Source organism: Spermophilus citellus (assembly GCF_964194105.1).
Source record: "Spermophilus citellus genome assembly, chromosome: 18".
Lineage (NCBI taxonomy): Eukaryota > Metazoa > Chordata > Mammalia > Rodentia > Sciuridae > Spermophilus > Spermophilus citellus.
The window spans coordinates 42,114,282-42,228,001 of record NC_138200.1 but is presented as its reverse complement, the minus strand read 5'-3'; the positions used below and the strand labels follow the sequence as shown (position 1 = coordinate 42,228,001).

The window sequence follows — 113,720 nt, the reverse complement described above, 5'->3', positions numbered from 1 at the left end:
ACATTCTTCTGCCATGATGTTCTGCCTCACCTGGAGCCCTGAGGAATGGCCAGCCTTCAATTGACTAAGACCTCTGAAACTGTGAGCTCTCAGATAAACTCTTCCTCCTCTCTAATTGTCCTGATCAGGTCCTCTGGTCAAAAAGGCTGACTAAAACACTCTGTCTGCCCATCTGTGCATCCGACCATGGTGATATTTCAAGTGATGACTGCTCCTTTGCTTCTTACCTTTTAGTAAAAGTTCCTATTTTGTCCAACTCAATCCCAGAACCATAGAATGGGGGGATTCTGGGAGCTGTATTTCCAGGTTGGTGGCACAATTTTCATAACACTGCTACACTATTTCCCAGGGCATAGAAAACTTGGGGAGAAGCAAGTTTGGGTAGGAAAAGAAGGAGTTCTGTTAGAGGTGACTGTTAAGATGGATCCCAATGATTACTGCAACCTGCTATTCAAGCCCTGTATGGTCCCCTTCCCTTAAGTGTGGGCTGCATTTAGTGACTGGTTTCTAGTTAATAGAACTCAGTGGAGATGATAGAATGTCATTTCTGAGATTAGGTTACAGGGAGGCTGTAGTTTCTATATTGGGTATGCTTTCTTGTTCTATTGTTGTTTGCTCTGAGACAAGCCAGCTTCCCCTTTGTTAGCTAACTATTGAGTGGCCCACATGGACAGGGCTGGGGGAAACCACTAATAGCCAGCAAGGAACTGAGACCTTCAGTCTTTGGACTTGCTGGGAACTGAACCTGGCCAACAACCACATGAATACATTTGGAAGCAAATCTTCCCTCAGTCCTGCATTCAGATGAGACCACAGCCCCAGCTAATAGTTTGGCTGCAACCTCAGAAGAGAATGAGACTCACACAGGTAAGTAGCATCCAGTTTCCCAACTCACAGAAGATGGGAGATAATAAATGACTATTGTTTTACAATGCTAAATTTTGGAAGCAACTTGTTATATGCTGCAATAGATAATGAATGTAGACATTCGTGTGGGTACTTGTGCTTAGAGCTTAAAGGAGAGGTCAGGGGTAAAGATATATATTTAAGAACCACTAATATTGGATGGTACGTAAAGTCATAGAACTAGATAAAATTATTAAATTAGAAGCAGTAGCCGGAGAAGAGCAGAGGTCTGAGAAGTTAGCTTCCAGGCTCCCCAGCAGTCAAGGGATGGCCAAAGGCAAGAGATTCTGCAGAGCAGATGGACACGGAGTGGCCGAGGTAGAAGGTGGAAAGGCAGAAGGCTGTGGTGTCAGAAGCTGAGAGCAGACTGAATGTCAAGGTTAGTGAAGGTGGAGACAGAGAAACGCCCCTTGGCTTTGACCATGTGGAATTGATGGCGGCCTGCACAGAGCAGACTGAGTGGAGGGGAGGCCGAACTGGACAGGACCAACGAAAGCAGGGAGCATGGAGGGGACTGTGGGCCCAGCTATTATTAGGAGAAGGTAGTCATGAGCAGGGGAGGAGAAAGAGAAGCACCTGATGCTCACAGAGCAGCCATGTCTTAGGACAATGGCCGTGTGCAGAGACTCAGAATTGACTCCCCTGCAGGAGACCAACAGAATGATGAAACAGAATGTCTGGACATGTCAGTCAGGAGACTAAGCTAGGGGTCTCATGAACTCAAAAAGGCACAAAGAAACTTTGGCTGCAGCTTGTCTCAGAGTCACATGCTGATGGATGGTGACCTTAGCTTCATCACTCTCTTAGTTAAATCTCATAGTAATTGTGATTTTGACCCACCTCACCCCTGGGGGTTTCCCTTTGGAAACCATATGCACAGTGGTCTCTAGGATTCTGATGTAATCATCTCATCAATCAGGGACAGGGACATAAATGGATAGACTAAGGGACAAACAAATGGTTAACTTCCTATATTCCTTTAATAAAACCCCAGTAGGCAAGAATGAATGTCCCCAATCTCCTCTGAAGATGGTCTGCTCTTTCACTTTGCCTATATGGGAGTAAACTATTGCTGTGCTTAAATCAAAATTTTTCTTAACTGGCTTTTTGCATCTTACTTGAAGTTTCCTTTTGCTACGAATGCAAGGACCCAGGAGTCTCACCCTTGTCTCCAGTAGGGCTCTCAGGCAGGACATGTGCACAAAGAAATATGAACTCTCCCTTTCAATTCCAGGATAACTGTGTTTTTCTGTGTGGCTCTTGGTTTTGGCAGATGGGAGGCCAGAGAAGGAGACAGCGGGCTTGGGGAGAGCGCAGAGTGGCACTGGACAACAGGGTACAGATGGAGCAAGCTTGATGGCAGAGCAGGGAGCTCCATTGGATGGGCTTAACATCCCATTTGGTCTAATTGGTGATGAAAGTGTCTTTGTGTGGCTGAAGCTAGAAATCTACCATTTAGCCATTCAGCAAATACATGCCCAGGGACTCTGATCTGTCATGGAGCTAGATGTCATCCCAGGGGAGAGGATTCATGGCCCAGGGAAGGCAGATGTTTTGATGAACATTCTGGGGCCTTGTAAGTTGTCAAGGTGTAATTGAGGTCCGTCCTGGTGTGCCTTGGGAGAGCCAGGGAAGGAGGGCCCATGTTTGTTGGGGGACCAGGGCGGGGTGAGGAGGTAGCCTTGGAGCAGAACTTAAGGACTGCATGGCCAGTGCTGTGCTGGGAGGGTCCTTCCAGATCCCCTTCGACCCCCTCCCAACCCCACCTATCTTTTCCACCTCTTGCCACTCACCCCTGCCCACCTTCTCCAACTTCTTCTCTCCTTTCTCCTAAGCCTCCCCTTTCCTGTCTTGCCCCCCCCCCCCACTTTCTGCTCTGTCTCCTTCCCCTCCCCTGCTCTTTTCTCCCCTTCCCTCCCTCCCCTTCTTCTTCCCTGGCCCATGATGAAAGACCTTCCCTGGCCTCCTGGCTGATTAATTATGCATGCTCTTCAGCGGGTGTGCCTGGCATCCAATTAGGGCCTTGGCCAGGTTGATAACATAGACAGATTAAAATGTAATTCATCGAGTTGACATTTAAGCCCCAGTGTGAATGGCACCGAAGAGAAGCCATGCTCTCCAGGTGCTCTGTGTGTGTTTTGGGGGTGGGGGACTCAGTTACCTGTACTGATAGCAGCTCAGAGTGGCCAGACTGGGTCTTCGATTGTACCGTGGGACTAGGGAAAGGCTCAAGGCAGGCTTTGAGCCAGAGCATGCTTAATTTTCTTTTTCTTTTTTTTTTCTTACATTTTATTTGGAAATAATTTGAGATTTACCCAAGACTAGCAAAGATTATACAGAGAGTCCCATATACCCTTCAGTGAGCTTTCCCTAATGTTAACATCTTACGTAACCATGGAACAATGATCAAAACTAAGAAATTAACACTGGTACAATCCCATTAACTAAACTGGTTTTTTGGATTTCACCCAGTTTCCCACTTAATGTCCTTTTTCTGTTCCAGGATCTGGGCCAGGACCTCACATTCCAAAGCAGCCTTTTGTGATCATGTCTCCCTAGGGACAGCAATTCCACCCTGCACCCCAGGCTAGTGGTTCTCAAACTTAGAGTCCAGAGACTTACTAGGGGTAGGGTCTCAGGGACAGGTCCTTCCCTGGACATTTGGATTCAGTAAGTCTTGGTACAGCTCTGGCATTTATATTTTTAATAAGCACCTTGGCTGACATGGAGTTGCTGGGCCCGACCAGCACTCCAAGTGAGGTCTGGTTGGTTCTTTGTTCCTTTTCCAAGTCATTTGTTGACTTGTAGATTCCCCACAACCCGTGGCTCAGTCTTAGGCCAAGATACGTACCCCCCCACACCCATTGCCTCCTGCCAGATCCTGGTGGGGAGGGGCTGTACTGATAGCTACTGTGCCCATCTCTCTTTTCACCACTGGGCTGGCAGAACTCCAGGTAAGACTTGTTCAGAGAGGACATTTACCTGCCAGTCACAATGCACATCTTTTCATTTAATTAACAGAATAATCTCAACAAGGAGACACTATTTTTCTCATTTTATAGAGGAAGAAACTGAATAAAAGTGATATGAAGAGTAAGGCTGGCAGATTGAGCATATAAAAATACAGGTGGCCTGGTGAAATTCGAATTTCAGATAACAAACACAATATTGGGGACATGCTTATATGTTTAAAATATTGTTATTCATTGGAAATCCAGCTTCACTGGGCCTCCCATGTTTTTACTTCGCAGTCCTAATTAAGTGCTGGCCTGTGGCTGCAGAGTTGACCTGAACATGGATCTGACTCTGATATCTGTAGCATGGGGCATCCTTGTTCTGGCCTGCCTGACATCCTCCTCAGTAGCAACAGGAGGTGGGGACCGTGTATATTTGTCTCCTGTTATCTCAGGACTTGGTACAATAGGGCACAGGGGCTTAGTCAATATTTGTGGAATAAATGAGTGGCTAACGCATGCCTAAATTGACTTGCCACTCTTGGTAGTAGGGAAGGTTGCAGATGATGATAATTAAACAGAGAGGCTGTGCTGGTGAGGTATTGGGTGATTGGCTTGCCCATCGGAAGAAAAGAGAAGTTATAGATCTGAGGCTGCATGCCCATCCCTGGGACCCCAGCTCTTGCACACTGACCAAGGACAAAGACCAAGTTCTTCTCACGTTAACCTCCTAGAGCCTCTGCTTTCTCAACTGTGAAATGGGATAGCATTTCTTCCAGCTCTAGGCTTCTATGTTTCTATGATTTTTCTTCCGTAGCCCCACACTCTGGAATAGGTACCAGGTAGGGCCAAATGAGATTTGCCACCAGCTACTAGATATTTCTTCCTACTTTGCTGTTTCTTCTTTCTCTTCTTCTCTCTCCCTCCTGCTTTCTCTCTCTCCTCCCCCATGATAGTGTTCTAAGCAGCCCTCTGTGCCTGGCCTTGTGCTTTCTTTTTTCCCTCGATTGCTCCCTCCACCCTGTCAGATGGATCAGAAGCCCAGTGAGCCCTGGCCCAGCACAGTTCCTCGCAGACAAGGGAAGACGTTAGGAGCGCATTGTGTCTTTTAAAATAGACCTGTTGTCGTCGGAATGTATTTTTAGCTGTGGAAGAGATTGGCATGCTCTCAATGCCACCATCTGCCAAAGGCAGTTGCTAGGCAACTGACACTGACGACAGCAAAGGGATGGCTTCACGCAGGATCTGGGGACCCTGGTGGCCCAATCCCTCTTCACTGTCTAGTTCCTTCATCACAACAGCCAGGCCCAAGAGAATAAATGTTCCTCTCCTCCTGGGGAAAGCCAGGGAGTTGATTCAAGGTCTGTGAGCTAAGCATAGAGGGGGCTGTCTGGGAAACAAGGGACGCTGGGCCACCACTGTCCCCTTGATTCGTAGATTTTTCTGCTTAGAAACTTCAGGGGACTGCTGTGGGGTGATGCTGGGCTCTAGACTCAATGAGCCCAAGGAATGTATGTCCTTCTCCTGCAGCCAGTAATTCTAGTCTGTGTCAGGGCGGGAACTGTGAGAGGTAGTCAGCCTGGAGGAGGCCTCTCGGACAAAGCAGCAGGCTGCGGCCATGACCCCTGGGCTCTGGCCTGATTCAGCCTTTCGCTCTCTATGTGAATTATGCCTGCCCTTCTCTGCCCCCCAATTCTGTCACCTTCAAAGTGATAATACTGAGCAAGATAAAAACGCTTTTGTAGGGATAAAAGGCAGAAGAACCACAGAATAGAAAAATTCATGAGCCAGACTCAGGTTTAGATCCTGACTGTCTTCTGCTCATGTGGATGGCTCAGAGAAGACTTCACAGTGCCTCAGTTGCCTTATCTGTAAAGGGGGGTAGTAATGCTCTCCTTGTGCTTGGGAACTCAACAGAGCAGCCCTTAGAAGAGATGCAGCTTTACGTTGGCACAGTTTGGAACTCAGAAGATGGACGGGTGTTATTCAAGTTCTGTAGCAGGCTATGTGCTGTCCACCATGATCAACTCACCTCATCGTTACTAACTGACTCGAAGCTGGGCACATCTCCAGCCTCCCCTGCAGCCAAATTCTCACCAAAGATGTGAAAGGAAGGGACTAAACTCACTCCGGTGCGGTTGTGCCACCTCCCTGCATATGGCCTGTCTTTTCCTTCCTGGGAGCCAGGGTGTGGCTCTATCTGCTTTGACCAAGCAGAGCAGGAAAACATGCTGGGGGTGGTGTGGAGGTGGCTGAGCAAGAAGATGCAAGGAACTTGGCCTGTTCCAGGCTGAGCACAGTTGCCCCTCTCAGAAGAGGACCTAGTGACTGCAGTTTGCTTGGGAGGGCATGAGCACAGAGGTACGTGGGGAGGTGACACAGAGAACGGGAGGCAGCCCCTGTTGTCCAGCCGGCCACCCTGGCAGATGACTAGAGCTCCCTTCCACAGGGAAGCTCTGGGAAAGGGTGGAAAGCCCATCCATCAGCGCTGGCCTGCACAGAGGAACCTGGGGTAGTTTTACCCTGATGCCCATCTATCCCTGGAAGACATCAGTTCCTAGGAACTTCTGGTCCTCTGTGCGCTGGTGGGCAGAGTGAATGTCAGTAGCCAAGGACAGCCCTCTGAGAAAGATGCAAGTGCTGCCCATCAGAAGTCAGGCTGGGGGGCTGGGCCGTAACTCAGGGTAAAGTGCTTGTCTTGCATGTGTGAGGCACACCTACAAGTAAATAAAGATACTGTGTGTTCACCTAGAACTAAAAATAACAATAATAATAAAAACAAGAAGTCTGGCTGATGAGCATAAATGGTAAGGGGCTTCAGGGGCATATCAACACAGTTTCAATAGCATCCATCGTGATTCTGCAGAGATGGAGATAAACTTGTGTGTTCTTCAATCCACTGTGTATTGGGGGTCCTCTGCAGCTGACCTTCTCCAAACTAATGTAATTTCCAAGTGCCATGCAGAGAGGACTTGCAGTTTTATTTTAACCCTTCCAGCTCCACAACTCTAAGTGACACAGAGGTTATGTGGGGTTGGGGAGTCCTAGGAAGGTCTCACTGGAGATAGCAATGGATGGGGACATGCTGTTTCTGGGGCTCAGGTAGGACATGGTGTAGGCCCTCTGAGAAGGGGCAGATGAGTGAGCCAGTGTCTTCAGGGAAGGCTTCCTGGGGCTGGAGGGGACTTAGAGAGCTGGGGTGCAGGATGTCCCTGCAGAGCCATGGGATAGACCCCTTTGTCATGTGTGGGGGTTGGTACCTTGGCTCATTTGACTTCAGGATGGTCTCAGACCAGTGGATGCTGAATTTGGCTGCATTCTTTACAGGAGGGGCTGGGGGACAATGCTTGGCTGAGAATAGCCTAGATGAGGTGGTCCAGCCACATGGCACATTGTCATTGCTCCCTGTGTTCGGGGGTGGGGGGAGAAGCTGCTGGCAGGTGCCCCTTGTCACGTGCCCAGTGCCATTCATGACCAAGTGCCACGTCAGAACTCATTAAGACTGGGGCCTGCCCAGCAGTCAGGGACCAGAGGTGAGTGTCCGGTAGTGGACTTGCAGACCTGAAGACTAGCTCAGGTGGACTCTCATCTGGGCAATGTGTCCAACAGTCTGAGCATATGGCAGACACTCAAATCACCTTTAAAGGTGGGGCTGGGCATCTTTTATAGATCATCAGGTCCAGTCCCCTCGTTTTCAGGATGGTGGCATGGAACCCAGACAAGGCAACCAGCCTGCTCAAGGCTGGAGGAGGAACGGGAACCAGATTTCCTGACTTCCCCAGAAGCCACACAGAGAGGTGGGGCCGCAACTCTGCTGACACACTCCCGGGGACCACTGCTCCACCTGGGAGCCCCTTTTCATTCTTCATAGCAGCTCCTCCAGAACAGAACTCAAGAGACCAAATGGCCAGGCCCCTCTGCCTTGGGTGACGCATGTCCTCAACCACATTGTTAGGTCCTTTCTTTGCCCAGAGGCACCCAGAGCTCCTCTCTGCCTCCTGCCTGTGTTCCACCCCATTTGTCTGCTGGTTCTTCTTGGTATCTAGCTGCAGCCATTCCTCCTGTGCTTTTGGCTTGAGTTCCAGGCAGAGGTGCTGGTGCTGCTGAACGTGAAGAGTGGGTGGAAATTAGTAAATCCACTTTCATCCTCATCTTCTGACCTATTTTGATGGGAAAGAGTGAAGACCCCGGCCCTTCAACACTCCCCCTCCCCAATCTCACCACATTAAGGACAGGCAGAAGAGAATGAGGCCATTGGCCTAGACTTCCCTGGGTCCCAGTCACCCCAGCTTGGAGGGAGCTGAAGGATAGCAGGTGCCAGAGATGGGAGAGCTGTGCACCCTGACTCAGACCAGGCAAAAGAAACTCCCCCTTTGCTGGTGCTGCCGGCCCCACCATTCACTCTGCTCCTCACATTGACATACATGGGACATTTGTTCCTTATTCTCGATTCTCTTTGTGTCTCATTCTCTTTGGGGAATTTCGAGCCGTTTCCTTGGTTTTCTTTGAGACATTTGTGTCTGGAGTGGGCAAAGGAAGGAGGAGGGGTGCTGCCTAGAGGAGCCCCTCTGGAGCAGTACAGAGTGACCAAGGCCATTTGAGGGGGGGGGGAAGTAGGGAGGCCCCAGGGGGCTCCTTATCTATTTGTGGGATCAGTCCTGCAGGTCAAGGTGCTTATGGCCAATATAAGATGTAGAAGGGACTAACATTGGGGATCAGGGACTCTCCATGAACACACAGGTCCCAAGAAGGCAGAGATCAGTGAGGACCAGAGTAGTTTAGAGAAGATACCATGGAAAGGAAATCTCCAGGGGGATGCGGACAGACGGCATGGGGTGGACAGACAGCATTGGGCGGACAGGCGGAGAAGAGGAGCAGAACAGGAGGTGCAGTGTTCAAGGGGGCTGCGAAGAAAGCCAGGGGACCTTGCTGAGAAGGAGCTGCCGCAGTCTGGCTGCAGCAAAATGACCGGGGGGTGACGAACAACTTGTGTACGTTGATACAGCAGGAGTAGGAGCCGTTTATTGTAGGACAGGAGCGGTATTTATACATTCCACACAGCTTATCTTAATTAGCATAAACTAGATACATCAGTCAACCAATAAGGAATCTCCACACTTAATGGCTCGCTGGCGCCACCTCACAAACCACTCCCTCTGGCATTTTGCCAGGCGCCATCCAGACTTGTTTACAGACTCTAACAAGGAGCAGGGGCAAAGCTGGAGAGTTAGGCTCACTTCAGGGGTGCAGAATGGAGCTGGGGGAGGGGCAGTCAGTTTCCCAGTGAGGAGGCCAGAGAGGAGGCCAGTAAGCCCTGGCCACTCTGGTTGCCTGGGAAGGCTACATGGACAGTGGACTCTCTGTCACCATATTCCAAGGGTTGTTCAGAGGGTGCAGTGAGTGGGGCAGAAAGAGGGCAAGCAGACTGTTTCTTGTCACATGAGTCATTTCTGAGACTTCCTCATGAACCCACACACCTGCCCCACAGGCGTATCATGGGACAGTGACGGGCTTGATGGTGAGGAGCTTGTCATGTCAGGCCAAGCTCATCTCTCTGCTTTCCCCAGGAGACCCTGGGAAGAGTGAGGTGGCCTTGCCATATGCTGTGTGTGCTGGGTCCAGAGCTCTCTGCCTGCTGGAGTTCTGTTCTGGAACAGGAGAACCCTGGATCGCCCCTGGGGTCATATTCCTCATCCCTTCCATAGCATTTGTAACTCTCAGTAACTTGGCCATGGCCTAAAGTCCTATTCTTGTGTCTCATTACTGTTCATCACCACCAGCACAAAGTTATTAAAACACTGATGAGCTTTTATTGAGCACCTATATATTCCAGAAACTCCTCTAATCATTAAATATGCAGTAACACTTAATATTCACAACAACCCTCTGGGTAAGGGCGATTATTCTCTCCCTTTCATGGAGGAGGAAACCGAGGCTCAGAGAAACCAACTTGCCCAAGGTCTCCCAGGCAGCACATGGCAGGAGAGTGAATGTGTCTGACTCTTGCTCTTCCTCTAGCGTGCCGTGCCTCATGTCGGCTCATGGCCTTCACCTCTCCTGCCTGCATGCTGCCCCACCTCTCAGCCTCTCGTTCACACCATGAACAGCCATGTGAGATCTGACTTGTAGGGCCTGGCTTGAAAGTCACCCCTTTGGTGTCTTCCCAGATCCCCAGCTTTCTCTGGGCTCCCCCAGCACACCCTGATATGGCGCCCATCACATCTCACTGCTGAGTTTTCTTCATGTGCCTGTGACTCCCTCAAAAGAAAAAAAAACACTTTTTCTATTTTTGCACTTTTAAAATAAACATTTAGTTGACATAAAGGGACTACATTTTCAACTTCAAATCTATCTTCTCTCTCGCTTCAAGATCTGGTTTGGAGCAGGGATGCAATAAATATTCATCGAATGGAAACAGCTTTCTCCCCCCGCTTGGCTCTCCCTTGCTGACCATCCTGTTCCTAACGCTTTGCTACGTGGGAGAATCCAGACATCTTGTCCAGCTGCTGCTCAGGGTGGCCCATTTTGGCTGGAACTCAAGGAGTAATTACAGACAAATGAGTATTATTACAACCCACATCAATCAATGTCTCTCTCCTCAAATGCCCTCATCAGGAAACAAGGGCCATCTCAGAAGAGGCTGTCTTGGTAAAGCCCAAGAGTCTTTCTGTTGACCAGGGAGTGTGTGCTACCTGGAGGGACATTGACCATTGGGAATCGAGTCTAGAATGTACTGACTGTACACTCTTGAGATTGCAGGAGAGCCTGAATTCAAATCCTGTCCATCACTGTCTCTCCATGAACTTGGACATGGGCTTACCTTCCCTGAGTTTGGATGTTCTCATAGGTGATATGGGGATAATACTATTTCCTGGAGTGTTGTTGCAATGATTAAATGAGATAGCCTGTTTTAGAGTGTCAAGAGAGTCCCCAAGCTGATTAATAAATAAAAACTTCCTTTTCCATTCTGTTCATCAATTAATCATTGGGTTCTTTGTTCTCTGTTGGGGGCACGGTTCTGTCATCATGAAGATTTTGCATCAGCAGCTAGATGCTAATTCCCAGTCTTGTCTACATTACAGGCTTTCTTGCAGAACACAGTAACCAGTAAAGAAAAGCTTTTCTGGAGAAATTGGGGCTTGCTCTAACTCTGGGAGGAAGAATCATGGTTAATGTCAGATTCACAGATCATCTGTGAGGTGCTAGGCTATCGTGGGGAAAGGGGAAGAGCAGTGGATGTCAGCAAACCTCCAATCATGAAACTCCCCTCACTTGATAACACCACCTTGGGGCCCATCCACGATGAGCCTGCTGGGAAGTGGCCTACGTGATGGAAGGGCTTGGGACTCATCATGGATGGCTGAGGGCAGGATTCTACTGCTGTGGGAAGTTTGGGGGGTAAGAACATTTGACAGGGACTACAATTCTGCATCTCCTGAGTCCCCTTGAAACTGCCCCAGGACTAGAACTCTGGCAATTGTAGTTGTTGACTCTGATGACCCTATCCTTTGTAAATATCTTTTTGGGAAGAGTTTGAATAAACAATGATTTCACCAGATGTTTTCAGGTGTGTTAGACTGCTTTCCATTACTGTAACAACAACAACAACAACAACAAAAAACCAACCCTGAGATAATTAACTCATAAAGAGACACGTTTTATTTTGGTTTATAGTTTTGGAGGTTCTAGTTCATGACCAATTGGCTCCATGACTTTTGGGTCTATGGCAGGACTGTATGGTGGGCCAAAAAGGAAAGAGGAAGGGGTTAGGGTCTCACAGTCGCTTCCAGAGGCTGCCTTAGTGACCTCAGGATCTTCTATAGGCCATACCCCTCAAAGGATCTACCACCTCCCAATAGTGCCACCCTGGGATGGCCTGTCACCCAGTCTTTTTTTTTAGAGCATTATAATTACAAATAGTATTGGGTTCCTACTGACAAAATAATACATGCAAGGAATTTGATTTCAATCCCCATCCTGACCCTTTCCTTTCCCTCCTCCCTCTCCCTGTTTTCCTTCCTCTCCTCTGTTGATCTTTTTTCACCCCTTGATTTATTTTTGATTGGCCCGTTTATACATAAAGTTGCTGTTCTTTTTTGGTACATTTATATATGTAAATAACATGACCTTGTTAAATTCATTTCGTATTACTTTCCCTTCCCTTGTTTCCTCCCTCCCTCTCCTTTCTCTACTCTACTGATCTACCCTATATCTTTTTGAGATCCCCTCCCCTCCCCACCCCCTTCTTTCTCTTACTCTGAACCAGTTTCCATATATGAGAGAAAACATTTGGCTCTTGGTTTTCTGAGTCTGACTTATCTCACTTAGCATGATTTTCTCCATTTACCAGTAAATGCGATTATTTCATTCTTTTTTTATGGCTGAATAAGCTCCATGGTGTATATAGACCATGCTTTCTTGATTCATTCATCCATTGATGGGCATCTGGGTTGATTCTATAATTTGGCCAAGTCTTTGACCCATGGACCATTGGGGAGGGAGAGTGCACCTTTAAGATCCAAATACAGCATCAGGACTGGGAGACAAAGCCAAAGTGGTCTCCTCTCCCAAACTCCTCCCTGTCTCGCATGTGCTGGTCTTCAGGATGTCAGTCCCGATGTCCAAGAAGTGGTACACAGTGAGGACATCATGTGCTCTCTTCCTGCTGGAGGGTGGGCAACAGCCATCTTTGGGATTTGGCCAAACTGCACAGAAAGTGTCATGTAAGGAAATTTCTACTGTTCATTCCATGCCCCACTGACCCTGGCTTCCTAAAAGGTACCACCATCCTCAGAGAGTAGGTGTTCACATTTTTTTTTGTTCCCTCCCTTGATGAGACAGATGATGAAATTTCTGCTTCATTCTAAATGGAACAGAGAGCAGGGAAAATCTTCAGTGGCTTTTGGCAGGCCAGGGATCAAAGCTGTGCTTAGCATCCAAACACAGAGAGGCACAGATGAAAGGGGGAGGATTTATTTGAGGCTGCACTCTCCTGCTCCTCATTACAGCCCTCTGTTATTCCCTGTTGAAAGGAACAAGGACAAGAAATTTGGGCTGTGGCTGGCTGCCATATATGGATGGACAGACAACCTCAGAACTGCTGGAATCTCATCAGTCTCAAAATGATGGAATAGACTCCATTGCGATATAAGCAGAACAGAGCGACAACCCTTGTGGGTTCAGAGAAACCATTTGTGAAAGCTCTTGTATTGGCCTAAATTCTCCCTCTAATATAGGAGGTCGAAATGGCTGGAGGGAAGCTGTGGGGGGTGGGTGGTGGCATGGATGGAGGGACAATGGGGACGACTCAGTTCTCTGCAGGTGATTCTAGCCCTCCAGTACTGCTGGCATCCACTGCCCCGGGGAAAATAAATGACATCTTGGTACATAAGAGATCTTAGAGGCCAGAGTGGAGGCTCACATGCATTTTTAAAAACTTTTTATTTATATGTGGTGCTGAGAATCAAACCCAGTGCCTCACACACGCTAGGCATGCACTCTTCCGCTGAGCTACAACCCCAGCCCCTCACATGCATTTTGTAAGGGAAGTCGTCCTCACTGAGGTTGGGAATCTGCTTCCCAAACGGCATGGCTGGGTAGTTGTGTGTGTTTTGTGTCTGTGGAGTTTATTTTCACTTTATAGCAAGGCTTTAAAAAAAAAAACACAAAACTTTAAGAGTGTGCTCATAAACTTTCTGCTTGCTGGATTTTAAATCTCCCATCCTGTCTGGGACAGGAAGCTAACCTGGCTAGGGAGAGGTGGGCAACTGGTCCCTTGACTCAGCAAGTCCCTTTTGCAGGCCTCAGCCTCCCCATCACAGGTCAGATGAGCGCTCCCCGGTGTATCTTCCAGAAAAAATCTGAACGCCTGGGGGAGGCACCGGTACAGGAGTGTCAGTGTCCTAGTGCTAAAACAGGTGCCTGCCTGCAAGTTAAATACAGGTGGGCAGGTAAACTGCCACACAGTCCCTGGCTTGTGTCTGCAGAGAGCGGGTGAGCTGGCTTCTTGCTCCTCACCCCAAATCTGTGCGCTCTCTTTATTCATTTCTCCTGGACAATCACGAGGGTCTCCCCAGCTCTGACTCTTCGAGGGGCTGTGGGTCCCTAGACCCTGGAAAAGGCTGTGTCATCCCTAACTTTTTTTTTTTTTTAATCTGGAAGACAAGTTCTCCTGGTCTCTGACAGGCCTCTGCACAGACTTTATTATGGGATGACACTGGGCTCATCCTTCCAGAGTGAAAGAGAAAGGCTCCTTGTCTCTCCGAGGCAAAGTTATTGTGCCTCAGAGGAAACCTTATCATGCCTAAGGAGCAGCTCCTCTTCCTTCTTCCCCCTTGATCAACGTGAGTGGGTATTAATCTTCTTAATTCCCTGCAGCTGCTCTCTGTGCAATGGCTGTTTGGGATAAGGTTCTTTTGTTCCTCCTCCCTCTGCCCCCCCACCCCTCTTTTTTCTTTTGAAGCAAACAGATTTTTTTGAGTTCTGTCTGAATGTCATCCTAAGTTTTGGTAAGAAACAACTCTCTTACTGAAACTTCTCGTGGGGCAGGGCATTAGAGCAGCCAGCAGGGCCGAGGCCATTTCCTATGGCTGCAAAAAAAGTCTGAGGTGGACATCATGCGTCTGTGTTAAAAAGGAGAACAAATAGGAGTGAAGGGGACCTGCCCTCAGGTCTGGATCTACACCCACTGCTGTGTGATCTTGGGAAGTCCCCTTATCCTCTCTGGGCCCCATTGTTGCCATAGGGTCAAAAAGGGATTTGGTTTTGATTAATGTTTTCAATTAGAAAAACACTGTGGAATCCTCCTTTCAATTAAAATCTATTGAAATAAAAAAAAATTGTGAAAATTTTTTTAGTGTGTAAAAAATAGGCAATAAAATATATTTAGCATAGGGTCTCTCACTCTCAGCCTTTGCTGCGATAGACATTTTGAGCCAGATAGTTGTGGGGGTTGGTCCTGTAGGATGATTAGCAGTGTCTCTGGCCTCTACCCAAGAGATAACTGTAGTTCTTTTTTTTTTTTTTTTTTTTTTTTTGGTGAGGCGGGGGGGATGAGGGATTGAACTCAGGGGCACTCGACCCCTGAGCCATATCCCCAGCCCTATTTTGTATTTTATTTAGAGACAGGGTCTCAGTGAGTTGCTTAATGCCTCACTTTTGCTGAGGCTGACTTTGAATTCACAATCCTCCTGCCTCAGCCTCCAGAGCTGCTGGTATTACAGGCATGCAACACTGTGCCCTGAGATCTGTAGTTTTGAAGACCAGAAATATCTTCGGATGGTGCCAAATGTTCCCAGAGGTTGGATGGAAGGGTGGTAAAATCAGCTCCTCAGGGAGAACCACAACTTTTACCTAAACAAATTGTTAAAGGTGAGGTTCTTGTCATCATGAGGGTTTTGTTAGGAAATAGCTAGATGCTAATTCCCAGTCTTGTCTACATTATAGGCTTTCTTGCAGAATACAGTAACCAGTAAAGAAAAGCTTTCCTGGAGAAATTTGGGCTTGCTCTAAATCTGGGAGGCAGAATCATGTATAATGTCAGATTCACAGATTGAGAGGAAATTGAAGTATTTCTAAGATCCATTCTCTGCCATCATGTAGGTATTTTGACACACCAATGTTTCAGGAGACAGTTTGAAAAATGGATAGACTCGGAATCCTGACATCTCAGCTCAAATGGTCCATGTGGACCCAGGTCACCCTTTCCTGGTAGAGTGTTCATCTGGGGACTCTGGAGGGACCTCAGCAGCTTCCTTGGTGTCCTGGTGGCTCCCGGCTTGGAAGCACATGCAGTACAGCTGCCTTTCTTAGCCAATCTGACTTGGAACCTCCTCCAAGAGGTCTTGGTCCTAACAGCAATGAGAGAACAAGCTCTTGACTCCTGTGTCTATTCTGAAAGTGACTTATCTGTTCTGTGCTATCAACCAAGATGTCTTCTTCCTTCTTTGATGGGCTTGGCCACTCTGCTCTTTGGGGGTGCTGCCATTGGGACCTAAGGCAGAAGAGTCTCTGGAAAGGTCACCAAGAACATGACGAGCCAGGGATATGGCAGTAAACACATCTAAGGTACGCTTGGATCCACACTGAATCATATAATGTGGGGCCTCCAAGCCTCACCTCAGAACTTCTGTCTCAGCCTCAGCCTCCGCCTGGTGCTGCCATATCAGCCGCGGGACTAGCACAATCTTCCGCTTCCTCATGTACAAAATGCACACACCAAGACTCCTCTACAGGGTGGCTGGGAAGAGTAACTCAGTGATCTATGAGCCTCCCACACAGTGGTCTCTTGGAAAGTGGACATGAGGGTGACCAGGCCTGTGACCGTCTCAGGATTGGCACTACCATGCCCTCATCTTCCTGGTCAGACAACGTTGCCATGAAGTCCAGTCTCTCCCAGAGTGACCAAGACCCGGTCAGACCAGGGCAGGGAACTCCTGGGCCCCATGTCCCTCCCATGGACACATGCTTTCCTAAGGACAAAACCTTTCTTCTGAAACTTCAAAGGGTGTCTCTTTTCTGAGTCTCCATTTCCTGGCTTATTGAAATGACCTCCTGGGGTTATGGGGTTACTTATTCATCGCCCCCCAAGTACTGGGTGTATCTGATGTGCCATCGCATTTGATTTGGCATCTTTTTCCTTTAAGACCTCTTCAAAGCTTATTTGTTTTTATTTTACTTCAATTATGTCTTTCCTGCAAATAAAAATAACCATTTTTTTCTAATTATAAAAACAGCTGGGTGCGGTGGGCCACTCCTGTAATCCCAGTGGCTCCGGAGGCTGAGGCAGGAAGATCGCGAGTTCAAAGCCAGCCTCAGCAAAAGCAAGGCGCTAAGCAACTCAGGGAGACCCTGTCTCTAAATAAAATACAAAATAGGGCTGGGGATGGGGCTCAGTGATTAAGTGTCCCTGAGTTCAATCCCTGGTACTGCCCCCGCCAAACCAAATCAAACCAAAACAAACAAAAAAATAGCCTATGATCATTTTAAGCAAAGTTTCAAACAATACAGGAAAAAACATGAAAAAAGAAAAGCACTACAACTCCCGTGTTACAAATCTACTCCTTCACACGCCCCTGGTTGCCTTTCAGAGTATTATTTTAATGCCCCTGCATGACTTTATAAACATGACCTTAAGGGATCATCTCTGTTGTTTTTCATTTCTTAATGAAGTGTGTAGCATACAGCGTATATGTAGAAATCCTCAGCGGTTTGTACAATCTTTTGGCTGATGTCACCACATTGCACATCCAAATACAGAGCATTCTCAGCACCTAGAGACCCCTCAGTTATTATCCATCCTGGGGCAACCACTGTTCTGACTTCTGTTGCTGTCGGTTAGTTTGACTCCTCTTGAACTTTGCTTTGTGGGACTTAAGCAGGATACATGTTTTTTGTGTTTGGCTTTTTTAGTTTGACATAAATAAATCAATAAAACTCTGGGAGTTTTCTGTCCTGATGTATAGTAGACATTCAGTCTTTTTTAATGCTGCGTTGCATTCCATTGCATAGATATACCACAATTAATTTACTCAACTAATATGCTTATTTATGCTGCTAAGGCTGGGCATCTGAGGTGGCTTAAGTTTTTGACTATTACGGGTAGTTACTGTGAATAGCAGATTAGCTTTTTAACGCCTGGTGATATGTGTCTGCTGTAAATATCAGTTAAGTAAAAAGAAACATGGAAGTGCCCTGCTAGATCTTGGTTTCCCCATTGTACATTGAGAGGCTTGGAGGAGATGCTCTGTCAGGGTCCTTCCAGCAGGACACCAGGGGATTCTGGGAGTGTGTCTCTGTGTCCTGGTCTTTGCCTGGTTTTATCCTATCCAAGACAGATTTCTGTGGGTCTGCTCCCTTCCATTGGGTGTTGAATGACAAGAAAGGCCAAGAATCTCCTAAGAAAGATAAAGCAAACCTTCACCTTGGCCCCCTTTCAGAATTCTGGGCCACCTAGAAGATCCAGGGACCGTTTCTTTCCCTGCTCTAAGGAGTGCCACCCTGCCAACCCTGGAGGTATCTTGACCTTTTACTAAAACACCTTGACCTTTTACTAAAACTAATGACTGTTCCTCCCCTGCCCCCAGATTCCTGCTGGCTCTCCCCCACTCCAGAAAAAAGGTTTATTTCCCGCTGAGGACAACAGGCAGAGATCCCCTGGTGTTCGATGCCCCGGGCTTCCGCTTTAGGTGGGCAGAGCACTTAGCAGTCCCCTGCAGACCCAAGGTGGAGAAGAGGAGAATGGGACCTCTTTCCAGAGCCCCAAGAAGGCCCAGAGCTGGGGCACGGGGATGAGGGGGCTTCTCTAGGGGTCAGAAAGCTCCCATGGCCCCCAAATAACAGAAAATCGACTTTTGTGAACTTATTCCCTGGGATGAGCTCTTCTCTCTCCAGAAGGAGAAAATAGACATGGAAGCAGACTCCTCAAGGAATTTTACTTTCCAATGCTGCCAGGACCTTGGTAAGATAACTTTTCCAAACCATGATGTTGTCATGTTTAAAATGAGGACAAACCCTACCTTCCTGGGTTGTCACAGGGATTAAATGAGACAATGCATGTCACCCTGTATCGTTTACAGGGCCCAGCAGAGTGTGTGATTGGCACCTTGGCAGAGGAAAGGGAGAAGCTACTATCACCTGTACAGGGAAGATACTGGTCAGGAGTTGGGAACCTGGGTTCTCGTCCCAGCCCTGTCCCCTCTGATACTCAGGGACCCTATTCCTGTGATGAGGAGGCTGGCTTTGGTCTAGCCCTTCCTAGTTGTACTTCTCCTGGAATCTGTACAGTTTTGCTTGTTGTCTCCAAAGACACATTTGCAACGTAGAGCAGTGGGTACAAACTGGGTAAAAGGAAGTAAGATGGGAACTAGTACTCGGTTCTCCTCGGCCTTCATTGTCTCATCTATAAAATGGGAATAATAATGTGCCAACTTCAGAGTTACAGCAAGATTAAATAATGACAAAGTGTTTAGCACCGTGGAAGACATGGATAACAAAGCCAGTAACCATTCCATAATTATTGTATAATATCAATGTGAGTACTCATATATAATTTAAATATTAATTTTCTCCATTGGAAAGGAGCTGAACTTTTAGAGCTTGAGAGGTGTTCGGTAATGTAACTATCCTCAACTTAGCACAAAAATACAATTTCTTTGTTAATGATGCTAATTTATGATGCAGAGCACTTGCTCTGGTGGAAGAATTGAACTTTAACTTTTTTGGGGTTCCTAACCTGCTTCCCAATTCTAGATGCTGGGTTTCAGGGCTAACACATGGGGTGGGGGAGGGGGCTTGCAGGGTCTCTTATTTCTTGATCATTGGATCACAGAAGGTTTATATCTATTGTCCTACCAGAAGATTCATGTCCTTTGTAGATTACATTTGGGGAATGGGAATCAGCCACTCATGAGATGGCCAGTGGGCTTACGCCTGGCTGCATGTCACCATTCCACCTTTGGGTCTAAATCTTATCCCCAGTCTTCTCATATGGTTATTTTTGTTGTTGTTACTATAATAAAATACTTGAGACTGGGTAATTTATAAAGAATAGAAGTCTGTTTTGCTCATGGTTCTGGAGGATGGGAAGGCTAAGTGAATGGCACTGACATCTGCTCAGCATCTGGCAAGGACTTTCTGGCTGCATCATAACATGGTGGAGGGCACCACGTAGCTGGGCAGAGCAAGTGTGGAACTACAGGTCTCTCTTCCTCTTTTTTTAAAGCCACTAATGCTATCATGGGCCCCGCCCTCATGACATCATCTAATCCTAATTACCTTTCAAAGGCCCTACCTCCAAATATCATTGCCATGTGACTTTGAGGACTAAGTTTCCTAACATATGAGCTTTTTTTATGGGGGGGGGGCAGTTAATGGGAATTGAGCTCAGAGGCACTGAGCCCCATCCCAGCCCTATTTTGAATTTTATTTAGAGACAGGTTCTTACTGAGTTACTTAGTGCCTCACTTTTGCTGAGGCTGGCTTTAAACCCGATCCTCCTGCCTCAGCCTCTGGAGCTGCTGATATTACAGGCATGAGCCACCATGCCTGATTAACATATGAGCTTTTGGGAAGCATGTTTAAACCTTAGCACCCCCTTTCCATCCAGGAAGCCTGACGCAGATTCTCTCTGTTCAGAATCCACGGGTTCTCCTCTGTCTCCCCTCCTCCACCATTCTCTGCCTCTCTGCTTGGGCTGACCTTCTGAAATCCATGCTCTGGCACTGAAGTGTCTGGTAGCAGTCACTCCTTTTTCTGTCTTGCCAAATCCTTCCTATGTCCTATCAGCAGCAGCTAGGAGCAAACTAATGATACAACACAATGAATGGTAAAGTTCATGGACATCTGCACACATATCTGTATGTCAGTTGTCTACGGCTGGGTGACAAACCACCCCAGGATGTAGCTCACATTTCTGTGGGTCAGCATGTTGGCTGGACTCACTGGCAGTTCTGCTGGTCTCCGCTAGGCTCACTCATGCGCCTGTGGTCAGCTAGCTGTAAGTCAGCTTGGAGACTGCATGTGTGGATTGGATGCTGTCGGCTGGAACACGGGGGTATCTGGGTCCTGTGGATCTCACCATGCAGCAGGCCAGCCAGACTGGTTCATATGCAGTTATTACAGGGTTCCAGAGAGCAGCAAGAGAAGGCAAAACCCGTGTAAAAATGTCAAGTTTAATGTCATATTAGTTATTCAGTGAAGTTAATTTCCAAGCCTCTGCTTGTGTTATAGTTGCTGTTGTTTTATGACCCAGAGCAGGTCACATAACCAAGCCCAGAGTCATGTAGAAGGGGATTATACAAGGACATGGACACAGATATGGACACAATTGGAGCTTACCTCAACAATCCATGGAACCCTTTGCAATTCATTGAGCCCTCCTTTGTGTTGAAACATCCCTTGATATGGTCCTGTGACTTGTCTGTGCTTTGATGATGTGATTTTGAAGCTCAAAGAGGGAGGGTAGGTAGAGTGGACAATATCCTTAAGGCTGAGGTAAGGAACAGGCTAGAGACTGGGAGCTCCCAGCTGAGGAGTCCTGGAGCTATTGATCCATCAGTTATAAGTCAGAGGGTAGAAAATAAGCAGGAAACTTTATATTGTTGCTATAGTTTGGATCTGGAATATACCCCAAAGGCCCATAAAGTAAAGGCTTGGTCCCCAGCATGGTGCTATTGAGATGTTGTGGCACCTTTAATAGGTGGAGCCTAATGGGAGGTCTTTAGGTTGCTAGGATTGTGCCCTTAAAGGCGAGTGTGAGATAGCAATCTCTTCTTTCTTTCTTTTTCTTTCATTTTATGGTCCCTGTGAGGTAAGCACCTTGCTTTCCTATCATTTCTATGATCATGTTCTGCCTTGCCATAGACCCAAAAACAAATGGGCTCATCATGGATGAAAAAATCTCCAATACTGTAAGCCAAAATAAACTTTCCTCCTTTTAAGTTTATTTTCTTGGGTATTTTGTTGTAGTAACAGAAAGCTAACTAATGCTGTTGCCTTAGCATAACTCTCTTCTCTCTTACATCCTAAACCTGTCCAAATATCAGTTACACTTAACCTTCTATTAGAGTTGCCTGTATTTATGTGGTAACGCCCTGATCTCAATCAAAGCTCCCTAAGGTAATCTTTATGCCTTATGTTTCTATACACCCTCCTAACCTCCTGCCCAGAATGTTACGCATATTCAGTGAAGTTAATGTCAACACTCCCTAAGAACGGATTGGAAAAATAACATTTTAATATATTACATTCTCCTTCATTCCTTGTGACCATTGGGCCTTTTCCTAGTCAGTTAGGTAGGCCATTCTACAGTCATTGCTTCAGGAAAGAAAGAATCAGAATAAAGAAGCAAAAATGAGACTCAATTCTGGATTTCTGAGGTTTAATTGAGCCTTCAATAGACTAGATAAGACTCATGCTGATGAATACCAGTAAGTTTGTGATTTCTCTGTCAGACTGTGCTGTGAGTTCATTTGTGCCCTGACACCCTTCCCTACACCAAATTCACCACAATGACAGACACCATACAGAGCAAACATTAAGAAAAATCTCTGTTAAAACTCAAGCCCAGAAATGGAGCATATGTTGGTAAGCTTTTCATTGCTGTGACAAAATACCAGAGATAGTCAAGTTAAAAAGAAGAAATGTTGGAGAATTGGCACGCAGAGCCCAGTGGAGGGAGTGTGTTCCCGGGAAGTGTTTGTAGAGTGCCGGTGAGAGTTCAGGAATAAAGAGTTGCTGTTTGAACCTACAAAGCTTTGTGGCGGCTCGGTTATTTTGTGCCCAGCCAGACTGCGGCATTTGGTAGCCTGTATGGGGAACACCTGAAGCTTGGAGAAATGGGGCGGTAGCGGCCACCAGAGAGTAATGCTGATTTGAGACCAGAGGAGGAATCAGCCCGGCGCCAAGCCAGACCAGAGGAGGAAGCCTGGCCCCGCCCTGTGTGCTAGTCTGGAGGAAGCCCATCAACCCTTAAAACCCATCAAAGGGGGTATGGCTACCAGTACAGTTCTGAGGCTGATCCAGGTACCCGGTTTCCAACTCCCCCACCCTTAGCTGCGATAACTCAAAATATTTCCCACAAGCTTTTGGGGGTTGTAGCTATCAATGCAAAACAACAACTGTACAGGCACCTGGTTTCTACCTCAGAGACTAGAGTAGGGAAGATACAGGTGGAAGCTCATTTCCTTTCACACTGGCTATGCCCACCACCCTGAATACAGAAGCTCAAGCTAGGAATAGACAATGCCACCTACTGGAAGCAAGGAAAACAGTGTTCTGAGAGACTTTTATTTTCTCTTTCTTACTCTCTTTTCTTTTCTCTCTTCCACAACTTCAACATATGTGAAACCAAGAACTGTGAATGAACAACCGAATTACCAAAGTAATATAATATAGAGGAATTGCATATACCCCACCTTCCCCCCATTTTTTTCTTTATTTCTATCTTACTTTCCTTTTCCTTCTCTCTGATTTCTCTTTTCTTCCTTGTTATTTTTTTTTCTTTTTTTTATTCGTATTCTCTCTATCCCACTTTCAATCTCCTAACTTTTGCTATCTATACATAGGGTAACTATCTAAATACAGATAGGAGGTTGAGTCTATACATTCTTCCATAAATTACCAGTCTATTGGTTAGAGTTCTCCAAAGGTGCTAAGTTAGTTTAACCTCATACCCTCACTCCTTTCCCTCTAAGTATAACATCCTTCGTCTGAAATTAAGTTTTCTGTATGCCACCAGATATGGTATGCCTTTTATGAAACTAATGAATATATTCTTAAGTAATAATTAAAACCAATATCTATAGACTTAGAATCTAACTATAAATGTATTAATAATGAAAACTTGTGCTTAGATGATGTACTGTTGATATTGGGAACTGTTAACATTGTCTTTCTCTGCAAAAGAGGGATTTTGGAGCTATACAAGAACAATACAAATATATAAGGAGAAAAACATTAACACAACAGTTTCACAAAGCTAGAAAGAATCATGAACAGTATGAAAAGACAAGGAAAGAAAGGACCACAAACAATACAGGTCAATTCAACATTAGATGAGGTAATATCTCAGCTGATGGAATGTCAGACAAAGAGTTCAGGATATACATGCTTCAGATGATCTGGAGTCTCAAGGAAGACATTATACAGCAAATTCAGACAATGAAAGATCACTTTGACAATGAATTACATAAATAAATCCAAGAAGCAAAAGATCAACTCTATAGGGAGATAGAGGATATAAAAAACAAACAAACAGAAATCCTAGAAATGCAGGAAACAATAAACCAAATTAAAAACTCAAATGAGCATATTACCAGCAGAGTAGAACTTAGAAGATAGAATTTCAGACAACGAAGACAAAGTTTTTCAACTTGAAAAGAACATAGACAGCTCAGCGAGAATGTTAAGAAATCATGAGCAGAACATCCAAGAATTATGGGATAACATAAAGAAACCAAACCTAAGAGTTATTGGGATACAAGAGGGTATAGAGGTCCAAACCAAGGGAATGAGCAATCTATTCAATGAAATAATACTAGAAAACTTCCCAGACTTAAAGAATGAAAAAAAATCCAAATACTAGAAGCCTATAGGAAACTGAATGTACAAAATCATAAGAGATCCACACCAAGACACATAATAATGAAGATGCCCAACATACAGAATAAGGAGAGAATCTTAAAAGCCACAAGAGAGAGGAAGCAGATTACATTTAGCGGTAAACCAATCAGGATAACTGCTGATCTTTCAACACAGACTCTGAAAGCTAGAAGATCCTGGAACAACATATTTCAAACGCTGAAAGAAAAAGGGTTCCAACCAAGAATCATGTATCCAGCGAAATTAAGCTTCAGGATTGAAGATGAAATAAAAATCTTCCACAATAAACAAAAGTTAAAAGAATTTGCATCTAGAAAACCAGCTCTTCAAAACATCCTTGGAAAAACATTACAGGAAGAGGAAATGAAAAATAACAATGAAAACCAACAGCGGGAGGTAGTAAAGGAAAAACTAATCATAGAGGAAAAACAAATCATGTTAAGTAACATACATAATCAAATATGGCTGGAAATACAAACCATATCTCAATAGTAACCCTAAATGTTAATGGCTTAAATGCACCAATCAAAAGACATAGGCTAGTAGAATGGATTAAAAAAAAGATCCAACAATATGCTGCCTACAGGAGACTCATCTGATAGGAAAAGACATACACAGACTGAAGGTGAAAGGTTGGAAAAAATCATATCACTCATACAGACCCCGGAAGCAAGCAGGGGTGTCCATACTTGTATCAAATAAAATAGACTTCAAGCCAAAGTTAATCAAAAGGGATAAACAAGGACACTACATTCTGCTCAAGGGAACCATACACCAACAAGACTTGACGATCATTAATATATATGCCCCAAACAATGGTGCAGCTACATTCATCAAACAAACTCTTCTCAAGTTCAAGAGTCAAATAGACCACAACACAATAATCATAGGAGATTTTAATACACATCTCTCACCACTGGACAGATCTTCCAAAGAAAAGTTGAATAAAGAAACCATAGAGCTCAATAATACAATTAATAATTTAGTCTTAATTGATATATACAGAATATACCACCCAACATCAAGTGGATACACTTTCTTCTCAGCAGCACATGGATCCTTCTCAAAAATAGACCATATATTATGTCACAGGGCAAATATTAGCAATTACAAAGGAGTAGAGATACTACCATGCATTTTATCTGATCATAATGGAATGAAATTGGAAATCAATAATAAATTGAGAAAGGAAAAATCCTACATCACATGGAGATTAAACAATATGCTACTGAATGATCAATGGGTCTTAGAAGACATCAAGGAGGAAATTAAAAAATTCTTAGAGGTAAATGAAAACTCAGACACAACATATCGAAATCTCTGGGACACTATGAAAGCAGTACTAAGAGGAAAATTCATTTCATGGAGTTCATTCCTTAAAAGAAGGAAAAGCCAAGAAATAAATGACCTCACACTACACCTCGAAGCCTTAGAAAAAGAAGAACAAATCAGCAGCAAATACAGTAGAAGGCAAGAAATAATTAAAATTAGAGATGAAATCAATGAAATTGAAACAAAAGAAACAATCGAAAAAATTGACAAAACTAAAAGTTGGTTCTTTGAAAAAATAAATAAGATTGATAGACCACTAGCCACGCTAACAAAGAGAAAAAGAGAGAGAACCCAAATTACTAGCTTACGGGATGAAAAAGGCAAAATCACAACAGACAATTCAGAAATACAGAAGATAATTATAAATTATTTTGAAACCCTATACTCTAATAAAATAGAAGATAGTGAAGGCATCGATAAATTCCTTAAGACATATGAACTACCCAGATTGAGTCAGGATGATATAAACAACCTAAACAGACCAATATCAAGTGAGGAAATGGAAGAAGCCATCAAAAGACTACCAACCAAGAAAAGCCCAGGACCGGATGGATATACAGCAGAGTTTTACAAGAACTTTAAAGAAGAACTAATACCAATACTCTACAATCTATTTCAGGAGATAGAAAAGGAGGGAGAACTTCCAAATTCATTCTATGAGGCCAATATCACCCTGATTCCCAAACCAGATAAAGACACCTCAAAGAAAGAAAACTACAGACCAATATCCCTAATGAATTTAGATGTAAAAATCCTCAATAAAATTCTGGCAAATTGGATACAAAAACATATCAAAAAGATCGTGCACCATGATCAAGTAGGATTCATCCCTGGGATGCAAGGCTGGTTCAATATACGGAAATCAATAAACGTTATTCACCACATCAATAGACTTAAAGATAAGAATGATATGATCATCTCGATAGATGCAGAAAAAGCATTCGACAAAGTACAGCATCCCTTTATGTTCAAAACACTAGAAAAACTAGGGATAACAGGAACTTACCTCAACATTGTAAAAGCTATATATGCTAAGCCTCAGGCTAGTATCATTCTAAATGGAGAAAAACTGAAGGCATTCCCTCTAAAACCTGGAACAAGACAGGGATGCCCTCTCTCACCACTTCTATTCAATATAGTTCTCAAAATACTGGCCAGAACAATTAGAGAGACAAAAGAAATTAAAGGCATTAAGATAGGAAAAGAAGAACTTAAATTATCACTATTTGCAGATGATATGATCCTATACCTAGAAGACACAAAAGGGTCTACAAAGAAACTACTAGAGCTAATAAATGAATTCAGCAAAGTGGCAGGATATAAAATCAACACGCATAAATCAAAAGCATTTCTGTATATCAGCGACAAAACTTCTGAAACGGAAATGAGGAAAAACACTCCATTCACGATATCCTCAAAAAAAAAAAAAAATACTTGGGAATCAACCTAACAAAAGAGGTGAAAGATGGTGAAAGATTTATACAATGAAAACTACAGAACCCTAAAGAGAGAAATAGAAGAAGATCTTAGAAGATGGAAAAGTATACCCTGTTCATGGATAGGCAGAACTAACATCATCAAAATGGCGATATTACCAAAAGTTCTCTATAGGTTCAATGCCATGCCAATCAAAATCCCAATGGCATTTTTTTGTAGAAATATATAAAGCAATCATGAAATTCATATGGAAAAATAAAAGACCCAGAATAGCAAAAGCAATTCTAAGCAGGAAGAGTGAATCAGGAGGTATAGCGATACCAGATTTCAAACTGTACTACAGAGCAATAGTAACAAAAACAGCATGGTACTGGTACCAAAACAGGCAGGTGGACCAATGGTACAGAATAGAGGACACAGAAACCAATCCACAAAATTACAACTATCTTATATTTGATAAAGGGGCTAAAAGCATGCAATGGAGGAAGGATAGCATATTCAACAAATGGTGTTGGGAAAACTGGAAATCCATATGCAACAAAATGAAACTGAATCCCTTTCTCTCACCATGCACAAAAGTTAACTCAAAATGGATCAAGGAGCTTGATATCAAATCAGAGACAAGGCATCTGATAGAAGAAAAAGTTGGCTACGACCTACATACTGTGGGGTCGGGCTCCAAATTCCTTAATAGGACACCTATAGCACAAGAGTTAAAAACAAGAATCAACAAATGGGACTTACTCAAACTAAAAAGTTTTTTCTCAGCAAGAGAAACAATAAGAGAGGTAAATAGGGAGCCTACATCCTGGGAACAAATCTTTACTCCTCACACTTCAGATAGAGCCCTAATATCCAGAGTATACAAAGAACTCAAAAAAATTAAGCAATAAGAAAACTAATAACCCAATCAACAAATGGGCCAAGGACCTGAACAGACACTTCTCAGAGGAGGATATACAATCAATCAACAAGTACATGAAAAAATGCTCACCATCTCTAGCAGTCAGAGAAATGCAAATCAAAACCACCCTAAGATACCATCTCACTCCAGTAAGATTGGCAGCCACTATGAAGTCAAACACCAACAAGTGCTGGCGAGGATGTGGGGAAAAGGGTACACTTGTACATTGCTGGTGGGACTGCAAATTAGTGTGGCCAATTTGGAAAGCAGTATGGAGATTTCTTGGAAATCTGGGAATGGAACCACCATTTGACCCAACTATTGCCCTTCTCGGACTATTCCCTGAAGACCTTAAAAGAGCATACTATAGGGATACTGCTACATCAATGTTCATAGCAGTACAATTCACAATAGCTAGACTGTGGAACCAACTTAGATGCCCTTCAATAGATGAATGGATTAAAAAAATGTGGCATTTATACACAATGGAGTATTACTCAGCACTAAAAAATGACAAAATCATGGAATTTGTAGGGAAATGGATGGCATTAGAGTAGATTATGCTTAGTGAAGCTAGCCAATCCCTAAAAAACAAATGCCAAATGTCTTCTTTGATATAAGGAGAGAAACTAAAAACAGAGCAGGGAGGAAGAGCATGAGAAAAAGATTAACATTAAACAGGGACGAGAGGTGGGAGGGAAAGGGAGAGAGAAGGGAAATTGCATGGAAATGGAAGGAGACCCTCATTGTTATACAAAATTACATATAAGAGGATGTGAGGGGAAAGGGAAAAAAATCAAGGGAGAGAAATTAATTACAGTACATGGGGTAGAAAGAGAAGATGGGAAGGGAGGGGAGGAGGGATAGTAGAGGATAGGAAAGGTAGCAGAATACAACAGTCACTAGTATGGCATTATGTAAAAACGTGGATGTGTAACTGATGTGATTCTGCAATCTGTATACGGGGTAAAAATGGGAGTTTATAACCCACTTGAATCAAATGTATGAAATATGATATGTCAAGAGCTTTGTAATGTTTTGAACAACTAATAAAAGAAGTAAAAAAAAAAAAAGAGAAGAAGAAATGTTTATTTTGGCTTACAGTTTCAGGAGTTTCAATCCAAAGTCACTTGGCCCCAGAAGTGTGGGCTTGTGGTGAGTCACCACATCATGGCAGAAGGGTCAGCAGAACTGGTTACTTCATGGTGACTGAGAAAGAGAAAGAGGGAGAGAGGAAGAGGCTAGGCAGAGAAAATACCTGTCCATGGCATGCTCCCAGTCACCGATTTTCTCCAATTAGTCCCTGCCTCCTACAGTTTCCACCCCTCCCAGTAATGCCATCGGCTATGAATCCCTCAATGATGAATCCATGGATAGGGTCAGAGCCCTCATGATCCATCACTTCCCAAAGCCCCACCTCTGAGCGTGGCTGCACTGGGGGCCAAGCTTTCAACACACGAGCCTTTGGAGGATCCTCCCAATCCAAAGCATAAAGAGCAGAAGCACAAAACAATGATCAGGGTCAGAGCCACACTTGGGTCTGAAAACAGTGGTGGACAGGATTTCAACTCTAAAGGGTGTTGATGGACATTCCATATAGAAGTTGAGTTGGGTTTGAATAAAGCTGTGGTTAAGGTGCTCCTGAGTTTGTGGTTTGGACTTCTCACATACTTCCTATGTGCAGTCCTGTGTAGTTCAACTCTTCACTTAGGCAGGCCTCTTCTTGGTTGGTTCTTTCTTCAGGAAGATCAGAGCCATTTAACCTGGTCTGATGGATGAGCCTACCCTGTGGCAGAGAACAGTCCAGTTCCTGGAATGGACCAGAGTGTTTTCAGGGCTATGGTCTGAGCTGGGCTTTTGGCCACTGAGAATCACTTATGAAGAGCTGACCAAATCCAACAGTTGGCTCCAGGAACAAGTCCAGATGGGCATATGTGGAAGTCAGCAAGGCATTCTGTTCAGCTTCGTTACCTGAGTACAGTCTGGAACAAAAGTGACCCAGGCTTGACAGCGAGTGAATACAGCAATGGCCTTGACGTCCAACACTCTGGTGTACAACCCAGAAGAACCTTTCAAACTGGAACCCTATTGATTTATCCTCCAGCAAGTTGTTGAAATATAATTTACCTAGAGTCAAAGAAATCTCAAATTCATCTTTACATGTGTTTATACTCAGGTGCTCACTAAGATCACAACACAAAACCTTTGTATAACCTCAAAAATTCCTATTGCCCCCTTTCCCCTAATTCTCCCCATTGACATTACCACCACTCTGATCTCTGTCACCATGGATCAGCTTTGTCTGTGGTATCTGGCTTCTTTTAGTCAAGACAATGGTTCTGAGATCCAGCCATATTGCTGAGTATGTTAATCATATCCTTTATTTTGTGGCTGACTAGTATGCAGTTGTTTGAATGTACCACAATTCATTTATCCATTCTCCTGTTGATGAAGATGGATGTGTCTCCAGTTCGGGACTATTAGCCATAAAGCTGCTATGAACATTCCTTTGTAAGTATTTTTGTGAAGATACACATTTATTTCTCTTGGTTATTTACCTAAGAGTATGATTCTTCAGTCACAGAGTAGGTGGATGTTTAATTTTATTAGAATCATGCCAAGCAGTTCTACAAAATAGTTTTTACCATCTTACCTCCCACCAGCTATGTATACTTTGCATCATTACCATATTTGATACAACTCACTTTAAAATATTTTTATTTTTAGCCCTTTTGGTGGGTGTGGTTTGAATTACACCAACCTGATGGTGAATAATATTGAACATATTTTCTTGTGATTATTATCTATTTGGATAACTTCTTTTGTGAAAGTACTTGCCTTTTCATTATTGAGGTATGGTAGTTCTTATATATTTGAGATGTGATTGCTTTGTCAAATAGATGAATTATGAAGTTTTTCTCCCAGTTACTGGCTTGTCATTTCAATTTCTCATGTTGTCTATTGGTGAGAAAAATATTTTAATTTTTATGAAGTATAATTTATTATTTTTTTCCTTTTATGCCTGGTTAGTACCTTTTAGATTATCAGAGTTGTTTGCCTATCTTAGTATCATGAATACATTCTCCTGTGTTTCTTCTGGAATCTTTATAATTTAATTTTCACATTTAGGTTTATGATGTATACTAAGCTAATTATTGTTGTGTGATGAGGTAAGGGTCAAGGTACCTTAAAGTAAATCTTGATATCTGATAGAGTAAGCTCTTCAACGTATTTGAATTTCCTTTGGTTTTCCACATAAGTTTTAGAATTAGTTTTTTAATGTATCAAACCAAACCAAAGCACAACAATAGAGGCCTGCTCAAGTTTTTATTTGCATTGAATTTACTCTAGTTCAAAATAGAATCAATCGAATTGACAGTTTTAATAATATTGAGTCCTTAAATACATGAACTTGATTTATCTTGCATTTATTTAAGTTTTTCTTTAATTTCTCATATCAATGTTTTATAGTTTAAAGACAGAAGTCTTTCAAATCTTCCATTTCATCTATTCCTGAGTGTTTAATATTCTAGTGCTATTATTCTTGGCATTTAACAATGTCCAGTTTCAGAATTTTTTGGTTAATAGAAAGAAACTGATTGTTTGTATGTTGAGAATTAAAATGTTTTCATAAAGTTAGTAAGACTATTTTGTAACCATGATCACAGGTAGTCACCAGAAATGGTTTATAAACTTTTCCAACAAACCAATGATAACTTGGTTTAATGAGTACATTTCTGCAAATCAACAAGTCTTTGTTAGCCTCTTGCTTTTGAAAATTGGCCAGTAAAGGACAAACTCCCTTGAACACACACACACCTTGGAGTGCCAACTGGTCAGCAATGGGCTAGACTGCTTGTACAGATCAACCCATCTATTATCTAAGAGTCCACAAACCCTGAACTCCACTGTCTAGTTCCTCTTGTGATTTTCTTTCTTGACTCCTGGGTAATTTGGAAGTGTGTTACTTAACTTTCAAGAGTTTGGAAATCTTCTAATTATCTTTCTGTTGTTGATTTCTAACACTGAGGTCAAAGAATATAATCGATATGATTTGAATATTTTGCAATTTGTTAAAACTTGCTTTAGAGCACATCATATGGTGTGGTAAATGTTTTGTGTATACCTGAAAAGAATACATAGACTAGAGTTCTTAATGCAGTGTTCTGTATACGTCAATCCTAGCAAATTGATTAATGCTGTTCAAATTTACACCATTACTGATTTGACCTTATTCAATTAATTGTAGAGAGAAGGTTGTGTTGAAACTTCTATCTATGATTATGTTTTCTGTTTTTCCTTTCAGTTCATTTTTTACTTCATGTATCTGGAAGTACTATTGTTATGTGCATACAAAGACCATTAAATAATCATATCCGTGGGTTTTGCATCCATGGATTCAGCCAAATGTGAATAGAAAATATATTTTATTTATTATCATTTTTATTGTTGCATTAAAATTATACATAAAAGTGGGGTTCACTATGCTATGTTTATATACATATATAACATAATTTGATCAATATCATTCCCTTTCTGAGTCTGGCTTATTTTACTTAACATGAGTCATCAATAAAATAATGGCCATCTTTATCTAGTAATATTTCTTGTCTTGAAATCTGCTGCTCTGAATGTACTGAAAATCTCCCTCTTAAATTGTAGTGCTCAGTCTATTTTTCATTAAATGTGTTTGCTAATATAGGTACACTTAATTCTACCTTTTTGATATTGAATTTAACTTTTTTTTCTTTTCTTTAGCATTGGGGATATAACCTGGGGGGGGGGGGGGGCTTTACCACTGAGCCGCATTCTCAGTCCTTTTTATTTTTTGTTTAGAGATAGGCTCTTGCTAAGTTGCTTAGGGCCTTGCTAAATTGTTGAGGCTGGCTTTGAACTTGTGATCCTCCTGCCTTGGCCTCCTGAGTCACTGGGATTACAGTAACTTTGCTTCTGTCAATTTTATATTTTTATTACCTGTTCTTTCTGTGGTTGTCCCCTTTTCCTATTTTCTTTTAAATTAATCAAATATTTCCTAAGGATTTTTGGGGAGTTCTCTGCTATTGAGTGTTCTGCTATTGGGTTTTTCAGCTACATAATTATAAGAAACTTAAAGAAAACATAATTCCTTTTGCCCTCTATTTTACTTCTGTGTCTTTAGGAGTCTCATGATACATTTGCATCATTTTGTCATTTTCTTTTAGCCTGAAGAACATTTGTAAAGTTGGCAGTTATGTGTCCACTTTCATTCCCAATTTAAGTAATTTGAATCTTCTTTTTGTCTTGATGAATCTAGAAAATGTTTTGTCAATTTTTCAAAGAACCAAGTTTTGGTTTCATTTGATTTTCTTTATTGATTTCAATCCTCGATTTTTTAAAAACTCTGTTCTAATCTTTATTATTTCTTTCCTTTTGTTTCCTTTGGATTTAGTGGCTCTGCTGATTTTGGCTCCTTAAAGTAGAAGATTAGGTTATTGATTTGAGATATTCTTTTGAATGTGGACATTTAATGTGTAAATGTCCCTTTGAGGCAGCTTCCATTGTACTCCGTAACTTGTGATATATTGTGTTTTTGTTTCCATTCCTCTCAAAAACATTTTCTAATTGCCATGTGATTTCTTTCTAGATCAGCTATTTAAGAGTGTTTTGCTTACATTTCACACGCTTATGAACTTTATTAATTTATTTTGTTATTGATTTCTAGTTTCACTCTGTTCTAAGAGAAGTTATTTCCATTGACTTAAACTTTCAAAGTTTATTGCGGCTTGTTGGTTTACACTATTTTTTAAATCTGTTTTTTTTTCCTTGACAGTTTTGTATCTGGACTTTCTATCCACTATTGCAAGTGAGGTATTGAAATTCCCAATTATTATTAAAATATTTATTTCTCTCTTCAATTCTGCAAATTTCTGCTTCATGGATTTTGAGACCTGTTAGGTGTATACATGTTTATAATTTTTGTATCTTCTGGTGATTGATTGTTCTTCTCTGCCTCTTATAAAAATTTTGTCTTAAAGTCTATTTTGTCTTACATTTAAGTAGCTACTGCAATCTTCTTTGATGACTGATTGTGTAGAATACCTTTTCTGATCATTTTATTTTTTAATCTATTTGAGTCTTTGGTTGTAAAGTGAGCATCTTTTGGGTGGCACATTATTGGGAAATATGTTTGTATCCATTCTTCCAGTGTCTGTTTTTAATTTGAGAGTTTAATCCTTTCACTTTTAATGGAAAAATTGATTGATGAACCCAGCCTAATTCCATTTTAAGATTGGGAGCCATCTCGTCACAAAGTCATGAAAAGTTAATTTCTGTTTTACTATAAATTACTGCGATTTCTAAACTTGCTTGGAATGCCTGCCCATGCCTTGAACTCACCTGTGCCTGGCTTTCCCTGACCAGATAACAACAGTCTCTGAAACCCTAATGGCGCTTCATGGATTCTGATGTTGGGATCTAAATTTACTCCCTAAGTGCAGAACCATTTAGACCATTAACCTACTACCTGCCTTTGTATTATGCTTGTCAAAATCCTGTTATCTGTAAGTTCTCAAGACACCCCCCTTTTGCAACTTTTTGTGCTATAAAACTGTGCTCCTAGGGAGTTGGAGTATTGTCTTCTAACCCACAGATTTTGGGAGAGACAGTCCTGGCTAGTTGGAATTACAAGCTTGCTTTAATTTGATTTAAAATTGGAATCAGTGGTCTTTTCTTTGCATCGTGGATTAACACTGATAATGGATGATTTAATTCTGTCTATTTTCTATTTGTCTTTATGTTTTTGTTCCTCTGTTACTGACTTATTTTGCATAAAGATAGATGTTTTTGAGAGTACCATTTGTTCCCATTTTATTTTTTCTTTTACTCTATTTTTTCCCTTCATTGTCTTGGTGTCTTCCCTAGGGATTACAATCAACATCTTAATTTATAGCAGTCTAGTTTTGTACCAACTCAGTTGCACTAGTATGCTCAACCTTTTCTTCTATATAACTCCATCTCCCCCTTTGTTTATGTTGTCACAAATTAGATCTCCATACATTCTGTGTTCACCAAATCAATTATAGGTATTACTTTATGTAGTTGTCTTTTAAATCATATAGGAAAGAAAGGCAGTAATATTGACTTTAAAATTTACCAGTGTGGTTAACTTCCCAGTCATTATTTCTTCATGTAGATTTGAGTTATAGTCTAGGGTCCTTTTGTTTCAGCCTAAATAACTTTCTTCATCGTTTATTGTGGGATGGCCTACTGGTGACTGTCTTTGTTGTTGTTTGTATGGGAGTATTTTCTCATTTGTGAAGTATAGTTTTGCTGTATATGAACCATTTAAATTTTCTTTTAGGACTTCATGTATGTCATTGTCATAGCCTCCGTGATTTTTAATAGGAAATTAGCTAATGGTCTAACCGAGGTGCCTTGAATCACTTTACTGTTTGCATCCAGGTTTCCCTCTTCATATTTCAATGGTTTTGTGATAATATATGTCAGTGTGAACCTTTCAGTTTATGATTCTTGGTGTTTGTGTAGAGATTCATATATTTTATTAAATTCGGGAAGTTTTCATGCATGATTTTTTTCAACTATTTTTTTTTAATGTGATTTTCTCTTTATCCTCCACTTTTACGATTCTTTTTACAGGTATGTTGGGATGCTTGATGGTGTTCCAGAACATCAAGCTTTGTTAATTTTTCTTTTGTTTTGTTTTCTCGATTTGGGTAAACTCAGTTGACCTGTCTGTCCTCAAGTTTGCTTGTCCTTCTGCCATTCAGTTTCATTGGACCTCTCCAGTGAAATTTTCATTTCAGCTATTATACTTTGCAACTTCTGAATTTCTATTTGTTTATTTTTTAAAGTTTCTATGTCCCTGGTATTCTATTTGGTGAGACATTGTTCTGATGATTTCCTTCAATCCTTTATTCTTAGTTTTCTTTAGCTCTTAGGGTATATTTAAAATAGCTATTTAGTCTTTGTCTTATAAGTGCAATGTTCAGACTTCCTCAGAAAAAGAGTTTACTAATTTTCCCCCCTACCCTACCACCTTGGTATAGGCCATACTTTCCCGGTATGCCTCTTTGTATGCCTCGAGATTTTTCATTGAAAACTGGAGATTTTGAATTTTATAGTTGTGGGAGCTCTAGAAATCACATTCACACCCTTTTTAGGGTTTGTCATTTATGATTGTTTTTGCGTGTTTAATAACTTTTATAAAGTAATTTTGTAAAGTTTGTCTTAAAATGTGTGTTCTTTGTCACATGTTGCCACTAGAGTCTTTATTGGTTAACTTAATGGTCAGCCAGTGATTGACAGATGTTTCTCTCAGTGTTTGGAATGACAACAACACAAATCTTTCCATCTTTGTGGATTTTCTTTCTGTGTGTTCCCACATGCAGCTGGGCAATTTATAACTCTGCTTTAGCCTTCACTTGGTGTGTGTGGTGCAGAGCGTGGAGGTCAGCCAGATAGGAGAGTTTGGGGCTTTAAAGGTATTTTCTGAGTGTTAGCCCATCCTTGACCATGCACACAACTTTCTAGCTTCCCAGGAATATGTGGGAGCTTCCAAAGCTCATCCTCCAAAGTGTCTCATTCCCTGGGCTATATCCTCCCAAGCTTTTTCCCAAGTCTATTTTCCCCCCAGTTGGTATCCCTTGCCCCAGGTGGCAAGCATTTTGAAATTTTTTGACAAAAGACCCCAGGTTAATTACCTCTCCACCCTGGAAGAATTCTGAGTTGGGTCAAATAAAAACAAGTTTTTTGAAATAGTCCTTTGGAAATTTTCTATGATGTACTAAGGAGTAATAAGTTTTCTTTGTATTAATTTTACTTAGGATTTCTTGAGATTCCTAGATATGTCAGTTGATGTCTTTCCTCAGTTTTTCAGTGAATATGTTTTCAAATAGGAAGGCGCTTCATTCTCTTTTCCTCTCTTCTAGACTCTAATTGTATACATGTTAGAACATTATATATCAGACCTTATATTACTGAAGCGTTTATTTTCTTTGCTATTATTGTTTTCAATTTTGCTAATCCTTCCGTTAGCTCAGTAGTCTGCTATTAGGCCCATTTAATGAACTATACATTGTATGTTTTATTTTTTTAGTTTTAGAATTTTCATTTAGTTTCTTATAGGGTTTTAATTTCTTTACTGAAATTTTCTATCTTTTCACTCAGTTTATCTGATTTTCCCCCTAAATTCTTTAATGTGCTTTAGTAGTTATTTTAAAATTCCTGTTAAAACCTAAATTTTTGTCACGTGTGAGAACTGACTCTATTGACCTTATTTATCCTTTGATTATAGGCCACCTTTTCTTGTTTCTTCATGCTTTTCATATTTTTTTTCCTATTTTTTTTTTTTTTTTGCCAGGTATTGTAATCAGGGCTGATACAATCCATTTAATTAGAAGCTGAGCTGAGTCTTGGTTGGAACTTTGAGTAGTTACAGCTGACTTCTAGTTTAGAATGTCTTGAAGATGGAATCAAGTCCCTCCCTCTAGGAGACTTTGATATGCAGCACTGAGTACACAAGAGTTCTCTCTGTTTTCCAGAATTTCCTTAAGCTTCTCAGTATCACTTTTTACTCAGCAAAATTCCTGTGTGGGAGAATTGGCTGTTAGGGAGCAGAATGCTTATATTAGGCAATTTTCCAGACTTTTCTGACCTGAGATAAACCTTATTAGGCTTTAGAAGCTCAAATAGTTTGTCCTTGTCCCTGAAGAACTTCACTGCCAGAGGTCATCTCACTCTTCTACCTATTTGTGACCCTACCTTGGCAATTTCTCCTAAAGATGTAATTGTATTTATCCATATTCATCAATACTCATTTAGGAACAGCTTGTTCCATCTGTGAAATTTAGTTCAATTAAGCTTCTCTGTGTCCACAGTTCTTTGATGGTTTTTAAAATATATAATTTAAGAAATTTATCCAGTGTTTTCTTCTTGCTACTGCAGGATCTGTAACAAGCTTTTTATGTCTTATCTGGAAAGAAAACTCGGAGAAGACTTGAAGTTTTCATTTAGTTTCTTATAAATCAGACATATTTTTTTAAAAAAGATTTTTCAATCTTAGAAAAGCTAAAATAATAACCACTTAAGTTTTGATATCAAGATAGAGCATTCTTTTTTGTAATGTGGTAAACCACATTGATTATTTTCAAATATGAAACCAACCTTGCATACAAGTGTAACTGAGGGAAAATATAAATAAACTCTAGCTTTACTTGTTTTTTCTTCCTTTTTTTTTTTTTTTTTTGGTACTGATTTAAAGATAGGTAGTTAGTGTAGTTAGGTAAATCCGGTCTAAAATCCAGTCTAATAAAGAAAATGGAGTGCTGTCTGAGCCCAGGGAACCAGAACTACATCTGGGGAATTGAAATGTTAATGTCCCCAAGCCTTCCACCTGTTTCCCACCTTTTGGCCTTCCTATCTGCAGCCCCCATCACCTGCAAGATAGAGGGAAATAAAGGAAAGGAATGTGGGAGGACAAAAGAAGACCTTAGATATAAAAGGGAGAAGGCCTCCCCTTTCCACAGATTCTGCCTTTTCGGTCCCCTTCTTCCTGGGTGGAGAGGGGTGTGAGTTTTTTCTGCTATCCTTTAATCAAGCCTTCCACTTTCCGCTCTACACTTGTTTCTTTGGTGCTAGACTTCAGTCAGTAACAGTTCCAGGAATTGAACTCAGGGGTGCTTAACCACTGATCCAGGTCTCCAGACCTTTTTTATATTTTATTTAGAGATAGGGTCTCACTGACTTGCTAAGTGCCTCACTAATCTGCTGAGGCTGGCTTTGAACTCCTGATTCTCCTGCCTCAGCCTCCTGAGTTGTGGGCATTACAGGCATGCACCACTGTGCCAGGGTCTTCACTTGCTTTTAGTTGTCTTTAAAAGTCACTCATTCTGAAGATCATGCTTCTGAACAACATATTATTAGTCTCCTACTAGCTTGGTTGTAGATGGCTCTTGTAGCTCCTGATGGTTTAAAACTTTTGATTTTTTCTAGCTATCCTCATTCTCCAGTGAATGATAGCTTTTTGTCTTAACGATCAACTTCAAGGTTAGATATTCCTGTAAAAAAAAAAAAAAAAATATATATATATATATATATATATATATATATATATATATATGTCATAAAACTTAACTAATCAGTAACTTTTCTCTAGTTTTCCAGAGTAATGGACATCTGATTGTCCTCAGATAACATCAAAGTTTTGGTCAAAGACTTGCTCATCTTGTTCTTTAATTGAGAGTGGAATAATGTTTAACTGTCAGAGAATCGATGTTTTTATCTAAAAGTAGTCACAGGAACTTGCCTAGAAGATAAAAAGGTTAAATATTATTGCAAAGATGTTCTAGCAGAAAAGAGAAACAAAAACATGCACTGAGTAACAGAGATGGTTATCACGCCTGAATGCATGACTTAGCACACAACCTTCCAACTCATTGCCACTTGGTTCTCCTTTTCCTCCCTATAAAAGCCCTTCCATGTCTCTGACTCCCTAAGATGGTCTTTGTTTGGGGGATGGTAGCTTTCAACTCCATCTTTTCAGAACTGCCTTGAATAAACTGATTTCCTTCCCTTCAACTATTACTTCAACCATTGCCTCACACATGCTAGGCAAGTGCTCTACCACTGAGCCACAATTCCAGCTCCTATCTTTTTTTTTAAACTGAATATTTCCTACAATCAATTAAGTTCAGGTTCTTTCATTTTTTTTTTTTTTTTTTTTAGACTGTCTTGCCATACTATCTAAAGATGGCTGTCTCTCCTTTGGCCCTTTTGTCTTCCCACACAAATTATCTCTTCTCAGCCTGATGGAATGTATAGAGGAGGTCCATCCTACATAGGTGTTTGTGGAACTCCCACAGACTCGGTTGTGCTACTGCCAGAGGCACTTAGATGAAATTCCTTTTAGTGAATGTGACTCTGATCCACTCCTGGGTGGAAGGCCATATGATTTGATTCTGAAATTTGTTCAAGAGTCTTGAAGGAGGTTCAATTTTAAGACTAGTCTACTGTGATACTGTTAAATATATTTAGTCTTTATTCCCCATTTCTTGACATGCAGCTCCTAAAACTCTTGGAATTCCCAGAAATATGAGTGCCTTTTTTTAATGTTAATGAGAGATTAACATAGCTGGTGTTTCCTGGGTAGCACAATGATGCATTTGGTTGCCAGGGAAACCCATCGTGTAACAAGAGGATTCAAACTTTCAGTCCTCCAACCCCTGGGGAGGGGAGCTGTGCTGAATGTTGATAATCACTGATCAATTATTTAATCAAACTGGAATAGCAATTATGCTGACAATAAATAAAGTCCTAAAATATATGTCTGGTGTCTACTTTGAAATCTATAACACTAATGAATACCTGCATAGAAATGGTGGGGTCAGCATTTAACATCAACAACAAGCAATAAACAACCATGAACTAGATCAGACATTAAACAGCATCTGTCTACTATATCATCCACTCATATATCATCCACTCATCATAGTAATGAAAATCTGGTAGGAATTACTTAAACTTTCCAACTCTGTCAGTAGTGGAATTACATTTTCTTATGTAAAGAGAAAATGGGGAGGAAAGACAGTAGTAGAAAATTTGAAATATTTAAAAAGTAAGCAGAGAAGAATCAGGAAATAGGTAGAAGAAAAATGATTATAAAGAAGAAGTAGTGAATAAAAACCAAAAGTAATAAAAATGATGAAAGAGAGGAGGAAGGAACAGAAAAATTTGGATATTTGGGGAGAGTGAAGAAGGGATAATAAGAAGGTATGAAGAAACAAGCAAAGAAATGTAAGGTCAAACAACTCAAACCCACAGATAATTTTAACTCACCAAAGTCATACCAAGGCTAAGTAATAAATGGGTATAAAGGGGAGGGGAGGGGGCTGGGGATTAGCAAGGATGGTGGAATATGATAGACATCATTATCCAAAGTACATGTATGAAGACATGAATTGGTCTGAATATACTTTATATCCAACCAGAGATATGAAAAATTGTGCTCTATGTGCATAATATGCATTCTGCTGTCATATATTAAAAAATCAACAAAAAATGAAAGAAAATCATACACACACAGAATTTAAAAAGTAAAAATTAAAATGAAGTAAAATTTTTAAAAAAGTAATAAAAAGATCGGGGGTAGGGATAGGGAAAAATAGTTAAAAATTCTTAATGAGAAATAAAGGACTTTTTCCATTGAGGTTTTAAAAACTGTTGGCAAGGATGGATTTTCATTGCTGATGCAGTTGTGCCCCTATTTGTATTGAATTTGGGGAGCCTCTGTAATCCTTGGGTAAAGGACCAGGAGTGTGAAGTCCAGCACCATTGGGTTTCTTACTAAGCTGCCCTCTGGGTGCTCAGGAGCCAAAATTGGGTGCAGGAGCTCTCAGCTTCCAGTCTCCCAGTGCAGGGTGGGATTACTGCTGGTGCTGACAGGTGGTCTACTTCTGCAGTGGGCCTGGGCAGAGTTCTAAAATGGAAGTTCCAGCAGCTGGGATTTAATCTTGGCTGACCTTTGGGACTCTGCAAGTGGGTATTGAGATTGGATCCACATCCCTTGTTCTGAGGGAGATGTTGATCTCTGCTAGATGTCTAGGTCTCAGGGGCTTCCTATAAATTCCACTATTGGGGAGTGGAGTCTCAACCTCCACAGGCTTCACATTCACCACTCTGGGTGTGAATCGGCTAGGATCAGACCTGGGCTTGCCAACACTCCTGTCTAGCTGGTTATTGGCAATATCTCTTGTGGGACGCCGGCAGTAGCGTGCTGTCTCCTTAGTGTTCCAAGCTCAGATCACCTTATTCACAATTCTTTCTGCACCTGTTTTAGTCACACTGCTCCAGACATACTCTGGAATACATGATAGGTGACTTCTGGGTCAGGACTGCAACTTCCTTATGTGCTTTCAATCTTCTGCCTCTGTCTGGCAACTGCTTTTATAAATGGTTCCTGCCCTGAAGACGGCTTGTTATCACAGAACCATTTGCCTGTGGGCTGACCAATTTTGGTTGCTTTTTATTCAACAACTTTCTCCACGGTCTCTAGGTCCATTAATATCAGCCTCCTTTTCTACTCTATAGGTTTCCCCAAGCCATATTTTTTTCTGCTGTGCTTTCCTCTCTCTATGCCAGTGCTCCTCCCCCCCAGCACCTGGAGCTGCTGCCACCACCAGCACCTGGTGCTCTTCAACATATCATTTCTTATATTATGTCAGAAGTTTCCTACTTTCCGTGTCTCTATGGTTTCTTTTACTGTCCAATGTTGAATTTCAGTGAATTACACAACTTGCAGAGAAGCAATCTTCCTGTTTTTTAAATCTTGAGCTAAGGTAGTGCTGGGAAATTCATCCTTCCTCTAATCCTCCATCTTCTCTCACAAGGTTGTCTTTAAAAGCTGCCAGGGAGCTTACTGATTTTCGTGGCATACCTGTGTTGACAGCAGATTGACCTGGATCTACTATTTTCTTCAATGTTTCCAAGGAGGTTAATAAAAGCCAGCTGTCACCACAATCCTCAGAATTACCTGCTCTCTTAAGTGCTTCTCCTCCATCTGGAACTCATCCCAGTCCACCAGGGAGAGTCCTAGTGATAGGGTGCTATCTGATCCCACTTCAAAATTCCACAAAGGTCTGACTTCTGAGTCTCCTTCTAGTACCAATGGACTTAATTTTATTCCCTGAAAGCAGAACCTGGAGCAGAACTTTGAGGAGAAAGGTAATTTACTCAGGAGGTGATCTTAAGAAGAAGCAAGAAGTAGGAGGAGGAAGACCAAATAAGGGAGGATTACAGAGATTGCGGCTATAAGCAATGAGAACCCGATTTCTCTAGATCTCCTGCCCACTGGGCAGCGTGGTGAAGGCTTCTTGAGCTGTCCCAGCTCTCATGCCTTTTTGTGGAGGGTTAGCTCTGGGGACTTGAACTGTCCTGTGATTCCAGTATCACTTGAACAAAGACAGAAGGAACTTTTGTCATGGGAGAAGGCCCTGGGGGCAGAAAAGAGAAAGTCAAATGGCTCCCACATGCTTCAGGTGGTATTCTATCAGAGCAAAGTGAGGCTGGGCCTGCACAGAACTGTCTAAGGCAACTATGACTTACGCCAGAAGTGGACTGAGGTTTTGCAACAGGGATGAAAGATTTCACCCTTATCATTGTCATAGTCATCATCATCATGAGTGGCTAAACCAGCTGTAAAACAAGGCTAGGGTATTGCTAAGAATAGAGACATCAAGGGCTGGGGCTGGGGCTCAGTGGTAGAGCACGTGCCTTGCACCTGTGAGGCACTGGGTTTGATCCTCAGCACCACATAAAAATAAACAAACAAAATAAAGGTATTGTGTCCATCTACAACAACAACAACAACAATATATATATATAGACATCAAAACAGTGCATAATAGGTGAGGAGAGAATGATTCCAACATTTGGGAATAAGCAGGTCCACATGGAAGAAATGATATTCTGTGGGATCTTGAAAGATAAGTAGATTTCATCAGATGAATAATCAAAGCCAAATGTTATCAGAGAGGAAAATTAACAAACCCTGGATGCAGTGGTGGGTGCAGTATTGGGATAGTGATGGTGCCGGGGTGGGAGAGAGCGAGGGGTGCAACATAGGGTTTCAATGATGGGGGTACAGAGAGGTGATGGTTTGGAATGGTAGGATGGAGCCAGAGGAGAAAAGATGGAAGGGAAGGTGCTGGGGAAGGAGACTGACCAAATTGTATTATGGGACTGTGGGAAGGTGGTAACGCATCCCACTGTTACTTTTAATTATGACGCACCAATAATTTTTACAAAAAGAAAATCAAGTTACAGTGTTTGAGTTCAACATAAATGTGAGATGGCTTTGAAGAAACAGATGACAAGAAGGAAGCTCTAAGATTCACAGCTCTGGGTCCACATGGGGTGAGGGGCAGTTCCAGGTGACCAGTTTCCTTCTGTTGTCCTGTCCACCTCCAGCCTGGTTTTTCCGTGAGGCAGCTGCCATTCCCTGAGCCTTCAAGGTTCCTTTAGCCTCCCCTTAGGAGAATCCAGAAGTCGGCTTTGATCTCCTGTGCTTATCAGCAGGGGTATATTTGTGTAGGTTTCAAAACCAAACCTTAGAGTAAGATAGCTCTTTTTTTTTATTATTATTATTATTTTTATTGGTTGTTCACAACATTACAAAGCTCTTGACATATCATATTTCATACATTAGATTGAAGTGGGTTATGAACCCCCAATTTTACCCCAAATGCAGATTGCAGAATCACGTCGGTTACACATCCACAATTTTACATAATGCCCTATTAGTAATTGTTGTATTCTGCTACCTTTCCTATCCCCTACTATCCCCCCTCCCCTCCCCTCCCATCTTCTCTCTCTACCCCATCTACTGTAATTCATTTCTCTCCTTGTTTATTTTCCCATTCCCCTCACAACCTCTTATATGTAATTTTGTATAGCAATGAGGGTCTCCCTTCATTTCCATGCAATTTCCCTTTTCTCTCCCTTTCCCTCCCATCTCATGTCTCTGTTTAATGTTAATCTTTTCTTCCTGCTCTTTCTCCCTGCTCTGTTCATAGTTGCTCTCATTATATCAAAGAAGACATTTGGTATTTGTTTTTTAGGGATTGACTAGCTTCACTAAGCATAATCTGCTCTAGTGCCATCCATTTCCCTGCAAATTCTATGATTTTGTCATTTTTTATTGCTGCATAGTACTCCATTGTGTATAGATGCCACATTTTTTTTATCCATTCATCTATTGAAGGGCATCTGGGTTGGTTCCACAGTCTAGCTATTGTGAATTGTGCTGCTATGAACATCGATGTGGCAGTATCCCTGTAGCATGCTCTTTTAAGGTCTTCAGGGAATAGTCCGAGAAGGGCAATAGCAGGGTCAAATGGTGGTTCCATTCCCATCTTTCCCAGTAATCTCCAAACTGCTTTCCAAATTGGCCGCACCAATTTGCAGTCCCACCAGCAATGTACAAGTGTACCCTTTTATCCACATCCTCGCCAGCACTTGTTGTTGTTTGACTTCATAGTGGCTGCCAATCTTACTGGAGTGAGATGGTATCTTAGGGTGGTTTTGATTTGCATTTCTCTGGCTGCTAGAGATGGAGAGCATTTTTTCATGTACTTGTTGATTGATTGTATATCCTCCTCTGAGAAGTGTCTGTTCAGGTCCTTGGCCCATTTGTTGATTGGGTTATTTGTTATCTTATTGTCTAATTTTTTGAGTTCTTTGTATACTCTGGATATTAGGGCTCTATCTGAAGTGTGAGGAGTAAAAATTTGTTCCCAGGATGTAGGCTCCCTATTTACCTCTCTTATTGTTTATCTTGCTGAGAAAAAACTTTTTAGTTTAAGTAAGTCCCATTTGTTGATTCTTGTTATTAACTCTTGTGCTATGGGTGTCCTATTAAGGAATTTGGAGCCCGACCCCACAATATGTAGATCGGAGCCAACTTTTTCTTCTATCAGACGCAGAGTCTCTGATTTGATATCAAGCTCCTTGATCCATTTTGAGTTAACTTTTGTGCATGGCGAGAGAAAGGGATTCAGTTTCATTTTGTTGCATATGGATTTCCAGTTTTCCCAACACCATTTGTTGAAGATGCTATCCTTCCTCCATTGCATGCTTTTAGCCCCTTTATCAAATATAAGATAGTTGTAACTTTGTGGATTAGTCTCTGTGTCCTCTATTCTATACCATTGGTCCACCCACCTGTTTTGGTACCAGTACCATGCTGTTTTTGTCACTATTGCTCTGAACTAACATTATCAAAATGGCGATATTACCAAAAGTTCTCTATAGGTTTAATGCAATGCCAATCAAAATCCCAACGGCATTTCTTGTAGAAATAGATAAAGCAATCATGAAATTCATATGGAAAAATAAAAGACCCAGAATAGCAAAAGCAATTCTAAGCAGGAAGTGTGAATCAGGGCGGTATAGCGATACCAGATTTCAAACTACATTACAGAGTAAGATAGCTCTTATCTCGGTTTTCTCTGCCAGGGCTTCAAAAGGGGAAAGAAACAGAGGGAGGAAGGAGAGGAGAGAAAGGGGAAGTACTGGGGGCTGAATTAGAGTGAATTATATTCCATGCTTTTATAATTACGTCAAAATGAATCCTAATGTTGTGCATAACTAATAAGAAACAATAGAAAAAGAGCAATCCTGGAGAACAGGAAGAGTTGATCAAAGGTCTATGTATCTCAGTGACTCTCCAGTCTACTGATCTGTGCTACTGATGGGGACATGAAGATCCCAGGAGGAGATGTTAGTTTCCTGAAAGATGAGGTGATTTTTCACAGCCAGGGTCAGAAGAAGCCAGTCCATCCTCCCTGATTTCCCTATTGCCCTTCATTTCCTACTCTCTCTCCTCAAATTGCAAATCCTGCAACTTAAGGGCAGAAAAACTGGGCTCAAGCCTTAGGTATGATTCTTCTTAGCCTTGTGATATTTAATTGCATTAAATTAGGCAACAGATACAAAGCATTAAGTTTGGTGTCTGATATCTATAAGGCATTCCACAAATGACAGCTAGTGTCTTTGTTTCTTGATACATCCATGTTTCCCAGAATATAAACCCTATATATTAAGGGACATGTGAGATAATCAGAGGTGATAACTAACCAGAATAGCAATAGAAGATATATAATTAGGAAGCCATTTCCTCCACAGTCCTCTTTCCATTCCAATTTTGTAGAAGAGATAAACTCTGATTGGTGATAGTATCTCTTTTATATATGTCTAATGCTGGTTAATTTGACAAAAAGAAAACACCTCACCCCTCTGATTAATGGTGAATAATTACATCTAATTCAATCCAGTAAACTCAGTCCTATTCAGTAATTTAAACTGCCTACTAAGGAAGCACAATCTCTTTCAAATAAACCCACAGCCTCTCAGATTTGCTTCCTCCTCCACCAACTTTTCTTTCCAAGATGGCGTCTGGCTACCCAAGTTGGGGGTAGTTTATGTGTCCACATGAGTAGAAGAACAGAGGGCACCTGTATCACTTCTTGCAGAGGTTCTTCTATTGTAGTGGTCTCCATAGCAAGTTTTCCTCTAGCCTGGTGTTCCTGAAAACATGACGAATTCTAGAAAGATGGGATCCTGGTCTGTCCTCTTGTCTTGATCAAAGCCCACTGGCCCTCTGTACCCTGATTAGCTTTCAGCACAATGATCCACCCCGGTAATGCTGTGGTTCCACTCTCTTCTGAAGCCTAGGAAGCGTATCCCCTCCTGGAGCCTGTATTCCGTATTCCCTCCTCCTCATCCAGCTCCCACCAGGTCTGCAATCACTTCCAAGTTCCTTTCAAGGCCATGTGTGATGTCTGAAAAATAGGGGACCCAAGGGAGGTGGGAACATCTTATCAGATCTGTCTTTCTCCAACTACTTCTACCTTGTTGTGTCTGCCCCAGGTCATCTCAGAGATGACCCCAAGAGATGACCCCAAGGTCAGCACCTTGGTGCTGCCTCCTCCTGGGGAACCAAGGCTTCCTTGTGCTCTATATAAATAATTCCATTGCTCTATACCTGAGGTGAGGTAGGCCATCATGGTGGAAGAATGTGGTGGAGGAAATTAGCTCAGGACAGAACACCAGGAAGCAGAGAGATGGCTCTGCTCACCAAGGGTAAAATACAAGTTTTGAAGGTGCACCCCCAGTGACCCATTTCTTCTATCTACACCCTACCTGACTATAGTTACCACCCAGTTAATCCCAATCAGTGGATTGACATACCGATTATGTTAAAAGCTTTCATAATCCAATCCCTTTACCTCTAAACTTTCTTGTACTGTCTCACACATGAGCTTTTGGGGACATCTCATATGAAAACCAAATCAGTTCCCTTCTCCTTTCTAAGATCCATAGTATAGAAGAGGCAGATTTTCAACCTTGTCTGTTTTGGGGATCCTCTCTCTATATACATGCCCTATCAATTCACCATAATGGTTGCCGGGGAATGGGGAATGACTTTGTGGTATAGAAATGTTGAACATATTTCTCTTCTCTTCAAAACACTTTCCTCATTGCATTAGGTACATAAAGTCTTCCTTGATAATAGTTGCTTAAAATGTCAATTTTTTAAAAACACCAAGTAAATGGATAGTCAAGTTGGTAGGGAAAATGACATAAATTGTGAAGATAGGTCAATGACAAAGCTTTGGGAACCACCAGGATGCATGGGCAAAGCTGAGATGGACATTCAGATGAAACATTCTTAAATGGAACATTCCTAGGTGGAAGGAATCATATTCTTCTTTATAGCTTTTTAAAAGCCAGGATGTAGGTGGGTTTTAGTAGGCTAAATTAAGACTCCAGTCTAGCAAACACTATTAACCACCTCTGATCAGGAAATGAGCTGAGTGCTTTGATGTCTAAAAAGCTATGAAGGAGGTTGGATTCGATCATTCCATTGTATACATGTGTTAAAATATCACTGAATCCCATTAATTGCAATTAATACATGTTAAAAAATAAAATATTTTTAAAAAACTCTATTTGTCTTTGATCCTCTCAATGGTGAACATGTCTGTAAATATGCAGTGAAATATTTTTATGCTCAGTGCTGAATCTAAGTAAGGAAGCCCTCCCAGTAAACTGGAAACATTTCAGAAATTACCACACATCATCCAGTCACCCCAAAAGATCCACAGTTACCTCAAAGGTGGATGGTTTGAACATCCAGTTAATATAAACAATCCCTTTCTTTAGATCTAGCGCATACATCCTTCATAGGGTCTGTCATCCACTGTTGGATTTTCAAGGTTAATTAAAACTATAAATAATATTTTTTGCCAAATTCAGAATCAAACTCTCCTGTAAGATAAGATTCCTCTGAAGTCGTCTTTCCATAATTTGTGGAACTTTCAGCAGTGTATGAAGAACAGAGATGGAATGGGGAAAGGAGGATTATTTACCAGAGGACAAAGGTTTATGAAGTATCTGCCTTAGGAAAGTGCATTTGTAGCCTCTTGTTTCGGGCCTTAAGGAAGGTCTTCCCCGCTAGACGCACAGACTTCTATATCCAGTAGGCACATAACGCCTTCTGTGGCTCCCCATATAAGATCTCATGAGATGATTCTTTTGAGAGATATTCCCTTTATTTTATTGATACTTTCCAATCTTATTATTGCCTTCGTTAAATTCTAGGACCCTGTCCCCAAATCTCCAGGGGGTAGGGCATATGAGTGCATTTTCAACAAGTGTTCCTGATAATTAGGATCTGCCAGTCCAGCCCCCAAGCATTTGAAAGCCCTGTTGTGAGCCCTTTGCTAAGTGAGACAAGGAGCCTGTTGGGTTGCTGGGGGTAGAGTGGTAATGCTTCTGGGTCCTTCCCTGGATTCTCTATCACCCATCAAATCCTTCTGAGAGCATGAACTTATATTGGAAAGAACATGGCGATGAGTACCCAGAATGCTGAGTACAGATCCTGGCAGAACCAATTCTCTGGGCCTGTTCACTTCTCTGGGCCTAATCCCTGTATTCAAACTGGGAAACCTGGGTTTGATTTGAATTGTAGAGGGCTGACCCAAGACACAATGCAAGCCACTTGAAATGCTACATTGAGCTCACATTGTGATTTTTTTTTTTTGTTTTGAAATTGAAGCTACATTTAAAAACCAAGAGATGTTACTGACTTCCAGTTTGACCCACCTACACTGTCACAGGACAAATGTTTACTGAAGCTGGGAAGTCACTGCCCCTCTAGACAAAGTATATATTATCAAGTTTTTCACAGTCTCCACCATTCCCAATTGTTCTTCCCTAGGAAGCTTCATTCATTCACTGTTTTTCTGCCTTCCTGGCCCCTGGAAGTAGCCAAGTTTGAGGTCCCTGATTTACCAGATCCTAAAAGTCTAAAGCCTACCAAATGCTCTTCCCCAGTACAAGAGTTAATCATCAACTGCTTCTTATGTAAATCAGAACAGGAAAGTCTTGCTTGGTGAAAATCCTTTGGAGATCTTGTTCTGGTACTATTCTTTATGTATTCTGTGTCCTCTGTTTGTCTGCTCAACATCTGCTTACTATCAAGAAGCCCTTTCTTGTCCAATCTGAAGCTCTCCAAGGCCAGCAGCGGAGTTCATGCAGGCCAGCCAGATGATTGGTGATTGGGTATATCCAGGTCAAGCCCTAATTTGGGCCATTTGGATCCTTGCAACCATCGTCAGGGGTGAGATGTTCAGTGGGAGAGGAAGGATTGGAGAAGATGGGAGAGAGGGATGGTTTTCCATTGTAGAAATGAAATGATTTCTCAGGAGTCTCTGAGGGCCCATGTAAGTAAGCCCTCTGGGCCCCAAAGTCCTGGTGTTGCTGAAAGGCTGGAAGCCTCCATCCTAGGGGCAGGTAGAGTGTGAAATACCCTGGTCCTGCCTTGGGTTGTTCACACTCTGAAAGGAGACACATTATTCTGGGAACTGGGGAGGGATGTGGTACGGGACCTGTGCTTCTGGAGTCTTGACTGTGAAGATGGGACTTTCATGAATGTAATAACATCATAACAAGTAGTGTCAAGACACTCGGGTCCTGCTCACTAAGTCCTGGGCAGTTTCTTTCCCATGGCTCCACAATTCTTGCAGAAAATGAGACACTTGCACACCCAGAGTCCCGAGGTGCCATGTTCAAGCACCTAGAACTGGATGAGCTGATTTCAGGGGGCATCCATATGAGGTATTTCTTATTCATTAGCAAATATTTATTTTCAACACGTATCTACAGCATCCACCTAACTCATCGAAACCACAATCCTATAGGTGTTATCACCTAGGATTCCTCTAGGTTAAACTTTAAAAGGAGTTTTTAATTTTCAGAAAAATAAGCAGCCGTAGCTGTACAGGTGATACATAGACATGCCAGCCACAATGCCCTGGGTGCAGAGATGATGAAGGGGCAGGACCTTGGGCAGATGATTTGGCTGGGTCCTGGCATCTACAAAGCCCAGCTGGTGTCAGTCCTACAGAAAGGAAAAGCCTTGGTGCAGAAGGGGGACCCCTCCCAAATTTTGTGGCTTATTGATGGGCTTCCAGGGGAAACTGAGTCAGTGCTCTGGTGGGAAGGAAGAGAAGGATGCGGATTCTTGGAGAGGGCATCCAGCTACTCCTGTTGCAGGCCTCTGGGTGGAGAAGGAGCATTCCCAAGGGGACCCTGGCTTCTCTCTCTTCCCACCTAACCCCTCATTCTTTCCATCTGTTTCTCAGGGGCCATGGCTGAAATGCCAGAGAGGATCACCAGCCTGGGATGGGTCAAGGGGAAGCAAGTCTCTGTGCTGGGAAGCCAAGTGCTTGTGAACGTGTTCCTTGGGATCCCTTATGCTGCACCCCCTGTGGGACCCCTGCGATTTATGGACCCTCAACCTGCAAGTCCCTGGGATGGCCTGCGTAATGCCATCTCCTACCCTCCATTGTAAGACTAGGCTTAGTTCTATAGGTGGCCTGTGATTCTGGGATTTGGGGGCAGATCACTGACAGGGCAATGAAGGTCATGTAACCCAGGGGACAAGAAGGGAGAACACTGAGGATTAGGAAGATGAGGAGGAAAAGAGGGCCACAGACCTGAACCTTTGCTTCAGCAATCTCGGGGCTTCCAAACTGGGTGATCACCAGGACAGTGGAGGCATTGTTAAAAATGTATGTAATCCTGAGTCTCCCTTCCCAACTTCCTGAGTCAGAACATCCTGAACTGGACCCCAAAATATGTGCTATCTGAAAGCTCTCTAGGCATTCTGAGTACCAACCAGAATTTAGAAGTGCTACAGTGGGCTCCTTGAGTCTTTTGGTCAGAAGGAAACTGCCCACGTGTTTCCAAATGACCTCACCTCCTCTCTGGAGTCAGAGAAGAACTACACGAGAGGGATTTTAGCTCACATATTTAAAACTGTTCCCAATGCAATGCCTGGCCCATAGCGGAATCCATAAATACCTGTGGGATGATCACGATCACATAAATGGCACTGACATAAGAGACTGGAAGGTGAGGAGCTCCAAGTCGCTGCAGGGTTTGAACTTGCATGGATAATCAGTCACCAGGTTAATGGTGGAGGAGGTGAAACTTCTGGGTGGGGAGTCAGACTTTAAAATCCCTAAGAATCTTCTGATTCTTCAGATTTTGTGAAGTCCTAGGTTGGACCACATTAATTCCTGGTATTAAGGTCACAGGCCAAAGGAATACGTTGGAGCTGGATGCTTCCTAAGCCACAGAAAATGACCTCATGTGGCCAGGGACTGAGGACACTAAGACAAAAGTCATCTGTTCATTGGTTCATTGATTTACTATCCATTGAGAACCAACTCAGTAATTGGCTCTCCATTGCCCTGGGGATGTCAACAGAGAATTATAGATGTTCCTCAACTTATGGCGGGTTATGTTCTGGGAAGCCCACGTAAGTAAAAGGTACATTGAGTACATCTAACCTACAGGACGTCATAGCTCAGCCACACAGAACACTGAGGAGTATGGTTTGTTTCCACTGTGATTATATGGCTGACTGGGAGCTAAGGCTCACTGCCATGGCTGAACTGCATATATCTAACTCAGGAAATGATCAATCTGAAGTATTATTTTATTTATTTATTTATTTATTTATTTATTTATTGGTACCAGGGATTGAACTCAGGGGCTGAGCCACATCTCCAGCCCTATTTTGTGTTTTATTTAGAGACAGGGTCTCACTGAGTTGCTTAGCACCTCACCTTTGCTGAGGCTGGCTTTGAACTCCTGATCCTCCCGCCTCAGCCTCCCGAGCTGCTGGCCACTGTGCCCAGCTCTGAAGTACGATTTCTATTGAATGCATATCACTCTTGCACCATTGTAAAGCAGAAAAATCGTGAGTATGGGACTATTGTTAGTTTCCCTCAAGAAGGGTGGTCATGGAGAGATATAAATAACATTTTGTGGGGAGATGAAAGAAAAGGTGACAAAGCAACTACAGGGATTAGAGAAGGGTATGGAGGGAACATGGAAAACCCAGCTAAACTTTGAGGAAAGCTAGGAGGTAGCTTTGTTGAAAACTGTGAGGCCTGAATTTGTGATAAGCAACATACAAAAAGGCAAAGATACCTACCAGGGGTAGTCTGCAGTGATGGCTTCCCATCACCCAGACTATGGAGTATTCTATTAAGAAAACAGCTAATATTAATTGAGCACTTAGTATAGTAGAAATAGTCACACTTGCAATACCACTCAATCTGTACAGAGGTGACTAATACAGAGTCCTGGGTTTTAGCTGCTCACAGTTGAATTGGGAAAGATGATAATGTTCATGGACAACCCTAGGACAAGTTCTATGACAGAACACATAGAATGTGAATGTTTCCAAAGAAAAGTTATGGTCAAACTGGAGAAATCTCAGAAAGCTTCTCAGAGGAGGTGGTCCTTGGCCTGAATCTGAAAGGAAGGGAAGAATGTAAGCTGGCAGATATATCCAGGCAGAGGGAGCTTGAACAGAGCCTGGGTGCTGGGGTCTTCCTGCAAATCTACCTCAGCTGGTTCCTGGTAGGGGGGATATGGAAATATCCCTTTGCTCCTCTGGGGAATTAAAAGCAGCTGTGGAGCAAAGCCTTTGATAGCCAACCCACTGTCCTGCCTGCCACAATCTGGGGACTTGCTGAGCTAGTTTGAGTGTTTCTGTGTGTCCATATCACAGTGGTGGGTGTGTGCGGTCAATGGTACAATCACTTGGCGGAATGTGCTTTCCTATCTAGGGACCAGATCAAAGAGAATAATAGTTTGCTTTGAAAACTATGGGGGTTGAGGACCATTGGACCTTGTACCAATAGCTCCCAGGTACCTCCCTTGCTCAGAGAAGATGGCCAGGCCTCACTGCTGGTCCCTCCTAGGCAGGGTTTACTGATAGTACACCTGGGGGCTTTTCTCTCCCTTTCTCCAAGGTGCTTCCAGAACACAGAGTGGCTGTTATCACATCAACACTTTCTCAAGGTGCATTATCCCAAATTTGGAGTGTCGGAAGACTGCCTGTACCTTAACATCTACGCGCCAGCCCATGCTGATGGGGGCTCCAATCTCCCTGTAAGGCTCCCTGCTACACCTGGGGCTCCGGCTGGCAGGTCCTTGGTCTGGGATTCAGGCAGGTTGACGGGGCATCTGGAGTCAAACCTAGCCTCACACTGTCTTGAAAAGTCATTGTAATGATAGATCCACTTCGTCATCTTTTCTGATTGCCAGTGGCTTGGCCTTGGATTTCTATTTCTTTTTCCTCTCCATTGAGTATTGAATGATCCATAAACCTTCTGGAAAGACATGTCTTGAAACCATTCTTTCTTTAATTTGAGAATTCTCACCCCCCTCCCTGAGGATTTTGTTTTTTTTAAACAGAGGATTATTACATCTTCCAACTCTTATGTTTTCCATTAAGACAGTCAGGTTAAGTATATCATTTAAGAATGTAAAAGATCCCTGTAGAAGGGAGTAGGGTGGGAGGTTCACGGTTATGTTTTTTAGCCACACCCACCCCTTAGCCACACCGTCCACACCCAGCACCGATTCTCCCCATAGCCATGGCTCTGCAATGGGAGACTCATTCTTCTGTGTAGTAACAGCAGCATCTAGTGAGAGCTCCCTATATGCTAGGCACCGATGGCACTTTATGTCACTTCATTCCTACAATAACCCAGTGCATGAGGACAATCGGACCCATTTTACGTCGAGGAAGATGAGGCACAGGAAGTGAATAAATGACAGTCTGGTGCACACACACGTGGCAGGGCTGGGTCCTGGCATCGAGGTCCATGCTTTGTCTGGCTGTACTTTCCCTCCATGGCTTTCTTCTCTTTTCCTGCCCATGAGTTACAGTCTCGGACATGAACTGAAGAGAACGGAAGGGAGACTTCTAGAAATAGTGATAACACCATCTGAATAAGGTTTTATGCTCCCTGAGCCCAATTTTTCTCATCAAGATAAAAGGTCAGACCCCACTTAGAAGGAAAAGTGAGATCTTCATAATTCCCTAAGGAAAAAAAAATCCCAACTTTCATGGGAGGGGATGTGGGTGCCTGGTGGCTGAGCAGAGTGTTCCCCTCTCTTCCTTAGGTCATGGTGTGGTTTCCGGGAGGTGGCTTCCAGAGCGGCTCAGCCTCTATCTTTGATGGGTCTGCCCTGGCTGCCTATGAGAATGTGCTGATCGTGACCACCCAGTACCGGCTGGGAATATTTGGCTTCTTCAGGTGAGTCTCCCCAGGTGACTGACATTCCAGATCCTCAAGAGACAGTTGTGCAGTAGCCATGAGCAGTGTCCAAAAACCTAGAGGGAATGAACACATTTGGCCCTCATTAGTTAATTTTAGCAGCTATAACAGATAAATCTCCAAGCCTTTGTAGCTTAAAACATAAAAAATCTCAAGTAAAGTCCATGTGAATATTCATGATTGACAGACCCTTCCACATGGGCAGTCAGGGACCACCTGGGTTCTTTCCTTCTTGTGGCTCTGATACAGATTCTCTAGGGCCCAGATCTGCACTTGGCCAGCAGATGGAGCAAGAGAATGGAGGATCGCCTGAGGGCGGCTTTCCTGGGTCAGCCTGAAGGTGGCGCTAATCACTACTGTTCACATACCACTGGGCAGAACTCAGTCCTTTAGGGACCACATCCAACTGCCAGGGAGATGTGGAATGTAGCTCAGCCCTGAGATGTGGAAGACAGACAAGTTGTGTGAGCAGTTAGTAGTGTCTACCATAAGACCCCACTTCAAGGCTCCTCTGAGACTAATTCCTCCGTGGCACTGGCCTTCCTTCCCCGTGTATATACCTGTCATGTATTTGGACACTCCCTGTGAGTCAGGTAGGATACCATGCACCTGCCTTGTGTTATTTCAACTCACCCTTAAAATGATAGTACGAGGAAGGCTCTGATGTTATTGCCATTTGACAGCTGAAAAATGAAGGTACAGAGAAGTGATAGAACACGGCTGGTCTCTTGATTGCCTGTATTATCCTGCCTAAAACATAGCAGTCTAAATCCAGGATGCAATGTGAGCAAAGAGAGGTAGGGAGAGGTGGGGCCATGGTGCTGTTTGGAGGTGGCTGTCACCTACTGTGGAGAAGGCAGCAATGATTCACATATGAATCCTATCCCCAGACACTCATAGGCAAGTGGGGGAGACGATGCAGGGATGCTCATATCCACATTTGCAGAACAGGAGTAATTGTCCAAGAGTGAGAGCAAGGGGGTGTGGAAATGAGGAAGGAGATTCCAGGGATCTGGGAGCTTCTGCAGAGAGGTGGCATTTAAGTTGTGCCTTAATGATGGAGTTGGATTTGGGGAGGAGAGTTTGGGTGTCTGCTTAGCAAAGAGTTCCATAGAAGACTGAATCATAAAAATCACACTAAATACATTTACGACCCTGTGCACCTGTGTCACTGGCAATCTTCCCAATAACCATAGAGAGCGGGCACTGTTATTCTCCTTTCTATTAACCTGGGAACGTTGAGCTTAATCCAGTTAAGTGACTTGCCCAAAATCATCCAGATAACGAGTGACCAGGCTCTGACTCCTGTGCTAGAGGCTGAGGTCTTAACCATTAAGTAAAATGCTTCTCAGGATACACAGAAAGGGAGGGATGGAGACCAATATGGAGCCCACCAAAGAATGGAGGTAAAATTGCAGGTCTTGGAGAGATCTGTGAGTGAGCAGGTGTAGGAAGAACCATCCCAGAGGTCATAGGCAGAGAAAGGAACCCAAGGGGGGTCAGTTCAGGGGAGAAAAAAGTGATCCTGAGATTGCTCAGGTTCCGGTGTGCACTGCATGGATGTTTTTGGTTCTGTGGCATATTCCCTTGTACCCTCAGAACAATCCCCTCAGAGTTGTTCATTCATTCTGGGAAACAGGCAGCAGGGGCAGCGACATGGGGCGTGGTTAGGAGCATGGACTCTGGGGCCAGACTCATTGGATCCCAACTCTCCAACGTTCTAGCTCTCTCTAGCAAGGGGATTTAACCTCGGTGCCTGAATTTCCTAGTCTGTTTGAGAGAGATTATGTCCATCGGTATCCTGATGGCAGGCTCCCACATTTCATTAAAGAAAATGAGCATGAGCTTTGGCTGTGGACAAATGTGGCCACTGCCCAAGGCACCCCCCAGATGCGGAGGGAACAGAGTGGTGTGGTGAATGTTCAGATCTCTCCACTGCACCCTCAGGCACCTGTCAAAGCCTTCCACTGAGAGCACACAGCTTAAGTCTGGCCTGTGAAAGTCCTAGAGGGCCACCTTTTAGGAACAGGGCAGAGAAGGCCTAGAGAGGCAAAGAGGAAAAGATGCAGAACTATCTGCCTCTCAGATTGTGACCAGAATTAGCCACAAACCCCACAGAACAGTGTCAGACATACCCTGCTTCTGTGGTGATTGCCATTATTGTTACTAACTTTGCCGTTCATTGGAATCTCTGTGCCCAGGAAGACCTTGAACAATTGGTACAGATCAGTCTCAGCAGCGGGAATCTTCTGGATTCCAGGGATTCAGGGAACCTAGGAATTCTCTGGAATCATGTTTCAACATTGTATGTTTCTTTTTTCCTGGGGTGCATAGTTTTCACCAAGTTCTCACAGAAACCCAAATCCCAACAAAGGATAAGAACTAGGCCTGGTTTCCCCAGCTTCTCCCAGCTGACACCTGCCCACAGGCTCTCTGAGAACTTGGGGCTGCAAGAACCAGTGGCCGACTAAAAATTCTCACTCTGCCTCTTGCCCCCAGCACACAGGACCAGCATGCCTCAGGGAACTGGGCCTTCAAAGACCAGGTGGCTTCTCTATCCTGGATCCAGGAGAACATCATGTTCTTTGGTGGGAATCCTGGTTCTGTGACCATCTTTGGAGAGTCAGCTGGAGCCATAAGTGTTTCTGGCCTGGTGAGTTTTCTGCTTTGTGACTTGAGTGAACCTTGGTGGGGAAGGTTACAAGAGTGAGGATAATGACTGACTTAAATTTAATTGGTGCCTTCACTTTGACAAACTACCCGAGACAGGCTCCTGTATAAAGTAAGAGGTTTATTTGGCTCACAGTTTCAGAGGCTCAAAATGAAGGATCAGGCAGCCCCCTTGGTTGGGCCTTTGGGAAGGGTGGTGGACAGCATCACATCATGGCCGAAGCGAACGTAGGAGGAAGTCTTACATCTCAAACCAGGAAGCCAAGAGAGCTTGGTGAGTCAGGCTTGCTCCATTATAGCAACCCTCTGGTGAGAACTGACTTAATCCCTTCCAAGGGCAGGGCTGCCAGTGACCTCCCACTGGCCCCATCTCTGAAAGCTTCCATATGATACCAGTTTTCTGATACTGCCATCCTGGGGACCAAGCTTCCAATACCATATCCACCCATAGTCCAAACCATAGCATTGTTCAGTAGAAAAACAGAGCTAAGCATGAAATTACAAAAGATGCGTATGAACATTTTATTTTAATTGAAAAGACAAAGATGCACATCCCTCACCAATGGTTTTATATAGAGTGCTGTTATTATTATTTATGATTTTGGTTGTTGTTGCAGTACTGGAGATTGAATCCAGGGGAGCTCTATGACTGAACTACATCACTAGCCCTGTTTTATTTTTGATTTTGAGACAGGACCTCACTCAGTTGCTGAGGCTGGCCTTGATCTTGTGAACCTCCTGCCTCAGCCTTTCAAGTTGCTGGGCTTATGAGTGTGCACCATCATGCCTAGCTAGGGTATGATCTTTTCAGAGATGGTCTTGCATGAGCCACCTGCAGAGTTCATGGCCCTCTAACTGCAGTGTCAGTTTCTTTGATCTTTATTATTTTTTTTTTTGGTATTGGATTTTGAACCCAGGATGTCATACAGGCTGGGCAAGTCCTTTGCCACTGAGCTACAACCCCAAGCCCTTCTTAAAATTTAATTTTGAGACAGGATATTGATTAAACTTGCAATCCTCCTGCCTCAGTCTCCTGAATCTCTGGGATTATAGGTGTGTGCAGTTTTCATTTATTAACAATGAATGTAAGCTTAAAGATGTTGGCAAAGTAGTCTTGCAGCAGCACATTCGGGAGGTTTTTTACTTCCTCCCAACTATTTTACTCTTCTCTTGTCTATACTTAGGGTGACAGAGATATTTTTTGGCCATTCATCTTTTTCAAGGTTTTCTTCCCAGATATAATGTCTTCTTTTTACTTGTGTAGCCAAATGGTTTCCATGAGAGCTCATTAATTATGTAATTAGAATAACAAGTGCAATTGACAAAACAAGTTTGGGAGCAAACACACCTGATGCTCAGCAAACAGAAACATACAGAGGTGCTAGAAGAAGGCCCAGTGGCTCTGAGTGGCCAGCATTTCCTTGGCATAAATTAGCATGTCAGTTACAGAAATTGATTACATGGCAGTGGGTTAAGAAAGCTTCTGCTGTATAGACCTTGACAATATTTAAGTTATTTTTATATCTTCAAAGTTGCCTTTTAATGCAGACAAGATTAACCTAACTTTACCTATATGATAACAACCCCCTTCATGAGTGAAATTGGACCAGGCACTGCATGAAGACTTCTAAATTGTCTATTTCCCCTCCTCCTCACAACAGTTCTGTGATCTAGGCTCAGTTTCAACTCCAGTTCAACAGTGGAGTAAACTAGTACTTGGAAATATTCTTTTTTTTTTTTTTTTTTTTTTTTAAAGAGAGAGTGAGAGAGGAGAGAGAGAGAGAGAGAGAGAGAGAGAGAGAGAGAGAGAGAGAGAGAGAATTTTTTTAATATTTATTTTTTAGTTTTCGGCGGACACAACATCTTTGTTGGTATGTGGTGCTGAGGAGCGAACCCGGGCCGCACGCATGCCAGGCGAGCGTGCTACCGCTTGAGCCACATCCCCAGCCCAAGAAATATTCTTAACTTGTCTAAAATGACCCAGCTGGGAAGTGAAGGAGCTGGAACTCATGTACTAGAATGTTTGAATGAAATGTTTATGAGGAACCAGAGCCCAAGAGAGGTTAAAGAACTTGCCCAAACCTTCACATCTATTCTTGAGTCTGACACCAGGGCTCTTTCTCCCACTCTGAGGTTAGAGCCCTTCAGGAAGGATGGATGGTGTGCAGGATGGGTGGGGATCCCCAGGATAATGTTCCCTGCATGTCCTGTGTTCTCTCTCCAGATTCTGTCCCCCATGAGCAATGGCTTATTCCACAGAGCCATCATGGAGAGTGGAGTGGCCATCATCCCATACCTGAAGTCCCAGGATGTGGAGAGGAAGGAGGATGTAGGTATATGGTAAACGCCTCCTGCCCCCAGCTTAAGATCTGGTGTATGTTAAGCCACCTTCTCATTGTGTGCCTGGTTTTTCTCATGGGCCATGCCCAAGGACCTTGTGTTGGCCTCAGTGGGACCTGTTCCTCCATGGAAGACCTGGCTCAGCAGCAAAGGGATCCAGATACTCAATGCAACTGTCGCACTGTGTGTGTGTGTGTGTGTGTGTGTGTGTGTGTGTGTGTGTGTGTGTATTACAGGTCTCACATCTTGTCCACTATTCTCTCCCCAAGGACATAATTCAGTTTTGTGAGTCTATGCAGATCATCTTCTATACCTACTCTACTCTATAGGGAGTGGCAGTGTAGACTACTGTGTTAAGAAAGATTCTGAGGCTGTTTCCAGCTCAATGGGAAATAACACTGTGACTGACCATTGGTGTCGGGCATGGAATTTTGAAGGGGCTGAGGTGGGGCGTATGTCCCCAATATTTGCTATCTGTCATCTTGTCTTAGCTCCCTACTATACAGTAAGGACCTGAAGAACAAGGTTTCTCTGTTCTTCATGCCTCAGGCATAATGCCTGGTATATACTAAGCAACCAAAAATGTTTGCTGAATGAATGAAGGGGTGATTGGATGAACTGGCCCATTCAACACACATTAATCAAACATCAAGCTATGAAGCTGTCCCCCGAGTAGTAATCATCTTAGAGTTGCATGTCTCTTTTTATTTTTATATATTTTTTGAGATGGGATATTTCTGGTCTTCAACTCTTGGACTCAATTTCTGGTCTTCAGCCTCCCGAGTAGCTGGGACTATGGGTGTGTACCACTGTGCCTGACATATAGAATGCATTTTCTTAAATACCACATAACCAATAACAGTGAACTCAAAACACAGAAATGTGGAATCACAAAATTGTGAAAATACTCTTGACACAGTTACTTTCAGTTTTCACATGTATTTATTCATTTATGAAACATTGATTGAGTGCCTACTATTTTCCCAAGGCCCTGTGGGTTTATCAGTGAGGAAAGGATATATAAAACTTGAGAAGACTGTTATTTTTATTACAGGTGTTTTTTTTAACCTGGTATCTGTGGGTAGGTGTGGGAGGTGGTCCTTGAATGCTTCAATAGTATGAAGACTTTAGACGCTTGTGCACTCTCCCCTGCTAAAGTATTTGCAGCTTACCTTGAATTCTCAGAGTATCCATGACTCCTAGAAGAATAAGCAAGGACAAATTCTACAATTATGGAGGGTTCAATGACAGGGCAAAAAGGTGGTTAGCAATGAGCTAGGCAAGGAAGTGGGGGGATCCCTGGGGTGACAGGAGGTTGTGGGAAGAAGGGGTTTGCGGGGGATGCAATGGTCTGACAGAAAAGACATTTCAAGAGGAAGGACTTGGGCCTTGAAGAAAGAATGAGTGGATAAAAGTAAATAGAAACAAACACAAAATTTTAAATACAAAACATGGAAAAAAGTAAAAAAAAAAAAAAAAGAAGAAGAAGAAGGAGTGACCCTGGTCTGTAGAGACAGGAAAAAGCCCAGGAGCTGCAGGCTGTGCGGGTAGCTGGGGCTTGAGCAGAGTTGACAAGCCAAGCATTCATCTAGAATGGTGCCTCAGCTGATGACAAAGGAGCTTTCAAAATCACACATCAATCCTGGGGCTCCTGGCTCCATTTGGGGCCTGGTGCTCATGCAGCTGAGTTCACAAGACTGACTTCTCTGTGGACCAGGAATCTTGATTCCAGTCCACAGCCATGGGCTGTCAAATCCCAGTCTCCATCTCTAGTATTTGCTAAAGAGGACAGGAAGTGCAGGCCAGAGACTAAATATACACTTAATGATACCTTCCAAATAAATGTGTGGGGCTGGGGAAGGGCAGCAGGCTGGTCAGAAGACACTCTCCAACTTTCATTTTGGTCGATGCTTTCAGTGCCATACTCTGACCTGCTCCTTCTCTGGAAATAGATGCAGATCATTGCAGAAGCCTGTGGCTCCAATGCCTCGGACTCCCAGGCCCTATTGAAGTGCCTCAGGGCAAAATCCCCTGAGGAGTTGCTGAATCTCAGCCAGGTAATGAGGGAGGGGCGAGTTTCAGGGTAGGATTGTGCTTTGAATGGAGTGATGGAAAATCCTACCCCTCTGTTATTTATTTTGATTTGGGACTTGGAAAAAAAAAGTGGGGATTCGTGGTAATAACTGTAAAGAACAATGTGGGGTATAGAACACATATAGGTGACTTAAAGAACTTGATGGGACAAGGGTACTGCCTAGCCTGGAAAAGGTCCGGCAAAATACAAGGGTCATCATTAAGACATTGAAGGTGTCTGCCTGGGAAGATGGACGGCTCGTGTTCCACATGCTTCCAGAGGCTAAAGTCGACCTCAAGAGCTTGAGAGTCTATTACCAGGTCATTTTGGTTTCCTATAACTGAGAACTTTCTAAAACCTCAGTTGTCTGTAAAAGGACCAGGCTCCTTTAAGAGGCAGGGAGGTGCCCAGCTCTGAAAATATTCAAGCCAGTTCTGGCTGACTGTTGGCAAATTCTCCATCACTGGATGGAAAAGTCTGGACTAGATGATGTTTTATGTCCCTTCCAATTTTGATAATCTTTGCTAGTCCTTGAAAGATCAAGGCAATCATCTATCAAATTCAAACATGTTAATTATTTGGCATGTGTTGAATATCTGCATGCTAGAGCCCGTGAATGAGTAATATATCCTTGACCTGATGCTATCGAGCTCTTTCATGTGTTCTTTTCTGCCTGACTCCCCAAAACAGAAACAAACAAACAAAGCTATGAACACAGTCAGCTGTTGCTTTCTGAGACTCAAGAAATATCTGCCCTGTCCACAGCACAGTGCTTTGACATCTCAGGAAGTTGGCTGTACCAATCCCTACTGTCCAGGTTATTCCCTTCCCTCCCCATTTTTCCCACTGAATTTGGCTATGCCTCAGAATCACTGGGAGGATTTGCCACAAGAAGTTTTCTGGGCTGCACCTCCAAAGTGAGAGGCCCAGAGTGAGGCCTGCCAATTTGCATTTCTAACAAATTCACAGATGATATCAATACCACTGGTTTAAGAACCACACTTTGAGAAATCCTGTACGAAGTCATTATTTGTCTATTTAGTATTTATTTGTCTATTTGTTATTTCTATTTAGTAGATGAGAAAAAAAATTAGAAAAGTTCAGCCTTTCTGCCCAAATAAGTGGCAGGGCTGATCGGAAACTAATGCATTGGACTGGGCCAATTTTTCCTTTTCTTTTCATGCATTTTGACCACTCCTTGACTGGATCTGTTTAGTGTGGCTAGGATTTGGGAACAGCAGATTTTGTGAACATGAATAGATGCTGATTTTTCTTCTCTTATTGCAGAAAGCAAAACATTTCACTCGAGTGGTTGATGGTAAATTCTTTCCTGAAGACCCTCTAGACCTACTGATTCGCAAAACATATAAAACAATTCCTTCTATCATTGGAGTCAATAACCACGAGTGTGGCTTCCTGCTGCCCATGGTGAGAATCCTGACTGTCCTCCCTGCAGCCACCTCAGCAGTGGCTGGCATTTCCATAGATGACACACAGCGTTATGTGGGCTACAGCCCATCACCATGTACCTGGTGATAATCTGTCTGAAAGAGGGCTTCTTCATCTGTTTGGGTTGCTATGACAGAATACCAGGTGCTGGGTAATATAAATGAGAGAGGTGTATGTGGTTTATAATTTCAGTGGATGGAAAGTCCAAACAGTATGGTGCTAGTATTTGGCATTAGTCTCCCTAGCTTTGTTACAACAGGGTGGAGAAGTAGAAAGGGAAATTTTGGCTGCATTTAGAAGGGCCAAGTAAATGAGGTGGACTTGCTTTGAGAGCCAACTGAGTCCTGTAAGAACCCAGTGGTGAATCGTTTTTATGCATGTAGGCCCCGTCTTTAAATGCCAAGTTCTCTGCTTATCTGCTTTGTGACATTATGTGAGTAGCTCTGCCTCTTTAAACATTTGTTCTCTCATCTCTAGGGCTAATTTTAGGACTCACCTCACAGGTACACATCAAATAGCCTGGCATGTAGTAAGTGCTCAGCAAATGCTGGCTATTGGAATTTGTTCTGGTGATGGAATGGGAATTGGTACTCATATCTGCAGAGCTCAAGGGCCTACATGGGTATAAATATTCCATATAAACTTGCAGTTAAACCCATTCCTGGCTGATGGAGAGCATAGGTAACCCTCTCAAACCAAATCCCAGATCCTTACTGTACACTGAGGAGTTTTAGTATATAAAATATGTTTGTGGATGTGTTGAATGACACACTGGGTGTTCCCTGAGTTTCCTGAACAAATATCTTCCTGGTGAATCATTCCCCCAAGATTTTCAACAGAAAAGGTACCAAGGAAATTCATTTGATCAGTCAACAGTGTTTCTACCCCCTGATGTTTTAAGCTGTATTATTGCCAGGAAATGATCATTTAACAAACAATTACATGAAGCTCTTGCTACATACCAAACATCCTTGAAAATGCTTTATAAATATCAGCTTACTCAGTACTCAACACAGCTCTGCGGGGACTTTGCTATCTCCATCTTTATAAACGAGGCATCTAAGGCAGAAAGAGTTAAGTCAGTCCTCAGGTTCACAGCAGGTACACGGCAAGGGAGGGATTCAAATCCAGGTTGTCTGGCTCCACAGCACTTGTGTTCTCAACCACCAAGCTGACTACCTCCCACTAGTGGCTTCTCAGAGGCCCTGGTTGTACAGGTCTTTAGAAGGAGAATAACAAACCACTAGTTTTGAGATTTTCTGACTTCTCTTGAAACTTGGTGTCAAAGCCAAATTGTGGCTTGTATTAGTCATCTCAGGCTGCTGTAACAAAATAAGCATAGACTCAGTAGCTTAGACAACAGAAATGTATCTCATAGTTCCAAGATCAAGGTGTCAGTGGCTTTGCTTCCTTCTGAGGTCGCTCTCCTTGGCTAGTAGATGGCTGCTTTCTAACTTTGTCCTCCTGTGGTCTTGTCCCATGTGTTCAATTTCCATATCTCTGTGTGTCTGAATTTCACTTCTTATAAGAACCTGGTCAGACTGTATGAGGTCCCACTGTTGCAGCCTTATTTTAACACAAGCACCTGTTTAAAGGTCCTATTTCCCAATATGGCCAAGTACTGAGGTGTTGGCGGAATGGTACCATATGAATTTGAGGAGAAATAAAATAAACTCAGTTTGTAACAGGGACTTTTCTACAGAGTGGCCACTTGGGCCCCGGAAGGCCCTGGGTAAGACAGGGAATGGCCGTCAAATGTGAGAAGAAGAAGAAGTTATTAATTATATATCTCACCAAGACTGCTACATAGCTCCTGGGGCTGAGAGGGTTCCTGCTCCTCCCATCCCATCAGCGTCAGGTGTTCAGGTCTTGAATAAACTGATTTATTTCTGGAAGACCCAATGGCTCACAGAAGACACTCTGCTTCTCTCCTCAGTTGGACACTCCTGACATCCTCAAAGGCTCCAACAAGACTCATGCTTTTAACTTGCTACAGTCCTTCTTGGTAAGTGAACTGGGATGGTGGTGGCTCTCCAGAAATCCATTTGGGAACTTCATCCCAATTTGCACAAACATTCTTAGAGCTTAGACACTGGCATATAGATATTCCTCATTCACTCATTCAACAGAACTTTACTAAGTATATGCCCACAATCCCTTATCCACACTCTCCAAATCCAAAGGGCACCAAAAATCCAAAGGCTTTTTATAACTCAATGGCAGGTTATGGGCTAAACCTGACCTAGACTCATCTGTGGCCAAGCCTTTTTGTTCCAATATGTTCATTCACTGTATTTATCTTACTATTCATGTTTCTATGTGGGCATACTAATGTGGGTGTTGGGGTGTTGCTTCCCACCCCTGCATGTTACATAACACACTGCATAAGTACTGTATTATCTATCTAAAATTTAAAAGGTTCTGAATTCTGAAACCCACATGGGACTAGGGAACCATATTTACTGCATGCTCTCTAGGTATTATGCTATGTTCCAGCCATACCATCATTGAATCATTCATTCATTTATTACTCAACCATTCACTCAAGTAAGACATGGAAGCATCACGTCTTACTTTAGACATATTTCCCTCCTTCCTCTCTTCTCTCCTTCCTTCCAACTTCCTTCTTTCTGTAAATATTTATTTAGCATGTACTCAGTGCTGATTCATTTCATTCACTGATTGGAATGAATGGAACAAATATTTATTGACATGTCCCGGGATTTCCCTAGGCACTGGGGTGCAATGTCAGGTGCACGGACATGACAGTGCATAAGAAGAGCAGAGCCTGAGCCTTTTAGTGCCCATAAGGGGTTCCACTGAAAAGAAGAATTTTAAAGGGTCATGGGTAAGAGGAGCTTGGGAAGATCCCGAGGACCACCTGGGAACTAATGGATATGCAGAGATCAGCTGAGGGCTGGACAGCAGCAGGTGAGGAGGCTTGAAGCTGTTCGCAGCTGAGAAGGAAGGTGAACTTCCTCCCAAGGTCTGGAAGCAGAATGAAAAGCAAATGATTCCATTTCCACTTTAGAAAGTGCCTTCCAGCCACTAAGTGGGCCCAACCCGGGGGTGGGGGGGCAGGAATCCCTTAGGCCCTAAGGCTTGGCAAGGGATGTTTGAGGATTCTTGGCTGTCTGATAATGAGAATTGAGACTAAGTTTGGTTTGAGAGATATTTAAAATATAAGTTGGATGGTGAAATTTCTCTGGCCAGATTGCAGATGCCTCATGGAGGAGATGGTCATTTATCCATTTCTTAGAGCAGGGGAATGCTGGAGAAGGGTGACATTTCAAGCAGAGATGGTATGTCGAGCCAAGTCCCAGGGGCATGGAGTAGGTTGTGTGGGAAGGTGCACGAGGAAGGGAAGGGTGTGCTGGCTCTCCTAAGCCTGCCAGAATGCAGGAGTTGCTTTGTAAATGGTAAATAGTTCTCTGACGCAGACCATATAGCCTTTGCTCAGAACCCTAGGGTTGGATGCTAGGTGTTTTAGTTTTTCCACTGCTGTGACTAAACCATCTGACCAGAACAACTGTAAGGAGGAGAAGTTTATTAGAGGGCTCAAGGTTTCAGAGGTCTTAATCCATAGAAGGCTGGCTTCATTCCTCGGGGCTCGAGGTGAGGCTGAACATCATGGTGGGAGAGTGTGGCAGAGGGAAGCAGCTCACATCAGAAGGCAGAGAAAGACTCCACTCTCCACCTACAAAGTATATACCCCATAGCCACGGCCCCAATTTAGGCACTCCTCCAGCCACAACCCACCTGTGGCTAGTCACCACCCAGTTAATCCCATCAGGTATTAATTCACCGATCGGGTTAAGATTCTCATAATCCAATCATTTCTCCTCTGAACCTTCTTGCATTGTCTCACATGTGAGCTTTGGAGGGACACCTCATACCCAAAGCATAACACTGTGAGAATCTGTGGGGACTCCACGGAGGCTCCTCACAGCTTCTCTACCCGCTGTGGATGTCTCCAGAACCTCGAGGTCTGCTGGCTGTATGGTTCAAGTGGCCAGGTCTTTTCATGGTGGCCTACATCTGCTTCAGAGCCCACCCTCATTTTAGGCTAGATTAAAAATGATCATCTCTCTGAGGACCTGATAAATGATTCTGAGCAAAACTGCCAGGTGTGTTATATGTGGCCTCCTCCAAATTCCAAAGAAAACTACCAAGGGTCATACCACTGAATTATTGGTAGCAGTGTAACATGCAGCAAATTGTCCAGCATCCCATAGAGCGCCAGGACCCCCCTAAAGCATCATCAATGAGGGAGACCCTTGAATCCTCAGAAAGTTTACTTTCCACCTTGTACTGTTTGTTCTTGGGGCAAGTTGAGGGGGAGAAGACTGAGGCAGGCTGGTGTCGGGTCAAAGAAGGAGGCTCAGGGGAACCAGCAGATCTGAAGACCCACTTTGTGCCAGGAGCATGCTTTTGTCTTCACATCTCAGGCAATCCTTCAAATACATTCAAGAGACTATCTAGCTCAGGTAAAATGGCAAAGGGCTAGTGGCAGTGCTGGTCCTAGGAGCAGGGCCAGTTTCCTGGATGTGTGGCAGGTGTAGTCATAAAAGGCTTTGCATTAAAAAGGGTCCTCCGTGAGATATAGTGCTCCGCTGTTGCCACATTTTCGTTTTTCACTAAACCCCACAAATGATGTAGCTTGTTTTGCTCAGGAGTCACTCTTTCTGAAACATGGAAGAGAGGCATGTGTATTGTGGTTAGGAGCATGGTATTTGGGTGCAAATAGACTTCTAGAGGAATCACGGTTCCACCAACCACTTTGCCTAAGTGTCAGTCTCCTTCTCTGAAATGGAACTAATTTTGATACTTGGATCATAGGAGGGCTACATGGATTCAATGAGGCAATGATTCTGAATGATGCCTGCCCAGGCTAATGCTTAATGTGTCAGCCATATCTGTTGACCCGGATCTCCTCTAACCATGACTTTTTACAGAAAATCTCTACCCAATATTTGTACACTGTGTCTAAAGAATACTTCCATGACAAGAACTCCCTGCTTGACATCCGAGACAGTCTCCTGGACTTGCTTGGAGATGTATTCTTTGTGGTCCCTGCTATAGTTACGGCTCAATATCACAGAGGTGAGTCTCTGAACAGCACCCTCCAGGCACACAGCCCAGTAAGACCTGTGGCCACAGGGCTCTGTGTTGTCTCCTGACCAGTTGCCTGCTCTGCCCCTTGGTTCCCTCACGGAGGGAAGTTCTCTGGTATGTCTGTGATGGAACCATACCTCCCTGACTTTTGCAATTCCCCTGCCTCACAGAGTCTGGTAGCACTGATCAGTGCTTGTTCTATTCCTTCCCCTTCTTCATGATCATGTAGAAAATTTCCATCTCCTTATAAATGTTCTGGGTTTCTGAGTTTCCGCCCCAGGTTTTTGTTCTCTCTCTCTCTCTGGAATTGTTTTCACAAACATCTTAGCCATAAGGAGTAATGTAAAAATCAGAAAGATGATGGTATGGTGGGTGCAAACCTTCTCTGCTTCCCCTCCACCCTCCCTCTTTCCTTCCTTTCTTCCTTTTCTCCCTCCTTCCTTCCCTTTCTTTTCTGTTCCTTCCCTTTGTAAACAAATCTTTTCAAGGGCTTCTTATTTCCCTGGCCCTGTTCCATTTCCTGGAGATTTAGTGCACAAAACAAGGAGACTTGTAACAGATAGACGAGAACATGTGGAGTACGTTAGACGGTGATAAATGTTATGGAAGAAAAGCAGGTCAGGGGTCACCAGTGACACGGTGGGAGGCCACTGTTGCACAGGGCTCTCTTAAGGTGACAAGTGAGATGAAGACTGAGAATTGACTGCTGAATGTGGAGACATGAGGGTCACTGGTAACCTGGAGGAGAACTACCTGGATGGAATGACAAGGGAGTAAAGACCTGGTTAAAATGGGCTCAAGAGGAAGTACGGAACTTTATCTATAAACTCAATGTAATCCCAATATCAATCTAAGCCTCTCCAATAGTTGTAGAGAAATAAACTCATTCCAAAATTTATATGGCAACAAGGATGGTCAAGACAATCTTGAAAAAGAGTAATCCAGTTGAAGGACATATAATTCACCTGATTTTAGAACTTATCTTTGAACTACAGTAATTAAGAAAGTCTGGTACTGGTTGAAGGATAGACAAACAGGATGGAGTCTAGAGGACTCTCTCTTTTACGACTAACTCTATACAGTTATGAATGAAGCTGAGGCCGGGTGCATGGCCCACACCTGCAATCTCAGAGTCTTGGGAGATTGAGGCAGGAGGATTGCCAAAGTTCAAGGCCGGCCTCAGCAACTTAGTGAGACCCTGTCTCAAAATAAAAAATAAAAAGGTCTGGGAATGTGGCTAAGTGGTTAATGCCCCTGGATTCAATCCCTACCAAAAACAAAAAACAAAAACAAAATGAAGCTGGAATAAGTTTATATATATATATATATATATATATATATATATATATATATATATATATGAATGAAAGAAAGAGTGAATCACAGCTCCTAACTCACTCCATACATAAAAACTAATTGGAGATGAATTGTAAATCCAAATATATAAGCTAAAGTTTACTAAACTAAAATAAAATTAGATTGCTTGTCCAAAGATGCTGTTAATGATGGCAGTAAAAATGGGGGAGTACAGAATTTCAAAAGCCCATTCCCCCACAAAATTAGTGAATAACAGGCAAGGACTGTCTGGGTTAATATTTTTTAGAACTCTACAAAGAGTTTATAGACAGCAGGTGAACATTTAATTAAGACACAAACCTATACATCTCGTTAATAGAGTTTTATGTCATTTTCACTTACTCTTGAAGCACCCCCTGCTACACAGCAAGGCAGTGGTCTTAAATAACCCATATTTAAGGTGTAGTATGTTAGTATTGGAAGGAGAAAAATGGACTTTATTCTCAAATAATTGTGGCTGTTTATTTTGACTTGTCTTGTAGTTCTGTAAATGACTATCTCAAAATTACTACCTAAGACTTTCCTTTATTACATTGAAATCAGGATGAGACAGCTACCTGAAAGTATCATTCAAAAATTGTTAAAGGTAAGTGCATTTGTCACTGCCACTAGGGGCAAGGGACATTAGTTGGCGCAAACAGTAAACAAACTGAAAAGCTTAGGAGAAAAGGCTCAGCAATGAGAAACCTTGGGTAATAAAAGCTTGAACAGCTCCCATTTGTTCCTGGGAATCTAGAAACCTAGGAAAAAAAATCCTAGGAAAAAACCTCAGGAGGCCCTATGTTCTCTCCTCATCCCTGACCTTCAGGCTCTGTTCAAGCAGAAAGAAAAAACTAATGTAGTCTAAGGTTGACTTGGTTAAGATAAACTACCCGACCAAGTGTTAAAAGTGTCTTTGAAAACACACACACACACACACACACACACACACACACACACAGCCTGGCTGAAAAGATATTTATTCATTTGTTTTTCTTTCTTAATTTCTTTCTTTTGTTGGTTGGTGTCAGGCATTTATGTAAATCTCAGCTGACCTGTTAAATCATTAGATTAAACACTACAATAACAGAATGCAGACTTCAATGACCACACATGATAAAGAGTACAGGCTTTATAAAATTAGCGCAGAGAAACTATCAGTAAACAAATAAACAACAGCAACCATACTGATTAGTAGAAACCCTAGGGAGAGGGAAAAATCTGATGTTCAGAATTCTCATGTTATAATACTTAAAAATATCCAGTTTCTAGCAAAAAAAAAAAAAAATTCAGGCAAAGAAATAAGAAAGTGTGATTCATATTCAGGGAGGAAAAGAAGAAATTAATAGAAACTGTCTTTGAGGAAGTCCAGACATTGTAATTACTGGGGAAAGACTTTAAATGAACTATTTTAAATATATTTAAATAGCTAAAGAAAACCAAGAAAAAAATACCAAAGGAAATTCTTGAGAATAACTTATAAACAATTAGGGAATATAAATAAAGTGACAGAATTTATAAAGATGTGGAAATAAACCAAAGAAAAATTTTGGAGTGGAAAAGTATAATAATTGAAATGAAATATTTGCTCTAGGGGATAAATTGCAGATTTGAGCATACAAAGGAAGAATAATAAAATTGAAGATTGAGATTCTCCAATATGGGAATCACAAAGAAAAAATAACAAATAAAAACAAACAGATCCTAAGAATCCTCTGGAATACCACTGAATATCTCAATATGTCCATAATAGGAGCTCAAGAAGTGGAGGACAGAGAAAAGAGTCAGCAAGAAATGTAAAGGTCGCAATACCCCAAATTTGATGAAAGACAGGAATATACATACCCCAAATTTTAGTAAAACCCAAATAAGAAAAACTCAAAGACTGCAAAGACACACATTATAAACAATGAAAGTTCAAAACAAAGATCAACTCATGCAAGCAATAAGAGAGAAGATTCTTGCCATGTACAAAGTAACTTAAATAAGATTAATAGCTGTTTTTTCACTAGAAACAATGGAGGTCATAAGGCAATGTAATGACATTTTAAAGTGGAGATAGAAAGAACAGATGGAAGGAAGGAAAAACATCCACAAAGCCTGCCAACCAAGGAATCTATATGTGGCAAACTTATCCTTCACAGGTGAAGGAGAAATTATTATACTCCTGGTTAACACAAATTGACTTTGTAGGTAGTAAACCTACCTGAGAAGAAATACTAAAAAGAATTCTTAAAGCTGAAACAAAAGGACATTGGAACATATCTCAAATCCACAAGAAGGAATAAAGAACACCCCTAAAAGTAACTATATAAGTAAATATAGAAGTCAGTATTAATGTTTTTGATTTATAATTCCTCTTTTTTCTTTATGATTAAAAGACTGCTGAATAAAACTATCATTATAAATCTATGTTAGTGGTACCCAATGTATAAAGATGTAGTTTCTGGATGTTAACAACATAAAGAGGATACGGATCTATATAAGTTTTTGTGTACTAGTAGAACAAAGTTGATATTGATTTAAACTAGGTTAGTATAAGTTGGTAATTATAATACCCCACAACAATCACTTCAAAACAAAAAAAAATACAGAAAAAGAAATAAAAAAGGAATCAAAATGATACACTAGAAAATCTCTAACACAAAATAAGACTTCAATGGAGGAACTGAAAAACAAAAATGATGAAAGATATATAGGAAACAAATAGCAAAATGACAGAAATAAATTCTCCTTATCAATCATTATAGTAAATGTAAATGGATTGAATTCTCAAGACAGAGATTGCAGAATGGACTAAAGAAAACATGGTACATGGTGTCTGCAAGAGACTCATTTTAGAACCAAAGATATAAATTGTTCGAAAGTGAAAGAATCGAAGAGCATATTCTGTGCAAAGAGTAACCAAAGAGAGTTGGAGTGATTGCATAAGTCAGAAAAAAATAATTATGGAGGGAGAGGTTTACCTAGGATTGAACCCAGGGGCACTTAACCACTGAACCACATTTCCAATCTTTAAATTTTTTAAAATTTGAAACTTAAGTTGCTTAGGGTCTCTCTAAATTGCTGAAGCTGGCCTGAAACTTGCAATTATCCTGCCTGGCCCTCCGGAGTTGCTGGGATTATAGGCATGTGCCACCACACCCGGCTACACAAAATAGATTTTAAGACAAAAATTGTTATGAGAGAAGGGAAGGATGCTGTAAAAGGATAAAAGGGTGACTCTATTAAGAAGATATCACAATTATGAGCCCTTATGCACCTTACAATATTACCATAAAATCATGAAGTAAAAAGTGGTGATGAAAATTTGAAGGGACAAACAGACATTTTTTTTAAAGAGAGAGTGAGAGAGAGGGAGAGAGAGAGAGAATTTTAATATTTATTTTTCAGTATTTGGCGGACACAACATCTTTGTTTGTATGTGGTGCTGAGGATCGAACCCGGGCCGCACGCATGCCAGGCGAGCGCGATACCGCTTGAGCCACATCCCCAGACCACAAACAGACATTTTTAAAATAATGTTTTGAAAATGTTAAGATTTCACTTTCAATAGCAGTCCATCAAATATAAAGACCAAAACAGAAGACTTGAATAATACCATAAACTAACCAGAGCAAACAGGTAAAGAACATTGCACCAAAAAAATCAGACTCCATATTCTTCTCAAATGCACATGGAGTATCCTACAGAATAAGCTGTATATTAGGCCACAAAGCAAATTTCAATACATTTAGAAGGGTGAAAATTATACAGAATATCTTTGCTAGCCACAGTGGAATGAAGTTAGAAATAAATAACAAAAAGGCCTAGAAAATTCACCAAATTCACCAACATTGAGAAATTAAACAGCATATTGTTTTTTTTTACATTAAAAATTGTGGTAAAATATGCATAACAAAACATTTACCATTTTAACCATTTTAAAGTACATTGTTCAGTAGAATCACTTTCACATTATTGTGCATCCACCGTCACTGTACTCCTCTAGATCTTTTTTATAATCCCAAACTGAAACTCTTATCTAGTTAAAAATATCTCCTCATCCCCTCTAGCTCTGCTTTCTGTCCCTATGAGTTTGACTGTTTCAGTTACCTCATTTTTTTTTGTTTTGTTTTATGTGACAAAATTTCCTTCCTTCTTAAGGCTGAATAATATTTCATTTTATGCATACCCATCCATTGTTTGGTTTATTCATTCATTTATCAATGGGCATTTGGTTTATTTCCACATTTTGGCTATTGTGAATAGTGCAGCTATGAACAGGAGTGTACAAATACCTATTCAAACCCTTTCTTCAATTCTTTCAGATGTATGCCACAGATGGAATTGTTGGATAATATGGTAATTCTCTATTTTTTTTTGAGGGCTACTATGTCATTTTCCACAGTGGCTGCACCCCTAATTTCTCCATATCTTTACCACATTTATTTTCTATAGTTTTTAAAGTAATAACTCTCCTAATGGATGTCAGATTATACCTCATTATGAGTTTTATTTGCATTTCCCTGATGATTGGAGATGTTGGGTATCTTCTCTCATGATTTTTAGATACCTGTATATCTTTCTTTGGAGCAATGTCTACTCAAGTCTTTTGCCCATGTTTAAACTGAGATGTTTTTGTTGTTGAGTTTAGGAATTCTTTATATATTATAGCTATTAATTCTTTATGAGATATATGATTTGCAAATATTTTCTCTCATTCTTTGGGTTGCCTTCTTTTCTGTTGATAATGTGCAATCACTGTGCAATAGTTTTTAGTTTCAAAAAAGTGCAACGTGGCTGTTTTTCCTTTTGTTGACTATGTGCTCAGTGTCATATCTGAGACTCCATTGCCAAATACAAGACAAGGGAAATTCACCCCTGAGTTATCTTATAAGAGGTTTAGAAAATTCTAAAGTCTATAAAATTCACAAAATTTACCAGATCACCTACATTTATGTCTTTATCTCCTACATTTATGTCTTGGTTCATTTTGACTTAGTTTTTATACATACTATGAGGGAAGAATCCACCTTCATTCTTTTATATGTGTTATCTGCTAAAGTGGCCATCATTTAAACAAAAAACAAACAAACAAATAATAATAAGAAGAAGAAGAAGAAGAAGAAAACACAAGGATTGTTGTGTGAGTCAATTTTCTGTTATTGTAAAAAAAAAATCTCTAAGGTAATCAACGTATAAAGTTGAAAGTTTCATTTTGGCTCATGGTTTTGGAGGTTTCAGTCAATGGTCTGAAAGGCCTGTGGGAACATATCATGGAAGGAGTAAGGAGCCTAGCAAAACCGTTTACCTCATGTTCTGGAGGTGACAAGGAAGAAGAGGAAGAAACTGGGCCCCACTGTCCCCTTCCAGGGCACACCCTGGGGTCCTGAAGGCCTCTGGCTAGGCTCCACCTGTAAAGATTCCTCCAACTCCTCATAGCACCATGCTGAGGCCCAGCCTTTGTTACATGAGTCTTTGTGGAACATTCCAGATCCCAATTATAGCAGCTGTGAAGACTGTGGAACCCTCATGTGCTTTGTGTGGGGACATATGGTGCAGCCACTCTGGAAAACAGTGTGGGCATTCTTCAGCTGAGCCCATCCACCCCTAGGAAGCTACGCATTCAAATAAAAATTGTACATGAATGTTCATAGCATCCTTATAATAGTCCCCAATGGTAACCCAAGTTCCTATTGATGAATGAATAGATTTAAAAATGTTGTTTAGTCCTACAATGAATTATTAATGGGCCATGAAAATGAATGAAATATTGATACACGCTACAACATGGATGAACCTTTGGAACTGTGCTAATTGAAAGAAACCAGACACAAAAAGCTACATGTTGTATGATTCACATGAAATGTCCAGACTGAAAGAATTGTGTTCTCCAAGGGCTGAGAGGAGGGGTGAATGGAGCAATTACTTAGTGGATCTGGGGCTTTTGTTTGGAGTGATGGCAACTTTCCTGGTCTAAAATAGCGGTGATGGTTGAACAATATTCTGAATGGATTAAAAACCGTTGAATTATAGACTTTAAAACAGTTAAAGTGGTGAATTTTATGTTAAGTGTATTTTACCTAAAAAACGGCAAGCCACAGACTGGAAGAAAATACTCACAGTACAATTATCTGACAAATAATTCATACCCAAAATAGAAAAAAAAAACTTTTACAGTTCAGTAATAAAAATGTCTTTCCTAATAATGGGTAACGGATTTGAAAAGACACCTCACAAAAGAGAATATGTGAAAGTCTCAAAACCCATGAAAAGGTGTTCAACATCATTAATCATCAGGGAAATGCAAAATAAACCCCAAATGAGGTAACTATGCTCACTAGAATACCTAAGATAAGAAACACCAACCAGACCAAGAAGTATTCCCAGGACTGTGAAATGTTCATAGCTCTCAGATCTTTCTTGTGGAAAAGCAAAGTGGTACCACCACTCTGGAAAACTGGCATTTTAAAAATTAGGCTCAACACACCTACCCCATTATTCAACCTTTTTGCTTCTTGCAACTTACTGAAGAAAGGTGAAAGTATATGTCCATTAAAAAAGACATGAACATGAATGTTCATACCTGCTTTAATTGTAGTAGCCCCAACTTGGAAACAACCCAAATATCTATCATCAGATGAACGGATAAGCAAATTGTGGTATATCCATGCAATAGCGTAATACTCAGTGATAAAAAGAATCATAAAAAGAATCAATCTGTACACACACAACATTCGTGAAACTCAAAAACATTATGCTGAGCAAAAGAAGCCAGAGAATACATAATAGAGTACCTATTCTATTATCTCAATTACGAGAAGTTCATGAGCAGAAAATTATGTAATAGGAATAAGAAGACTGGTGGTCTCTCAAGTGCGTGACCAGAAGGAACCTTTCTGGGATGGAGGAAGTACTCGACGACCTGATTGGGCCGGAGGTTACTGGACTCCCTAACCATTTGAAAAAACTCACCAAACTCTACACTTAAGATCTGTGCTTTTTATTATCCACAAATGATACTTCAATAAAAACAGAACCAGAGGAGGGGAAGTGGAGAAAAGTATAAGACGATTGTGTGGTGAGGTCTTGCTGGAAAAGATGCAGGTACAAGCCAGTGACTAGAAGGGATAGTGAAACCAAGTGTGTGTGTGTGTGTGTGTGTGTGTGTGCATGTGCATGTATGTTGGGAATTCCAGAGCAAGACCTTTAGTAAAAGAGAGGAATTTAGGATGCACGCTCATGGGTTGTCTAGGAAATCAGGAGGTAACCTTACTCTGTCTCCCGACATTTGAACCAGAGTCACTAAGAGGAAGCTGCATCAAGGTAGATCTTGGCTCAGTAGAAGGAATCTTTTGAGGAGTAGAACTTTTGCCTTCTTAGGCTGCCTGGAGGGGTAGAGGGTTCTTTGACATGAGGGCTGCTGTAGGAGCAAACTCTAGCCTCAAATGTGAAGGGGGAACCTGGGCTAGTTTAGGTCACCTCCTGTCTGCGCTGTCCCACCTGTGGGTATGTAAATCAGGACTTGGTTGCAGGGATGCAGGGCCAGCCCCTTGCTCCACCTGATGCACTCCTGACCATCCCCAACCTTCTCTCAGATGCTGGTGCCCCTGTGTACTTCTATGAGTTTCAGCACCGGCCTCAGGTCTTTGAAAACACGAAGCCAGCCTTTGTCAAAGCTGACCACACAGATGAAATCCGCTTTGTCTTCGGAGGTCCCTTTCTGAACAACGACATTGTCATGTTTGGTAAGAAACTGGCTGCAGGGGCTTCTGCTCTTGCAGGAAATGTGGAATTTAGGATGAGCTGGGGAGAAATCTGCTGCTGACATAAGACCCTGCTCATCCCAGCTCCGTGCAAGAGCCTGGGCGGGTCATGGGATACTGAGGGGCTGGTTTGCAGACCTTTCTCTGGAAAAAGCCCACTTGGATTTTTAGAAACCAAGATGAAAAAGAGCTGCCACCAGTGCTTTATGAGACTTCACTGTGCTGAGGCCTGTGGGATGTGAACTTTGGGACATTCAAATATAGAAAACCAATTAGATCTGTTTTCTTCCTTTTCTGTGACCACTGGTCTCACCGTCCCTGTCCTTCCCAGAAGTTCTCTGAGGAAACATCCAGGATTTTGGAAGGCAGGCTCTAGGCACCCCCTGCACCAGAGAGTAAACCCGGGTCTCCTCACTTGCTAGGCAAGCACTCTGTCACCAATACATCCCCAGCCCAGCACCCATGATTTTTATAGTATTTTTATAATTCCAGCTCCAGATACACTTGTGAACAGTTACCAACAATGTTCACTTATTTATTTTTGAATTTAGGATGTATTCAGTGCCTAAAATAAGTCAACCAGATATAGTCATCACTGAACAAAATCAACAGAAAAATGACACAGTAGGAACTATCACTAAAATATTTAGTTGAAAATATTACATAATCCAGGCTCCTAAGTAATACAAACAGGATGTATTTGTAGACTGTGGTTTATTCGTTGTTTCATTTATTCATCCTCATCTTGTAATTCAGATCATGATAGATCTCTTATGTTGTTAAGAGAATGAAATAATTGCCATAAAGCAAACAGGGAGTGCTTCTTTTTTTGTGTGGTGCTGGGGTTTGAACCCCGGGGCCTTGTGCATGCGAGGCAAGCACTCTACCAACTCAGCTACATCCCCAGTCCCAATGAGTGCTCACTGAATGTCACTGTTCTTACCCAGCAGTCATGACTGAACCTGTACTTTATGATGGCACATGGATCCTCCAAACTGGATAAAATAGTCACCTGTGTATCAAATTATTAAATTCCTAATATCTGGAGGGCTCCTCAAGTTAATAAGAAAAAAATCCCCAAACCCATCAATAGCTGGGAAACACTCAAACAGATGGTTTCTGAAAGGGAAGTAAGTGGCTTTTAACCACGAAAATCCACTCAATCCCACTGCAGATTTGAGAGTTGTGGACTCCCCTTGGCTGAGAAGTCATTTTTCATCCATCAAGGTGGGATGAACAAAGTATTTTTGACAGTGTGTTTCAGCAGACAAAGGAAAAAGACATTTTCATGCATTAATAGAAAAATCTTATTGACATTTAAAAGGCATGCAGTGTTTAGTGTGGCATTTCTAAGAATTTTTGTGTAATTATACCTCCACATGTGCAAAAGTGCATGTGCACACTAAAGCATTACTTTAACAAACAAAAGATTGGAAACAAAACAAAGATCCATTAATAGAATACTTGTTGTGGCCCAGCATGGTGGCAGATGCTTGTAATCCCAGCAACTTGGTGTGTCGTGGAACCAGTCCCCTGGGCTGAAGCAGGAGGATTCCAAGTTCAAGACTAGTGTCAGCAATGTAGTGAGGCCCTAAGCAACTTAGCAAGACCCTAACTGAAAAAAAAAATAATAAAAAGGGCTGGGGATATGGCTCTGTGGTTAAATGCCCCTGGCTTCAATCCTGGTACCTAAATAAATAAATAAATAAAAAACAAAAACTAAAAAAAAACTAATGGCATGTATTATATATTTAAATATATTTGCATATAAATACATATTTTAAATTGTATACTATGTAGAACAACAAATAACAGCATTTCAGGTGATGATGTAGAATTATCTCCTAGACACAATTTCAGGAAAAAGATGTAATTCATGGGTCCAATATGTATAGAAAGGTCCTCCACTTATACCTGTGGGTTTTCTGGAGGACTCAGGAAGCCTGTGACAGTGATTGATGCTGAGACTAGTAACTGGGTCTCTGAAGGAAAGTGACAGGAATGAAACCTATCTCTATTAGTTAATAGATGGGTTTTATTTTTTGCATTTAATCAGGTATTACCTTTTCAAATAAAGTAATACACTACCGTCAGCCTTCCTTCTCGGTGGTTGAACTGACTGCAGATTGAAAACATTGGGAAACCCACTGAGTCTATATGGATGTCATGCGGAGTTTTTCTTGTTATTGTTCCCTAAATAACACAGCATATCAACTACCAACATGGTTACATTGTATTAGGTATTATAAGTCATCCAGAGATGATTTAAAGTGTACGTGAGGATGTAGGTGGGTTATTTGCAAAACGATATTATTGTCTATAAGGAACTTGAGCATTCTTGCAGGTGTGTCATGGAACAAGACCCTGGGCATACAAGAAACAGCTGTAATGAATTGTTTGTTGAAGTGTGTATGTGTATGGAGACGGGGTGGGTAGGAGAGAGGTTTCTGTGTCCCCAAGTAACCTGCAGCCAGATGGAAGAGCGGGGGAGAGACAAGGCCGACTTTCATCATGATTCTTTGCACACATCCCAGTTGCTTCTGGTAGCTGCGTATATGAAATGGGTAGAGTAAGATGGTGAGATTGTTGGGATCTGGCAGGGTGGGAGGCATCATCCCATAGGAGGTGCATTGGGCTCCTGGTGAATCCAGGAGCAGCTAGATATGTGCTTATCTCTTGCAGAAGAACCCACCGAGAAGGAGAAAGTGCTAAGCAGGACCATGATGAAATACTGGGCTAACTTTGCTCGGACTGGGTAGGTGAACCTGCTAGCCTCCCCCACCCAAAGTCCTGGAAGATGAAAATGTCACCTGGCATCTGTTGTCACTTCCAGGGACCCTAACAGTGATGACCTGCCCCACTGGCCAGCCTATGATGAGCAGGAGCAGTACTTGATGCTGGATTTGAACTTGAAGGTCGGAGAGAGATTGAAAGAGTCCAAAGTGGTGTTTTGGACACAGACCTTCCCCTTGATTATGTCTCCATCTGGAGATCTGCTCAGCCCTCATTCCTTTCTGATCTTCCTTTCTCTGCACATGGCTTTCTGGTTCTTGTTTCCTTTTTAGAAGTCATCTTTGTGTGATTCTGATTTTCCCACTTCTGAGATTCTTCCTCAGATGAGCTGCTTTCTGTGGAGATATTTGTGGAATAAGTGGTGTTAGCTGATGCTTGATGACTTAGGAATTGTCCTTTTGATATTCCTTTCAACACCACACAATGTAATTGGCCTTGGAAGGCAACAGGATCTCTTCAGTAAGTCTGATGAACAGTGGGCCCCTTAGTTGTTATAATAATGATCTTGTGACTCCTATGAAATAAAATCAGAATGTGAAATATGCAAAACAGAATGATTCTGTGATGATAACTCTCTCTCTGCCCCCAGCATCCAAGATGAAGTAGTTTTTCTATTGTTGTCTGTGTGGTACATAAATTATGAGTACCCAATGCCAACCAGGGTAGCTTTTGCCACAAGTCAAAAATGGATATCCCCGATGTCTCTGGGTTTAAGTTGGGTCTCTTTGTCTAGCTGGGCAATCATATGGGGGAGATAGGGATGTTTTGGAGGACATCTTTCTCAGCCATGGAAACTAGACATCATCCAAGGTCAAGGACCTAGAAATAGAACCCTAGACAGCCAGGGGCAAAGCAGGGATGCCAAGGAGAAATGAGGTTTCCCTGATGGGGTCAAGATGACTGACCATTCAGTAAATGTGCATTGAGTACTGATGAGTGTTGGGAGCTGCCCTGGACGAACACACCCTTAACTCCTGATGCATGAGGCTCTGACCAGTCACTACATTTTGAAATGACTTGGGTGTTGTTCCAGATGGGATATCAAAGCATGACTTCAGGAGTAGGTGTACCCACTGGGGTTGAGTTCTACTCAACTATTCCTTTATAATCCTACCCCTTTGCCCTGTTTGGGATAGAATTTTCCATGGAATCTCCCTTTGTGTGTCCCTTTTTCTTGCTCTGACTTTGATTCCCCACTCAGCACATGAGATGGGTGTGGCTGTCCTAGATGTCAATCAACCTGCTGACAGCAGAAATCACAAAGCTAGACTCAACTCCCTGAAACCTGACCCCTTGCCTCATTTGAGTGACTTCTCCCCAATAAAAGGGTTCAGCACATGCCTCTCTCTTTCCACAGACTCCTAAGGTCAGAGAAGCCATCACAAGACCCAAAGAAAAACATATTTCTCTCTCTGTGTGTGAAGATTTCATGCCAGCCCAGTTCACCTGGAGTGACCTTAAGTGTTTGACAAATGAGCATCAATTGTACCTCCAGTGGGGATAAGGTAGTGAGCAAAAGCTTGGCCTCCACTAATAGCAAGCAGACAGCCATCAGCAAACAGCTGAATATCTTAGCGTGTACATTTGTAAGTGCTATTCAGGAAAAGCATGATATTTTAAGAAAATATAACAGAGGGGACTTTATTTACATTGAAGTCTTGAGATGCTCTCTGGAGAAACAACATTTATATTAAGAAAGGAGGGATTGAAGTTAGCCACATGATGGGGGTGCAGAGAATATCATATATACCATACCTAAAGAATATACTCATTCTTTGAGTATCCATATAATCCATATAATTCCTCAAGGTACCTGATTTTTCTTTGATTACATCAAGATTACAGCGGAGGTGCATAGGAGGGTTTCAAAGATGCCAGTAACTTCAAGTTTATCTGCCTCAGCCATCTCTAACTCAGCCTGAATCCATCCAGTTAGAGATTAGATACAGACATAGATATTCAGAACAAACAAATAAAAAGAAGAACTACAAACCACCACTCAACTCATTTTAAAAACACCATTATATTAAAGAACATTACACACATCATTTATATGCTGCCAGCAGTCCCTGCATCCTTGAATATATTTCTAATTTTGGTAGGTATCTTGAGGGGTGGGGCACATTTCCAGCTCACCTAGAAATGGGGCCCTTCCTCCTTCCTGTCCACATGCAATTAGATACTCTATGGAGTTAAAGTTGATATGTAAGTGACATCTTTTTTTTTTTCATTTTCCTTAAGGATTTTCTATCTGTGGTGTAAGTAGAAGAATCATTTGTAGGAATTTTTCACAATTCCCAAAGCTAATTTCCCAGTACAACTGAAATATAATCTTGATCGGGACCTGGACCTATTTTTTTTTTTGAGTTTGTAGATATTGTGGCACCCACTTTTGATTCAGAACACTGAGTTTTAACCCTGTGGGATGTATATTTTCCAAGTTGCTAGAGTCTCTTAAAAAATTCTGCTTTAATATTCTGGATATTTATGGACAAAATTTGATAAGTGATTTTGGAAATGACTCCTTTTATTTAAAAATATTATTTATGGTATCCAACTTTGCAGAAGATGGTCTGGGCCAAAGTCAAGGCCCTTTTAAAATTACTGTTCTTACGCTCTGTAAATTCCCTTTCCTCTTTAGGAAAGTATCGCTTCATACTTTTCAGCAATCCTAGTACATATCATATGTTGCAGTCACATCTGCTTTTCCATCATTGCAAAAATATAAAATATATAATCAATTTCTTATTGTAAAAGTATGATTTAATTTTAAAATATACACTCCCCTTTTGTCCGAATACAATCTTGGACCTGATTGATTAAATCAAACCAAAACCACACAGGGACAAACCACATCCATCTTCGCCTGTAAACTTCCCTGTGTCCAGCAGAGGGCAGCACTAAGACAGGGAAACTGCTTCTCCCTCCTGGAGGCTCCAGGGTGGCTGGTGACAGGTGAAATGTTAAAGAAGGGGGACAAAATAGAAGAGAAACCAAAACAAATAGTTAAATCAGAAATCAATATCATATACCTTGTTGTCCTTTCTCTCTGTGTGAGAACAGGGAGAAGATATCATCTATGACCTAAAATGACTAAATTCATGGGCAGCACCGAGGTCAGGGTTGCAGCTGCAGTTTTATCTTTTCTTATCTTTGTGCCTCTGGGGCAAGTTGCAAGGGAGGCTCAGATACAGGCATAAAGCAGTCCTTCCTCCTAGGGCTCTTGGGGCCTTCTCTTCCCTGAGAGCCTTTTAAACTCTGGACCTTTCTTCCAGTCCCATAGCCCACTCTGCCTGTCACCACCTCCATCCATTCCCTGGGGCAGTGGGGACCATGCACAGACCTTGCACTTGGGAAGCTTCCCTACCTGGTTCTGCACTGTAGCCCATCTAGATGAGTCTCCCTTCTTCCCTCTGCGGAGATGGGTTCCACTTGGTCACAACCTTGTGCTCTGCTCAAAGTTTGTTCTAAGAATGTGCCTCATTTCTTCCCTGGGAAGCTGGGCAAGGGGAGAAAAGCCAGCCCTAGTAGTTGATTGTGTCAAATACAGGGGGACTCACCAAAGAAGTGCTTGCTGGGCTCCATAGGGGACTTAGGGGACAGCTTTTTATACTTTGACTTGTAGGAAACTTTAATCATTTTTTTTTAACTGGAGTGATCCTCCTAGTTCATTTTTTGTAGCTATAACAAAATCTCTGAGGTTGAGTACTATTTTAATGAAAAAAGGTTGAACTAACTCACAGTTCTGGGGGTTGGAGAGCATGATGCTGGCCCCTACTTGACTACGGTGTAGACTTCATGGCAGGTGGCATCACAATGTTGAGAACATACACAGGAGAGATCACATGGAAAGACAGGAAGCCAGAGATCTGGGAAGGGCTAGGCTCATTTATTATTTTTGTTTTTGTTTTTTAAATTACAACCTACTCTTACAGGAAGTAGCCTGGTCCTGCAAGAACTATACCAATCTCTTCCAAGGCTGAGACCCCCAGTGTGACCTCATTACCTCCTGTTAGGACCACCTCTAAAAGATACTGCCAACTCTCAGTGAAGTCACTCTAGGATCCCCGTGATGGATCACGTGATGATATCTTTTGATTCCCTGGGGAACACACTGAAGGCCTACTCAGATTAAACCACAGTAGGAATGAGAAAATGAAATGTGAGTCTATCCACCTGTCTGTCTACTCACCTACCTATCAGTCGTCCATCTATCTTTGTCTTTTCATATAATCGTATTTGAAGCTTTATTCACCTCCCAGACTTTTCCTGTATTAGAGGCACTTTATTCAATAAATGCCTTAGGTAAAATTTAAGTTGGATTTCTTTTGAATAGACAATGAAATCTTGATTAAATAATTGCCACCTCTGGCCATTTTATTTTACCCTAAAACTAATCTTTGCATGATCTACAGAAATTTTCTGTTTCACTATTGCCTCCTTTATCAGATGCTGCCCCTGACCAGCCCGGGAAGCTGAACTGAGGTCTTTCGTGTGAATTTGCAGGGACGTAAAATAAAACACAGAAACAATTTATACAATTTATCTTTACACAAGTTCAGGATGGCTTCTCTGGCCCTGGGCCTCAGGCTCCCCAAAAGGGAGAGCAAGAGAAAGTCATGAGAGGCTGGAGAGAGAGAGAGAGAGAGAGAGAGAGAGAGAGAGAGAGAGAGAGAGAGAACGTGATGTTCGGAAGTCAGCTTCTATTGGGGGACACTGTTCTTAGAAAGTTATACCCGTAAAAGGGCAGAAGGGGTAGGTTTACAGGAACAGGTGAGTGTAACTCAACCCTAGGGTTATGCTCACAAAGAAGACCTCCTTGCTTGGGTCACTGCCCAAGCCACAAGGAATGCAGTGGTTGGTGAGAGCCTGAGGCATCAGGACTGGAAGGCATGGTCATTCAGTGTGGCTCTCCACTCTCATTCTTAGTGCTGGTACAAACTTGCAAGTTTTTAAATTAAATATAGTACACACGGAAGAAAGCATCCATGCACATACCCATGTGTGCAACATATTATGTCTTGATGAATGTGTACAAACTGGTTGCACTTGTGTAATTTGAGAAAAGGAATACCATCAGCCAGAAGCCCTCCAAAGCCTAGCTGCAGGCCCTGCCTCTACCTGCTCATCTATCTTCAGTGGTCACCTCTGTCCTGACTTTCTATATTAGCATATACTAGTTTTTCGGGGTTTTGTGCTTTATAGTAACAGAACCATGTGCTCTTGCATCTGGCTTCCTTCTCTCCCCACAGGGTCCACAGACTCAGTTGTGCTGTTGTGTGTGGTCATAGTTTGTCCCTTATCGGTGTTGTAAAGTCATCCATTGTGTGACCGTACCCTGGTTTATCCATTCTACTTTTCCTGGGCATTTGGATAGAATATTAATCTGCTCAGATCGTCATACCAAAATACCATACACTGGCTGGTGTAAAACACAGCATTGTTTTTCAGGTGAAAGTGTCGGCTGGATTCTTGTCCTGGTGGGGGATCTCTTCCTGGCTGGTAGACAGCTGCTTCCTCGCTGTGCCCCGACATGGTCCTTCTTCTGGACACATGGTGATGGTGGGGTAGAATAGTCTAGTGTCTCTTCTTATAAAGACACCAATTTTCCTTGACTAGAATCCCACATTTATGACCTATTTAACCTTACTGACCTCCACAAATGCTCTGTTTCCAAATACAGTCATGTAGGAGGTGGAGCATTCAACATAGGAATGTTGGGGAGATGGGCAAAATTGAACCTATCACAGTGAGTCTCTCGTTAGAGGTCTACAAATGATTTTTGTAGGAATATTCTAGAACATGTCTTCCTATGAGAGCATGCATGTATTTCTCTTGAATATATACCTAGGAATAACTTTGCTGGGTCATTGGAATTCCATATATTAACGTTAGTAGATACTCCAAAAAGTCTCCAGAAGGGGTTGCACCAATTTGCAGGAGGAGAGCTCCAGAATAAACAGAGTTCCGTCTTGTTGTCGATGCAGATTTTCAGAAGGTCGACTGCACTTTGTTTCTTATTTATGAGGGTGGATTTCCTGCTTCATTTTACTGTATGAAACAGCTGTTTTATAGAAGTGCATACCCCCAAAGGGGTCACTCACTGGGGAAAGAGGACCATGGATGGTTGGTTGGTAATTTATCATTATAGTCACTATTAGGTGACCAGGCATGAACTTCATCTGAGCCATTATTACTTCAGTCATGTCCTTGAGCGTCAGGAAATTCCTTCCTTTTGAAACTCAATTTGGAGAGTCCTTTGCCATCTCCATTTTATACACTGGTATTTGCTCGAGGTCCGCCCTTCATACTTATTGATTTCCACTCTCTCCTCTAAAAGTGGTTCTTGTTGCCCGGTCAATCTTCCAGTTTCCAATGCTCTTGTCTCCTCATCTACTTGTCCATGTTGACTTCTCCCTTTAAGAATTTTAATTTATCACCTTTTTGTAAAAAAAAAAAAAAATTGAGCAGAGAAGAGAAATTGCCAGATTCCCTTTTATTCACAGGAAATAGTAAATTGTTCTCTATAAAGCATGAACATTTTAAAATAATATTTCTCTCCTTTTTTGACAACTACATTACATTCCAAAGTATGAATGTTCAATAAATTATTTTTCCATTTTCTTTTGATGGTCATTCAGAATATTTCGATTATTTGCTATTGTCACCTTCATTGAGGGGAACATCTAATATCTCACTGGGCTCATTCAGAATAATTCCTCTCAACAGTGTTTTGAAATGTAGGTTTGATTATTTCTTTTAGGTATGACAAGGCCAAGGCCATCGGCTCAGGAGATGACTGCGGGAGTTTGCTACTCACAGGTCCCACATCGCGGGGCACTCTGTGCGGTGGGGAGGGGCCGCGTGAGGAAGCACTGGGGTTACTCATCACACAGGGGGCGCTGTCATCCAGAGGCTCTGTTGTGAGGGAGGGGAGGGTAAGTGGGGTAAGCAGGGTCAGGATGGTCAGTATGAGGAACCACGGTAGGCTCTGGGACACAAGAGCTGTTCCAGCCGGCGCCTGGTCCTAGAGCCGGGTGTTGAGAGCCTCAGTAGTCGGAATGGCCCCTGGCATTTTGCCAGAAGTAATGGTTGAGAGGGGAGCCATTAAGATGATGCTGGATGGAAACAGGCTCTGTATTGAGTTGTATATGGACCCTGCTGTCCCGCAATAGGGCGGCTGTGGGAATAGGGCGGCTGCTGCCTCCAGCGCCCGCTACTTTGGAGTTCCCAGTGGAGTTCTCTTCTCGTGGGTTCCCGGGGTTTCCTGCGGAGCCCGGTGGAGGGTGAGAGACTTCCTGGGAAGTGCGCCTGGAGTCCTGGTGGAGTTCGGGCAATAAAGGAGTTCCTGTTTGAACCTACAAGTGTCTCCTGGCGGCTTGGTTATTTTTGTGCCCAGCCAGACTGCGGCAGCCAGGTGGGCAATCAGTTGGTGGTCCAAAGGATAAGAGTATGAACAGGATTTGGTTGGGTTGTAGGTTCTGGAGTAGTTAGTAGGAAGGGAAGGCGCGTAGGTAAGGGATTGCCTGTCTCTAGGAATATGCCAGGGGTTTAGATGTCAAAGTGTCAGAACAGAGGGAAAAAAAAAAAAAACCAACATGGCTAATACAAGTAACTAAGGAAGAGGAGATGCCCCTTTTGAGTGTTAGGAGAGATTTTCCCAAGTCACCCCATACTCTTGCTGATTCAGTGGCTACAGACTAGGTTGAATTCGCATGCCTTGCTGGGTCTGCTAGTGGTTTGTTGATGTGACATTTTAACTGAGTCCAGTGGTGCAGGCTGCAGTCCTGGCTCTTTGGGAGACTGGGGCAGGAGGACATCTTAAGCCCAGAAGATCAAGGCCAACCTTGGCAACATAGAGAGACCCCATCTCTCATCCTCTTCCTCCACCCTGATCCCCTCTTCTCTCTCTCTCTCTCTCTCTCACACACACACACACACACACACACACACACAAACACACACAAAGACATTTTGTATGTGAACTGCTTGGAGATCCATTGGAGGCTCCCATGATTGATAGGATGAAAGGGGTCAGTGTAGTGACCCATCCTAACCTCCACCTACACTGAAGTGCTCATGGCCTGTGTCCATAGAAGAAAAAGTAAGAACAGACAACCAATCAGAGATTCTGACAAGAGCCGAGATTCTCCCCTACCTGTCAATCATCCCAGGAAGCCTTAGAGAGATTCCATCACACCCGTGACCTGCCAGAGTGAAAATAGGGCCAGTGGCAATAGTACCTGGGACTGGGGTAAACCTTTGTGCATCCCAGCTTTTGGAGAAGGGCATGTATCTATTCTTGTTGAATCTTATGCAAGCCCCAAAAGCCAAGCTTTCCCACGCAGAGTACTTAACTGTTTGAAAGGAGGGCCTATCTTCCCCTCCCATTGAGTGTCTTGTGTTTCTCTTAATCACTCTGATGGTGCCTCCAAATGGCTCACCTGCTTCCGTCAGACTCTACTTTCAGATACACCCTTTTTACTTAGTAGTTTCCTGGATTAATGCCGTTCAGTGATTTCCCATCGTCTGGGCATGCAGTGTGTTCAAATTCTTTCCAACTTTCCAGTTGAACTGGATCCCCCAGGGAGCACCCAAGCCTGCCTGGCACCAGTGCTAATGTCCTTTCTTCTCTTCTTCTCCAGATCCTGCCCATCTCTCAATACCCAGGACCCTCACAGACATCACTGATTATTTTGAGCTTAATACATATAAAAACAAAGAATTATCAAAGGATGAAAGCACAAAAAACATCTTTCTGTTTTGAGGTCACTATTTACTCAGGTGTTTATAATATCATCTATGGCTTGATTTTTTTTGCAGAACACTTTCTGGGCTATAGTTCAATCTTAATTTTCTGCATCAATTTTTTTTTTACATTTCTTTCTGAATTTCCTTTTCTTTCTTTCTGATTAAAAGGCTAAAGAAAACCTTTACAGAATATCCCTAGCAAACAAGGACTGGTTTTGCGGTCAGGCTCTCATGATTTGATTCAAACAAACACAAAAGTGCAGTGTATTTATTCTTGGAGTTTGGTGGGGTCTTTAATGATGGTGCACAGACTAAATTATTAATATAAGGGATATGCATTTCTTTTGTGGTGTATTAGAAAAACAATTCCTAATATAAAGTTCATGATTTAATGTATGTTATTTGTGGCAGGGATTCCTGGGAATTCACTAAATCTGTCCCGATTTCTTGGGCCACATGCAAACTACCTCCTTTCCCAGGCTCCTTTGGACTGATCAGGTGACTGAGTCCCTACCAGGGAATGTGCCTGGCAGGCAGGAGCGCCTCTCCAGGCTGGACCCTGGAGCCCTGTGGTCACTCCTCCATGCTCCTCCGCCTCCAGCTGACTGTAGCCACCACTCATGACAACAGAGGAAACAACAAGTGAAAGCCACCAGAGTCCAGCCTGGGGTCAGCACACTACAGCCCAAGGCCAAATCTGTCCCAGTGTCTGTTTATAGAAACAAGTTGTATTGGAACCCAGCCCTGCTGTGTGCTTGTGTAACATCTAGGGCTGCTGTCCCTTCAGCAGCAGAGCTGGGTGGTGGCCAAAGTAACTGCCTGGCCCACACAACCTCCATATTCACCATCTACCATCTACAGAAAGCCTGCCGGCACCCTGGTCAAGATCCATAGGTGACCACGTGGAGGGCACCACATCGTTGACCAGAACAGCGCTCTAGCAAAATAAGCCATTGAACTTTGGGTCCATTGGCTACTGTAGCTGACTCACTCTCATACCTTCTTTCTCAGCAGTCCTAGAGGGATGGCCTCCTGTGGACGGCCAGAATGCCAGGAGCTTGTGCCATTTATGTCCATGGGACATAGCTCTCCTCTCTGGGAGGCACCTGGAATCCAAAATTGCTTTCAGACACTCTGACTCAGTCAGCCTTAGTACTGGATTCGTCATGGGAGAAGAGATTTCTTTGAAGAAGGGTCCGAGGAGTTCCCAGAGAGAAGCGGGGATTTGAGCCAGGACCAGGGGTCTCCTTGGCATATGTGACAGAAAAGAATTTCAGCACATGCCAGTCAAAGGCATAGACAGAGCTTTGCCTAGGAAGTAGGTACACACTCAAGGACAGTGTGGGCTCCCTTGAAGTGAGCAGACCCACCTTGGGTTGGGGCTCCAATATTTATAAAGGGGCAGTAATGAGGGGCTGGACGAGAGGGCCAGCCAGGGTGAGCTGCATGTTGCAAGCCAGTTCTCTTTGCCTTTTCACATTTCCTCGTTTTACACGGGGGCGAGCCGAGCATGTTGCTCAGGAGTGACAGTTGTTACAGTTGCTCCTGAGTGCTTTTGTATCTTGATGGCTCATGGGTGTTTCCTTTGATCAGTGTATTTCTCTCTTTATCCTGAATCCCTACCCCAGATTGAGCCCAGGGAGTCTGACCCTCTTGTCACAATGCAGCATCAAGAGCATTGGGAGATGTAAATGCCATACAATTTCCACCTGATGATCTGCATGGCAACAGGAAGAAGTTCCCCAAACCTCTAGGAAATGACTGCAGTGGTGAGGACCCTCGATAAAGCCAGGCTTGTTATCTAACAGGGGCCACAATAGTAATCAAAGTTGTCGTTATCTTTATATTGCTAAATCACCATTAGCCATCAACAGTGCAATTTCCACATTGAGTGACTCATTTTTGGGTGTACATGTTTGTAAAGCAGATGTGTTATTAGTTAGAATTACCCATTTACTTTTTATTTTTGCTATTTCTTTAATTACAAAATAGTGACACATTTCTCACGCTTATCTTTAATTAGTCACAAGTTATAAAGATCTTCTGCCTAGGACTCCATACAAAAATCTCTTTTTGAATGAGTGTGTTAAAGTAAGAAGTGCTAATCTATTTTGTAAAACTTACTCCTAATAATGCAGATAGTATGCTGATATGGAGTCAAACTTTAATTGAAGAACACAGAGATTTTTAAAGGGATCCTGATGCCTACCTGGGTTCAGTGGGAGCAGCGCAGTGGGGAGCCAGCACCTAGTGGAGAGCAGGGCATATTGAAGGCTGGTGAAGGGGAGAGTCAAAGGCCCAACGAGGAGGATTGCACAAGCTATTTCAAAGCAATGATCTTTGGCCACAGCGTTAGTAACAGAGGTTTCAAGGGCCAATGGCAAGGTGTCACAGTGCAGGGCTGGACAGACAGTAGCAGGCTGGCATCCTGTAGCAGATTCTTTGCATGCGGTGGTGGTGGCCTTTGTGCATCTTATGGTCCCGGGAGATCTTTTGTCACCCCTGGTTGTCAGGCATACTTGTGTGAGATCCTTTCCTCTGTAACTAACCTCCCAGGCTTATTTATTTCATTTACTTTTGTTATTGGCACCAATGACTGCATTTTGATTTTGGCAACTTGAACAATGGCAAGAACAACCAAACCCTGTGACATTAGGATGAGAATAACAGAGTTTCCAGAAACATGGCCTGTGTCTAGGCTGCTGGGAAGAGGCCAAGGATTCTGGAGTCACAGAGCTTGAGCCGCGGTGGAAGGCATATGAGAGAGCAGCTCATGCAGAGACACCCTCCTCTAAGCTCCTGCTTACAAAGGGTCCTCAAGTGTCAGTTGGTGGGTTCCCTGTCTTCTGGTTTCCCAGTACAATGGTCTCCACCTCACTGACCCCATCTTTAACAGAAAGATGGTGAAGGGCCCCGTAGGACGTGGCTTGCCTGCTCTGACGTGTGCGTTCATATATCTGTTGAGTTGAGGAGTGAATGTGAGTGGTTTGGGGATTCATTTGTTCTGCTGGCTACTCAGGACTTCAGGCCCATTCCTAGGGTTTTACTCTCCTGATCAGAGAGCTCCGCGAGGGAAACCTCAGAGATCCCCCAAAGGGAAAGCAACGACCTGGCCACCTGCGACTTCCACACAAAGGGTGAGTCAGCTGTAGCCCAAGTGACACAGGGAAATCAGGCCTGCGGAGAGACTGTGAGCTCTGGCGTGAGGCTTGGGAGACTCCAGCGTCATTTCAGCAGAGTCATCATGAGCCGGCACCAGAGGCTGTGGCCAGGGGGGCAAGGCTGGGAGAGGCTGCCTCTGTTTGCAAATGAGCCGCTATCACAAGCAGCTGGGATTCAACAGGAGATTGGGCATAATCCATTCCTTCCTCTCATGTTTGGCTAAGAAAGTACCATGTGATCTTCACAGGCTGAGGGTCAAGGGGTTTGCCAGGTTTCAAAGTCCATTGAGCTAGAAAGAAAGGTAAGATGATGGTAAGTGTGTGTGTGTGTGTGTGTGTGTGTGTGTGTGTGCAGACCCAAGTGCTTTTTAGTATGTGTTCTGTGTGTTGTATGTGTGTGTAGTGTGTGTGTATAGTGTATGTGTTTTGTGTGTTTTCTATGTGTGTGTAGTGTGTGTCTGCACATGTGTTGTGTGTGTAGTGTGTGTGCATGTGTGTAGTGTGTGTGCATATGTGTTGTGTGTGTGGTGTATATGCATGTGTGTAGGGGGTGCATGTGTGTATGTGTGCGTAGTTTGTGTGTTGTATGTGGGGTGTGTGTTGTGTAATGTGTGGGTGTGTTGTATATGTGGGGTGTATATGTAGTGTGTGTGTGGTGTGTGTGTGTTGTATGTGAGGTGTTTGTATGTAGTGTGTGTGTAGTGTGTGTGTTGAAGTGTGGAGTGTGTGTGTGTGTGTGTGTGTGTGTGTGTGTGTGTGTTGTGCTTGGTAACTGGAAACAGCCTTGTTGTTTACTTAGGAAGACCAATCAGATCACCCCATGTGGACGGTGTTGTAGGGTATTTTTATGACCTGGGTTTCTTCCCCAGATAAAAACAAGAGAGGAACCCCAATACAAGTCAACCTCAGTCACTTCTAGGGACACATCCTAATGTCACAAAGCCCTCACCCCCTGCAGAAGTCCTCCCCCACCTTCGGCTACAGGAGCAGAACGAGACCCTCTTTTTGAATCTCCGTCTCCAGGAGCTGCTTCAGCCGGGCCTGTGGTCTTGGACAGGAACCCATGAGCGTATTCAGGGCTGGTTGGTGCTTTCTGGCTGTTGGTTACGCGGTGCCTCTTATGTCAATATTGTTCTTGCCTGGGCAAGGGTAGGCTTGCCAAGCCACCTTGGGAAAACAGAAGACCTCTGCCCAGGTCCTGCACTGGCCTTTCATCACCTTTCAACCCTGCCCTCCTTATCCTGGGCTAATGAACTGATAAGGCCACTCTGTACAAAATCCAAGTGTTTTGCCTTGTGGTGAGGCTGTTAGTTTAACACTTCCCTGATGTCTTAAACACAAGGAGCGGTTATGGCCGCCGTAGGGAAGAAGCGAAAGGCCTGAGCGCTTGTGCAGACTTTCATGTTAGTTGCCTTGTGAACTCAGGCACCTGGACCCACCTGTGGACCTGAGCTTCCTGTGAGCAAGAAGGAAAGAGTCAGGTCGGGACCTGCTGCAGTCTGCTTTGGCTGCTGCAATAGTCCTCACAGGCTGGGTGACTTAAGTGGATGACTTAAACAAGTTTATTTTCTCTGGGTTCTGGACACTGACAGGTGTGGGCAGGGCGGCTTTCTCTGAAGCTTTCTTCTGTGGCTCGAAGAAGCCTGTCCCCCCTTGTTGCCGCCCCTTGGCCCCCTGTGGGTAATTCCCTTAGTGTCTGTCTGTGTGTCCAAATTAGGACAATTAGGAAATTACCTCTTCGTATGAGGACACCACACATGTTAGATCAGGGTTCACCTTAATGGCTTCATTCAGGGTCATTTCCCATGACTCTCTCATTCTGAAGGTTAGAGTTTCACTAATGAAATCCTGTCCCTTACAGTACACCACTCAACTCACGACATGGACATGGGTCATTTGGAAGCAGACCCAAGACTAGGAATTCAAAATTTGGGGAGATGCAGGAAATAGCGAGGGGTGAGACTGTGAGGTAGCTGAGACAGCTGCCCACGAGGGGTCCTTATGTGGCCACTTCTCACTGTGGCTCCTTGGAGCTCAAGACTGGGAGAAAACTGGCAGGGGGTGGGGAGAATTTGGTTTTGAAAGTTAGTCCATCTAACAGGCGAGGGCGCTGGGTTATTTGGACACCAAGTCCATTCAGCTGTTGACTGACAGCTACTCCAGGGGTGGGAGGGTCCTGGGGCCCTGGTGTCGCTGGCCTGCCGTGCATAGAATGGCCTTGCTCCACTTCAGGAAATCCTTCAAGCAGGAAGTAGCTCCTGGCAGGTGGCAGTCGTTGGAAGTCACCTGAGGCCACTGAGCTGTGCTGTGAGGCCCAAGGGGAATGGCCAACCATTGACAGTGGCTACTATACACTCTGGTTCTGAAGGCCACGCTCAGGGCTGGGTGAGTGAGCGCACACCTGCTTGGGGAAGAAATAGAGACCCAATTGGCAAAGTCCCTGTGTCACAGATTACAAATTATTGACAACCTTCCTGCATCTGTCCCAAAGCTGTGCAGGGGCTCAGACATGATAGGAATGGGTTTCTTGCTTACGTGACATCCAGGACACTGCTATAGATCAGGGAGAAGCTGTCACCCAAGTACAAATCAGAGTGTGTACCTTCCTAGTCCCTGAGGGCCTCCAAACCTTGCCTCCTCGCTGAGCTGACCCGACCCAACCCCGCCTGATGCCGCTCCTATGCCATTGGCCAAATACCAGGGCAACTGGGCCACTCAGTTATTTCTGGCTGGGCACTGCTTTGGCAACAGGAAGTCTCCACCTGGGAAGGGAGATTGTGGAGTCTGAGTGGTCTGCAAGTACCTCTCCCTCCAGCCTCTGCCTCCTCTCTGGACCCTGAAACTCTTGCTTCCAGCCACCTGCCACCTTCAGGACAGCTGCACAATCAGCCACTGCCCATCCTCCCCAGCAGCCAGGAGGATCCAGAGGGATCAGCAGGAAGTTCTGAGTACTTCAAAGGCGTCAACATGTAGAAGATCCCTGGAGAGAAAGGCTACCCCGGATCTCCCACAGGCCAGGCAAATGGGTTCTTGATGCCCCACAACATTGATTGGTCAAAAATGTTTGGCACCACAGCAGAATGGTTAAGAGCAAGGGCTGGTCAGCACACAGGTTCCGTCCAGCCCTCAGCGGTTCTCTTTGTGATGTGTGACCTTGCCCTACCTCCTCAACCACACTGAGTGACACTGGACCCTCCATTCTTGTCCCCAGAGCCCATCTAATAACAAGAAAAAGGTTTTGAGAGAAAAGAAAATGAAGTGTTATTGATTTGCTAGCAAAGGAGAATGCAGCAGATGTGGGTCTCAAAGCATGTGAATCTCACTGGCTAGGGAACACAGGGTCTTCAAAAGAGTCACACAAGGGCTGGCATCCAAATATTATCAGTAGATAGATCCAGCTGTTGTTCTTGAGTTCCCAGGTTTGGAGTTTTTATTCTTGTGGGCAGTGAAGGGCAAGATAGCTTGGCCTGACATGGGAAAATGGTTCATCTTGTCTTCCTGCTGTTAGGGAGGAGAAGAGGGAAAGGAGTTTTAAGATAAGCCACCTGATGCTGAGCAGCAAGTTTGTACTCAAAGCATAAAGTAGACCTCAGTTACATCAGGAGCTATGAGTACCCACCTCCAGGGTTATCCTGAGTGTCAACATGCACAGTTCCCTGAGCCCAGTGCGTGCCTCACAGTAAGCGCTCAAGAATGAATGTGTGAACAAATGTAAGTGGAAAATACTAGCAAGTGAACACTCAATATCACAGCCAAGAAATTGCTATTTGTAATACCAATTAGAAGTCAATCTTCTAGCTTTATTCCTATGCAAATAAAGATGTATATTATTTCTAAAATGGGATCACTTTATACATAACTGGACTTAAAAATCTTATTTTATTAAACTACATTGAAAAAATAAAAGCTAGTCGATCCTCACCAGGGAATGCTATTTCACCAAGAGAACACATGGGCTGTCATGCATGAGGCCCTGGGTTCCACTCCTAGCACTGCAAACAAACAAACAAATATTCAACAATAACAGAACTGCATGCTACTGTGTACATGAAGCATCCAACAGCAGGTGCAATCAAAGATGCCAGGCACAAAAAGCCACAGGTTGCATGATTCTATTTATATGAAATTTCCAGAGTAGGCAAAATCCACAGATACAAAAGTAGATTCATGATCACTTGGGGGCAGGGAAGAGGGAATGAGGAGACAGGGAATGAGTGCGAATGTGAAGAGGTTTCCTTTTGGAGCCATGAAAATGTTCTAGGATTGGAGAGCGGTGATGTTTGCATGGCGTTTCAGCATACTCAAAACTGCTGAACGGTAATTTTAGCCCATGTTTTCAGTTTTCTTGGGTACCCACCTAGGAGTGCAATCCCGGTGCCACGTGGGAAGTCTGTCTCACTGTAGGAGAAACTGGCAAACGGGCTCTGAAGCAGCCTTCAGTTTTATAACGTGTGCTTTCTCCCTTCACAATGTATTCTGACGTCTTTCCATGTGTGTCAACACATAGAGATGGAATATGGAGCGATTCCTTAGCCAGCTGTACCCCAGTGCATTTACATAAATCCCTAACATTGGGCGCTCAGTGATCCAAGAAAGAGGCCTTGAGCATGTTCCTTGTGTCCCCAGCAATTTCTAAACAACGTTCCCAGGTGCACTCAAAGCCTTTTGTATCCTCCTAATTCAGTGTTTTCCCATGTGTTGCAATGATTGCTCCCCTTCCCTGCCCCACATCTGTCTTGCCTGTTACCTGGCCAGAAGATGAACCATGTGTTCATTCATCTTTGTATCTACAATACGTAGGCAAGGGCCAGGCATCTTAGTAAACGTTAGAAGAGTGAAAAAACAAGTAAATGGATGGATTTACTATCAGAACATTCTGCCCCAAATCCCTGCTCTGAAAGGTAGTGAATTCCCTGGTCTTGGTTTTGTGTGACAGGAGGCTGGGAAGAAATATTGGCAGAAATATTGTAAGCTAATTTAGGCATCAGAAAGAGATTGGATAAAGTGTTGGACCACTTCTAAAGTTGAAAGCCTAGAACTCTAGGAAATATAAGCCTAGCAAAGCCAAGGGATCTGTGCTGATTTCCCAGCTGAGCAAATCTGGGGCTGTGAGTTGCTCTCTGTGTTGCTCTAAAATGTCCCAGCTTGTTCTGAAGACCTCAGACCAGATCTTTGCCCTGTCTGAAGATCTCTGCCTGCTGTGTCTGACCATGGGAATCTCATAGTACCCTGAGGTTAGAAGTCTATAAGGGAGAAATTCTCCCGTGAGAGATTATTGGACAAATTTGTTGCTCTGTGTAATCTGAGGTTTGGGTAGGGAGTGTTAGATAAGATAGGGCCAACTCCAAGTGGGAGTGGCTGGGAGGTCTCAATGGATGCCCTAGTGGTTTTTTTTTTTTTTTTTTTTTTTTGTCATTTTAGACTTTGCAATTGGGCTGGGTAGGTGGGATTAGGGCAGGTCTTAAGTGCATTGCCTCCAAACCTCACAGAGACCTCCTTGGCCCCAGAGCTGTCCTTCCACGATGTGGCTTTATACTTTGGTGTTAGCCTTTTCATCTGCTTGCACAACTTGGGGTGAGTCCTTCTGAAATACAGATACCAGGGGCCACAGTTGGAAATCCCTTTCCTGCATGGAGGTGGGTGGAGGTGCACTTGGGAAAAGGCATGGTAGTTCCCGTCCCGCAGTGGTGCTCACACTCTGGACTTGGAATTAGACTTGGAGCAGCTGAGCCCAGCCAGCCTGGGCCAGCCAGCTGCAGACATTAGGCACGGGGAGGCAATGGCCAACCTCAGGCCTCACACATGAGGAATGGAGAGAACCTTTGTCTTGATTATTGGTCCACGGCTGGATAGATTGTGACGCATGCCTTCACACAGTATTAAAAATGTCAACTCAGGGATGGAGTCAGGGTCTGAATCCCAGCTCAGCACTTTCAACTGGGTGTCCTTGGGCTAGGTACTTAACTTAGCTGTGCCTGGGTTACCCTGTCTCTAAAATAGGGATGAAATTGTCCCCACCTTTTCAGGCTGTAGTGAGGATAAAATGGATAGTTCTTTCTAAAGCACTTAGGATGGTGCCTGGTCTAGAAGACGTACAGAAAAAGGATTGATAAATAGAGGGGATGGTTTGAAATGCAGTGTTAAGAGGAAACTGGACATAGGGTAAAAATCAGACCAGGAGCTCTTGACTATTGCCAAGATAGTTTGTCACTCTTAGTTCCCAGGGGGTTGGCCACACCACTGAGCTCAGTCAGGAGGCAGAGGGCAGCGGGGGCTGCAGGTGAGGCCTTTGTTGTGATTTCCCTGGTAAGAAGAGATGAGGCAGGGTTGGCTTCTTGGGGTTCTTTGGGGGATTTGGGGACACAGGGGCTATCTCTAGTTATCTGGAACCTGGCTCGTGGTGATTTGGGAAGGTGGATTCTAGCCCACGGTACGAGATATAGGAGGTGATTGAGATGTGGGGACTGGATTGGTTGGAAACTTAGAGTGACAGTTCCTCTAAGATGAGCAAGGCCTCTCATTAGAGGCATCAGGTACAGAAAATAAACCCATGGTTAATACAGAAGTTCAATGAGGGATTTCACTGAACTACAACAGTGCCAAAGAAACTGAGATTCAGAGGGCATTGTACTCTCCCAAAATCACCTGAAAAATCATGCACTGGTCTATCTCTGGCTCCTGAATCCAAGGCCAGGGCTCTGGACACCAGTGCTCTGACAGCCCAGGTATGTCTGGATTTTATTTTTCTGGCCTGGGACTGAGTGTAAGGCAGAGGAAGAAAGGAACTGAATTTGTGATAGAATATTCCTTTATGCTGGAATTACCTATTTCCATCTTTAGAAAGTTCACAGAGGCCTCTTTTGCACATCTGTTTAGCGGGCGTATGAACACTTACCAGCAAGACTTATTTTTTTTTTGTGGTGGGGGGGGAGAATAATGTAAAGGAACTGGAATGTACATCTGGAACACAGTAAGTGCTCAATATCTGCACACTGCATAGAAAGTAACTTTCCATCCTGGGTAATCTGGCGTGTAGCCACTATATCTGGGTTGAAGGTCATCATTGAGGTGACAGATCACACACAGCGATTTCTGCCCAGACTTCACCCTCCTTCACTTCCTTGAAGCAACCATCCAGTCCCTCCTCCCTGGGCTCCTGACACTCCACCCTCCTCCTGCCACCTCTCTGGGTGGGTGCTCCCAATCTCAGCTGAAGCTGCCTCTGTGCTTCACCTCAGCTCCTGCTCTCCTCTCACCCTGGTCCCTGCAGTGAGTCACACACATCCATGGTGTGCACTCTCGCCTTCAGGGGGATGATCCTCCGCCACTCACCTACCTCCTTCCAGTCTGGAGGTGCCCTGGTCTTGTGGCCTCTTGCCAGGACATCTCACTGACGTCCCCAGTGACCCTGCCTAACACAGAGCCATGTTCACACACCTGCTCTTCAATCTTCTTTTCTGTACAAACACTCACATCTGGTTAACGACCAAGTCCTCCCACAAATTCCTCATTTATATCTCCATCAACATTTTCTCCTAATTATAAAAAAAGGATCTATCTTCAGTGTAGAATTCTTAGAATGCACCAAGAAAAAAGCAACGTGCACTGCTGCATTCATGGACATTTCCGTGGTCAAGCTTCCCGAGGGAAGAGACAGCTCTCTAGTAATTAGTGAAAGAAGCATGGGGTCAGCTGTCAATAACGTGAGGCACAGACGTAGTTTTGTAATGTGGTTTCCATAACAGTTTCCAGTGGTTTGGGCTACTACTCTAAGATGCTCTTTCACTTCTGGGGAAGGGATTATGTTCTGATAAACTCATGATCTTAAATGTAAAAGAATCATAAGTCAAAATATCATAAGTTGGGAACTAAATGTCCATGTCCTCACTGATTTCACTCTGGTCCTGTTGATAATGCTTAGCCACAAGAACAAAAATGGCCCAATTGTGAGATATGGATACTGTCTTGGAAATTGATTTCCCATAAAGACTTTACAAGGCCATTAATTCTGCTTCTGTTACAACAAGTCTGGGTTATTCTTTTCTTTTCTGGCCACAAACTTTGCGGGGATTGTAGACATATTGTCTGTATCCAAAGAGGAGCATGTTGGGGGACAGGAGGATAGTAACCATGTCCTGTGAAGGGTGCCCTTAGAAACTGAGATTATTGAGGACAGACAAGAGAGGACTTCAGGGTGGCCATGGTGGGGTGTCTGAAATCCACCTGCCTCAGGAAGGAAGATCAGGTTAGTGCACTCTGGTTCCACAGCAGGTGGAACCAGGTCAGGTGAGGAAGTCAAGTCACAGGGAGATGAGGAGCACAGGTCTCCTCCATAAGAATAGAGAAAGTGGAGAAGACAGGAGCCTGATGCTCAATCTTTCCTTATATGTGGCCCTGATAAGAACTAGCAGAATATTCTAGAAGAATTTTGTGTCCTTTACTCCAGAATTGTTCTTGCTGCTTTTTGTCCACTAAATAAAACCCAATCCGTTAGCCTGGCATTCAAGGCCCTCCCTGACAAACACCTGCTCATTTCGGAGTTTCATCCCCTCCTCCTGGGCTCCAGCTGTCACATGCCTAGAATGTGGCCAACCAACCAGGTCTGGTCTTTCCCCTCTAATGTCCTCATTGCTCCCTATGTCCAGCAGGACACCCGTCCTCGCCCCCCGTGGTGGACACGGTGCATGGCAAAGTCCTGGGGAAGTATGTCAGCCTGGAAGGATCTGCGCAGCCCGTGGCCATCTTCCTGGGCGTCCCCTTTGCCAAGCCCCCTCTTGGGTCCCTGAGGTTTGCTCCACCGCAGCCGGCAGAGCCCTGGAGCTCTGTGAAGAACACCACCTCCTACCCTCCTATGTAAGTGGTGGCCTGTCCCAGGGGGTTTGTCCCTCGGTGCTGCAGGAGGGGGTGCAGGCCTTCCTGGGCTTGGTTTTGCTTTCTTCTGGAATCTTCTAGAACACTGTAGAGCCTGAAACAGTCCGGACCTCTCAGGGACCTAGAGTCTTTTATTCAACACTAGTTCTTGAGCATTTAATCTTTGCCCAGCTTGCCCTTGGTTCTTAGAATCCATCGGTAAGCCAAAGAAAGATCCTGGCTCTATGGAGCTTCCAGTCTTGCAGGGAGAGTGCATGAGATAACGAAAAACACTGAAGGTAAACAATGAATTATGTCATGCTGTGTTAGAACATGCTTGGTGATTAGTATTTTGGAGAAAGAGCTGTTGAGCAGGTGAGAGAGATAAGAAGTAGTGATCTTAACTTTTTTTTATTGAACCTTGGTGAGCTGGGAGTGGGGTGGGTGAAGGTGTGTGTCTCTGTGCATTGGAGGGTCACCTTGGTGAGTTCTCACCGCCCACGTGTGTCTAGATATAGTCATAGGCAAAGCAAAGGTTGTTGGGCCCAGGAACCCTGGCCAGTGGGGTACAAGCCCAAAGATACCAGATGTCCTCACGATCACCCTAGAGCCCCTCAGACACCTACAGGTGTCATTTCCGACTTTCATCTTTTCCTCATTGGGTATTTCTGGAATGTCCAGAATCCCACTTTGGCTGCCTTCTTTCCAGTCCTTTCTTTAAAAAATTAATATTCAGTTTTTAAATTTCTGATTGCGAGTGCCATTCATACATATTGCAAATATGATAGGAGATACAGAGAAGCCTAGGTGAGAAAATGAAAATCACATGTGGTCCCACGATCCAGGAGGAACTGCTGTTGACTTTGGAGATCCTGTTGCAGCCCTCCTGCCTTGAAATTGGATGGTACATACGGGTAGTTGGAATGACCACCTTACTCATGGATCAGTGTATCATCAACTTTGTCCTGTGCCTTTAAATATCCCAACCTGGCATTGAATAGCTGCATTGAATTTGGTATTGAGATGCAATTGATTTCCTCCATGTCTCACTTGAGTTCATTAAGTTGGTTTTGATGTTTTTGACATCATCATGGACACTCTGAGGAACATCATGTAGCTAAATCATGATACCCGTTTATGGATATTTTAGGGTAAGTTCCAAGAAATGGAATTTGTGAGTCAAAGAGTGTGTGCTTTTTGTTAAATTTCCCTCAAGAAATATTCTGTGAATATACCTGCCAACAAGGGATGAAAACCTCCATGCAGCAGACCCTTAGCAATGCTTGAGGTTATTGAAAGAAAGCTTTTGGGCAATCAGGTAAACAAAACAGTAATACAACAATCAAACAATAATACCTATCATTTGGGTCTTTATGTTGCATTTATCTAAATACTAGTGAAGTGGAACTTTTGTCCCGCTTTTAACATTTGCATTCTAGTTTTTGAGTCATATTCCTGCTGTGCTTGGAAATCTGGGAACAACTCCTAAGAGAGAACAACTGGAAGACATGTTTTCTGGCTCCACTCTGCTACTTCATAATTGTGTCTTCCTGGCACCCTGGGCCCCAGGTCTCCTTCCCTGGCTGCTGCCTGCCCCTCCTCCACCCTACGACTCTACTCTGGGCTCATACCCAGTGGGGTCTGTGTAGGGTCCTCTGCCTCCCATTGGGAGAACCTGGTAGCTCTGGGGAACAGCTCAAAGGATCAGCTTTTATACCAGGAAGCTTCTCACTCACATCCTCTGCCTTTGTCTTCACAGAATTTTTTTACTCTGGATATGCTTGGAGACCCCAGAGAGGTAAGGACCGTTGGTTTCTTAATTACAGGTTTCAAATCTTATTAATACATTTAATCTCTGTTATGCTATGGATGAATGGAGTCTCCTTTGTGGACTCATATTGCTGAGGCCCAGAGAGCAGAAGTAACTAGCCAGGGTAACATAGCTGAGAGGTCAGGAGGCAGGATTGGAACTCACTGCCATGGCTCTCAGTGCGGTGCTCCCAGTCACAAATTATATATCTCCCAGGATGAGCTACCCTCTTCTCATTTACATTCCCTGTGGGATAAGTGTGCTCTAGAACACCCTCAGGAGGCTAGATAAATGGATTAGGGGCTCAGAATCCTTCATTAAGGAGGACAGATGTTCTAGGAGGCCACAGGGCAAATTAGCTGTGCAGAAGGGGAGCCTGGGATCTCAGGCCTTAGGACACCACCCTCCTCCTAGGATCCAGGAAACTCCAAAAGTATCCTCCCATCTGCTTCCTCTTCCTCTCCCACCTCTCCACAGTTGCCAGGGTCTGGAGACCTTAGCTTAGTGCCATCTTGCAATCCTGTCCTCTGCTCCCTCCCTGGGGATCCTCTGACGTTTCTTGATCTTATGTGGATGAAATGAGATCTATCTACTCAGACATTCATTAAAGTGTTAAGAAGCACTTACTCTGTTGTAGGAGATGGTTTAGCAACAGGGATACGGCAGTGACTCGGACAAGATTCCCTGCCTTCTGATGGAGGGAGATTGTAATAGAAAAGTAAAGAAACCATGTATTGTGCTGGCTGATGGTCAGAGTCAAGAGAGAAAAAAATATTGGGAAATGGGGACCAAGTCAGCCAATGGTTCAAATGTAAGCATTAGGATCAAGGGGTGGCCTGATGGGCAGTGACCTTGGGGTGGATCTCTGGGGGGGAAGGAAGCGAGCTGTCAAGAGGACTGGAGGAGGAGGGTTTCTGGCAGAGGGAACAGCAAAGGCAAAGATCCTGATGCAGGAGGCCCTGTGTGGAGGCTGAATGGGGATGCAGGGTGGAGGCTGGGGTGTCCTGAGGTGGGGGTGGGGTTGTCACTGGGAGGACTTGGACTGTAATTCTGTGGGATATGGGAGGTGCTCAGAGGGCGTTGAACAGAGTGTGGAATAGTCAGTAGGGGAAGGGGCAGGGCAGGGGCAGGGACAGCTCTGGGAGCCCAGTGCTCTGTAGCTGCACAGCAAGGGATCCTTGTAGCTCAGACCAGTGGAGGGGCAAGAAGTCTGCCGTTCAGAACTTTCTGAATTAAAAGATGACAGAACTTGCTGATATATGGTGTGTGAGGAGTCAAGGAAGAAGAGGAGAAGGAAGCCCGGAGTCCTTGACCCCCACACCCCGTTGCTTCCGGTATTAAGCAGCTTTCTGGTACTATAATGGATATGTGAGATGATCAAGTTATAAAGAGGAGAAGGTCAATTGAGCTAACATTTCTAGAGGATTTATTCCATGATTGGTGAACCTGTTTCTTTGACCTATGGCAGCATATCACCCCAGGACTGGGAGAAGAGCAAAACTACTCATTTCTATCTGGGGCTCTGGGGTACAGAGATGGATAGAGAGAAGGAGGGAGGGAGGAGGAGAGGGAGAGACTTGGGAATTTCTATATGATGAGGGCCTGTGCCCAGTGACCTGAAGACCTCCCACTAGGCCCCATATCTTCAAGTCTCCGCCCCTCCCACTACTACCACATGCTGCAGATTAAGCCTCAACACATGGGCCTCAGCAGCCCCATTGAATTAGTTCTTCATATCTGAGTGCCAGGGATGTGCCAGGGATTGTGCAGAAAGTGTGCTCTATCCTCTGAGTCTCTCTCTTGTTCCTGCTCTAAGGCCCTCCTTCAAGCCCAGGCCTCTGTGACATTGCTGGAATTAGTCCTGCTCACCTCTGTCCCTTGCTTATGCTATTTCTACTGCCAAGAGCTTTCATAACAAAAGCCCATGCAGATGCCAAACACCTGATCCAGGTGCCCTGCAGACTCTTCCTTCAGAGGAGCTGCTCCTCCTGCTGGCCCCTGGGCAGGCCTCTAAGAGCCTCACAGCCTTGCTAAGGCACCCAAACCAAGCCCTCTACTGTCAGCTCATAGGAGCAGTTCTGGCCCTTGTCTTGATCTATTACTCCCCCAAATAGGGAGTCAAGTCTCAATGTAGGCACCTCGAGTGGTGAGCTCGATACTTCCTCAAAACTAATCGTTTGTCTAAAAGAGCTCAAGTTTAAATACAGATGCAATAGATACTCCTCAGTTACAGTTTTAGTATTTGTGAATTCACTTCTTTGCTAACACATTTTTGTATGCACCAGGGATACCTTGATGCATTTGTGGTCATTTGCAACATTAAATGCAAAGCAGCAAGGAGTTGAGTTTCTGTGAGGTCCATATTCCCATCTGAGCTCACAAAAGGAAATACTCAGTGTCTTGCTTCATCTCTCTTGCTAACAAGTATCCTTCTTGTGGTCTATATAGCACTGCTTCTTTTGCAGTATTTGCTTTTGTTGGTGATTTCTCTGTTTATAATGACTCTAAGGCATAGTGAAGAAGTGCTGTCTAGTTTCCCTAAGCATGAGAGGCTGTGCTGTGTCTTGAAGAGAAAATACATGTGATAGTAAGCTTTGTTCAGGGTGTGTACGGTGCTCTTGGCCATGAATTCAATATTAATGAATCAAGATACAGTCCATCCAAAGAAGAAGTGGAGATTTGCCTGTCTGTAAGTGAGGTCAGTCTGGAAAGCTGTCATGCAACATCTTTGTGGATACACAACCATGGGAAAGATGGAGGAGCAGCTCCATGTTTAAAAAGCAGAGTGGACAGCAGTGTTGTAAGGCAGGAGCTGTAGAAATCTGCAGTGATGTTACCCAAGGTTGAGAAAATGTTGAGTGAGTCCCAGCTGGTGTTTTATTATAAACGGATACTGCATGTAACGAATTCTTTGTAAGAGATCTATATCATATGACATGTCTAAAGAGCAACCCACATGGAGACGAGAGTCTCACAGGGCCTTGATTCTGGACTTCCCTTTGGACCAATGGCCCAGCTATTTGCTAATTCAGCACTCACTGCGATCTGACAAACACGACTACGACAGTGAGAATCGAGTGCCTGTGTGTGCATTTAAAATTGAGATGGATATTATAATTATTTACATATAATATATACTTTGGGTGATATATTTCCCATTCCCCGACCTCCATCACGTTGCCATCCCTAGCTTCCTGGTTAAAATTCTCTCCTCACTGTGTGACAGACTTAGCTTCCTTCTGAGTTTTGTGGCCCTGCCCAGAGTCATGGAAGTCTGTGGTGCTGGCGTGTTGACTGCTCTGCTCTCTTTCCCCAGAGCACTCCCATGATACCCACTGTAATAGATGGTGTCGTGCTGCCCAAGACACCAGAGGAGATTCTGGCTGATAAGACGTTCAACACTGTCCCCTATATTGTGGGAATCAACAAGCAAGAGTTTGGCTGGATTTTGCCCACGGTGAGAATGTACAGACCTCTTACACAGACTCCTCCTCCTCCCCCATCATCCCTCTGACGTCTGGACCCAGAATGTCTCTTTTCTCCAAGGCCCACTCTGAGTCTGGGAAACTTCACCACTGGTCTGAGTGGACACTGGACATTTCTTTGTAAATATTTCTGGGATGGTACAGCTCTCTTGACTGGTACCTGCGAACCCTTCTCCCCAAGCACTCATTAATTGTCTTCCTAATTACAAATACTGACATGTTCAGGATGGGAGGGACTGCAGAAACCATAATCGTGCAGACAGATGAGGTCTAGAGGAGAAGAAGCAGGAGAGCTAGATCTGGGCACAGCAACTTCTTCCTTGGGCTTGGACTCACAGGTCCTAGGGGTTCCCATGGGTGCTCCAAGGCACTTCTCTGGAAAGAGTCAGAGGAAGTTGCTTATATGTTAGTTACATTGGCTCCAAAAAGCCAGGTTTGGGCTGGAGAAGATCCAATTTTGACTGGAAAGCATTGAGATTTCTCATGTAGGTGCTTCAAGAGGTCCTAGTGTCATCCTCGTCCATGGCTTTAGGCTAAAAAAGCCGGGCAAAAGTTAGTTAGAGTGCAGAGGTTGAACAGGATCTTCACAGGGTGGGAGTTCTGCAGTTCTCACTTCAGAAGGATCAGAGGTTATGCCAAAGGAAAAAATTCATCGTGATGGATTTCGACTTCCCCGAGACATTGGAGAGTGTGGGGTAATGGCCTGTGCTCTCTTGTTCTGAGCTCTCTGCTTTAGCACTACCCTGGATTCAATTTCCCTCAGTGACCGAATGACCATGGTGCCCCCTAGCCTGGTATTTATATGTTCAAGTCATCCCTTTTTATGCCTTGAGTTTCTGAATACAAGTCCATTTACTTGATATTTTTTTTCAAATTAATGAATGCACCTGCACATCAAGACCCCAAGAGAACCTTCACAGGCATTGGCTTGCTTGGTTCTTCTTGTTAATTCCTGATGATTCAGAAATGCTTAACCCCTTTTTTAATAGATGATGGGATTTCCCATCTCTGAAGGCAAGCTGGACCAGAAGACGGCCACATCACTCCTGCAGAAGACTGGCTCTCTTCTGGCAAGGAGTCGAAAGAGTTATGGGAATTGATTGAGAAACAAAGAACAGCTGGCCTTGCCCTGAGTACCAGACCAACTCAATGGCAGAAGAAAACCTAACACCTGTGTTCCATCCCCATCTGTCTGCCTTTCCCTCCCCGCCACCCCAGGAGGGATTTGCATAGGGCCCAGGAGGTTCACATCCAAGGAGCCTTCTGCATGGCTCTCCAGGTGGGGGATCTCTTTCTTGATGCATTTTAGGAGGTCCAAGACGAACTGACTCAAATGGCTACTGAGAAGAATTTTAGAGGAACAGACGACCCTGTCAAAATCAAAGACCTCTATCTGGAGTTGGTTGGAGATGTGTTTTTTTGTATCCCATCTGTGACTGTGGCCCGTGGTCACAGAGGTAAGTCACAGAGGTTGCATAGGAGAGGGACACTGCCACCTCCCAATATCCAGTCACTTATGGGCAAAGAAAGTGGAGGGTGAGCACATACAGTACAATAAGATGTTTAGTGAGGGGAGACAGAGAAGGAGAGGGAACACATTCATAGAACTTTGTAAAATCACAAATTGACAAACAATTTTTGCATAAACTTATGGAGTGCAGTGTGGTTATGATTTATGAATACACTGTTCAATAATTCCATCAAACTGGTTAACAGACCCATCTCCTGAAATACTTGGCACTTTTTGCAGGGAGAACACTTGACATTTCCTTTCTGTAACTATTCAGTGCAAAACACTCTATATCAACTGTGTTTACCACACTGTCCAGTAGAACAACATCAAAAGAGAAGACCAACATTTCCCCAACTGGTATTTTGTACTCTTTTAACATCACCCTTCTTTACTCCTCATCTCTTGCCTGTTACCAAAATTTTATTCTTTCTTCTATGACTTCTATTTGAGCTATAAGTTGTCACATGTGGTACTTGTCTTTCTGAGCCTTATCTCTCTCAGCATGTTGGTCCCCATTTCAACACGTTATCTAAAATGGTATCATTCTTTTCTTTTTAAAAACTAAATAGAATTCCATTGTGTTTCTCTACCGCATTTTCTTTATCTTTTCATCTGTTGATGGACATAGTTAATTTCATGATTTGGCTCTTGTGAGTAGTTGTACAGTGAACATGGGGTTGAAGAGATCTCTCCCACAAACTACTTTCAAATCTTTTGGGTAGATACTCAGAAGTGGGGTTGCTGGATTACATGGTAATTCTGTTTTTAGTTTTTCAACAACTCCAATCTTGTTTGACATCTGTACCAACTGTATTAAAGTGTTCCCTTTTCTTTTCATCTTGGTTAATATTTTTCCCTTTTATTTTGGTACCTGGAATTGAGCCCAGGGGTACTCCACCACTGAACTACATCCCCAGCCCTTTTTGTTTCCAGACAGGACCTTGCTAAGTTGCCGATGATGGCTTTGAACTTATGATCCTCCAGCCTCAGCCTCCTGAGCTGTTGGGATCACACATGTGCCCCACGGTGCCAGATCACCCTTTTTCCTTTTCCATTCTTTTTGATAAAAATCATTTGGACTGGGTGGGTGATACCTCATTGTAGCTATAGTTTGTGTTTTCCCAGTGATTAGTGACATTGAGCACGTTCTCATCTACCTGTTGTCCATTAATACGATTTCTTTTCAGAAACATTTATGCAGGGCCCTTGCCCACTTTTAATTTGGCTTTTTTGTTTCATTGCTGTTGTCCAAAGGCCTGCAGAGCTTATATTTAACTCTTTAATGCATTATGGCTTGCAAACCTTTTCTCCCGGTTTGCAGGTTGTTTTTGCACACTGTTCCTTGTTTTCCTTGCTTGAAGGAGCTTACAGTTTGATGAAATCTCATTTTCAGTTTTCACTGGGTTATCCTCAATTTGGGAATCAAATCCAGAGTCATTGCCCAGACTAGTGGGCAATTTTTTTTTTTTTGCCTCTGTTTTCTTCTATCAGTCTTTGAATTCTCATGTTACTTCTAAGTCTTTCATCCATTTTCTTTAGTAATTTTTGTTTATGGTGTGATATGAGTTTCAATTTCCTATTTCTTCAGGTCAAAAATCCAGTTTCTTAATATTCTTTATCCAAGAGACTGTCTTTTCCCATTTTGTATTCTTAGCATCTTTGTCAAAAATCAGTTGACTTCACATGCCTGGGTCACATCTGGGCTCTCTAGTGTGTTCATTGATGGATGTGTTGATTCTTTTCTTCCAATAGTGTGTTATTTTAACTACCACAGCTTTCAGTGTACTTTGAAGAAGACGGGGGTTACATCTCCAGCTTTTTTTCTTTCCAATCATGATTACGTTGATCCAGTTTTTTGTTTGTTTTATGTGAATTTTACAATTTTTCCCTATCTCTCTGAAGAATGATGTTGGTTTGATGGTGATTTCACTGAACCAGTAGATCACTTTGATCAGCATGGATATTTTGACAATATTACTTCTTCCAAACTGTGATCATTGGGTATCTTTTTTTGCGTTTGTGTCATCTTCAGTTTCTTTCATCAGTGTCTTATAGATTTTAGTGTCCCGGAAACAACACTTCAGTTAAATTTATTCTCATGGGTTTTACCTTGTTATAACTACTATCCATGGGTTGTTTTCTTGATTTCTTTTCTTGTTTTTTTTTTTTGGACAGTTCAGTGTGAGTGTATAGAGAATTTTGCATGTTGATTTTGTATCCTGCAATTCTACCATATATGTTTGCTAGTTCTAACCATCTTGCAGGAAAATCTATGGGGTAAGATCATGTCATCATTGAACAGACTGTTTCATATCTGCCTCTCCTAGTAGGATGTCTCTTTTTTAGTTATTTAATTTAAATTCTGTTTTCTGATATAATGAGAGCTGCCTCTGTTCTCTTGGTTTTCATTTGTATACAATATCTATTTCCATCCCTTCACCTTCAGGCTACATACATCTTTAAAATCAAGATGAGTCTCCTGTGGGAAACCTATATATGTGGCTCTTGTTTTCTAATCTGGTCACTGTCCTTTTTGTTGGAGGATTTAAACCATTTATATTCAAGACAATTACTAATAGCCAGGTATTTACTGATGCCATTTTGACAGTTGTTTTCTGGTTGTTTTAAAAATACCTTTTTCTTTCTTCCCCTTTTGATGTCTTCCTTTGTGCTTTGATGGTTTTCTGTCATGTTTGCTTTGAATTCTTTCTATTTTTGTTTTGTGCTTCTATTAAAGATTTTTGCTATGTTGTTACCATAAAGCGTACTTATAACATTTTACACTTATACCAGTCTATTAATAACTTTAATCACATATAAAAATTCTGTACTATATCCTCATGCATTATTTTGATATCAGAATTCATGCATGAATTTTATGTTTGAATTTGTCATGAAAATTTATTTCAGTTGTAGTTTTATTTATATCATTGACTTTTGTACTTTAACATGTTTTATTTTATTAGTGTCTTTGTTTCACTTAAATACCTCTCTTTCACAAAACCTATAGGGTGTGTCCAGAGGTAATTGATTTCATAAGCTTTTGTCTGGGAAAGTTGTTATTTCTTCCTCATTTCTGAAAGATGACTTTCTTGGATGCAGTATTCCTGAGATACAAGAAACAGATTGTTCCATCTCTACATATATGTTCATTTAAATATCCTCATTTTTAGACAAGCAGCTTGGATTTGCTTCACTCTTGTCTGAATGGCTGAGAACAGCCCTGGAAATGCTCAAAACTGGGCTGAATAGAAGACACCTACCAGGTTGTAGGTTATGCTTGAAATGAATGAGCTCTAGTGTATTTTCAATGAACACACCCAGCGTCTTTAGTTGATACATTGTGTACTTCCATTATGTAAAACAACAAACCAAATTCTTTAGTAGAAAAGCAAAGTTAAAAATACAAAGACTTCAAAGCATGCAGAAATATCTGGCCCAAGTCCCATTTCCTCCTCAACCAGCTTTTAGGCAAGTGACTGTGCTTTCCCCAAACTGTCTCTCTCCCATGCCGATAGCCAGGGGCTTCCTGCACAGCCAGAGACCTTGAGACCATCCAGCTGGTGATGTGAACTGTGCAAAAATCTGTGTCTTCTCAGATGCTGGAGCCCCCACCTACATGTATGAGTTTCAGTATCACCCGAACTTCGTATCAGACATGAGACCCAAGACGGTGATAGGAGACCATGGGGATGAACTCTACTCAGTCTCTGGGGCCTCAATTTTAAAAGGTAACAGCTCTGTGCTTGGCTGTGAGCTTGCAGTCAGGAGGTCTGGGTTCCAGTCTTGCTTTGGTGGCCTTGAGCAAGTTCTCCTGCTGTCCCAGGCTTAGCTTCTGACTCAGTGTAATGGGCCTGAGCTACATGGAGCAGTTCCCAGCCTCTCTACTGTGCAAGGAGGAGGCACATCCATGTGCCCTGAGCCAGAGTCACTCTCGGAATCCTGAACTGTGATATCAATAGGAGAAGTGGTGGGCCACCTGCAGGGCACTGTTCCAGGTCAAGAATGCCGCTCTTGATTTTTCATTCAAAGAAGTATATTAGGATGTGGGGGGAGGGAACTAAGGTCACAATTGTGCTCAACTTGAATCCAGTGTCATTATGTGTCTTGTCAGTCAGTCTTCTAATATATCTAAATTTGCATACCATCTATGTTTGATAATATACTTTTTCAAAACTTTCCATAAGTGTCTTAAATTAATGAACTCTCAGCAGTTGCACATGACTTTTGAGCCACTTTATGACCGTTCAGGACACACCTGCACCTCTGGGTGCCTCCCAGTTGGGTAGCTCCTTAGTGTCATTGCAGTCTGATCTTCCTCAGACTCCGTGAAAATGTGGCTGTGTTTCAAAAACCCAAGAGCCAGCAATCCCTCAAAGTAGAGGAAGCTACTTATGTGGCCTTTGGAGCCTGAGTGGGGAATGAGCGGCAGGTAGGCACAGAAGACAAAGGCAGTCAGCATCCTAGTGGACTGCATGCCGTGGCCAATTACTAGACCAGCTGTTCTCAAGCTGAAAGTGCACACCAAAGGACAGGGTTTTCTTGAAATGCACATTGTCTAGGAGGCACAGAGTTAGGGCCAAGAGTCCGGCCCCTCCTTCCCTTCCTTTCTTTTTTCTCATTATAATCATACATTATGGTGGGATTCATTAGCCATTTTTGTGTGTGCACATAACATCATTCGTTTAATCTCATTCCCTAATACCTTCCCTTTCCCTCCCCTCTTCTTAGAAGCTGCCTGTCCTACAAACTCCCAGGTGGTGCTGCTGGCCCACACAGCCCTCTTTGAGTAGCAAAGCATTTTTTTCCTTCTGCCCCAACAGGGGGCACCTCAGAAGAGGAGACCAACCTCAGCAGGATGGTGATGAAATTCTGGGCCAACTTTGCTCGCCATGGGTGAGGCTGGTGGCAAAGCGGGAGCAGGGTGGGTGGCTGGGCCGGCAAATGGTGGGGCCTACCTGTTGGGAAAGAGGGGCTTCTAAAGTTTGACTGACCCTGTGACCACAGCATGGTGACTGTTAGTGCACAGGCTTCTCCAGGAGATGGAGAGCCCCTGTCTCTGGAGGTGCATGTGCCTCTTGGCAGAAGCTCCAGGCAAGTCTCAGAATATTGTTGGGACCACTAGCAGCTCTGTGCAATTTCTGTTTGATTTTGATCCTAGGAACCCAAATGGGGAGGGGCTGCCCCATTGGCCAGAGTATGACCAGAAGGAAGGGTACCTGAAGATTGGAGCCAACACCCAGGCAGCCCAGGGGCTGAAAGAGAAGGAGATGGCTTTGTGGACTAAGCTCAGAGCCAAGAAGCCTCCTCAGAGAGAACACGTGGAATTGTGAATGGGAGGCCGAGCCAGCCTCAGGCGACCAGAGTCGCCCCAACGGGGTGTTGTACATGAGGTTTTTGTAGACCTTGGAGACATCTTATTGTGGAAGCTGGAGAATTGTGTGGTATAGGTGGGGATAGTCCCGGAGGGGAAGTTTTTATACTTGTGGCCTTGATTTGCAGAATGAATGTTCATTTGGAGACCAAATCAGAGTCTGTGTCTTAAACTATAGCTGAGTCCATTCTCTCAGAGAGATGTCATCATACATGTAAGAAGAATCACTATCAAGAGTTTAGTACAGTGCTAAAGGCCAAATGTGGGCTAATGTGGGAATATAAAATCCTGGGGAACCATAGATCCACAGGGTAGCTCAAACCCACAGACTCATCTCCAAGGATGTCTCTCGGGTGCTCATGAGAAAGACGGGGGGCAGCTTGTAAACCAGACTGGAAGGCCTTTCTCTAGGGGTGCAG

The 113,720-nt window shown here is 43.1% G+C and overlaps 2 protein-coding genes across 2 annotated transcripts; both read left to right on the top strand.

The window, feature by feature from the left end:
• Positions 1-50,836: 50,836 nt before the first annotated feature.
• CES5A (carboxylesterase 5A) lies at positions 50,837-80,629 on the top strand (the record flags this gene model as incomplete). Its single annotated transcript, XM_081274725.1, has 12 exons — positions 50,837-51,036; positions 53,520-53,658; positions 54,679-54,812; positions 57,333-57,486; positions 59,728-59,832; positions 61,796-61,900; positions 63,205-63,345; positions 65,303-65,371; positions 68,322-68,469; positions 77,397-77,546; positions 80,247-80,319; positions 80,398-80,629. The coding sequence occupies 12 exons, from the start codon at positions 50,837-50,839 to the stop codon at positions 80,627-80,629; spliced, it is 1,650 nt and encodes a 549-aa protein (XP_081130851.1).
• Positions 80,630-87,328: 6,699 nt separating this feature from the next.
• LOC308637878 (carboxylesterase 1D-like) lies at positions 87,329-113,260 on the top strand (the record flags this gene model as incomplete). The annotated part of the gene is made up of 10 exons (XM_081274724.1): positions 87,329-87,341; positions 100,918-101,122; positions 102,689-102,764; positions 102,879-102,917; positions 106,246-106,386; positions 107,404-107,484; positions 107,724-107,871; positions 111,527-111,658; positions 112,751-112,823; positions 113,089-113,260. 10 exons carry the CDS (start codon positions 87,329-87,331, stop codon positions 113,258-113,260), a joined length of 1,080 nt encoding a protein of 359 aa, XP_081130850.1.
• Between the last annotated feature and the right edge of the window lie 460 nt (positions 113,261-113,720).